The sequence below is a fragment of the Muntiacus reevesi genome, chromosome 10 (assembly GCF_963930625.1).
Source record: "Muntiacus reevesi chromosome 10, mMunRee1.1, whole genome shotgun sequence".
Classification (NCBI taxonomy): Eukaryota; Metazoa; Chordata; class Mammalia; order Artiodactyla; family Cervidae; genus Muntiacus; species Muntiacus reevesi.
This window is the reverse complement of record NC_089258.1, coordinates 62,368,850-62,513,028: the sequence shown is the minus strand read 5'-3', so window position 1 is coordinate 62,513,028 and position 144,179 is coordinate 62,368,850. Positions and strand designations below refer to the sequence as shown.

At 38.1% G+C, this 144,179-nt stretch overlaps 1 protein-coding gene across 3 annotated transcripts; it reads right to left on the bottom strand.

Moving 5' to 3' along the window:
• Nucleotides 1-39,357: 39,357 nt before the first annotated feature.
• MSR1 (macrophage scavenger receptor 1) lies at nucleotides 39,358-115,612 on the bottom strand. 3 transcript variants are annotated; one of them, XM_065946805.1, is made up of 10 exons: nucleotides 115,526-115,612; nucleotides 106,356-106,462; nucleotides 105,035-105,148; nucleotides 98,773-99,182; nucleotides 92,285-92,471; nucleotides 88,590-88,670; nucleotides 85,571-85,660; nucleotides 79,377-79,430; nucleotides 52,713-52,901; nucleotides 39,358-40,134 (listed from the first exon to the last, which is right to left on the bottom strand). In XM_065946805.1, the coding sequence occupies exons 2-10, from the start codon at nucleotides 106,456-106,458 to the stop codon at nucleotides 40,001-40,003; spliced, it is 1,362 nt and encodes a 453-aa protein (XP_065802877.1). In that variant the 5' UTR covers nucleotides 106,459-106,462; nucleotides 115,526-115,612; the 3' UTR covers nucleotides 39,358-40,000. The 3 variants fall into 3 exon arrangements, with proteins under 3 accessions (XP_065802877.1, XP_065802878.1, XP_065802879.1); XM_065946806.1 differs by having other exon boundaries at nucleotides 106,356-106,459; nucleotides 115,526-115,558; XM_065946807.1 differs by lacking the exons at nucleotides 39,358-40,134; nucleotides 52,713-52,901 and adding an exon at nucleotides 74,154-75,359.
• Nucleotides 115,613-144,179: the final 28,567 nt, after the last annotated feature.

The window sequence follows — 144,179 nt, the reverse complement described above, 5'->3', positions numbered from 1 at the left end:
GTTGAGAAGATCCCTTGGAGAAGGGAATGGCAACACACTCCAGTATTGCCTGGAGAATCCCCATGGACAGAGGGACCTGGTTGGCTACAGTCCATGGGGTTGCAAAGAGTCGGACACAACTGAACGACTCAGCCCGCACAGATGCTGTGTATAAAACAGGTAACTCATGAGAACACCTATGTACATCACAGGGCTCTCTACTGAATGCTCCTGGTGACCTCCATGGGAGGAAAAATCCAAAAAAGAGGGACTATATATATATTTGTATAGTTGATTCACTTTACTGTAGAGTGGAGACTAACTCAACATTGTAAAGCAACTATATGGTCATAAAAATTAATCAGAAAGCAAATGAGAAAGGTCGGAGAGAGGCTGGGCCAAGGCAGTGGACCAGTTTGCCAGTGTGCTCATTTCCTTCTCCTCACCTAAGGTTCAAGGAGAGAATTCAGGAAATAAATTTGAGAGAACCTCTCGCTATGTTGCTCATTGGAGAATGTAATAAGGGAGAAGACAGAGTTCTCAGCACTTGGAGGAGACGTCGGGATCAAGCTGCCTTTGTTTGGAAAATGCCTTGGTTAGAACACTTGGGTCGATGAGTCTGCGGGGATGGGCAGGGTCTGGTATCAGGACATCAGAGATGGAAGGATGTGGAAGAGGAACACCACAAGGAGAAGGATGACCTCTGCGTCCTGTGACAGCCCCATGAGCTTTATCTATCCGATCTATTGCCAAGTTAGTAAGTTTACAAGATGTTTGGTATGGGGGGAGGGAGCATAGTTATAAACGGGACTCAGCTTTATATAAGGGTCAGGATGAGAAAACACGGAAAGCAAGTATATGGAAAATGGGACAGAAATGGAGGGGAATCATTGAAACATATAGCTTATATAAATTAGCACTATTTTTGGAAGGAAGACCTTAGAGATTTACCATACTGTGAAACTGGGGGTTTAAGACAGCCCTACAGCACTTAATGAATTGAGAAGAACCTGTATCATATACTAGCAAGTATATACTCTATAGCAGAAAATGTTCTAGGAAAAATAATTTTTAAAATTTGGATGGCACGTGCACAACAGTTTTCTGAAAACAAGACTATTGGGTCATTTACTCATTGATTCTACAAGTATTTATTCAGCAGTATTGTGTATTTATATGTGTATTTATTTATATAAATACAAGTATTTATTTGGCAGTATTATGCTATGAATATAGCTGAGGATGAAGACAATGGAATTGAAATCAATTTTAAATTTATATAGGCAGACCTAATTTTTTTTTTTTGCACTTTATTGTGCTTTACAGATATTGTATTTTTTGTTGTTATAAATGAAGCTTTTTCACAACCTTCTGTCCAGCAAGCCTGGACACAATTCTTCCAACAGTATTTGTTCCCTTCGTGTCTGTGTCATACTTTGGTACTCTCCCAATATTTCAAACATTTTCATTATTATCATATTTGTTGCAGTCATCTGTCATCAGTAACCTCTAATGTTACAAGATGGAACTTAGAGATAGTGCAGGTTCAGTGTCACACCATGACAAAAAAGCAAATTTTGCAATAAAGCAAGTAATGTAAATGTTTTGGTTTCTCTGTGAAAAAGTAGCAGAAAGAGTATGATTTGCTAAAGACTTAGATAACAGCATTTTTTAGCAGTATTTTTAATTATAATAATTATTATTTAGACATAATGTTGCACACTTAATACACTAGAGGTGTAAACACAACCTTTATATGCACCGAGGACAAAAAATTCATGTGACTCACTTTATAGAGATTTTTAATTTACTAAAGTGGTCTGCAACTAAAAGCACAGTATTTCTGAGGTCTGTTTGTAGATATTTGTATTTTAAGCAGATGAGATGTTCAGAGAACCTATGTCATTTGTTGTCGTGTTTCGTACCTAAGAAATAGAGAAAAGACATTAAACATTTTGTGTCTTTGATACTCTATTCTAACACTAATTCTCTGACATCAACTGAATGTCCAACAGCTCAATTAAATTCTGACACCATCTGGAAAGAACAAAGACCTCGCAGGTCAACCGAATAATCCTTCACGGGACTGTTCCGACTTCAGACAGCAAAGGCAACCGGGGTCCCCAGGCGTCCTAGTCAGCTAGGACTGCTGTAACAAAAAACACAGACTAAATAACTGCAATGATTTATTTTTGAAATTTATTTCCTCCCAGTCCTAGAGGCTGGAAAGTCAGAGACAAATGTGACAGCTGATTTGGTTGCTATTAAGAGTTCTCTTTCTGGACGCCTTCTCACTATGTGCCCACGTGGTGACAGGAGAAAGAAGCACAGAGAAAGAGAGCAGACGCGCCTCTGGTGTCCTTATAAAGGTGCTAACCCTAGCACAAGGACATCATCCTCATAACCTCACCTAAACCTGATCATCTCCCAGAGGCCCCACCGCCAAATACCATCACCCTGGGCTTAGGGCCTCAACATATGAATTGAGGTGGGGGCACAAGGCCAGGTTACCTGCACTTCTGTCCAAACTGACTACAAATTCAGGGGTTCCCAGGACCCTCATTCAAGTTCAATAATCCACTGGAAAAAACTCAGAGTTACTGAAAGAGCTATCCTTACAATTATAGCTTTGTTATCAAGATAGCAACTTGGGAGAAACCAAGTGGAAGGAACACTGAGGGCAGGCACCATGAAGAGGGGTTTGCGCGCTGCCTCCTTGTGGAATCCGCATGCCACCCTCTAGAACATCAGCGTGTTTACCAACCAGGAAGCTCCACCCAGCCTTGATGTGGACAGTTGTATATGGGGCTTAATGATGTAGGTGTACTTGCTTAAATTAGTGTCCATCACAGAGTAAACTCAAAACTACACAGCTCCCCTCCCCTACCAGGACATCTGGAGGTGAGGCTGAAACTTCCAATTCTGTAATGATGTGGCTTGTTTTTGTAGTATCTACCCCCATCCTGGAGCTATCCTGGGGCCCACCAGGGCTTCCCAGGTGGCTGAGTGGTAAAGAATCTGCCAGCAACACAGGAGACGAGAGCTCAGTTCCTGGGTTGGGGAGATCTCCTGGAGAAGGAAATGGCAACCCACTCCAGTATTCTTGCCTGGGAAATCCCATGGACACAGGAGCCTGGCAGGCTACAGTCCATAGGGTCACAAAGAGTCAGACACCAATGACTCATTGACTAAACAACATGAGTCACCTTGTCAGCATAATTTGAGGTGTAGTTGCTGTTGTCTTTCAACTGCTCAGTCATGTCCAACTCTTTGCAACCTTATGGACTGAAGCATGTCAGGCTTCCCCGTCTTTCACCATCTACTGGAGCTTGTTCAAACCCATGTCCATTGAGCTGGTGATGCCATCCAACCATCTCATCCTCTTATGTCCCCTTCTCCTCCTGCCTTCTGTAATGTGGTTAAAAGGGGCTTATAATGAGTAACAAAATACATACTTATATCACTTAAGAGATTTCAAGGGCTTTTGTAGCTCGGTGCCAGGAACCAGGGACAAAAATCAAATACATTTTTTAAAAATTATATCCCAGACATAATACTAAAATTAATCACCTCCCTGGCCACAGAGCCCTGCCAGCAAGAGGTGAGTTCATCTAAACTGAGCCCATTGGCATCTCTGCCTCTGGAGAGACAGGTAGGTAGGAAGGATCCAGTGACACCTTCATGCCTTTTCTATAAAGTTCGCTGCTCTAGATTCACAGTAGGAGGGAGACTTTTTCCTCTATCTCTCTGCCCTGTTTGTGTGCATGTGTGCTCAGTCGTATCTGACTTTTTGCAACTCCATGAACTGTAATCCACCAGGATCCTCTGTCCCGGGGATTTCCAGGCAAGAATACTAGAGTGGGTTGCCATTTCTTCCTCCAGGGGATCTTCTTGACCCAGGGATCAAACCTGCGTCTCCTGCATTGGCAGGCATATTCTTTTACCATTGAGCCACCAGGGAAACCCCTGGTCCTTCCTATTGGTGTTTTATTAGGTTCGTGGAGAAGAGCCTATAAACGCATGCCATTTCCTTCCGTTTCTGAGGCTGGTCCTCACCTGACCTCCTTGAAAGTGTCTGCCTTTCGTTAGATTGCAGACCATTAGGCTGTTCTGCAATCTCAGCTCTCTAATGGCTTCAAGGGAAGTTGGATTTTTATATTCTATTCATCTATGGCTGATTTTCCCATCTGCAGTATAAACAACATTTATTCACTTTTTTTTTTTTCATTTGATTCTGATAATAACCCTATAGACTGGCAGAGTAGAGGTTACTAGTGCTAAGCTTTTCTCATTAATCTAAGGTCTGTTTTCTTTCCTGCACATGATATACCTCTCAGAGGTCCTACATAGGCTATGTATACCGTTATCACTCATATTAGGTTCCTTATGACCCAGTGTTCATCAATAAAAGATCAAAGGAATCACCTAAGGGATTTCAAAAAAGAAAGCACATTTCTTTACCTTCCAAATAAGGCACCCTCCTTTCCTCCATGCCTAATATTAGTAACCACCTCCATTTTTAAGTGGATATGCTTTCCCCAATCCAAGTACTAAGCCAGAGATCAAACTTCAGAATACATAAGAAATATCTGAGGAACTACTACTTTTAAAACATGTACACAATATTCACCATAAATTTTTTAAAAATGGTACACTGGACTATATAGAATTTAGAAGAGATTGAAAAGGCACTGCTCAGCGTGGGAGCAGATATTTGCAATACATATATCTGACAAAGAAGGCATACCCACAACATATAAAGAATATCTCCTAATCAATAAGGAAAGCCAGTCAGCCCTCTAGAAAAATGAAAGTTCACAAAATAAGATATTCAGATGCCCAATAAACAGGAATATGTGCTCAACTTCTTTAGCTTTTAGGGAAATGCAAACTGAAATCACAATGGGATGCAACTATATATTCTCAAAAATTTTTTCAAAAAGGTTTAAAAAAAAGATTGACAATATCAAGTGATGATAAATACTTAAAGCAACTGTAGCTTTCATTTATATGCTGTTGTTAGCATTGTTGTTGTTGTGTCCAACTCTTTTGCGACCCTGTGGACTGTAGTCCACCAGGCTGTTTATGGGATTTGCCAGGCAAGAATACTGGAGTGGATTGCCATTTCCTTCTCCAGGAGATCTTCCTGACCCAGGGAGCGAAACCTAGTCTCCTATACTGCAGACAGATTCTCTACTGCTGAGCCACCAGGGAAGCTCATTGTTAATGTAAATTGGTACAAAACATCGGTAAATTATTTGGAAATATACAGTAAAATTGAATAAATGCATTATCTAGTTCACTTTTAGCTATTGCGCAATCGCAAGGCATACACATGTTCATCAAATATTGTGTGCATGCTCGGTCATGTCCAAATTTTGTGACCCCATGGACTATAGCCCACCAGGCTCCTCTGCCCATGGAGTTTTCCAGGCAAGAATACTGGAGTGGGTTGCCATTTCCTACTCCAGGATATCTTCCTGATTCCGAGATCGAACTGGCATTTCTTGTCTTCTACATTGGCAGGCAGATTCTTCACCACCAGTGCCACCTGGGAATCCCAAACAGAAATGTAGATGGCAACACAATTGTGTGATAGACTTAAGTTGAAAACTAACCAAATGCCCACTACATTAATGAGGATTTATGGGTTGATACGTATGTAAGAGTATATTCACACAATAATAAACACAAAGGCATGGGTTAATTTTACAGCCATAATTCTCAGTGAAAAAAGGAAAAATTCCTAGTGAACAAAGAATACTTCTCTATTAATCCATTATTATAAAGCAGAAACAGATAAAAGTAAATATGCTGGTGGATGTCACAAAAGTATTTGCTTACGGGGCTGGCTGCTGACTGGAAGAGAGAAGAGGGCAAGACTCTTTAGGCCAGAATATTCTTTCTTGACTTGATCATGACCATGTGGGTGTTTTTGGTTCATGAAAATTTATGGAGTTGCACATAATATGTGAACTTTTGTGCATGCATGTATGGTATAGTTTAATAAAAAGTTAAAAAAATAAAAGATCACTGTAGCTATACACGAAGAATTTATTTGAGAGAAGCAAGAGTAAATTGGGAAAATCGTTAGGATGTTATAGTTTTGGCAAGAGCTGATGGTAGCCCAGTAGGAAAAAGAAATTATAGAAACTCTTCTAATTGTCATAGCAGGAAGCATAAAACTGATTTAACTAAAGAAATAGAGTAAGCAGTTTTCTGAGTCAATAATTGTACATTAATGAGGGTAACATTTATCTTGTATAATTGTCTCTAGCTGTATTTAGCTACTTAGATACTAGCAACAAAATACATACAGTTGATTTTATATAATATATAAAATCTGGAGGTTTTCTAACAAGCACATGGTGATCATTAATTTCTTTTTCAATTTAATTTTATTCAATACAAATGGTCCCACATCTTTGAATTATCCTAGACTCTGCTTTTTTCTCTCATATCCTATTTTCCCCTTTATTATCTTGCATTGACATCTTGAAACTCCCTTGCTGGTTTTTCTTAAAGGAAAATACAATTGCTAAACAACTGAGTCTTAAAACCCTGCACACTAGATAATACTACCTTTTCTCCAAAAATTGAGCTTATAGCTGCATTTTCTGGGCTCAATACGGGGTGAGGTTGTCTGAGATTATAAAGGAGTCAGAGGATAGCTCTCCAACACCGCAGTGAAGGATGTTCACAACAGATTTCTGCAGAGGGTTTTTAAAACTAATGAAATGAAGATAATTCAAGCTATAATATCCATGGAAACATTGCATTCAGAAACTGCATGATAGAGAATACTTTTCTCAAAGCCAAAAGAACTTCTAGATGGCATATCTGAGATGGTATGAATTTCCATACATTTTATCCTTAAGGGAAAGCTATCCTTCTGAATTTCAGTTATGTTGAAGATGTCCATTAAATTAGATAACTTTTATGGTACACTTATTATGCTCAAAGTACTTTGGCAGATAATTGGAAAAATACAATAATCAATCATATGTCTCAATTTTCAAGATGCTAAAGTATTTGAATTATTTATAAAACAGATGTATTAAAAGCTTAGAGAATTTAAAAAAATGCTCTACATCTATTTCAGGATAGATACTCTGAAATTACTTCTAAATTGTGCAATACACGCTTACTGGGCAGGGTGGGAGGAAGGTTGCAAGGTCTACTTCATGGTAAGATAGTGAAGTAATAGCTGTTGATTCTCACCTCCTAAAATGATCCTGCAGATACATAAAAGCAAGAGAACATCTGATCTATCCCAGAACCTGATATTTAAATATTCTACCAGCCGGGTGGTGACTGGGTCCTAATATGAGTTCAGGAAATAATAGTCCAGGTAGAAAGGAAGGGATATCAAATAGATCCCCTTGGCAGCTCTTCTGACTGTGCCCTGCTTGGGGCATTGATTGTCCCAGCTTCATTTGGTGGTAGAAAAGCATCAAGAACAGTTCAGTGCTGACTAGCATAGCATTGAGGACCTGCTGACTAATGAGGGGATTATAAAAGCTCTACATTGTCTGAATAAGTTGGCTCTGATGGATTCTTCCTCATCCACCACGTGAGGGTGAATCTACCCAGGGTTGTTCTGGAAAACAGCAGGATCTATAGCTGAAATACTAAAAGATTCCACAAAAGATCAGATTGGTTGATGGGAGGGAAAGTGTAATGGGGAAGCGTTAGATCCTTACTGAATATCATAAACTCTGCCCTAAAGCAAATTCCACCACATCTCCAAATAGACAGAATGGGCAAATGCAAGGGCCAGGATTTTAACCTCAGTTATCCCTCCCAACAAAGGTCCGTCTGGTCAAGGCTATCGTTTTTCCAGTGGTCATGTATGGATGTGAGAGTTGGACTGTGAAGAAAGTTGACCGCCGAAAAATTGATGCTTTTGAACTGTGGTGCAGGAGGAGACTCTTGAGAGTCCCTTGGACTGCAAGGAGATCCAACCAGTCCATCCTAAAGGAGATCAGTCCTGAGTGTTCATTGGAAGGACTGATGCTGAAGCTGAAACTCCAATACTTTGGCCACCTCATGCGAAGAGTTGACTTCATTGGAAAAGACCCTGATGCTGGGAGGGATTGGGGGCAGGAGGAGAAGGGGAGGACAGAGGGTGAGATGGCTGAATCACCAACTTGATGGGCATGAGTTTGAGTAAACTCCGGGAGTTTGTGATGGACAGGGAGGCCTGGCGTGCTGCGACTCATGGGGTCGCAAAGAGTCGGACACGACTGAGCAACTGAACTGACTGACTGATCCCTCCCCCAACAATATATTAGCTGATTCTTCCAAGGGAATGTGCGTTTAAGGGACTAAATATTTAAGTACCCAAGAAACATTAAGTATCATAGAAGAACGAATTCAAACCAGATGATGAATACATTATCTAAAAGCAAATTTTAAAAAGAGAAATCACACATCCCCGTCACTCTGGCCATTCTGTTCTCCCCCTCGGGAGCTCCTGGACATCCTAACAGAGAGGACACTCAGGACCGTGTCCTAGGACTAGGACTGGTGTTTGTCCTAATTCCTTCAGGCTTACGTAAGTATGGGCTTCCTTGGTGGCTCAGCTGGTAAAGAATACACTTGCAATGTGGGAGACCTGGGTTCGATCTCTGGGTCGGGAAGATCCCCTGGAGAAGGGAAAGGCTCCAGTATCCTGGCCTGGGGAATTCCACGGACTGTATAGTCCATGCGGTTGCAAAGAGTCGGACGTGACTGAGTGACTTTCACTTTCCCTATGTAAGTGTAAGGGGACATTTACCTGAAAGACACACATGGAAACAGGCAGCAGCTATGGCGGCTGATTAAACAGACAATAAAACAGAATTAAGTGGAAAAATCGGGGGAAAGGCATAAGAAAGAGGAAGTTATATAGGATAAAAGTAATATTCCATCAAGAAAAGAACTGATCAAAAACAACTGGGCCAGAAAAAAATATAGTCATAAAAGGCAACACCTGCACTGTTGATATTGTGTACAAAATAGATAACTAATGAGAACTTACTGCATAGCACAGACTGGTTCAAAGTTGAGATAGGCATACGTCAAGGCTGTATATTGTCACCCTACTTGTTTAACTTATATGCAGAGTACATCCTGCTAAATGCCTGACTGGATGAAACACACACGGGAATCAAGATTGCCAGGAGAAATATCAGTAACATTACCCTAATGGCAGAAAATTAAGAGGAACTAAAGAGCCTCTTGATGAAGGTGAAAGAGGAGAGTGAAAAAACTGGCTTAAAATTCAATATTCAAAAAACTAAGATCCTGGCATCCAGTCCCAATACTACATGACAAATAGATGGGGAAAAAATGTAAACTGTGACAGCCCTTATTTTCTTGGACTCCAAAATCACTGTGAATGGTGAGTGCAACCATGAAATTAAAAGACACTTGCTCCTTGGAAGAAAAACAATGATAAACCTAAACAGTGTATTAAATAGCAGAGATGTTACTTTGCCAACAAAAATCTATATAGTCAAAGCTATGGTTTTTATAGTAGTCATGTATGAATATGAGAGTTGGAACATATAGAAGTCTGAGCACCAAATAATTGATGTTTTTGAACTGTGGTGTTGGATAAGACTCTTGAGAATCCCTTAGATAGCAAGAAGATCAAACCAATCTATCCTAAAGAAAATCAATCCTGAATATTCATTGAAAGGAATGATGCTGAAGCTGACACTCCAATACTTTGGCCATCTGATGCTAAGAACTAACTCATTGGAAAAGACCCCGATGCTGGGAAAGATTGAGGGCAGGAGAAAGGGATGACAGAGGATGAGATGGTTGGATGGCATCACTGACTCAATGAACATGAGTTTGAGCAAGCTCCAGGAGATGGTGAAGGACAGGGAAGCCTGGCGTGCTGCAGTCCACGGGGTCGCAAAGAGTCAGACATGAGTGAGTGACTTAACAACAATAACAGCTGCGTAGCACAGAAACTCAACTCAATGTTCTGTGGTTACCTAAAAGGGAAGGAAATCCAAAAAAGGGGGATATATGTGTACATGCCGCTGATTTGCTTTGCTATACAGTAGAAACTAACACAACATTGTAAAGTAACTATTCTCTAATAAATTTTAAAAATTTAAAAATTAAAGAAAGACAACATCTGACAGATATCAGGGGGATATAAACGCATCAAAACATTCTTTGAAAGTTTAACTTGTATTTTTCAGAAATTGCAGAGTCAAGCAGTTGAAAATATTTTGGAGGCTATCTATATACTGATGGTTATAAACTAGTAGGTATATCTTGCTGAGTAATAACTTATGGGGAAGATAAGTATGGAGTATGTGACTCTCATGTGAAAATGTGGACAAATAATATGTGTCTAGCTTTTTATTTCTGTCTATTTGAAGAGAAATACTGGAAGGGTACAGAGATAAACAAAAATATTAGGGGAAGTAAGGTATACAATTAGCTATTTTGTGTACATTTTTGTTCATATTTTAAAGTTTGTAGATACATATTTTAAAAATATTTTTAAAAAAGTCTAAAGCTTTCCAATTCAGCCAACCCAGATCAAAGTGGGGCTGGATCTGTGATTTGATATTCTCTTCTGCAATAGGATTGGCACAGAGAGACTGGACATCCCAGGGCCCTATTTGTGGGCATTAATGCAGCAGGTAGTGGCTGGTGCAAGATTATATTATGAAAAGAAGTCTGAGACTTGAATCAGAGTTGACGGCAAGGATACAGGGAAGATCTGCAGTTAGCAGGACCAAAAGCTATTTGTCAAAGATTTGCAAAGAGTTTAGAGTCAATATAATGTGCAGACTTTAAAGAACAGAGCAGGGGGAGATGAGACAGGTACATCAACATTCTGAGAAATCGGTGCATCAAGCAAAGTCTAACAGACCTATATGCAAATTAGGAGCAGGCTTTACTAGAGCTTTAATATGGGTCCATTAAGGACCAAACCAATCCAGCTTGGCTGGAGGACTCAAGATAAATGAAAGGATCATGAAGGAAAGACTACATATAAATCATGTAAACAGGTCTTTAGGAAAATGGTGCATCATTTTTTAAGTTCTGGTAGTAATAGGTTAAATTAAAAAGTGCTTTCACATTCATTCTGTCATGTGAAGCTCAGAATAAAGGTTAAACAGCCATAACTCCTCTGTTGCTACTTCATCAATGAGTACACTGACTTTCAAGAGTGAAATGGCATGTTCACATTCACAGCTAGTAAGAGGCTGTGCAAAGAAGGAATACAATTCTTTTTCCTGCTCAATCCCTCGGTCATTAATGTATTCATCTACCCCTCATTTCAAGTCCTTAATAAGTCAGTCACTATTAACAAGAAGCAAGGCTTTCCCCTGAGCACCCACCACTCAACTAGATCCTCTTACTGTTAATGTTGTATCAAGAGGAATTATTTTTCGTCCTGCCTTTATCTGTGCTATAGGCAAGAAGAAATGTGCAACGAACCCATTCAATTCAACTCTGGGAGGTTTTAAGACCTCCATGGGAGGCCAGAAAGCCCATTAATTCTGGGTCTAATGTTTTGTGGTTTGGTAACACTGCCCTCTGTACCACCTCTGTGCTCCTTCAGACCATTCTAGCATCCTGAAGGAGAGGATATGGAAATGAACAAGATGGAATTCAAGTCCATCAATTTCCATTTGTTTGAGGAGGCAGTTGGCACTGACAAAATGAGAAACTTGGATTATTTGATGATATAAACTAGTCAGCCTAACTTTACCTCTCCCCTCCCCACCGTGAATAATAAATTTGGAGCTTTCTCACTGCCACACACTGATTTGCCTTGGCTTCTCTGTTTTTCTTTTATATTAAAAATTGTAAAACCTCCTCCAACATACAGAATTGTCTTCATATTGTTATTTGTTTGTTTGCTTTAAGTTAACGGGGAAGAGAGTGGGTACTGACAAAGCAGAAATTCTGGAAATGCTAGACTTGCAGTCAATCTGAGGACTAAGTTCAGCTCAGTCATATTTTTGTTTAAGTCGGGAAAAGAACAGAGTAACTATAATCAGGATTGAATGAGTATATATATATTTTACTCATAAAGGAAGGAAGGAATAAATTAAAATAATTTTAAGCACACACTGCATATAACTGAATTCTAATGAAAGAGCCTGCAAGTTCATTCCAGATCATAACTTTCAAAATGAGTTTGTTGTTAAAATAATGAATTCCCACACAAACCTTGCCAGTGTGGAGCAAGTTTTTCACAGTATAATTTGGCAGAAATAGTTGGCACCTCTGTCACAAAGAAGAGACAACTGAATTTAGAGACATCCATAGAAGCTTAATAAAAAAATACTGGAGCTAGTGCTTTTGTTTGATCTCTGGGAATTGTCTGCAACCTTCTGCCAATGCTGAACTAACAGTGATTCCAATGACAGTCATAAGTGATTACAGTTTACAGAACCAGTCGTTAACTATTGGCGTCTTTAAAGAAGACAGCTATTTGAAAATGTTAGAAAGAAAATGTGGTTCCCTAAACATATTTCTAAACAGAAGTTTGCATTGGTCAAGCAGAAAATTGCAGCAAGGTGTTTGAGAAGTAACTCCTTGCCTTCCTATAATTTCAGATTGCTTGTCAAGCTTTTCTTCTTTTATCCACTGGCTCTGTCTTTCCTGTTCTCAACCCAATTGACTGAAAGACTGAAAAAAGAGATGAACAATGGAAAGAAAATAAGCACATAACTCTGCTTTCATTTTTTTCCCCCTCTTAAGTCTCCTCTCAGTTGAACAAAATGTATTACACTTCGATGTTGTGGGCAAAGAGGACTAGACCCATTACAGAAGGCAGGACTAAGCTACTCCATTAATCACAGATAGAAGGTTAAATAAAAAAGTGCACAGTCTGGAAAAATCAAGATTTATGAAATATGTCTCCTTTATATAGTAGGTAAATACTGAGAAGGGGGCTCCAGGTTAGAAAGAGATAAAAATTAAAGCCAGTTTAACAAAATTTATCTGTAAGTAGCCATCTGTACTGATAGAAATATATTTCCTCAATGTGACACAAAAATGTCCCCACCAAGGCAACTAAAATAAAATAAATAATAAAAAATACTGAAATACAAGAGAAATTTGGGATCTATGACACCACCCCAAATGGTTTGCATCTCTCCAAATGGGTGTTGCAACCGACCTATTTTTCATTCCTGATGGGCCAATGTATGTTTGTTATGAAAGGTATTTTAAATAGACTTAACATGTAGAGGGCTGCCCTGGTAGTTCAAACAGTAAAGGACCCGATTGCAATTCGAGAAACCTGGGTTCAAGCCCTGCATTGGGAAGATCCCCTTGAGAAGAGAATGGCTACTCACTCCAGTAGTCTTGCCTAGAGAATTCCATGGACAAAGGAGACTGGCAGGCTACAGCCCATGGCTTTGCAAAGAGTCAGACATGACTAAGGGACTTTCAATTTAATATGTAGAAGTGGATACATTAGGGTAAAATACCTTTGCTTTTTTTTTTTTCTCTTCTCCCTCTTTTCCATGCCCTATTATTTCCACCATCATCATTCTATGCTTGTCAGTAAAATAGCTAGCTTAGAATAAATGTCTTAGTCCTTCCATGATGGCCACAGATACATGTTCTTAGGATGTTTCTCAAGAAATTTCTTCCAGGATCAGATAAATTGACCTTTACTCTTTACCTCTAGGTGATAACAGTTGACGGATTTTGATTTCCTATTCCAATAAAAATAGGTCAGTGTTGACCAAAGCTTAACTAATTAGTCCCTTCAGTTCAGTTCAGTTGCTCAGTTGTGTCTGACTCTTTGTGACCCCATGGACTGCAGCACGCCAGGCTTCCCTGTCCATCACCAACTTCTGGAGCTTACTCAAACTCATGTCCATCAAGTCGGTGATGCCATCCAACTATCTCATCTTCTGTCGTCCCCTTCTCCTCCTGCCTTCAATCTTTTCCAGCATCAGGGTCTTTTCCAATCCAGAGTCAATTCTTCACAGCAGATGGTCAAAGTATTGGGGTTTCAGCTTCTGCATCAGTCCTTCCAATGAATACTCAGGACTGATCTCCTTCAGGATGGACTGGTTTGATCTCCTTGCAGTCCAAGGGACTCTTAAGAGTCTTCTCTAACACCACAGTTCAAAAGGATCAATTCTTTTGTGCTCAGCCTTCTTTATGGTCCAACTCTCACATCCATACATGACCACTGGAAAAACCATAGCCTTGACTAGACGGACCTTTGTTGGCAAAGTGATGTCTCTGCTTTTTAATATGCTGTCTAGGTTGTCTATGCTGTCTATGTCTCTGTCTGTTTAATATGCTGTCTTGTCCCTTCAAGTACCGAACAATTCAAACTAACAACACCGCAGCAGTAGACCATGTACCAGGTACTGAGGGAAAACCCAGAGAAACACAGGGGCAGTTCCGTGAAGGGGCAAAGGGCAGGATGAAAGAATGGAAGGGGTTTTCAATTTCTAACAATTTAAGAGTCTATCAAAGAAATGAGGAGGCCGTTCTAAGCAGAGGGGAAAATAAAGACATGTAGAGACATATAAAGATGCATGAGATGTTGGTAGAGCCATGAGAAGCGAGGACAAATTCATGCCAGAAAGGAAGTGGCAGTGTATGTCGTAGGGGAAGCATTAGCTGTGAAGCTAGATGTTATTTTTCCTGCTTTTAATTTTTTTCATTGAAATATCATTTATAATGTGATAGTTTCAAGTATACAGCAAAGTGATTCAGCTGTATGTAAATCTTTTTCAGATTCTTTTCCACTATAGGTTATTACAAGACATTTAACTGTAGTTCCCAGTGCTATCCAGTAGGTCCTGCTTGGTTATCTCTTATATGTACTGTGTATATTTTAATCCTAAAGTAATTCATCCCTACACACCTTCTCCCTTTGGTAATCATGTTTGTTCTCTGTGTCTGTGAGTCTCTTTCTGTTTTGTAAACAAGTTCATTTATATCATTTTTTAAGCTTCACATGTAAGCAATATCATATGATATTTCTCTTTCTCTTACTTCACTTAGTATGATAATCTCTAAGTCTATCCATGTTGCTGCAAATGGCATTATTTCATTTTATTTTATTCATTTAGAAAAAATAAATGTATTTATTTCATTTTACTCCTTTGTGTGTATATACCACATCTTTTTAAATTCCATGGTAGGCTCTAAGAATTTTATCTTGTAGGCAATTCACTCCTTTAAGGATTTTCAAAGTAGTAAATAGAGTGGCTTATTCTACTTTTTAAAAAGTAATCACTTTTTCATATGACTGGATTATAGACTCTTCAAAGAAATTTATAAACAAGCAAAAAATTTATCATTTTCCAAGTAATTTCATAAGCAAATAGCCTGAAACTGTGAACCCAGGAGCATCTTTTGCTGACTGGCAGACTGCTAATGGTTTCCCTGGACCCTCCCCAGGAGGGCTGTGGAACCCCGCTCTGCTTAAGCAGGAGATGCCTGGTCTGTGCCGATTCGCTCACAGCTTTTCTGGAGTCTCTATTTAGGAGTTTCTCAAAACCCAAGTCCAGTCCCTTCAGCACATATTTTGAATGCATCCCATTTATCAAAATCTAAAATGTCAGGGTTAGACAGGATTCAATGTAATATCAGAATAAAGGTATTCGTTCAGTGCATTCTTCCTAACACCCAAAATGGCTTTGCTTCTTGAGTTCGGTTATTTTGTTGTGATTGTGATCCATTTTCCAGCGCACATGTGGGCAGCTCAAAATATTTGCCATGGAGTGCTAATGAACGCCACAAGAAAATTGTGGAACATCTCATACAAAATTGTGGTCATCTTCTTTGACAGCTTTAGCACAAAAAAAGGAAAATTGCAGAAAATTGTAAAAACAAAAAATGCAGTTAAAATGGTTTATACTTACTGACAACCTCTATCTCAAACCCTGCTATTTTATCATTTATTTAATAATCTGTGATGTTAGCTACTAGTTTAAATTTCACTTTCCATTTTCTTCCTTGTGTTGACACTTCCTCGCCTCCTGCATCTGACATCCCAGCATTGAGCAGTTACTCACTCCTGATCACCAAGCACCTGGGCAGTTACATACTCAGGGTTAGCTCTAAATGGGGGTGAGCACTTATGTGTATACACTATATACACGTGTGTATATAGTGTGTATGAACTGTTGGCTTCAATATCTGTATTAAAAAAAACAAACCCTTTTTGACCTATAGGAAAGTTTGCACTATCATTTGAGAGATTTTAAAAGTAATAATGCAATAGGATCAAGGCTCATAATAAACTCCCTTCTATTCTCTGGACTTAGAATTGTAATGGATCTCCCCACTTGTCTCTTAATCAAGTATGACCTTACATTACCTTTATTTCCTTGTCTAGCTGTCCAAATTATTGTGTCATAAGTTTTCTGACCCCAAGTAAACTATTAGCTCCCAGAAAGCATGAAATGTATACCATTCATTTCTAGCTTCCCAACTCCCAGAAAATCTCATATGCTTCTCAGCATATTCTACTAATACTTTTTAAATGTTCCACCAGGATTAAACATTTTGACGAGAAATTTGCCTCTACTCTTTTAGTACCTTTAATATACAACTCAGGAAAGTAGATTTGCTTACTACCTTTCTTTCGGAGTTCATATTCTCATTTGCTTTGAGAATTTTCAGCTTTACATGAAACAGGAGGAGCCCAATTACTCCCCCAAATAATGGGAAAGTAGACTGATATATAAATTATATTTTTCAATTCATAAATGGGAGTCATCTGCATTAAAGTTACCTATTCATATGTGCTCAATCGCTCAGTCGTGTCTGACTCTGTGCGACCCTATGGACTGTGGCCCACCAGGCTCTTCAGACCATTGGATTCTCCAGGAAAGAATAATGGAGTCATTGCCATGCCCTCCTCTAGGGGATATAATGCAACGAAGAAAAATAGAATTTGCAACAACATGGATGGACTTAGAGATTCTGACACTGAATGAAGTAAGTTGGACAGAGAAAGACAAATATCATATGATATCACTTATATGTGGAATCTTAAAAAAGGGTACCAAGAACTTATTTACTGGAGAAGGAAATAGCAACCCACTCCAGTGTTCTTGCCTGCAGAATCCCAAGGACTGAGGATGTAAAAAGCAAACTTATAGTTATCAGAGGTAAGGGAGGGGAACAAACTGGGATATCAGGATTGACGTATACACACTACTATATAAAAAATAGATAACTAATAAGGACCTACTGTATAGCACAGGAAACTCTGATCAATACTCTGTAAAGGCCAATATAGGAAAAGAATCTTTTAAAAAAAAGTAGACATATACATAACTGATACACTTTGCTAATGCAACATTGTAAATCAACTACACTCTAATAAATATTTTTTAATAAATAAAACATAAAAAAGAAAAATAGAAACACAGGTAAGTGAGCGAGGCTATTATTTAAAACAGAACAGAAGAGCCTCCAAAGAATAAAAGAGACAAAAGAAAACAATTCATTCTGGCAAAAAACCTCAAAGAGTTTGAGACTGACTTTTTTAGGAAAGGAGTTAAGTTTAAAAACAGACTTGAGGAAATAGAAACATGATCTTTGATCATTTATAGAGTAGATGCCAAGAAAATGTTCTTTCTGAAGGAACTAGTCATAGTAAGGAAAAAATCATCACCTTAACCCTAGAGCTACAAAACTAGAACTCATAAATTATAAATAATGCCTTAGAAATCAGTCAGGGACATCAGAGAAATAATAAAACTACACAGGTGAAACAAAATGTATACTGCAAATGAGCTGATTTATCCTGAGAGAAAAGTCAAAACAACAACAAAAAAGATATTTTTAAATAATGACAATATTTCTAATCTATAGGAATAAAGAAAACATGCTTTTCAATATATACAAGGAGGAAAAATAATTCAGTCCTATTCAAACCAGTCAGGTAAATGTCAGCTCCTTCAATAGCTCCTTTGAAGAAAGAGATTGGATTCTCAAACTGTGCAACATTTCCAGGACAGGGTCCATTACTCTGGACCTTATTCCCAGCTTAAATATTTGCAAATCTAAAGTGAGGAAAAATTAAAAATTTTCAGGAACAAAACAGCATTTAAAAGAGCAATAGGTTTCCAGAATTTAAGAAATTGTCAGCAAAGGAAAGATATTCAATTCTTATCCACAATTTTAAACCCATATGAATGGATATTGTGATAAAAATTGAATTCCAGAAGTAATTCACTCATGTCTTCCATTTAATTTCCAAAGATGTGTCAAGTCGTCCCATGTACAAACCAACATGCTAAGAAGACAAAGAGATTTTAAGTAGGCAAAACTACTTATAAACCAAATATTGAACACCACCATTTCTTACATCTGGGGCAGCAGCCAATATTGTCACTAATTGACTTAGATATAAAGAGTTTATGGCAAGGTGAAGCTTTAAGATTTCACTGAGCCTGTGGTGTTTAATATTCTTCTCGAGTGCTGAGGAAGCATTATTTATGTTGTGGGATTAAGGCAATGGCACCCCAGTCCAGTACTCTTGCCTGGAAAATCCCATGGACGGAGGAGCCTGGTAGGCTGCAGTCCATGGGGTCGCTAAGAGTTGGACACAACTGAGCGACTTCACTTTCATTTTTCACTTTCATGCATTGGAGAAGGAAATGGCAACCCACTCCAGTGTTCTTGCTTGGAGAATCCCAGGGACGAGGGAGCCTGGTGGGCTGCCATCTATGGGGTCGCACAGAGTCAGACACGACTGAAGTGACTTAGCAGTAGCAGGGATACTCACACTCACATGGAAACTGTTTATGTGGGGCTATCAGAAGTGAGGGAGAGAGGCCAGGCTGATATTGGCCCTGACTCTCCCTTTAGTACAGACTCAAACATGATAAAACCTTTGAGTCAAATTTTGCTCCCAAGGGACTCTGGTCAAAAGGAATCTCTGGTTGTCACAGTGGGTGGGATATAAGTGGAATGCCTATATCCTAACATTTTTTTTTCCCATCAAATTCTTATAAACTATTCATGGGCTCAATTCATGCAGAACACCCAATCATTTTTTTTTTTTTTTTTTTTTAGTTATCCCTACATATATCTTCTTATGTCTAATTTTTACATTATCGTGAAGCCAAGCTAACTTTCTCTTGAAAACATAATTTGCTAAAGTTCACAAGAATAGAAATTTTCGTATCCAGTATCAGTGGATACTAAGTCTTTTCTTCCCCCATTAAAAATGCATGCTCTGGGAATTCCCTGGTGGTCCAGTGGTGAGGACTCAGCGCTTTCACTGCCAGGACCCAGGTTGAGTCCTTGGTTAGGAAACTGAGATTCTGTAAGCCATGTGACCCAACCAAAAGTAAAAGTTCCCTTCTTTCCCTGTGAGTTCAATCCTGCAGTATTAGGCTAAATTTCCTGATAACCAGGACTGTTAGGAGAATTATCTAATCTCTACAGTTGGGGTTGGGAATCAGACAAGTAGGTGAGATGTGAAAGATGATTTGAGGTTGAAAGAGTAAGTTGGATAAAAATATTAACAAACGCTAAAATGTCTTGAAGACAATGGCTACAAATAGTAAATGTTAAATGTTATCTCAAAAAGAGAAAAGGTGGAACTGAACAAATTAATTAATGTAAACAGTGCAAAAGATATAATTTTGAAATTATATATATGCCTAGGAATATCTTAACATGTGGGAAGAATATTTTGAAAGCGTTTTTCTTTTTAAATAATTGGATACATGTATATTTAGTTCTGTACTGGTATGAAATGAGAAGTTCTATGATTTGACATCATCTAAAGAGCATAGACGGAGAAGGCAACCCACTCCAGTACTCTTGCCTGGAAAATCCCATGGACGGAGGAGCCTGGTGGGCTGCAGTTCATGGGGTCGTTAAGAATCGGACACGATTGAGCGACTTCACTTTCACTTTTCACTTTCATGCATTGGAGAAGGAAATGGCAACCCACTCCAGTGTTCTTGCCTGGAGAATCCCAGGGACAGGGGAGCCTGGTGGGCTGTCGTCTATGGGGTCGCACAGAATTGGACATGACTCAAGTGACTTAGCAGCAGTAGCAGCAAAGTACATAGAATATTTTTTAAACTATCAAATAGAAACTATTTTTACCTTACCAAAATGTTTAAAGTAGAAAGGTACTCTGAAAGAAGCAAAAAAAAGTACATGTGAAAATGTTTTAGCTAAAGCATTTATATATTTTAATTCAAAAAAATAGAATTCAATATGTTTTCAGTCCAGCAGAATTTGTCCCTATAGAGATAATTTCTCAATTAAAAATGTGATATATAGAGACAAGTCAATTAAATCTATCAACAGCAAGTGGAAATATAGTACACTAAAAAATTTCTGCATAGCAAAGGATTCACTTTATCATCAATAAAGTGAAAAGGCAACCTACTGAATGGGAGAAAATATTTGCAAATCCTATATCCAATAAGGGGTTAATATCTAAAATATTAAACAAACTCATGCAACTCAAGAGGAAAAAAACAGAAAGTCAATTTAAAAATGGACATTAGATCTGAATGGGCATTTTTCCAAAGATGACATACTGACAGCCAACAGACACACAAAAAGATGCTCAACTTCACCAATCATCAGGGAAATGCAAATCAAAACCACAACAAGATATCACCTCACACCTGCTGGAATGACTATTATCAAAAAGAGAAGGGTTAACAAGTATTGGAGAAGATATGGAGAATAGGGAACCCTAATGCACTGCTGGCAGGAAAGTACCAATTTACTTCCCATTTCCACTATGGAAAACAATATAGAATTTCCACAAAAAATTAAAAATAGTTCTACCATACAGTCCAGAAATTCCACTTCTGGATACATATTCGAAGAAAACAAAAATACTAAATTGAAAAGATAGCTATCTGCACCCTAATGTCCAGTGTAGCATTATTTACATAGCCAGGGTATGTAAGCAACCTATATGTCCATCAATGGATGAATAAATAAAGAAGATGTGGTTTAAATATATACAATGGAATATCATTCAGCCATGAAAAAGAAACCTTGTCATTTATGACAACACAGTTTCACATTTGGGGCATTATGCTAAGTAAAATATGTCAGACAGAGAAAGAAAAATACCCTATGATCTCACTTATATGTGGAATCTGAAGGAAAAAAAAAAGAAATAAGTCACATATTCAGATAATAGACTGGTGGTTGCCAGAGGTGTGGGGTGAAGGTTGAGCAAAATGGGTGAAGGAAGTCAAAATGTACAAATTCACAGTTATAGAATTAAAGTCATAGGAATATAATATAGAGTATGTGATTACAATTAATAATGCTCTAGCTTATATTTGAAAGTTGCCGAGAGTAGATCTGAAAAGCTTCCATCACAGCAGAAAAATCTATGACTATGAATGGTAACCAGACTTCTGGTGACCTATTTAAATACACACGCAAATACCAAATCACTATGCTGTATATCTGAAAACAATATAATGTTTTATGTCAATTACATCTCAGTAAAAATGTATAAATAAGTAAAAAGAAAGTATTGATGGCTTCAAAGTTTTAAACCATAAATTGCCTCCTGGAAGAAAATAACTGATAATGTGATGAAGAAACACTAATCCCATCTCCTGGGGCGGGATGTTCTCCTGAGAAAGCACTTGGCACAGGGCAGCTCTTTGAAGTTGCCATGTCAGGCTACTCCTTGTTCTTCTGTACCTTTGGCACAACAGGAATGGTTTTCTCTTTCCCCGTGGGTCTCACTTTGCCCCGTGGAGCAGCGATGTCCAAGCCACTTGACTAGTACCCTCGTTGTCATTCCACCAAGCAGAGTCAGCGGAGTTTACAGTCCACACACAATCACTCCTGCAGCACCCACTCAAGGCAGCTTTTACCCCCCCCGAGGCTGTGGCCCCTTGGAGGCAATGTGAAGGGGCACCGCCTGCTAAGATGAAGTCTGCAGAGAAGGGCCCTTTTCACTGTGCCTCACGCTTCCACATGTTTTGAAAGCATGTAGCCTAGGCTTTGACCTTTTTTTTTTTTTTTAATCTAATTCTGAAGTTCAAAAAATGGCCTTTTTGGGTTGCCATTTATCAAGCTTGGTGTTTGAACCTTCTATTAGATTGCCTGTAACAAAAGATAATGTCATGCAGGCATTTTCCTAAGAATCATCCTAAACTCAAAGCAAAGGATTTCTACAAAAATATCATTTTCTCCTCCTATCTTCTCACCAAATTTTACCTGGAGAACAAAAAGGTAATGGAAAGGAAGGGTGGGGGTGGGGGGTGGTGGCGGTGGGGGGAATAGGCTTTTTGATTGCTCGTGGGTGACAAGAGACGTGCTCTTATATGGATTGCACTTAGGTCCAAGCGTGTTCCTGATGGCCAGGCAGATGAAAGATAGTGTGTGGTCTCCTCAGGAAATTCTGAGGGGCAGGTGGTCTGAGAGACCCATTTATCCTGGGTGGCCTGATAAAAGTTCTCCTGGTTCACCTGAGTGTGGCTGTGACAAAAGAAATGAATGTGAGAAGCCCGGCCCATCAGTCCCAGCTGTCAGACCATCCTTGCTTCCCCATCTCTTGCAGGGATATTCCTACCCATCTTCTCAGGATGCTCAGCCCCCGAGGTGACAAATGGCTCTTCCATAGTATCCAATGTCATTTTTTCTCTTGTCACTGTTTCAGTCCTTACCTTATTTGTAACTAGTTAAATGCATTCCTTTCTTTACCATCAGCTTAGACTTTCTACAGAGAATAATTTATGGCCATATATTAAATACATGTGTGAGTGCATGTGTTTAACTTCTTACTTTAAAATTTTGATTTACAAAGGTATATACTTAAGTCTCATGTTTGTCTTATGCAAAGCTTTGTACTTCTGGTAATACTGGGAAGACTGAAGCCATCATACTTAAACATAAGCAATAATATGGATATCCAGCTTATTTGGAAAAGAATAGAATGCTATTTATCAGAAGAAAGCTATTTGTCCTAAGAAAAAGTTTATTAATGGTTGTACTTAGTAAAAATCAAACTATACATAGTTTATTTTCTAAGGACATGTTTAAGGAAACAGAAATTTTCAAGCACAATAATAAAATAGGGAAAGTTTTTTTAAAAAAAATCCAATGTATTAAAATATCTTCTATTCTTGAAGGGCAAAGTCCTTTGCCTTGTTGCTTGTTTACAAATGTCTTGCTCCTTCATTAAGATGCTCTGTAAGTCTAGATTCTAACCACTCCTCTGAGATACAGATCACTGGGTATTCTTCATACTGGAGTATGATGTTTTGTTTAACCTTCATTTGCAATCATTTGTTTCTGACTTCACTTGGTATACAGAATTTTCTGGACGTTATTGCCACCGGATTAACATTTTTTGTAAGCATTTAGTTAAATACTCGAGCTTGGCTGCTTCAAGAAGTGAGCGCATAGTTTTACAATGTGTTATGCACAGATAATGCGTTTTTAATTGTGAGCGTTTTTATTGGAGGCAAAGGAAGTATTAACTGTGTTCTCATGGGTCAGTAATTGCAAATTGAGGAAGGCTTTCCCTAATCCTCACTCCTCACGCTAGTTTATTGCTCCAGTTTTTCTCTTGTCTCTTTCCTGACTCCTGGATCTATGCCTCCAGCTCTCCTCGGCCTCCTCTCCCCCTGCAGCTGAGCCAACAATTGGAAACTCTTAGGTAAATTTACTCCATTGAACCCACCCTGTTGACCTTTTCTGGCTCTTTTTCACTTGGAAAGTGGCCCATACTCCGTCATCTCTAAAAATGCAAAATGCATGACTAGAAATACTTGGTATGCTTTTGCTGCTTCTTAGCAGAGGCCTAATGACAACGTCTGTTGGTTTCAAGTGTGACATGGATGAACACAGGGAAAAGCTGTGTTCATAACTCCTTCATAATAGGTTTGCTTTTTAACTGTGTCCAGACCTTCTTAAGCTGGCTCAAAACTCAAATTCAAAAATCTAAGATCATGGCATCTGGTCCCATCACTTCATGGTGAATATAAGGGAGAAAAGTGGAAAACAGCTTTCCGTGACAGTTTTTATTTTCTGGGGTTCCAAAATCACTGCAGATGGTGACTGTAGCCATGAAATTAAAAGTAATTTGGTCTTTGGAAGAAAAGTTATGACAAACCTAGACAGTTTATTAAAAGGCAGAGATGTAACTTTGCTGACAAATGTCCATATAGTCAAAGCTATGGTTTTTCCAGTAGTCATGTACGAATGTGAAAGTTGAACCATAAAGGAGATTGAGCACTGAACAACTGATGCTTTCCAACTGTGGTACTGGAAAAGACTCTTGAGAGTCCTTTGAACTTCAGGGAGATCAAAATAGTCAATCCTAAAGGAAATCAATCCTGAATATTCATTGGAAGGACTGATGCTGAAGCTGAAGTTCCAAAACTTTGGCTGCCCGATGTGAAGAGCCAAATCATTGGAAAAGACTCTGATGCTGGGAAAGATTGAAAGCAAAAGCTGATGGAAGTAGCACAGGATGAAATTTTGGATAGCATCACTGACATGAATTTGAGCAAACTTTGGGGGGTAGTCAAGGATGGGGAAGCCTGGTGTGCTTCAGTCTGTGGGGTCGCAAGGAGTCAGACATGACTATGTAAAACAAAACAAAACAAAAAACCAGACCATCTGACACCAGTTCAGCTGGAGTCAGGATCTCCTTCATAAATGTTGTCCATTTTCCCCATCTCCACCTCCACAATTTCCTACCTCTTCTCAATCTCCATTGCTACCACCCACTCTCCTGACCCCAAGTCAATGAGAATTTGCCAGGTCCTTGAATCCAGAGGACAATTGTTAATTTTCATTTCTGAATACTCTGCAGCATTTGATGCTATCATTCCCTCTTTCTGAAAACAATTACCATGAAGTATTGTGCCCTACAATTCTTTTTCCTTTAAAATAGTGAAATAATGAAAATTGCAAAAAAGTTCAAATGACACTATGATGAATACTTATGAGGCCACCACTTTAATTCAAGTAAGCTAAAACATAATAAACACAGTTCAAACATTTTCAGACTGCAAGCCTCTCTCTCTCTCTCCATTCTCTACACTCTGAATTTGGTCCATATCATCTATAATTCTCAACTTTGAACACATTTGTATGTATCCTTAAATAATTTAACTTGATTTGCATTTATTTAAATCTTGTTTAGAAAGATCTAAACTATATCTATAGGTTTTTATTTTGTTGTTACTGTTTTTAAGTTCAGTGTTTGTGAGATTTATTCATATTGGTATGTATAGTTATAGAGCTCTCTCTTCTTTTTATAGTATATTCATTGTTTAAATCTACTACTGTTGACTGCCTAAAAGACTGCCAGAAAAACTTGCTAATCAAGTAAAGTTTATAACACTTACTGCAGTAAAGCAGAAACAATATTGACAATTTGAGAAATGTTTCAGAAGTGAGAAAGCCAGGGAGAATATTTACAGAGTTTTAGGAACTGGGCTGGGTGATTTTAAGGTGGGTCTTGCAAGAAAGGAAACAGTTTGAGATTGAGCAGGATATATAGCATTATCTTCGGAGCAAGGGTTTTGAAGAGAATCTTGGTGAATCTGATAGTCTTGAGATGACAGAATTATTAGTTTGTAAGGAAGGCTATTTCAGATGGCTCATAGGCTTATCTCCAGGAGCAAGTATTTCTTGCAGCAAGCTAACTTATTTTGCTTTTTTCTCAGTATTGCTCAACATAGGACCATGGTTACATGGCTCAGTTTTATTTAACTCTGGGGCAGGAAAGGATTGTTTAACACAGTATCATGGAATTGTGTTTAAATTCTGCCCACAATTTAAAAAAATTTTTTTTATATCAGTTGTTTTCAATGTTACTATGAACGATGCTGTAATACCTTTTTTAATATTTAAAAACCTAAAGTGTAATAGATGATTATAAGGAATGCATATTCTAAAATTTACTAGACAATGAAAATTTGCTCTACAAATAGACTGTTATAACTTCAATTCCCATTAGAACCTTATAAGAATTCTTTGTCTGCACTCTGACCAGCACTTACAACTGTTCAGCTTCTAAATTTTTCCCAAAAGTTAAATGATATCTTATCATGCTTCAGTTTGCTTTGTTAGTTGCTGTTTCTATTTTTGGTCCACTTTTCTACTGAGTCTATATTTTTCAAATTTGATTTTAGATGCTCTAAAATTTCATGGAAACCATTTTTATGACTGTGCATTGCAAATATTTTATCTCATTTTTTGGCTTTTCTTTCATGTTTTATATATTTATATACCTATAAAATTTTTCTTAATATAGTAAGATCTATCAATCTTTTCATTATAGCCTATATTTTTTGCCCATTTAAGAGCTATTTCCCTTTTAGAAAGTCATCAATGACTAAACATTTAGATCCTTAATTAAGAATTAATTTTTGCAGTTGGTGTAAGTCAGGAATGAATTTCATTTTGTTTATTGTACATGGATGACTCATTTTCATAGTGTAATAGAGAATATCTTTTCCAACTTTCCATCACATATCACACTTCCACATATATGTTAGTGTGCTCTGGGCTTTAAATCCTACCTCATTGTGCTATTTTTGTCTATTCCAAAACCAACACCATCATTTCTTAGTGTATTATGAGGATATCTGAGACTTGGAGAAGCAAAATTTCCTACCCAGTTCTTTTTTCTCCAAGGGTGTCCTTTTCCCCCAATTTGTTTCCTCCACATAATTTTCCTGTCAAGTTCTACTGAAAAACAACCAAATCTTAAAATCCCTTGCCATTTTAATTGGAGTTGTGTTGACTCTCAGTCAATTGGGGAAGAATTGGGATATTTTAATAAAATTCAAACTTCATATTCATGAAGACAGTATCTTTTACTCCTTATCTGCAGCTTTCTTCATGTAGTGACCAAGGAAATGCCCTTCTCCCATCTCTTGCTGTAGACAGCAGAGTGCATGAAGCTCCTGTTTGCCATCTCTCTGGATCTGCCACCAAGTTCAGGCAGGTTGAACTTGTTCAAGGTTGCTCCCAGCTGATGATGGAGCACATAGGGTACTAATGCAGGCCCAGTCCTGCTTAATTCACATCTCCTCTGACTCAGGGCTTCCCCATTGGCTTGACAGAACTGCTTTGTGGTCTTAGACTGTCCTACCCAGCTCTCCTTCCTTCTCTCATTTCTCACCCAAATATCAAACCTTCATCACAATCTAAGGCTCTCCTACTCTCTTTCCCTTTTATCCTCCAGATGTTTTCCCTCATAAATTTATTTTTATTGACAATTACACGTTAGTACCTGCCCCTTAGAGCACCCAAAGTCACCACACTCAGTGGCTTTCAAAGAATTTTATAAGTTTCTTCCAAAGTTATTTCCAGACATTTATGAGACTTTAAATGAGCAGTTAAGATTTTAAAATCATACTTTTTGATTGCAATTGTGGCAGAGACACTGCACACAGGGACAGGCATACATCTTTGAAGACTTGCCTAATTCATGCTATTTCCTATCTAAAAGATATAGGAGAAGCAGCAGCAGGAGTGCCTTTTATAACCATGTTCAACTTCCTATGGAACCACATTGACCATCTTCTACCACCCTCTTAGAGCTAAGACTGAGGCTGCAGGGATAATAAAGGGAAGAATAGGAGGCTTCCTGACCCCTGACTGCAGGAAGAGACTAAGGAGCAAGCTGAGAGGAATTGCAAAGCAGCTGAGCTCAGGGGTGACACAGGAACCTGGTTCTTCACACCTGAGAAAGCAGAGTTCTCGATCCAGCCTGGACTTCTCAGCCTCTCAGTCTCTGGGGATTCTGTTACAGTGAGGCGGGTCCCATGGCTTCATCTCAGACTTGGGAGGGAGATGGTACTTCAACAATACACAGCTACCTAGACAAGAAACCACTGCCGGAAACACAGCCCAGGAGACATTCCTAACAACTGGCCCTTCGGTAACAAAAACCATTTGCTAAGGGCTTGGTGGAGAAAGAGTGGACGAGTGTATTTATAAAGCCAGGAGGGAAGGCAAGAATGAGTCCTCTCCTCTTTCTGCTGACAAAACAGCTGTTAGCTTGACAACCAATCTAACCTTGAGGCAGGATGTTGTGAAACAACCTCCAGGCAGAAAAGAAAAGTTTCTCAGAATTCAGTTGCTCCTCTATGAGTTGCGGCTGGGACACAGCAGCTGTGCCAACTCTTGGCTGCTGTGAGCAACATGATTCCAGGGCCCCTGGCTGCAGAGCTCCGCGGCTCTTCGTGTCCTGGGGCTGAATTCTAAGACCGCAAATTGTGTGCCCTCCTTGGGGCATTTAAGCTCATCCCACTTGGATTCTGCCCCAACTTTGCAGGCTCCTGGGTGGCCCAGACTCATCTGTTTTCATTCCATTGTTAATATCAGGTTGAGTTTCAACAGACCTTATCCTTTTCTCGTCTCCTCCCTGCTTCCCTTTTGGGCCGGAAGCCTCAATCCTATTATTTATGAGCAAATTGTTGGTCTGCTCTTCCAAAGACTAGGTCAGACTATAGTGCACAACATTCATGCAGTTTCCATTGAGCTAGAAGATGACCATGGTTCTTTATAATAATTCTCATGACAGAGATAAGACAGTGAGTCTAAGGAAGATTGAGTGCTTTGCCTAGAGTTACACACTCATCAACTCATAAAATGTAGTTAGCATTTGAACCCAGGTTTCTGGGACTTCAGACTCTGTGCCCTTTCCATGGTGCATTTCCACCTACCTGCTATGCAGTTCAGTCCCCTATCTCTGCTCCACCTCCAGGCCAGGTCATCTCATTGCATCTTTGTAGATGCTTCTGTGCAAACTGTGTAACTAAACCTTGGCAACTCTGAGTCAGGCTCCCCTGCTGCTGCTGCTAAGTCGCTTCAGTCGTGTCCGACTCTTCGCGATCCCATGGACTGCCCTAGGTCTCACTATATCCTGGGGAAGAGTGGGATGCTACCTCTCTTCATCTTCTACTACTGTGCTCTATTGATAAATCCTCAGAAATTACAAAGGCTGAGAAATCATGTGGGTTTTTTTCCCTATGATAACATTTCTTTTTATTTCTAATCCCTTCTATTTCCATTCTACAGAATCTACTGACACTGAGATGCCAGATTTATTATTAAATAATGTGTGCTTAGTCAGTCAGTCGTGTTTGGGTCTTTATGACCTCTTGGACTGTAATCCGCCAGGCTCCTCTGTCCAAGGAATTCCCCAGGCGAGAATACTGGGGTGAGTTGCCATTTCCTCCTCCAGGGGATCTTCCCGACCCAAGGATCCAACCCATGCCTCCTGTGTCTCCTGCACTGACAGGTAGATTCTTTACCACTGAGATGCCAGATTTATTATTAAATAATAAATATAGCTGGCTTTCCTGGTGACTCAGACAGTGAAGAATCTAGCTGAGAAAATACTCAGTTACAGAAAATGTTTAATCTAATTTATTACATTTTCTGTCTGCTATTTAGGTTGTAAATTGCTTTCTGTTAGCTTTAATTTATGAAAATAAGCTGTGAGAAGTCAGAAAATGTTGAATATGTGCTGGCATCAACACTCTGGGAAGGTTATGCCTCAGCTAAGGAGATGCTTAAGTCATTTAAAGGCTTATTTCAAAGTTCAAAAATGAAATTATTACTGCACAGAGACATCAACACAGCACTTACATAACGAATATGATGGGAAAGCAATGAGTGATACTTTACATGAATAAATATCTTTTTATGGTCTATTAAGAATTCTGTGCTTGAACTAGTAGTTACTCCCATTAGCTTCTAAATGGAGCATTGTTGAGAAGCACTGGACTGTGGTATTATGAATGATGTGGCCAGCAGAATAGAGTGATACAAGAGTTGGGCTGTTTTCAAATGATAGCTGGAGAGATACTACAGGATCAATGAGCTTGGTGTATAAGAGACGGGAATGGGTGGAGAGCTCAGTCTTTTCCGAATGCCGACTAGGATACGTAGAGGGCTGATGTTTTGGTTGGGTCCAAAGAGTAAGTCACAGAACCAGAAATGAGGATGGATGGGGTTGTCATTTTCTGGGACTCTCTTATATTAATTATATTGATATAAGTAGGGATCCAATAGAATTTAATGAACTAGAAGACCAGGCTGGACTGAAAGGGAATGTCAGCTGACATGGACCAAATGTGATGGTAAGACCACACGGGTCTGAGCAGGGCAGGGTCCCCTTAGTCCTCCAGGCTAGCAGGGAACCCCTGTGATAACCGGACACTGAAGAAAACATCCGGTCATTTGGCTGGCTTATGTATTGATAACAGAAGCAACAAAAAAAGCCTCTTATTAGAGGCACAAGGACACCCAGCATTCTCAGGAAAAAAGTGGATACCAGGATTATGGCTATGCTTGTTATCTGAGATCACACCAGCTGGTAGGAACTGGGTTTTTAATGTGTTGGTCTTATTTTAATAGCCAGTCAGGCTGAGTCATTATGTAACAGGTACTGCTTGTTTGTTATAGCCTTCCACACATTATAAATAATAAGCTCAATCCATCTATAACTGTGGTGATTCTTCCTGTCCACTTCGTATTTATTGACTGTATTTTATTCACTTTGTTTGCCCCATAGTACCTAGATAAATGTTTGCCTAGTTTGAGTTCTTAGAAAATGTGTAGTGCTATTCTTGCTTTGAAACTGACCTAAAAGATGAGGGAAAATAATTGTTCTAGCAGCATGTAAGATGTCCTCTTAGAGGGAAGGATAGCTCTGCTAGGTCAATATTTGTAGGTAGATCTATGGGAGGAAAAGTAAGATACTTTAGTCAGGGACATACATATTTTTAAAAAAGTAAAATGAAGATCTGTGATGCACAAGCAAGTAATGGGCATTGGATGCTGGGTTAGAGGCTAAGAAGAATGAGAAGAGTTGAGAAAAGAGGTGCGTTTCTGAGGAGCAAACAGGAAGTAACACTGTCCAATGAGATGCTCTTAAAGGTGGGGTTTCACAACACAGGCACTTGACTTGTTTGGTTCTGAATTGTTAATAGTATTGGAAATTGTATCTGCTTTGTTGAATCTTCAGGCCTTTTCCATTATTTTGGGCATAAAGAAATTAGAATGGTGTCCATAATGAGGCAATGCAGAAAAAGAAACATACTCTTGGGACTTCCCTGGTGGTCCAGGGGCTAAGGCTCTGCACTCCCAATACAGGGGCCCCGGGTTTGATCCCTGGCCAGGGGACTAGATCCCATACGCCACAACTAAGAGTTCTGCAGCAACGAAGATAGAAGACTTCACGTACACAGCCAAATAAAAATAAACAAATATTTAAAAAGAAATGTACCCCTGAAACACTAAGATGAACCCTAAATTTAACTCAGAAAAAGCGAAAACGGGAATTCCAGGTTGACCAGGTGAGATATCAGTTCTGATTGGTTCCGTCTAATAAACCTGGGGGAGACCCATCTCTTCCCTCTGCTGGTGGGGAGGGAAATCAATTTGTTTAACGTTTGGATTTAATTTTACTGGAGTTTTCAGTTTCAGACAACAAAAGCAAGAGAAAATTCTCTACTCATCTTATCTTCCTAGTTTGTAATTCAGTATGCATTTGGCATTTAGAAATACATATATTCAGAAAATACATATTTTAATCTAAAATAACTTGATACTATTAACAGATACTAATTATAATCCTTCAAAATAATGAATTTTTCAAATTAGCATCTTACTGTTTACTTTCATATCCTAAAAGTCTGAGACTCTAGGGGTGGGAAGCTAGAATTTCAACAGCTAAGAATAATAGAAGATATACAGAACCCTGTCCTTTATCCCTGTTATTCAAGCTTTTAATAAAGTCCCCCTCAGTATTGTCTTTTGACGTCAAGGAATCCTTCTTTTATAATGACCTATATAATATCCATCTTTTAAAACTACTCTCACAGTTGGTTCTCATATTATTTTAATGATTTTAACACAAGCATGTAAATACTTTTATTATCTCCATATACACATGAGAAAATCAACAATTATGGATTGATGTTTGCAGAATTTAAACTTGCATGTGGGAACCAGCTCCAAACTCACATTTGATCATCAAACCTAAAGAGCTGGAGGGATTTATAAGTGAGGTAGGAACCCGGCCATCAAGGTCTGTGCCAAAAATTCTTTCCCTAAAACTTGCCACACAGCACTGTGCCTCTTACATGCCAAAGGTGGGTCTTGCTTAAGGCATTTATGAAACAAATATGGAAATTAAAGCAGAATCTCTATTACTAATGATGATGGCACCTGGCAATGTCAAAACGTGGGTTATACAATAAGCAAAGCAATTATGCCAAAATGCCTGAACTTATATCATAAATTAAATATTCACCCTACACACATGTATAATTCTATACTCAGTTATACCAAGGCAAAATCAATCCCTAGGAATAAAATAGAAACAACTTTTCTCTACCTCTCTTACCTTCTCTCCCTAGACAGCGATAATAATCATGCTGATTTAAATGTTATTAAAACATTTACACAGCATATCTAGATTTTCATATCAGTCTAATATTATTACAACAGTGGCTCTATAAAGTAGGAATTGAGGTGTACATAGCTTAAAGATGAATGAATGTTAAGCATAAAAAGTGTCATTACTCAGTTTAATTTCACACTACTTGCTAGAGGTTTCCTGCAACTCCAGTCCAGATTTTGGGAGTCACTCTCTGGCTTGGAGTAGCAGACAGCAGCGATGCTTTCAGTTCGAAGGAGCCCATTATTGAGCTAAACAGATGCTTGGTATTTTGCATCATCAGCTCATCAAGCCTACAGACAACCAGCTTCTCTCTAGCCACCATCATCATTCGATAGGACAGCTTGCCTTTCTACAGTTTTACAGTGGGTCCCACGTGCCTCTTAAATCCAATTAGACTCCTGAGTTGGAGTTCCTCTAGGAACTCATTTGTTTTCGGTTCTTCATGTTCTACTCAGGCTGTTAAAGTTCTAACCCGTTTATGGCCCTGCTTATAAGAACTTCTGTGCCAAACCACATTTTCCTTCTTTAGAATATAGGCACTTTCCAAGAAGGGCCCGAGTTTCTTCCTCCTTTCTTTCCTGTTTTCTTGTCTCTGTAACTTTCCACAACCTGACTCAGATGGTTCTGTGCTGTGTCAGATGCTGGCTGACTCATTTAATGAGTAAGTGGTTTGGATTAAGACCTTGGCAGGCCTTCTCTAGGACAGGCCAGTGTTCATCTAACAGCTTTTCAATGAAACCCCAGGCCTTTTCAAGGGTGAGAGAAGAAAGGAAAGAAACAGTGGAGATAAGTGCAAACTGATGTCAAGAAAGCAAACCACTCAGTGAAGGGACTGGCATTTTGGAAGGCAGAGGGAAGCAGATTCACCTGGGGAGTGTTCTGGTTTCTCCAGCTGAGATTTCTGCTGTGGCTCCACACCAGTGTCTGAAAATTTCTTTTGTCTCTCTCATCTTTCTCTGGATTCTTATGCAGGCCTAGAGCAGCTTCTACATGGGGCAAGCCTTACAAATGTACCCCTTGTTATTTATGTTTTTCAGTTTTCCAGATAATTCTTTTTCCAAGTTAGACTAAACTCATTCCCATAGCATTTCTCCTGAAAGATCTGAGTAAACTCAAAGTTCTAGATACACAGTAAACTTTCTATTTGAATTTACCGAGCACCGTCACATTATTAACCCCAATGACGCTGTGATGTGTGAGGGTCTCAAGGTCATGTCCAAATGAAAGGACAAAAGTCTAAAAACACAAGGGCAACTTCAAAATCATCCCAGTTCTTTACTAGTATTAACACCATCAAACAAGCAAGGGTTGGTAACTATTCACCCTACCTAGATCACTTCTATCCATAATAATTCATGTTCACGTCAACTCATGAGCACACCCTGAGTCTTGGAAAAATCACGTGCAATCACTCCCATTTTCCATGCTGGGGTTTGAGGATTCAGAGGCTAAACAAATGGGGGCAGAGTGAGAGGAGAAACTGAAGTTTTCCCTTCCAGCCCCGTGACCACATCACAAGGCTTCCCCGGTCCACATTAGCCTTTTGGTGAAACCGAGAAAATGAAAGGTCTTGTTGGTGGAGAAAGCCCTTGATAAATAATAAATAATGATGATAAATAATAATGAAGTTTTTCATCCCTATGAGAAGTGCATAATCCACAGAGAATGTTACTCATTTCTCCTTCATCTTCATGTGATATGGTTTCTCAGTGTTAAGGAGTAAAAGATGATAGACTGTAATTCTACTTTAAAAATAAAAAATACAACAAATGGTGTTCAACATAGGAAGTGCTTGTTTTGGTGTCACGCCATGAACCTAAGTTGACAGCTGATTCTCCTGCTCCCCGCCCCCACCGTGATAACCAGAGGACACAGCCACTGGTGGGGAGTATGCGAAATGCTCCCTTGAATTTCTTGATTTCCTTACTACTTGCAATGTGGAGTGAAGCTCTGTTTTTAGGTAGCAAGTTGACTTTAGAATCTGAATATGGAGATAAAAATAATTATTGCTACCTCATTTCTTCAGCACACAATCTGTAAAAATATCATAAAGCAACTTACCTTCTAACTCAGAAGTTTTGGTGTATAATGAAGTGATGATGAGCAGACTTGCTTCCTGGGGTCTCTCTTCTTCTTTCCTTCTTCTCTTCCTTCTACCCACCCATCCACCCACCCAGCCAGGGAACCCGCCCTTCCGGGCTCCCTTTCTTTTTACACTCAGCTCTCACCTTATCCCTTCGACCCCGTAGTCACCCTGGCAGCTGACTTGGATATGTCTTATTAGTTCTTGAAGTCAGCAAGCCTCGACTTCTTTAATAGGCCCTAATTCTGAACAGCTGTGTTTTCACTTTCTTCTGCTGCTCAACTTTTAGGGGAGGACAATTTTATGCAATTAAGTAAAAGAAAATACATGAGCAATTTATATCATTAATTTTATCAGTCTTTTCAGGGAAGTGATGTAAGCATGAAACAGCAAAGACATTTTTTGAAAAAAAAATTGAAATGTTTTCCAGTAGGTTTGATTGAACTTACTTGGCCCTAGGGAGATGCTTAATGGATGATTAACGAATGTATTTCAATCTCTTTTTTTTTTCTTTTCTCCATAAAATTACCCTAGGCATGTAACTCTAAATTTTTTCATTCAGGGAACCCCAAAGAGCTTTTGGGTTACATTCAACTCTAGAGTTGGTAAAAATAATATAGTAATTTCCCTTTTAACAATTCTCTGTGTACTTGACATTTCTGTAGAAAAACCTATGGCACAATAGTTTCATAAATTATGTAACACTTTTAAAACCTGAACCTATGAGTTTCAGGCTCAAAACGGTATTGCCTTCAGAAAACATGTTCCACAGCCAAAGCAGTTCAAAATAATTCCTTGTTTTACCTGTAAGCTTTACAAACTAGAAGAGAATCTAAATACGGAGCCCACAGCTGCAATTATTCAATGTCCTCTATTTTCCTGTTCCCTTTTCTGCCTAAGGCCACCATCTCTAAATCCAGAGTAACCGTTCCTTTGTACCCTTGAGGAGATTCAATCTCATGTAACTGTGGATTGTGGCTGCTGACTAAGTTTTCCAGGCAAGTCTGCTGTGTTCCTGTTTGGTCCTGGGTCTGAAGTCAGGAGGGGGCTCTTTAGGAGTAAGAGGATGGACATGGACTGGGAGAGGGAGTGAGCGAGGACAAAATGGAACTCACAGAGATGAGCTGGAACCGGCATTCATTTCTCACTCCTCCAGCTCTGATAAGCCAGGTGGTGTGCAGGACAAAGTGGTTAATTCAACGCAGAGCTCAATGTGTACCTGGCTCAAGCTGAAGAGAAACTGAACAAGGCTCCAGGGGAAAGTGCAGGAGCTACAAGCTCCACCCTGCAAACCTGCCCGGGCCAGCAGCAACGTAGACCACCCGTGGAGCTTTGTCAGGGCCCTGCGGCCCCCTCTGCAACTTCCCAAACATAAAGAGGACCACGCTGCTGCTGAACTCTCAGCTTCTCAACCCCACGCAAAAATGCCCTTGGTACACAGCAAAGGAAACCATAAACACGACAGAAAGACAACCCTTAGAATGGGAGAAAATATTTGCAAATGAAGCAACTGACAAGGGATTAATCTCTGAAATACACAAACAGCTTGTGTAGCTCAGAAAACAAAAAATGGGTGAAAGAGCTAAATAAGCAGGCATTTCCCCCAAAACACACAGATGGCCAACAAACACATGAAAGATTCTCAACATGACCAATTTTTAGAGAAATGCAAATCAAAACTACAATGAGGCATCACCTCATACCAGTCAGAATGGACATCATCAAAAAATCTACAAATAATACATGTTGGAGAGAGTGTGGGGAAAAGGGAACCCTCTTATACTGTTGGTGGGACTGTAACCTGGTAAAATCATTATGGAGAACAGTATGAAGGTTCCTTATAAACTAAAAATAAAACTACCATATGACCCAGCAATCCATTCCTGGGCATATACCTGGAGAAAATCATAATTCAAAAAGATACATGCACCACAATGTTCATTACAGCACTATTTATAATAGTCAGGACATGGAAGCAACCTCAATGCCCATCAACAGAGGAATGGATAAAGATGTGGTGTGTGTATATATATATATACACACACACACTTATAAACAGTGAAATATTACTCAGTCATGAAAAGGAACAAAATCGTGCCATTTGCAGAGACATGGATGGATCCAGAGACTGTCATATAGAGCAAAGTAAGTCAGAAAGAGAAAAACAAATATCATATATTAACTCATATATGTGAAATCTAGAACAATGATATAGATGAACTTATTTGCAAAGCAGGAAGAGAGACTCAGAAACAGAGAACAAATATATGGACACCAAGGAGGGAGTGAGGGGGTGGGATGAATTGGGAGATTGGCATTGACATACATACACTGGAATGTACAAAATAGATGACTAATGAGAACCTACTGTATACTAGCAAAGGGAACTCTAAACTCAATGCTCTATGGTGACCTAAAGGGGAAGGAAACCCAAAAAAGAGAGGACGCATGTATACGTCTAGCTGACTCACTTGGTGTGACTTCTCTCTAAACAGCCCAGTCATCTCCGACAAAGTTACTCTCTATTACTGTGCTGCAACTGTATTATCAGGGGAAAAAAAGTAAAGAAACTAGATAATTTCTAAAATTATTGTTTTTCAATTTAAAAAAATCTGGCTATATAAATAATGCATGTTTATTGTAAGAAATTCAAAGTTTGTAGTATAGCTGTTAGTGATTAGTAGAATTTCTTTTTTTTTTTTTTTTTAAAAAGAAGAAACTACTTTCCTGCCCCCGCCATTTTATTTCCTCTTATGGCTTTGAGTTAATTTCTAGTTTTCTTTCATTTCAACCTGAAGCACTCCTCTTCAGTATTTCTTACAGGGCAGGTTCAATAGTAAGAAACTACCTTTGTTTTTGTTTATCTGGGAATGTCTTCCTTTCTCCCCCATTTTTTGAAGAGACAGTTTTGCTAGATGAGAATTCTTGGTTAACAGCTGTTTATTTTTTCTTCTTTTCTGCACTTTAAACCTTGTCTTCTGACCTCATGGTTTCTTATGAGAAATTGGCTGTTAATCTTACTGAGGATCATTTGTATAAGACAAGTTGCTACCCCCTTGCTGCTTTCAGGATTCTCTTTTATCTTCTGACAGTTTATTATGATGTGTCTTTGCGTGGGTCTCTTTGAACACATCCTACTTGGATATTGTTGAGTTCCTTGGGTGCATATACATATATATACATGTCCATCTCATCCATCAAATCTGAGAGCTTTTGCACACTATTTCTTCAGACATGCTTCTTTTCTTTCTCCCTTCCTCCCTTCCTCTCTCTCTCTCTCCCTCATTCTCTGCTATTTCTGAGACTCCCATAATGCATGTTTTGGGCACCCTACAAGTACTTACATGTAGTACTTACATGCACCCTACACCATACTTTTACTTTTCTTTACCTAATTCTTTATTTTGTTTAAATGTACTATTAAATCCCTTGAGTGAATTTTTCACTTTAATAGTTGTACGTCTCAAATCCAAAATTTCTGTCCTTTTTTTTAACTCTTTTTATTCTGATTTTGTTACTACACTATTTTCAGTTTTCTTTAATTCTTAGTCTTTTTTTTAGTATGTTTAAACAGTTGTTTTAAAGTTTTTGTCAAATATCACAACATTGAAACTTCCTCAGTGACCTTTTCTGTCAAAGGTCATACTGTTCCTTTCACTAAATCATACTTTTCTGTTTCTTTATACACCTTGTGATTTTTTTTGCTGTTGTTGTTGAACACTGGACATTTGAATATTATAATGTGGTACCTCTGAAAAGTAAATTCTCCCCCTTCCCAGTGATTTGCTGGGTTTTTTGTTTGTTTGTTTAAGGCTGTAGAAGTCTATTTTTCTTATTACTTCCCTGAACAGTTTTGCAAAGCCTATTTCTTGTGGGTAGTCACTAAAGCCTCTGTTCCTTAGCTTTCGTTCAGCTAGTGTTTTTGAATGCTAGGAGCTAAAACAACAAACAAACCTCTACAAAAGAAACCCAAACATACCCAAAGAAAAGCAACAATAACAGCAAAACCCACCGCTTTCAGTATCTGCAGATCGGTTCTATGCTGAGGGGCTCCTTCAACACTTAATTACAAAACTACACTTCGGGAGTAAATCACCTATGTACATCAATTAGAAGAATGTACTGTGATAAAGTACATTTTCAGCAGATCATTTCCAGTAGTTCCAATTCCAACATAACATTTTTGCCTTTGCAAGTGAGAGGGCACGAAGTCTATTATCTGGATACTGTTTGTGAAGACTTTAGGATATGAAAAAATGCTTAAGACCATGCTTTTGTTTATCATCATTAAAGAAAGAATAGTAGGGCCATCCTGTACTAGTGGTTTTCTAATCACATGTTTCTCTGAGTTGGGCTTGGAAAACTTGAAAATTATGTTTCTCGGGGCTGAGATTAAGCTGAATTTCAACAGAAATTGCTAGTCTTTCTACCTGTACTTCTAGAAAGCAGGTCACAGTCACTGAGCTATTGGATGAACTTGGCACTATTCTGGCTTCTCAGGGTCATCAACCCTTTAGTGGTGAAGATTACCTCTCTCTCTCTCTGGGTTGTAAATATTGACTCTTAATGAAAGACTGCAGAGATGGGTCACTGAAACTTCCTTCTGCCAGCAGGACATTTGCATGCTGTTAATTAAAACTGAGTAAGTAGATATACTTACCTTTTAAACACAGTCCTAGAATCGTAACAAATTACTCAGTTTAAAATGTATAGCAAGCTGAGCTCTATGTTATAAAATGACATTTTTGATCTGCTAATTATACGGACACATTTAGTGATGGTGGGCCTTTGCTTTTTCTCATATGTCTTGCTTTCAACTAACTTAATGGTTCAGTATAAAAGAAAAAATAAAAACAACAAAACTGTCAACACTTGACCATGTCAAATAATCATGTTATTATTAATGACCATGTGATTAGTCATGTTAGTAATGACTTTGTCAATATTTGAGCAGGTAAAACCTGATGAGTTTCTCATCATGGCCAAAACATATCATGAACATTGCTATCTAATTGCTAAATTACTGCACAGAAATCTTGAGCTAAGATTCTTCCTTTAGAAATGTGTATGGGTTGGAGATTTTGCCAACTTGGCACAAAAGAAAACTTTCCAACCCTCTCATTATTCAAAAAGTAATTACATTAAAATCAACTAAATAGATTACAAAGAAGGCAAAAAATGTAATCTTGTAGTGAAGATACAAATTGTAACCAGTGATTGGGATGTGTTTCCATTATCACTGGCATTTGTAATCCAGAAGCCTTAAACTTCAATATATGCAATTCAATATATGTCATTATATTAGAAGATGCCATTTAAAAACCTAGAGAACTTGAAATGGTCTTGATATAGGTATTTGAAGCATATACGAAGCTATCTTCTATGTTTATCCAGTGATTTTTAAATATTCCTTTTCTGTGGACAAAATTCTTAATTTCTTAAACATTAATTAAGCTGATTTTAGTGAAGCAAAGAAAAAAATCACTTTGTAACAGTTTAAAAAATGTGAATGAAAATATGATGTGTTATGTTGTGCAAGTGACCCCAGCATCTTCGTCGTGCGAACAGACTCTCACACCCCACTGTCTAATTCTGCACTCTTCAATGGATGACTCTTTCCCAAAACAAAATACTTCATTCAGCCATATTGGACCTGTACCTGCAAAAATCAGATACAACTGTATTAATAAGTATAGTTTAGTGTTTATGTTTGTGTGGAACAGTCATTAATTTATTCAATAATTAAACAAAAAAATGTGTTGTTCATTATCCACATACAAGCTCTGTGCTCTGTATTAAGATTCAAAAATTAACTCCCTGCCCCAGAAAATTTTATTTTCTGTCAGTGTGTAAATGACAAAAATACTAAGTAATAAGAGCTCTCATGAAGTTTAGCTTTTCATAGATATTTTAACGAAATCATAGACTAAAGAACTATTGATTTTCTCCAAGGATTTAATAAATTTTATTTTTAAAAATAAGGAGGGAAATAAGCTTTATTAACAATGGATATATGCTATAACTTAATGATCTAAACATATCTGGTAGGACGTGTATCTAGAACATATGTGATTCTGCAGTTCTTTTCTTAGCTTCCTATGTGTTGCAGTTTGCATGTGTCTGATTTACCAGGTATGTTATCTATTTTTAATTAAACTAAGACTAACACAATCAGCAAAGGGCTTACAAACTATCCTGCAAGAAGACTACAGATTATTAATTGCAAACACAAGCAAACAAGAAAATGGCAGAGGTAACATATACTCTTTGTCTGAAATCTTCCTCAGACACATTAAGGAAAAACAGGTTGTCAGCATATGCTACCTAGAAGATAATTAACTAAACAAACTTAACTGGTACTTTCAAGATAACATTATTTTATCAGTGAATAAGAAAACAACAATTTTTTAAGGAATTCATGGCAAGAAAAGATAACTTTAAAATGAATGTTTGGCAATGTTTTTCTGATATTCTCTAAAGATTTTTTAAGTGTATCAGATATAACAGTTTTTTCTTTCATACTTAAGGCACTTGGGAACAAACTCTTTGAAAAAACTTCTACATGAATGATTTCATTTGGTTTTGTTAAACATATAATATTGCAAACCTCCTGATGAATTTTCAAGAACATTTCATGTCATCAAGAAACTGATGATTTAGCAGCGAAATTCCAATAAACACCTTTGCAAAACTGTGGATGGTAAATAAATATCTTAATACTGTAAGCATAATCAATAATGCACTTTTTCCATTTGGATCAATATGATGTTAAAGAGTTCTCTTTCAGTCACAAGAACTATATAAAGCATGTTTAGAAGCAAATTCAAAACCTAGAAACATACCTCTGTGTAACTCTAAAAGCTAAATGAAGATTTGTTTTTTACAGAGGAATATAAAATGGCACATATAATTCCACTACTCTTAACTGATTTTTCAAATAATCTGTGAGTTAAATAAAAGTTAATAATATGTGCATGACTAATGTGCATAATTGTATAGTAGCATGTGCCTATAATATACAACTAAATTAACAGATATTGGAAATTTTGTAATTGCGATGTGGATAATATTTGACAAAAGCTTAAAAAATGAATGAAGGTTTTCCATGTGTTGAAAAGATGTCATTCCATATAGTGGGGGCATCATGAAAATGTACGATGTGTTAAAACAGTGAATGGTCTTCTGGTGTCTGTAACAGAGTGTATTAATGAGGGGAGGAGGACTCTTTGGGAAGGTTGGATAGGAAGATAGGACCATGCTATAAACATTATTGGATTGTATAAGTCACCAAAAAAAAAAAATATATCATTAGAACTATATTTCAGAATTTTAAGTCTGGCAGAAATGTTGAAGATGGACTGAAGAAGAAAAAAAAATCTATAAGCTAAAGGAGCACTTAATAGGATGTTTACATAGATATTTCCTGTAAAGACTCATGTTTTTATTTACTTTTAGAATTAGGAAATTGTAAGTTCCATATATAAAATAAATAGGTGCACTTATTTAATTTTTGAATATTTGTGCCTTCACTAGAAATATCCAAATAAAGACAAGTATTAATAATATTTAGGTTTACATTATCAAAGTAATTGGGAATAGTATATTTGTCATTTCACATAATAGTAATTAAATCATTAGTATCCAAATAATGTCTCTATTAGACAAGCAAAAGTTTTCCTGGGCTGATCAACTAGAAGAATAGTAACTTGGAGAGCTCAATTATTTTATGAAATGTTTATAAGAGTAATAAGCCTTTTCAATTTGAAATTTTAAGGCAGATAAAAAGGAAAAGATTAGAGGAATATGATCTTAAAATCAGAAGCCTAGCCAGTAATAATCTTTGGTTTCTAAATTGTTCTTACTAGGTATATTGTGGTCCCTTTGGTGTTTGTGAGTAATTGTGTGTATGAGTATGTTTGTATGTGTGTGCATTTATTTTAAATATATAAAGACTATCTAAACTTTTGGGAAACTTCCCCAAAGAGCTACTCAACAAGATAGGCAAATAACAACTGGACATATAATGAAACGATTTTCCTGCTAACGTGGAAGGGAGTCAAAACAGTGGGGCATTTATAAATTGTATTTATTACATTTATTTATTACGGTTCAGTTCAGTCACTCAGTCCTGTCCGACTTTTTGCAACCCAATGGACTGCAGCATGCCAGGCCTCCCTGTCCATCACCAACTCCCAGAGTTTACTCAAACTCACATCCATTGAGTCGGTGATGACTTCCAACCATCTCATCCTCAGTCGTCCACCTCTCTTCCCACCTTCAATCTTTCCCAGCATCAGGGTCTTTTCCAATGAGTCAGTTCTTCACATCAGGTGGCCAAAGTATTGGAGTTTCAACTTCAACATCAGCCCTTCCAATGAATATTCAGGACTGATTTCTTTTAGGATAGACTGGTTGGATCTCCTTGCAGTCCAAGGGACTTTCAAGAGTCTTCTCCAACACCACAGTTCAAAAGCATCAATTCTTCGGCACTCAGCTTTTTATATAGTCCATCTCTCACTTTCATACATGACTACTGGAAAAACCATAGCTTTGACAACAAAGTAATGTATGTACTTTTTAATATGCTGTCTAGGTTGGTCATAACTTTTCTTCCAAGGAGCAAGCATCTTTTAATTTCATGGCTGCAGTCACCATCGACAGTGATTTTGGAGCCCAAAAAATTAAAGTCTGTCACTGTTTCCATTGTTTCTCCACCTATTTGCCAAGAAGCGATGGGACCAGATGCCATGATCTTAGTATTCTGAACTTTGCGCTTTAAGCCAACTTTTTCACTCTCCTCTTTCACTTTCATCAAGAGGCTCTTTAGTTCTTCATTTTCTGCCATAAGAGTAGTGTCATCTGCATATCTGAGGTTACTTATATTTTTCCCGGTAATCTTGATTCCAGCTTGTGCTTCCTCCAGCCCAGCATTTCTCATGATGTCCTCTGCATAGAAGTTAAGTAAGCAGGGTGACAATATACAGCCTTGACGCATTCCTTTCCCAATTTGGGACCAGTCTCTTGTCCCATGTCCACTTCTAACTGTTGCTTCCTGACCTGCATACAGAGTTCTCAAAAGGCAGGTCAGTGGTCCGGTATTCCCATCTCTTTAAGAATTTTCCAGACTTTGTCGTAATCCACACAGCCAAAGGCTTTGGCATAGTCAATAAAGGAGAAATAGATGTTTTTCTGGAACTCTGTTGCTTTTTCAATGATCCAATAATGTTGGAAGTTTGATCGCTGGTTCCTCTGCCTTTTCTAAATCCAGCTTGAATATCTGGAAGTTCATGGTTCATGTACTTTTGAAGCTTGGCTTGGAGAATTTTGAGCATTACTTTACTAGTGTATGAGAGGAGCGCAATTATGCAGTAGTTTGAGCATTCTTTGGCATTGCTTTTCTTTGGGATTGGAATGAAAACTGTCCTTTTCCAGTCCTGTGGCCACTGCTAAGCTTTCCAAATTTGCTGGTGTATTGAGTGCAGCACTTTCACAGCATCATCTTTTAGGATCTGAAATAGCTCAGTTAGAAATCCATCACCTCCACTAACTTTGTTCGTAGTGATGCTTTCTAAGGCCCACTTGACTTCACATTCCAGGATGTCTGGCTCTAGGTGAGTGATCATACCATCGAGATTATCTGGATTGTGAAGATCTTTTTTGAAAGAGTTGTTATTTATTATAACTTATATAAATAAGCATAAGTGAAACTTTTGGTTTTGTAGTGACCGAGAGCATGAGAACAGCATGGTTTCATGGCCTCTGCACCTTGGGAACTGTGATGCTTTCATTCTACAATTTCTAGATCTTGTCACCAGATTTATATCTCAGCAGTGCAGAATTTTTACAATCCAGGAAAAGAGAATTAAGCATGAGGATCCTCTCAATAGCTGAAGCGACCAGAAGGGCCATCCCCACAGGGGCAGCTCAAGACAGATACTATTCAGTCCATGTGCTGCCATGTGAGCCTAAGTTTCTAGATACCATAGTAGGGAAATTCATGAATATTAGAATGACAAAGGTGCAGTAAAAAACAAGAATGAACATGTAAGCCCACTGTTTTAAGGATTTATTGTGTGGCAGAAAGTATTCAAAGTACTTTTGAGCTGTTACCTTACTAAATTCTCAAACAGTCTTAAAAAGTTAATAAATGCTATTTCGGGGTCATGATACTGTTATGGAAAGTGAAAGACAGAGAGAAGTCGCTTTGCCCTAGGTCACACAGCTAGTGCCTGATGGAACAAGTATTCCCGCCCTGGGTGTGCCCACTGCCAGGGCCTTTCATCAGAGGTTTACTGCAAGCCCTTGCATCGCTGTCTGCATTTGTGTGCTCAGCCATACACAACTCTTTGCAGCCCATGGACTGTGGCCCTCCAGCCTCCTCTGACCATGGGATTCCCCAGGCAAGAATACTGGAGTGGGTGGCCATGCCCTCCTCCAGGGGATCTTCCTGACCCAGGGATCAAACCCATGTCTCTTAAGCCTCCTGCATTGGCAGGAGGGTTCTCTACCACTAGCGCCACCTGGGAAGCTCCCGCTTACCTCATACTACAATGCTTTTCCCGCCGAGAACACATAGGTGTGATAAATATGTTATGTAATTTAGTAACTCTTGTGTTACGCTAAACCAAAAAGACTCAGGTACAGTGAACATACTGGGTCTTTTCATATATAATTTTACAAATTTACTTCTAATAACTTTGTAAAATATTGGCAATTATTTCCATTTCACTGATAAATAAATTGAGACTCAGGGAGGATGTATGATTTTCTCAAAATAACAGAGAAAAGAGAGGCAAGGAACAGAACATGGTGACATTTAAAACTTGGTGCTATTCATTGACTATAGAGAAGCCCAAATAGAGTTATAAAAATTATTTTCAAGTATTTGCTATTTTATTTTTATATTAATATATTCAGGACTATCAACACAAAGGATACATTTGTTTAATACTTATTTCCCATCTCCTTCCAAGCTGCTTTCTGCATTAAAAATTAATGTCAAGGTAGAATAAAATTCATAAAATTTTATCTTCATATGCACTTCAAAGATTAAAAAACAGATCTGTTTTTATTTCTGTAGGTAACGACAGTTACTGAAGGACTTTTGTCGTTGCTGCTGTCCTTGTTATTTTTTGCCTCTGAGCAATCCTTTCTACTAGTGGAAACCATGAAAAATTGATGTATGTATTTTAGGGATGGTTTTATTCTCTAATCCTACCTGTTTATCGTCTATTTCTCTATCTACCTAAACATCTATATATCTACAATTTCCTTTACAATGTGAAAGCTGCATAGGAAGGAAAAACTGATTTTGTGTTTCCAAAAGCAGACAACAAAACCTGTCGTCCATGGCTTCTAGGGTTTTGTGAGCCTGGTTTGCGATGCTTAGCAGTGTGCTTGACAGGTGATACAATTTCCTCTTAATTCCTCTTTAAAACAAGACAAATATTGATATTTCTTTGAGGGACTTGAATTTCTTTAATCTTTCGTAACCACTGCTTTTATTTTAAAAAAGTAATCATATTTCAAACAGTAGCCAGATACACAGTGACATGGTAAGTTTTGAGATTATCTGCTGAATAAGATAAGTGAAGAAGCAAAAAATCGCTAATGGTTAAAGCCTCTGAATGAATTTTAATTACATCCAGTCAAGACTGGGTGACATGTATTTACATCACTTTTTAGATTTCTGGTTGGGAAGTGCTTTGTCAACAGCTTCTTCTTTGAGAAAAGCATTATGCTTTTTCTTTTTTTGGGGGTGGGAGGCCAATGTTAGAAATGAAGTGGGAATCAGACTAGAGAATGGGTAAACTTAGATTATAGTTCTAGATTTTAGTTTTTTGGTTCTGGAGAAGCTACTTATTTTCCCTGTTTTATTATATATGCAGAAGAGAGGGGTGGGGCTGAAATAGCTCTAAGATTTCATTTACCTTTACAATTCTAAGATTCTGAAGAAGCAAGCTCTTTAGAAATGAAGTTTTTAAGGTTAAAGAACTTAAAAGGACATTCTGTCCAGTGGAAGGACAAGGTAAGGGATGAAGGTTGAACCCTGCCTCAGAATCACCATAACAGCTATATAAATTTGGGTGTTCTGTGACAGTTCTGTCAGATTTACTTAGTTTTCTAGGAAGAATGGGGCTATAATATCTTTCTCAAAAGCACTGTGAGCACTAAATGAGATCGCATAGCAAACACTTGATAAACAATATTATTTCATACTTAGTATTTCTTTGTTAGATGAGCAACAGAACAGACATGTTACAAACTCTATTAGGCTCTATGAAAGTGAAAGTGATAGTGTTAGTAGCTCAGTTGAATCTGCCAGGCTCCTCGGTCCATAGAATTCTTCAGGCAAGAATACTGGAGTGGGTAGCCATTCCCTTTCTCCAGAGGCTCTTCCTGACCTAGGGCTCGAACCCAGGTCTGCATTGCAGGCAGATTCTTTACCATCTGAGCCACCAGGGAAGCCCGGTTCTATATCAGGCTCCATAATATCTCACACATAAACATTTATATTTGAAAACTTTCAATGCACAGGGATCAGTATGTAAGAATTGGCAGTTCTGACCTATTGATGTATTTTATTTATCTTTGAGATTGTTTTTACTCCCAATCAGTAAGGGATGGTTCAGAGATGCAGAGTTTTATTTTTGATCTCCTTCAGTTTAGTTTTATAATTCTTAACATTCCACTCAGAAAATTGAATATGGAACATGAAAGGGGTAGTGCACAAAAGAGAGCATTTATGTTTAGACTTTTCTTCTGTTTCTGCTTTTACATTTGGAGCTTCAGCACCAACTCCCTTAAATTTAGGAGAAGGATGAGATGGCTGCTCCAGAGCAGGTTCTTATTCCTGCATCAGCCTACAGGCTCAGACATGCCTGGAACAAACTCCCGGACTACCGCCGTCCCCTGATAAAGCTCATCCAGGTTTGCTACAGGGAGCCCACTGGGAGAGAAGAGGCTCCCTCTCTCCTCCTTGCTCCATGCAACAGCAAGCACCAGAAGCTTCTCAGTGCTTCTTTAATGTAACCTTTTTGTCTCCTCAGGAAAAAGAAAGAACATTCCACTTGATGCAAAAGGCGCATCCAGATGAAAGAACCCATTTAAAGGAGTGAGCTTTAAGCTTTGTTCCTATGAATCCTTTTACTTGCAACACTAGTTGTTCTTAAAGCTAATAAGGATTATCTCTAACAAGCCAGGTTTGCTATTTTAAAATGAGAAGGAACAAAATAAAAAAGGAGAGGGGGAGACTGTGGGAGACTGTGTCCAGAAAATGGTATTCTTTCTTTAACAGAAGAATTATACAAAGGAGATAAATTTAAACTTTTGTCTTCTTGTTTCAATTTTGATAATAATGTACCATATAGCATTAATCTGATTCTTCTTATTTTGCTATGAGAATGACATATAATTAAAACTTTAATGCACCTTCCTCCTCTTCTCTGCTCTACACCTCCCCACTCATACCTCTAAGTTTCCTTGCCTGCTTCTCTTTTGCAGTCAAAGTGGCTTTCTCCTTTACCTCCTGAGTAAAACTGTAAATTTAAAATGGAAAAATGAAGAGTTTAAACAGCTTCACCTGAAATGGTGGTCTGTCATGACTAATCCAGAATCAGTTTATGTTATAAACCTGTTTCTTAAAATACAATGTACACTGAAGCAGATCATGAAGTTCATTTTTCAGATTCTGTTTCTTCAGAACAAATCATCTCAGTTCTATTTTTCTCCCAGACCACCTTGCTTTACTATTTAAAAATTCTTATCATCATTCTTCCATTGTTTGGGACTGAAATCTACACAGAGAGCTGAAACAGTGCTGGGGGTGTGTGTGCAGCAGAGCAGGGACCTTACAAGAGAATGTTACACAGAACATTCTTAAGTCACACCTCTGTATTGCAGGAAACCACATTCAACTTTTCCACTCTTGGAACATCATGAATGTCACTCTACGATGTAATACCAATCTGACATCTCTACCTTTCAACTTTCAGCTTCCCTGTTGGCTCAGACAGTAAAGAATCTGCCTGCAATGCAGGAGACCTGGGTTTGATCCCTGGGTTGGGAAGATCTCCTGGAGAAGGGAACAGCTCCCCACTCCAGTATTCTTGCCTGGAGAATTCCATGGACAGAGGAGCCTGGCAGGCTACAGTCCATGGGGTCGCAAAGAGTCGGTCATGACTTAGTGACCTTCACCTTTCAAAGAGGATAGTAAATATGTAACTATACAGTTAGTGGCCCTGCTCCCTGTGATCTTGTCACTCCGGAGCAATGCTGTGAGTGCAGCTTCATACTGGACACTTTCTAGATGCCACTTCTTTTCAGATTCAAAACAAATATTTGCTGTTCAGTTGCTCCACCATGTCCAACTCTTTGCAACCCCATGGACGGCAGCACTCTGGGCTCCTCTGTCCTTTACCATCTCCTGGAGTTTGCTCAAACTTATGTCCATTGAGTAGGTGATGCTGCCCAACCATCTCATCCCATGTCATCGCCTTCCCCTCTTGCCTTCAATCTTTTCCAGCATCAGGGTCTCTTCCAGTGAGCTGGTTCTTCACATCAGGTGAAGAACACTTCTTCAGCATCAGTCCTTCCAATGAATATTCAGAACTGATTTCCTTTACGATTGACTGGTTTGATCTTCCTGCAGTCCAAGGGACTCTCAAGAGTCTTCTCCAACACCACAGTCCGAAAGCATCAATTCTTTGCCACTCAGTCTTCTTTATGATCCAACTCTCACATCCACTCATGACTACTAGAAAAACCATAACTTTGGCTATACAGATACAAAACAAATCTGCCAGGTTGTTATTGATAGTCTAATTTTGTTGGAAAGGAAACAAAGTCTGAGATATTAAGTATTAAAGCTAAGGTTTCCCCTTAGTTTATAAAACTTTTTGGTCTTTCCAGTTCAATTCAGAAGCACTTAAAAATAAGAGTGGAAAAACAAAAATCTAACATTCCTCGCTGTTTTATTATAATAAAACTCTAATGTATAGAATCTCCAGCTATCATAAATATATCAGTTCAGTTCAGTCACTCAGTCCTGTCTGACTCTTTGCAACCCCATGGACTGCAGCACACTAGGCTTCCCTGTCTACCACCAACTCCCAGAGCTTACTCAAACTCATGTCCATCAAGTCAGTGATGTCATCCAACCATCTCATCCTCTGTCATCCCCTTCTCCTCCTGCATCAGGGTCTTTTCTAATGAGTTAGTTCTTCGCATCAAGTGGTCAAAGTATTGGAGTTTCAGCTTCAGATTCAGTCCTTCCAATGAACATTCAGGACTGATTTCCTTTAGGATGAACTGGTTGGATCTCCTTACAGTCCAAGGGACTCTCAAGAGTCTTCTCCAACACCACAGTTCAAAAGCAGCAATTCTTTGGTGCTCAGCTTTCTTTATAGTCCAACTCTCACATCCATATATGACTACTGGAAAAAATATAGCTTTGACTAGATGGACCTTTTTTGGGAAAGTAATGTCTCTGCTTTGGAATATGCTGTCTAGGTTTTTATAGCTTTTCGTCCGAGGAGCAAGCATCTTTTAATTTTAATTTTACTGTAAATACATAGCCTCACTGAAAATGGATGCTCATTTTAGAGAAGTAGCCAGTTATCTGGAAAAAACTTGATATGATTGTTTCCATATAGCCAAAGCAATCATTTCACATGAGACTAAATTCTATTGTTTCCTATTTTAATAATAACCTTTTTTGGTTAGTATTTCAGAATATTTATTTTATTCATTTCTTACCAGTGTTCTAGACTAGAAATCCCTAGTGCTTTAGATTAGAAATCCCTAAAGAAATAAGTAAGAATGAATGAAATCTGAGGGGAAGGCGGGGAGAGTATTTTACTTGTGAAACTAGGTCTTCAAGTTAATGGAAATTAAAATTATAGTCTTCAGTTGTGTGTTGACTGTCGGCTTTAACCTCAATGGGAAAACAGCTTTGAAATTTATGGCAAGGCTCCATATTCAGAAAAGGAATAGAGCTGGGGTATAATGTCTTATTCTGTTTCCTCCTACAGTTTATATTTGAAATGTTTTTTATATAATTATGTATTTTATATAAATGGCCTTTCATGTTACAGATCTTAGTTACCATAGAAATGGAATCTCTCTGAAAAGAACATTATAGAAACTCAGATTGGAAGATTAGTCTTCCTAAACAATTAGCTGATTCATTTGAGTTTCTAGTGATGAATAGTTGGGGATTTTTTTCTTTTTCCCTTCTCTGAGGGAAAAAAAAATCTAGCTTATTGATATTTAAAACATTTCACTTGCAGGTAAATTTACAGGTTCATGAATGATTTTGGTCTGACAGTTTTCAAGCTGAGGAGGTTCTGAAAGTGTAGTGTAAATGGAAAAATTCGGAAATTCCAATAATCTATTTGGTGGTGGCAACTTATGGGTATTTTCTATTTCCTTTGTTTCTTCTATTCTGAGCTTTAACACACAAATTAAAAACTGGTGGCCAGGGGCTTGAACAAAACAGAATAGAAATTTTCACTATCACCACTTTCTTTCAGTCTTGTGTTTAGCCTCTCTATGAATTTAATTATCCTTCTGGTCTCTAAAGACTTTAGAACATGGATTCCTGCTAAAATTCATCTCTTAAATCTGATATAATAAATTCATTTAGGTAAAGGAATAAAGGATATAATTGTGATCTATTAACACTATTTATGTGTTTAGCACAATGCATGACAGAATTATTACTCAGTAAGTTGTAGCATAATAGTACTAAACACAGGCTTCCCAGGTGACGCTAGCAGTAAAGGATCTGCCTGCCAATGCGGGAGACATAAGAGACGTGGGTTCGATCCCTGGCTTGGGAAGATCTCCTGGAGGAGGAAATGGCAACCCACTCCAGTATTCTTGCCTGGAGACTCCCATGGACAGAGGATTAACAATATGTTTCATGAATATATAGATCATTAATTTAAGAAGTCTATCCTGTTTAGTCTTTTGATATAATAATTTGACATACTCCACTATTTTATTATTATACATAAGATTATCTGGTAACTGTTCAGTTGCCCAGGTGTGTCCAACTCTTTGTGACCATGGCCTGCATCACGCCAGGCAGCCCTGTATCGCATACCTGGTAATGCCGCTATGTTATGTCCATAATTCTGCATACAATCTCTATTGCCATTACCTCTCTAGAAGAATAACTAATGCAATATCAAGGCAGTCAGATCTTTCTCTCTTTTTTTAGTCACTATCAGCTTCAGAGATACTAGTTACTTATCACATATGGACAGAAGAATTACAAACAAGAAATACTGACTTTAAAATTCTAGTTTATCTATACATGGCTACTTAATCTGTCCTTCAAAACTGAAGCACTTATATATGTTTAATCATACATGAAACCTAATATTAAGATGACTATGTAGGGGGAAAAAATGAGTAAAAATATCATGGGTAAACTTTCAAATATTTTGTCCCCTGCAAATTTTCTCCCACACTCTTTTAATACATTCGTAAAACATGTTACCGAGCCATCCAGATGAAAATACACAAATTTACATGCAGTAAAAGAATTATTCATTTCAACCTCACATGGAGGGGAAAGTAAGGTTTTCAGTCCCTATTTCCCATCACATTCCTTAGAGGAGAAGTCATAACCGGCAGGCATAGAGAGCCCGCAGAGTTGCCCCCTTTTCTTTCAGGGTTTCCACTGCCCTTTCTGAACGAGGAAATGGCAACCCACACCAGTATTGTAGCCTGGAGAATTCCATGGACAGAGGAGCCTGGCGGGCTACAGTCCAAGGGTTTGCAGAGAGGCGGACAAGACTGAGCGACTAGAAGGAAGGGGTGACTGGGAGGTAAACGCAGAAGCGGGTACCCTGCCCCCAGCCTCAGTTCCAAAGAAGAGAGAATGGGGGAGCATAAGGCATTGCCCAGATGCCCACAAGACCCAGAGAGGTCAGTGAGTGTCCCAGGAGTCAGGGCTGGTCTACAACTCACTGCTTCCTGTTGTTCTGCTTTGCCGATCATTTCCCGCATTTCCTCTGTGTTACATTCTCCAACTAATCAATTGAATCCAAAGGAAATGTAGACCTTAAAAGGTGTCTGAGAGCATGTGTCTTTCCCTTAAATCTCTTTTCATTCCTACTTTCTAGGAAAGGCCTGTAAAAAAAATTCTACTTCCTATTCTATATGTTCCTGACTCTACTTGATTATACCTATTGGAGAATGCTTACATTTCATTAAAAAAAAATTTACCTTTTCCAAAATGAGCTCCCTTATGCACACTTTGAACACCTTTGTATCCCAAACTCCTACACACGACCAGTCCTCCACGCAGTTCCCAGCGGTCGTCACACACGGTGCCCCACTGGCCTTCGTGGAAAATCTCCACTCTGCCTTCGTGAGGGCCGCTGCCACCCACCAATCGGACTGTATTAGAGAGTCCTGTAACAGAAATAAGCAGGGCTTAATTATATAGACTACATATATATATATACACACATACTGCTTTATAATGCTTTTTCTTAAAAAAACCCATCTTTTTCCAGTAAGTTCAATTATTGTAATAAATATTAAACTCTCTAGCCCCACCTATTGGGAAAGACTTTAATTGCAAACACTGTACATCGTGGTCAAATCTGAAGAAATCTCCTCTTTCTTGTGAATCTCTTCCAGTAACTTTAAAATTTAACAGCTACCAGTCTCTTAATGTTATAGAGATTTTATGATGTTTTATAGTATCATAAACATAAAAATAGACCAAATATCCCATTCTTCACCAAGATAAACAAAATAACAACACCGGTCTAGAAACAGCAAGGCTCTTCCTTGTTACAAGGTCCCTGGATTTTATCCCAAAGTGTTTTTCTTGTTTTGTAAAAGGATTAATGAGATAGGAATTAGACAATTTTTGTTTATTTTGAGAAACTGCTAAAGAAATAAACTTTGGGAAGAAATATACCATGTCTATAATAGTAAAAGTAATTTTGCTCTGCAATGCCTAAGTAATCAGAATTGCCATACGTGCTGTAAACTTTTATAAAATCTTGATCATGTGCAGCAATAAAAGTGTCTCTTTGCCTTCTTTAAAAGCAACATATACATTTCAAACCTAAGAACAGGTAAATAAAGTGGATAATTAGTATTACAAAAAGTTTCACTTAAAGTTAGAAAATATCTTTAAATAACCTGTACTATTCTAGTAAGTATTTGTTTAAGAATATTTGGCTAAAAATGAGAAAACAGAAAAGGCAGAAAATAACTTTTAAAATGTATTTAGTGCTAAATAAAAATAACAATATTCTCTAATAATTAAAAAAGCCAATGAATTAAACACAATGCTACTTAAATATATCTTTTCAAATACAAGTTTGAAGAACATCATATTATAAAAAAGTACAATGTGACTGTTACAACGAAAGTATCTCTGTAATGTGAAAATGGAGTTTTAGATTATGGGTTTTCAGAACTCAGTTACCTAAAGAAAAAGTAACTTTTTTTTTCTAATTTCAGTAAATTTTGTTTGAACAGTAATCTAACAATGTGTAAAGGAAAATAAATCATTTCCTACAAGCCTGACTGAACCACTCAGAAACAGGAAAAGCAAACAAATTAAATGCAGTATTATAATTACAATTATTTTCTTGATTCTTCCAAAATGTTATTCAGTGCTAAATAATGAATTCATGCAATAATGCCCAGGTGCATAAGCCCTTTTTCACTTAATAAACATGAGCTATAAGCATTAAAAACATTTTTAAAAAGGAAAATAGCTTGCTACTGCAGTAATCAAACGTCCAATTACTGGGTAACCCAATTGTTCACTGTAAATGTCTAAGAAAATAGGAAATGATCCAGGAGCAGATTGTGTAAAGTTATAAAATACTAGAGTCGTGTAATAGTAATTAGTGTCACTCCCAAGTGTTTAAATTTTACACAAGTCAGAAATACCTAAGCACAACATGTTTACCATGATTCTATGAAAAAATAGATGTCACATTCAAACACATGATTCTATGAGCTTGCCTTACTGCCCAAGTAAGTGTACAGAAGTTTTCTCATTGTGGGTTCTTTCCCCCCTTACAGCTCCGAAAATGCCATTAAGGCCTGGCTTGTCCTGGATCAGTGGTTCTCAAACTTTAGTTTGTCTTAGCTCAGACTGCTACAACAAATATACCATGGACTGAATGGATTAAACAATATTAATTTCTCACAGTTCTGGAAGCTGGAAAGTCCAAAAAACAAGGTGCTGGCAGATGCAGGATGGGTTTAGCCAGCTTCTTGTAGCCGGCTGCCTTGTGTCTGCTGTGCGCAGGTGGCCTTTCCTCAGTGTATGTTCATGCAAAAAAAGTGGTAGAGAACAGCTCTCTGGTCTCTTCTTGCAAGGCCACTAATAGAGGAAAACAGTAGAATGGGAAAGACTAGAGATCTCTTCAGGAAAATTAGAGATACCAAGGGAACATTTCATGCAAAGATGGACACAATAAAGGACAGAAATGGTATGGACCTAACAGCAGCAGAAGATATTAAGAAAAGGTGGCAAGAATACAGAAAAAACTACACTAAAAAGATGTCAATGACCCAGATGACGACAATGGTGTGATCACTCGCCTAGAGCCAGACATCCTGGTGTATAGTCAAGTGAGTCTTAGGAAGCAACACTATGAACAAAGCTAGTGGAGGTGATGGAATTCCAGTTGAGCTATTTCAAACCCTAAAAGATGATGTTGTGAAAGTGCTGTACTCAGTATGCTAGCAAATTTGGAAAACTCAGCAGTGGCCACAGGACTGGAAAAGGTCAGTTTTCATTTCAGTCACAGTGAAGGGCAATGCCAAAGAAGGTTCAAACTATCACACAACTGCACTCATCTCACACTCTAGCAAAGTAATGCTTAAAATTCTCCAAGCCAGGCTTCAACTGTACATGAACTGAGAATTTCCAGATGTTCAACCTGGATTTAGAAAAGGCAGAGGAACCAGACATCAAATTGCAAACATTTGTTAGATCATCGAAAAACCAAGAGAGTTCCAGAAAAACATCTACTTCTGCTTCGCTACGCCAAAGCCTTTGACTGTGTGGATCACAACAAACTGTGGAAAATTCTTCAAGAGACGGGAATGCCAGACCACCTAACCTGCCTCCCGAGAAACCTGTATGCAGGTCAAGAAGCAACAGTTAGAACCAGACATGGAACAAGGGACTGGTTCCAAACTGGGAAAGGAGTATGTCAAGGCTGTATTGTCACCCTGCTTATTTAGCTTCTATGCAGAGAACATGATGCGAAATGCTGGGCTGGATGAAGCACAAGCTGAAATCAAGTTGAAATATCAATAACCTCAAATAGGCAGATGATACCACCCATATGGCAGAAAGCAAAGAGGAACTAAAGAGCCTCTTGACGAAGGTGAAACAGGAGAATTAAAAAGCTGGTTTAAAACTCAACATTCAGAAAACTAGGATCATGGCATCTGATCCCATCACTTCACGGCAAAAAGATGGGAAAGCAATGGAAACAATGAGAGACTTTATTTTGGGGGACTCCAAAATCACTGTGGATGGTGACTGTGGCCATGAAATTAAAAGCAGCTTGCTTCTTGGAAGAAAAGCTATGACCAACCTAGACAGCATACTAAAAAGCAGGGACATTACTTTGCCAACAAAGGTCCATCTAGTCAAAGTTATGGTTTTTCCAGCAGTCATGTATGAATGTGAGAGTTGGACCATAAAGAAAGCTGAGTGCCAAATAATTGATGCTTTTCAACTATGATTTGGAGAAGACTCTTGAGAATCCCTTGGACTGCAAGGAGATCTAACCAGTCAATCCTAAAGGAGCTCAGTCCTGAATATTCATTGGAAGGACTGATTCTGAAGCTGAAGATCCAATACTTTGGCCATCTGGTGTGAAGAACTGACTCATTTGAAAAGACCTTGATGCTGGGAAAGAGTGAAGTTGGGAGGAGAAGGGAACAACAGAGGATGAGATGGTTGGATGGCATCACCGACTCAATGGACATGAGTTTGAGCAAACTCTGGGAGTTGGTGATAGACAGGGAAGCCTGGCGTGCTGCAGTCCATGGAATTGCAAAGTGTCGGACACAACTGAGCAACTGAACTGAATCCCATGACAGGGACCCTACTCTTCTGATCTCACTTAAACCTAATTAGCTCCTTAAAAGTCTACCTCCAATTACCATCACATTAGGATTTCAGTATATAAATATGAAGAGGTGGGCTCAAAGACTGTTGGTCTCACACCCAGAGTTTCTGATGCAGTAGGTTTTGAGCAGAACTCAAGAATCTGTGCTTTTCACAAGTTCCCAGGGATTTCCCTGGTGGTCCAGTGGTTAAGACTTCCTTTTCCCGTGCAGGGGGTGTGGGTTCGATTTGTGGTTGGGCAGCTAAAGTCCCACATGCCTTGTGGTCCAAAGAAACAAAACAAACAAAACAAAACCATAATACAGAAGTAACATTGTAACAATGCAATGAAGTCTTTAAAAAGTGGTCCACATTAAAAAAATAAAAAAATTCAAGTTCCCAAGTGATGCTGATACTATTAGGTTCCATACTTCAAGAACCACTAACCTAAAGATCACATTATACATTTTAAAGAGAAAGCATGTTATATAAGAAGCAACTATTGATACTTGTATTCAATCCTTTGACCTCATTTATTTCAAAAGAATGGCTTGTAGATTTCTTCCAAATTCCTTGTGCGTGTAGGATTTTAAGGGAGATTTAATTCCTTAGTGCCAAATATGTCTAGACATGCCTATGCTTATCTCTGACTTAAATATTTTGAGTTATAAATCAATTGCTGGTAGCTGATCACACTTTGATGATCCCTGATCATCTCTGAACTAATAGAATGAAAAGAAGCAGGTCAATAGATTCATTCAAGTGTCAGTATCATACATGCAACTACTCTGTTTTGGAGAAAAGTTCATTTTATCATTTTGAAGAGCCTCAATCACAGCATGTTTCTCTATAAGATAGTAGATCAGAATTTTCCATGAATGTGGATGTAAATAATGCCTTAGCATCACACTAATATAATTAGCCAGACAGATTTTTTTTCCCCCCATTGGGAAACTTTTGCCTTGTACTTAAGATTTCAGAAGAGTAACTTTTATGATTTTTTTTTTCTGGGTCACTATCTTAATTCCCTTCTTAACTTTATTAAATGTAGATTTTTTTTTCTAGAGTCAAATCACAGAAATATAGATAAACACTATGTGCCCACTACATGACCCTCTGTATTAGTTATTACTTTGTAATTGGCTAAAAATAGAAACACAAATCAAAATGGGAAAAACTCCCCATGTCAAAGACCACAGGATTCTCTCAGAACTCAGTGATGAGAGAGTAGTCAGGCACCTGGACCAGCTAAATCAAGACTTGAACCTGCTCAGGACTCTCGCCAACTGTTATCCAAGAGTCTCTGTTATGTTGCTTCATTCTTTTCTTTAATTGCCAGCTGGATATCTTTGTTCTTCAGTAAACAGGTCTGTTATCAACTCTTAAATTTATATTTTACATTCTCTTTCTTACAGACAGTTCTAAAATAGCCAGGGAAGTCCTCTGATGGCCTAGTTTGGGTGAGATTCCCATCTACGGACTCAACAGCTTAGGCCTAAGACATGGTCAGTTGTGTTCACATGGCATTCTTGGAATGGGGGAAGGAGAGAGGCATTTCCTGTGAAAGGTGAGTTTTGAGCAAAGACAGTAAGTCCAGTTCATAAAACACTTTAATAACCTTGGTGTAATTATGATTAATAATTGCAGTCTATGTTTAGCCTTGTGTTCTTTTTCATATCCCTGACTGTAGAGTATAACTGAAATTAAAAATGCAAGAGTTAGATAATCTGGATTCTACCTCTTCCTCTGACTCTGTTCATGTGAGCTATTAGACAGTTTAACCTCTAGGACCAAATTCTCCAACTGTTAAGAAACAGTACATCTTTTACTTAAACACATCTAAACACAACTTCTCTGTGCCAGGCATTTTCCTTGGTTCTATGAATTATTTGAACAAAGCATGTATCCTGCCCTCAAGACTCAAGTATTTTTGAGGTTATTATGAAGCTTAGTTTTGTAACAGGAGGGAAAAGGGCACGGCACAGCTTTTGAAAGAATGACATAGCCCAGTAAAACTCATTCAGTTGTGTCTGACTCTTTGTGACCCCACGGACAATAGAGTCCATGGACTTCTCCAGCCCAGAATACTACAGTGGGTGGCCTTTTCCTTCTCAAGGGGATCTTCCTAAACCAGGGATTCAACTCAGGTCTCCCACCATGTAGGCTGATTCTTTACCAGCTGGGCCACAAGGGAAGCCCAAGTATATTGGAGTGGGCAGCCTATCCCTTCGCCAGCAGATCCTCCTGACCCAGGAATCAAACTGGGGTTTCCTGCACTGCAAGCAGATTCTTTACCAACTTATCTATCAGACATAGATCAAGGACACAACATAAACAGATTAGAATCAAATGGCTTCGAGATGGCAGACAAAGTCAACTTTGATTAGACCTTGATCATCAATCAGCAAGTGAAATGTCACACCCAGAGGCACCATGACAGTTGCAAGTCACTGTCAAAAGACTAAGGAGTGGGTGGTGGCTGATTTCCTGAAAAATTCCACCCCTTCCAAAAAATAGTTGGAAACTTCATTACCAAGCCTATAAAACTAACCATGCCACATTTGTGCAGAAAATCCTGCAGGCTTCGAAAGGAGATTAGTGGAGACTTTTCAGTTCAGTTCAGTCACTCAGTCATGTCCGACTCTTTGACTCTTTACAATTCCATGGACTGCAGCATGGCAGGCTTCCCTGTCCATCACCAACTCCTGGAGCTTACACAAACTCATGTCCTGGATGTCAGGGATGCCATCCAACCATCTCATGTTCTGTGGTTCCCTTCTCCTCCCACCTTCAATCTTTCCCAGCATTAGGGTCTTTTCAAATGAGTCAGCTCTTCGCATCAGGTGGCCAAAGTATTGCAATTTCAGCTTCAGAATCAGTCCTTCCAATGAATATTTAGGACTGAATTCCTTTAGGATGGACTGGTTGAATCTCCTTACAGTCCAAGGGGCTCTTCAAGAGTCTTCTGCAACACCACAGTTCAAAATCATCAATTCTTCAGTGCTCAGCTTTCTTTACAGTCCAACTCTCACATCCACACATGACTACTGGAAAACCATAGCTTTGACTAGATGGATCTTTGCTGGCAAAGTAATGTCTCTGTTTTTTAATATGCTATCTAGGTTTCTCATAGCTTTTCTTCCAAGGAGCAGTTCAATTCAGTTCAGTCACTCAGTCGTGTCTGAATATTTGCAACACCATGAACCACAGGATGCCAGGCCTCCCTGTCCATCACCAACTCCCAGAGTTTACGCAAACTCATGTCCATCGAGTCGGTGATACCATCCAACCATCTTATCCTCTGTCGTCCCCTTCTCCTCCCACCCTCAATCTTTTCGAGCATCAGGGTCTTTTCCAATGAGTCAGCTCTTCGAATCAGGTGGCCAAAGTATTGCAGTTTCAACTTCAACATCAGTCTTTCCAATGAACACCCAGGACTGACCTCCTCCAGGATGGACTGATTGGAACTTCTTGCAGTCCAAGGGACTCTCAAGAATTTTCTCCAACACCACAGTTCAAAAGCAGCAATTCTCCTGCGCACAGCTGTCTTTATAGTCCAACTCTCACATCCATACATGACTACTGGAAAAACCATAGCCTTGACGAGACGGACCTTTGTGGACAAAGTAATGTCTCTGCTTTTTAATATGCTGTCTAGGTTGGTCATAACTTTCCTTCCAAGGAGTAAGAGTCTTTTAATTTCATGGCTGCAATTACCATCTGCAGTGATTTTGGAGCCCAAAAATATAAAGTCTCTCATTGTTTCCACTGTTTCCTCATCTATTTGCCATGAAGTGATGGGATCAGATGCCATGATCCTAGTTTTCTGAAAATTCAGCTTTAAGCCAACTTTTTCACTCTCCTCTTTCACTTTCATCAAGAGGCTCTTTAGTTCTTCTTCACTTTCTGCCATAAGGGTGGTGTCATCTGCATATCTGAGGTTATTGATATTTCTCCTGGCAATCTTGATTCCAGCTTGTGCTTCCTCCAGCCCAGCACTTCTCATGAAGTACTCTGCATATAAGTTAAATAAGCAGGGTGACAATATACAGCCTTGACGTACTCCTTTTCCTATTCGGAACCAGTCTGTTGTTCCATGTCCAGTTCTAACTGTTGCTTCCTGACCAGCATACAGGTTTCTCAAGAGGCAGGTCAGGTGGTCTGGTATTCCCATCTCTTTCAGAGTATTCCACAGATTGTTGTGATTAACACAGTCAAAGGCTTTGACATAGTGAATAAAGCAGAAGTAGATGTTTTTCTGGAAATCTCTTGCTTTTTTGTTGATCCAAAAGAGGTTTGCAATTTGATTTCTGATTCCTCTGCCTTTTCTAAATCCAGCTTGAATATCTGGAAGTTCACGGTTCATGTACTGTTGAAGCCTGACTTGGAGAATTTTAAGCATTACTCTGCTAGTGTGTGAAATGAGTGTAATTGTGCGGTAGTTTGAACATTCTTTGGCATTGCCTTCTTTGGGATTGGAATGAAAACTGACCTTTTCCAGTCCTGCGGCCACTGATGAGTTTTTGAATTTGCTGGCGTATTGAGTGCAGCACTTTCATAGCATCATCTTTTAGGATTTGAAATAGCTCAACTGGAATTCCATCACCTCCACTCACTTTGATCATAGTGATGCTTCCTCAGGCCCACTTGACTTCACATTCCAGGATGTCTGGCTCTAGGTGAGTGATCACACCATTGTGGTTATCTGAGTCACGAAGATCTTTTTTGTACAGTTCTGTGTATTCTTGCCACCTCTTCTTAATATCTTCTGCTTCTGTTAGGTCCACACTGTTTCTTTCCTTTATTGTGCCCATCTTTGCATGAAACGTTCTTGGTATCTCTAATTTTCCTGACGAGATCTCTAGTTTTCCCCATTCTATTGTTTTCTTCTATTTCTTTGCATTGATATCTGAGGAAGGCTTTCTTATCTCTCCGTGCTATTCTTTGGAACTCTGCATTCAAATGGGTATATCTTTCCTTTTCTCCTTTGCTTTTCGCTTCTCTTCTTTTCTCAGCTATTTGTAAGGTGTCCTCAGGCAACAATTGTGCCTTTTTGCATTTCTCTTTCTGGGGATGGTCTTGATCAGTGCCCCTGCACCGTATCATGAACCTCTGTCCATAGTTCTTCAGGCACTCTATCAGATCTAATCCCTTGAATCTATTTGTCACTTCCAGTGAATAATCATAAGGAATTGGATTTAGATCATACCTTAATGGTCTAGTAGTCGTTTAACCTACTTTCTTCAATTTAAGTCTGAATTTGGCAATAAGGATTTCATGATCTGAGCCACAGTCAGCTCCCAGTCTTGTTTTTGCTGACTTTAAGGAGCTTCTCCATCTTCGACTGCAAATAATATAGTCAATCTGATTTTAGTATTGACAATTGGGTGATGTCTATGTGTAGAGGCTTCTCTTGTGTTGTTGTAAGAGTGTATTCGCTATGACCAGTGAGTTCTCTTGGCAAAACTCTATTAGCTTTTGCCCAGCTTCATTCCGTATTCCAAGGCCAAATTTGCCTGTTATTCCAGATAGCTCTTGACTTCCTACTTTTGCATTCCAGTCCCCTATAACGAAAAGGACATCTTTTTGGGGTGTTAGTTCTAGAAGGTCTTGTAGGTCTTCATAGAACTTCAGCTTCTTCAGCATTATTGTTCAGGGCATAGACTTGGGTTACTGCGATATTGAATGGTTTGCTTTGAAAATGAACAGAGATCATCCCGTCGTTTTTGAGATTGCAACCAAGTACTGCATTTTGGATTTTTTTGTTGACTATGAGGGCTACTCCATTTCTTCTAAGGGATTCTTGCCCACAGTAGTAGATATAATGGTCATCTGAGTTAAATTCACCCATTCCCATTTAGTTCACTGATTCCATTATAGCTCACTGATTCCTAAAATGTCGATAATCACTCTTGCCATCTCCTGTTTGCTCACTTCCAATTTACCTTGATTCATGGACCTAACATTCCAGGTTCCTATGCAGTATTGCTCTTTACCTCATGGGACTTACTTCCATCACCAGTCACATCTACTGCTGGGTCTTGTTTTTTCTTTGGCTCCCTGTCTTCACTCTTTCTGGAGTTATTTTTCTGCTGTTCTCCAGTAGCACATTGGGCACCTACCAACCTGGGGAGTTCAGTGTCCTATTTTTTTTTTTTTTCCTTATCATACTGTTTGTGGGGTTCTCAAGGCAAAAGTACCGAAGTGGTTTACCATTCCCTTCTTCAGTGGACCATGTTTTGTCAGAACTCTACACTTTTAGAAGACTTTTAGTTCAGTTCAGGTCAGTTCAGTCGCTCAGTTGTGTCCAATTAGCACACCAGGCTTCCCTGTTCATCACCAGCTCCTGAAGCTTCCTCAAACTCAAATCCATTGAGTTGGTGATGCTATCCAACCATCTCATCCCCTTCTCCTCCTGCCTTCAATCCTTCTAAGCATCAGGGTCTTTTCCAATGAGTCAGTTCTTCACATCAGGTGGCCAAAGTGTTGGAGACTTTTAGGAAGTGTACAAATATGGATCCCTCCTCCCCTGAGGGACAGGTCCCCTTGGCTATGTATTTCATAGCCCAGTCTGCCCCAGACATCAGGCACAAAATTCAGAAAGCAACTGCTGGGCCTCAGACTCCAGTGAATCATTTGCTCCAATTCGCTTATTAGTTTTTAAAAACAGGAATATGGCCAAGAAGGCTGAACACACCCAGAAAAATATGCAAAAGACCCAAATGATTGCAATGGTTGTTTCTGCTCAGAGACCACCAACAAATCTTCTCACTCAGTAGCATATGAAGTTGCCAGCCTATAAAAACTAAACAGGCCACATTTCATATAGGAACTTGCCGTCTGTGATGGCCCACACTGTCTGTGGTATGTGCTTATCTCTGAATCTGAGTAAATCCACTTCTTACCTATCACTTTGTCACTCACTAAATTCTTTCTGCAGTGATACATCAAGAACCTGAGCTTCCTTAGGTCCTGAAACCAGGTATGGTGGGTTTTGGCAGGGTTCAAATCCCAGCACATAGTTCAAGTTCCAATCTGAGGCACCCAGTTTGGGTTTATTCTTCAAAATGAAATATAAATCTGAAGTTTTTACTTTTACAAGTTTTGAAAATTTTGAGATTTACATTTTAAGGTGAGAGTACTTGAATATATTATCATACTATTAAACACCTTACTTATTAATTTTTTAACTACTTTCCTATTTAACACTAACCTTCTCAAAGAGGAGTTTTCAGCCCAATAGGTTGAACTTTTGCAGACAGACAAAACCTACCGTATGGTTTCAGAAGGAATATATGTGACTTTTATTATTTCCAAACATGATGGATCTTGAAGAGGCTCATGAGACCAGTAGTGAGTAAAATATGGCCCTTAAGCCAATCCTAGCTTTCTGTTTATTTTGTAAATAAAGCTTTAGTTTATTTACTAAATAAACCTTAAAATTTTCCAAGCACAGCTTCAACAATACGAGAACCAAGAACTTCCAGGTGTTCAAGCTGGATTTAGAAAAGGCAGAGGGACCAGAGATCAAATTGCCCACATCTCTTGGATCATAGAAAAAGGAAGAGAGTTCCAGTATAACAGCTACTTCTGTTTTATTGACTACGCCAAAGCCTTTGACTGTGTGGATCACAACAAATGGTGGAAAATTCCAGAGATGGAATACCAGACCACCTTACCTGTCTTCTGAGAAATCTGTATGCAGGTCAAGAGCCAACAGTTAGAACCAGACATGGAACAACAGACTGGTTCCAAATTGGGAAAGGAGTATGTCAAGGCTGCATATTGTCACCTGGCTTATTTAACTTACATGCAGAGTACATCATGAGAAATGCCAGGCTGGAGGAAGCACAAACTGGAATCAAGATTGCCAGGAGAAATATCAACAACCTCAGATATGCAGATGACACCACCCTTATGGCAGAAAGCAAAGAAGAACTAAAGAGCCTCTTGATGAAAGTGAAAGAGGAGAATAAAAAGCTGGCTTAAAACTCAACATTCAGAAAACTAAGATCATGGCATCTGGTCCCATCACTTCATGGCAAATAGATGGGGAAACAATGGAAACAGTGAGAGACTTTATTTTCTTGGGCTCCAAAATCACTGCAGATGGTGATGACAGCCCTATAATTAAAAGACACTTGCACCTTGGAAGAAAAGCTATGACCAACCTAGAAAACATATTAAAAAGCAGAGATATTACTTTACCAACAAAGGTCCATCTAGTCAAAGCTATGGTTTTTCCAGTAGTCGTGTATGGATGTGAGAGTTGGACTATAAAGAAAGCTGAGTGCTGAAGAACTGACGCTTTTGAACTGTGTTGTTGGACAAGACTCTTGAGAGTCCTTTGGACTCCAAGGAGATCCAACCAGTCCATCCAAAAGGAAATCAGTCCTGATTATTCATTGGAAGGACTGATGCTGAAGCTGAAACTGCAATACTTTGGCCACCTGATTGCGAAGAGTTGACTCACTGGGAAAGACCCTGATGCTGTGAAAGATTGAAGGTAGGAGAAGGGGATGACAGAGGATGAGTTGGTTGGATGGCATCACTGAGTTGATGAACAGGGGTTTGTGCAAGTTCAGTAGTTGGTGATGCGCAGGGAAGCCTGGCATGCTGCAGTCCATGGGGTTGCAAAGAATCGAACATGACTGTGCGACCTAACTGAACTCAACTGAGAGCTTTAGTGGAGCGCATCCATGCCTGTTAGTTTACGAATGATGTAGGTTTGCTTTCAGGCTACACAGCAGGGTTAAATAGTCTGACAGAGACCTTCTGGCAAGCAAATCAAAAATATTTACTAGCTGATAGTTTTCTGAAAAAGCTTGGCAACCCCTGATATAATTGAAAACACAAGACTAGTATGATAGCAGATTTCAGTAGGGAAAAACCTGTCACATGACCCCTGATTCATGGACCTAACATTCCAGGTTCCTATGCAATATTGCTCTTTACAGCATCGGACCTTGCTTCTGTCACCAGTCCCCATCCACAACTGGGTGTTGTTTTTGCTTTGGCTCCATCCCTTCATTCTTTCTGGAGTCATTTCTCCACTGATCTCCAGCAGCATATTGGGCACCTACCAACCTGGGGAGTTCATCTTTCAGTGTCCTATCTTTTTGCCCTTTCATACTGTTCATGGGGTTCTCAAGGTAAGAATACTGAAGTGGTTTGCCATTCCCTTCTCCAGGGGACCACATTCTGTCAGACCTCTCCACCATGACCCGACTGTCTTGGGTGGCCCCACACGGCATGGCTCATAGTTTCATCGAGTTAGACAAGGCTGTGGTCCATGTGATCAGATTGGCTAGTTTTCTGTGATTGTGGTTTCAGTCCGTCTGCCCTCTGATGCCCTCTCTCAGTGCCTGCTGTCTGACTTGGTTTTCTCTTACCTTGGATGTAAGGCTATAACTAACCTCTACTTACGTTTCCAGTTTAACGCTTTGAAAACCTCTTTGCCCCTCCCTTCTTGCTCCCTTTTCTTCAGTTACATAATTACTGACATTTCCAAATAAGCCTTCCCTCCTTTATTCCTGGGACTTTGGTCCCTCAATCCCCCACACCCTCTCCTCCTCGCAGCCCCCACCAACACCTCCCATTTCTTCACCCTCAGTGCCCAGTTTTGATAGACACTCTTCTCAAACTTGGACAGCACTGAAAGTGTTAGTCGCTCATCTTGTCTGACTCTGCCACCCATGGACTGTAGCCTGCCAAGCTCCTCTGTCCAAGGGATTCTCCAGGCAAGAACACTGGAGTGGGTTGCCATTTCCCTCCCCATGGGATCTTCCCAACCCAGGGATCGAACCCAGGTCTCTCACATTGCAGGCAGAGTCTTTACTCTTTGAGCTACCTGGGAGCCCAGCACTGCTGACCTACAAAGCACCGGAAACTGGTTTATTGTCGCCCCCATACTGAAACCCTTCCAGTTATCTTTTCCATACCTGACCAAATAGCACTTGATGAAGCATGATGGTATAAATGAATGAATGAATTTTGAGCTATTCTTGATATGTGATCTCTATGACCTGAGTGGATTAAATTGGCAAATGTTTAAAATATCAAACACTGAAAGGAATAGAATTTAGTATGTCACCCGTCTCTAGAGAGAATGTTGTTTCTATGTGCAGAAGCAGTAAAGAAAATTGCACAGGGAAGGTTGATTAAAAAAAAAAAGAGTCCTATTACAGGAAAAAAATCTCCATGGTTGTCCACTAAGAGCCCACTAATGTGGAATGGTCTGGTGGGAGGGTTTGATCAGAAGCCTCACAAATTCCAAAGCCTGATTTTTAGGTTTAGCAGATTTATCTCTTAGTGACAATCTAATGTTAAACAGAATCTTGGGACTAAATGTCAGTGCAATTTACAACTAGAAATGTAATTGCCTCAAAAAACAGGAATATTTTTAACTACTTGACAAGGCCATTTTCTCTCTGTGGGCAATCTGTGCAAGAAGTCAAATCATAATCAGTGAATTATTCGTTTAATTAATTTATTAATTTACAATGAGGCAGAGCAGTGAGATTTTGCCTCTGGGATTGGCCCGTGCTCTTTTTCTTAACACATTTTTCTTTCTATATGTTAATATATTTCATCAGGTTAGGGGATTTTACATATCTCTGCTCTGATTCACTGTGGTTTAATTTTCTAAAGGCAGTCTTACCATACTTATTTCCTAGGGTTAGAAGGAAGAGTAGAGTACTGATAATTTCTATATATTTTTAAAAGTCTATAAGAAAGATAAAAACAATATGTGAAATACTTATTATACAAATAGCTCATTCGTATGTCTATAATCATAAGGTATCAAACAAAAAATAACAAGCAGGTAATTTACAGAAGAAGGTTTTTTAATCTGAGAAAATAACTTCAAATTAGTGCAAGTTACCAAGTTCAGTGGCCATTGTTGGTTTTTTTGTTTACTTGTTTGTTTATTGAAGGCTTATTTTTAAAGGAAGAAGTAAAACAACTACATTAAATATCTGGAATAGAGGAATAGCTAAATTAATTATAGTATATACATTAGAAGGATAGTTTTAGAGGCATTAAACATAATTGTCAAAGGAATCATGTAAAAATGAAAAAAATGGTAATATAAAATTAAGTGACTATATTAATATTTTATTTTACTATGCCAAAAAGTTGATATAAAAAGACTAGAAGGAAGTATCCAAGATATTGATAGTAATATTCTATAGGAGGCAGGAATTGAATATAAAATATTTTTCTTATTTTCTGAAATTATATTATTTTTAAAATTAGGATTAATTAAAATAAGTGGCGGCCAGATATTCACTAGTGTCCTTACTGTTTTAAAGGGTCTATTACTCAAATAAAGCCGAAATTTGTAAAACTGAGGAAAATAACAAACTTAGAATGAGAGATCTTGTATAATGTTATTTATATAAAACAGAAAATAATACCATCTACTATTTATGCAAACATACACATGTAGTAAATATATAGAAGCATGAATGGAACCAAGCATGTAAACTCCATGATGGAAGTTTAACCTAGAAAAACAAGACAGGCAAGCATAAATGGGACTTCAACTGTGCAAGTTAACATATTTCTTAAAAAAAAAGTAAATACATGCAGTCAGTATGGTAGAAGGACAACACCTCTAAAATGCATGCGTGTAAACATGATTATGTATCAGCTATTTGTTGTAGCTTTTTTTTCTTCTTGTCTTTATATTTGAAATCTATTTTATTTAAAAAAATCTATTTTAAGACTCATGTCCATAGGGCTGCTGATGGAGCCATCCATGAGCCCAAAATAAATTATAGAAGTGCTTCATATGTTTTTCTGGAAAGTTAGGAAAAAATATGAATCTACCAAGCATAGGACAGGAAGAGGGCAGGGCGCAAACTTTTAAAAGAATGACAGAGATGCTGTGGACACAGCATAGACTGGTTAGCACCAACTAGGTCCAAAACGGTGGACAAGTGAACTTCCACTAGACTTTCAGCCTCATTATACACTTACTATAATACATAGGAAAGCTAAATGACTCACCTACAGGCACCAAGACAGTTCTAAGCCCAGCCATAAACAGACAAAAGGGCAGTGACCCAATTCCTGGAAATCTTCACTTTCATCCCCAAAATAGTTGGAATAATCCTCCCACTTATTAGCCTCTAAAAACTAACCACCTTGTATTTTGGGGCCTCTTACCTTCTGAGATGGCCCAGACTTTATCTATGGAGTGTGTATCTTCCTGAATAAGCCGTCTTTTACTTTACTATGACTCTTGAATTCTTCCCTGAGGGAAGCCAAGAACCCATACTAGACACCGTCCCAGGGACTCGCCTGAGACCTGAGATGTGACCATCTTCTTGCTCCCCACTTTCTTTCCTGCAACAAGCTCCAGCTTTCAAAATTTTAATTTTGAAAAGAAAAGTCAAGAAGAATGTGAACTCTGAGGCATCTCTGCATGTGTCCAGCACTGCTACTTGAGTGGAAGAAAAGAATGGAGGTTAAAATGACTTGAGGAGTGCAGTTATTTCATTTCAATTATTATCATATTGCTTGCCTTACTGTCATACTTTATTTACTTCAAATCATTCAGTGGAATTATGATTTAGGGTTAAATTTATTACCCAGTGGTAATTATTGTATTTGAGTTCCAAATGTAGAAAAAAAATGTTTGTAAAAGTCTAGTTGCAAGTTAACCCAGAAGTCCTTGTAATATAACAAAATTCTTCTGGAAAAGGACCTGATTTTCTTTTTTTAAGATAATTAGTCTAGAGATGTATTTAGCTATGAAAGGCACAATCTGGTGTGAAATAGAATTTATATTTTATGGCAAGATCAAAAAATTTAAACATAATTTTTTTCTGCCCTTTGACCTCTTCTGCCCCCCCACTGTTCACTGTTGATGCATTATGCATCAACCAGACCTCAGCCATCAGCAGAAATACCTGCTCAGCTGTAAAGAGCAACAGTGTCCTAGGATCAAGACAACTCCTTAAAGATAACATTCCCTCTAGAGCTTGTAAGGGGTCAGATGACCTAGCACAATGACCTGAAGATCTGGATTAGGTAAACTGTCAACAATAACATCATTTGATGCACAGTCCTCTGCCTCAAAAACTTTTGCAACTGGGCCTTGACTTCCAGTGGAGCTCTCTGAGATGCTCTTCCCAAGCTATCATCCTCAAATTTAGCTCTAATGAAATTTTCCATTTCTTCCTTTGATTGATGGATTTTTTTCTTTTACAATGGATATCATATGTCTGGAGAAATACATTGAACTTCTTGGAAAAATAATTTAACATATTTTGAATCTTACTCTGGAAGTTGAAAGAAACAAGTATTCTGGAAATCCCAAAACAAAGTAAAAGGGAGAAACCGGAGGGAGAAGATCCCAGCTGAGCAGGGGTGTGTAAAGTTTTTTGGTTGCAGGGGAGAGTCTGAGGATAGCGGCCAGTGAGGAAAATTTGGTGTCTAATCTAGCTGGTTTTCAACACAGGCAAGTTCAAGGTTCAGCTTGAAGTTGTAGACTCTTCTGCCCACATTTCCTGTTAGGTGTGATTCTTCAGTAAAATTCTCTTACATCCCCAGGGAGAACTAGGGAACATTCTCAAATGAAGGGAGACTTGTGGTGCTCAAGGTTGGAATGAGCGATGTGGGGGGGAAGCAACAACAAAGATGTGTGGGTGTGAGTTTCCTCAGGCTACTATAGTAAATGGTACCAAATTGTGCAGCTTAAAACCACAGAACTTTATTCTCGAAGTACTGGACATCAGAAGTCTGAAGTCAAGACGGTGGCAGGGCCTTGTTTTCTGTGAAGCCTCTGGGGAGAAATCCTTCTTTTTTTAGCTTCTTATGGCTCCAGCAAGTCTTACATTCTCTGGCTTGTGACCAGATCACTCTAATCCTTGCCTCTGTCTCCACGTGGTCTTCACTGTGTCTCTGTGGCATTTTCTTCTTATCAAGATGCCCATCACTGGCTTCAGGGCCCACCAGAATCCAGAATCCTCATCTTAGCCTAACTACATCTGCAAAGACCCTACTTCCAAATAAAGGCACATTCTGAGCTTTCAGGAGAAAAGGAATTGCTAGAAACCCTATTAAACCCAATATCACAGTTGTCGCAGGGGTTTGAAAGAGGAGATGAAGGGAATATATTTTTTTCATATTTTCATCAAACTGCTTTAGACAGGAGGCACTGGAATTGCCTTAGGATATGAGGATGGTGCTCAAACAATTTATTACAATTTTATCTCAGGATTAAAGGACTGATCCCCCAACCCCGCCCCGGATTTGAGGACTGTGGAATAGCTGGGTAGTGGACACTTGGTTGCACTGGAAATTAGTGACTTAACTAAATTAACCATGATGGCAGTGAACACCCATAGTTCAATAACTGAAAGATTGAGAATGTGTTGCATCAAAATAAATGGTAGTGAACTCAGATGATACTGAGTAAATCTGTTACAACTTAAAAGTTCTTACTTTGCAGTGGATTAAGCAGGATATGAGTGAGAACACAGCAGAAACAGGGGTGAGGGTAACCAGAGTACCCAGGAAGCGTCCTGCAGGGTAAGCCACAGTGGGAGATATTTCTGGGACACTTCATGTGCAAGCAAGTAACTCCTCTGGCTGTTCTAAGGAATCTAATCTTGAGGTTTGCTTTGTAGGGAGCACAGTGGCCAGAGAACCAGGTTAAGGGGACGAATGATTCGTTGTGACCTGGGAATTCCCTGGTGGTCCAGTGGTTAGGACTCTGTGCGCTCACAAAAGAAACAATCTTGGATTACTGTAAGATGATGTTTACTGCAGAACAGGAAGCCAGGACCAGTTCTCTGAAGAAGGAAGGAAAGCCATTGGTGCCTCCAAGCTTGTGGAGACATGGGAAGTGGCGTGTTGGGTCTCTCTGCTCCATTTGAACTCTGGCACATACCTGGGTGAATTACAAACTTTGCTGATGCAAAAGACCCGGCTGGAACTGTATTGATTTTTTTGTTGTTGTTGTTTCCTTCTCATTATCACTGCTGAGAGTCAAGCTGTGAAACAGCTGGGATAGGTCCTAAACAGGACCAGTGCTAAGCCCTAGACTCATTACTGATTTAAATCTCTATTTCAATTTACAAGACATATTAGTTATACACACTATTAAGGAACACATCTATTGCTTCTTAATGGAACACTATGTGTTTTTAGCAACCATCTGTGGAATCATATAAAGCTGAAAACACCACATAACTGTTGAGAATGATCAGTGTTTATGTAAGTTACATGGAGCCATCACTGTTCGGGGACACTGCTCTGCTGAAGCCCAGCTGGGCCACTGAGGAAAGGACAGTGAGCAGTTAAACAAGAGACATGATGAAAGAAATGGGACATCCAAGCAGCAACATAATTGGGAAAAAAAAGTGCTCAAATGGAGCCAGTTACTGAAATAAAGATTGAATATTAACAGGTAGCTTCTTCCCCTGGCACACATGAGTAGCTCTCAGCAAGGTAATGGAAGCTTGGTGAGCATTCCAGAAAGACTATATTTCTGAGTTAATATTCTTTAGGGAGAGACTGGAGGCAGTGGCTGAAACAGGATATGAAGGAAGAAACATAAACAGAGATTAAACGAGAATGCTTTCTTGGAATCTGACCTAGTGGAATTCATGCTCTAAGAACTTTTTCTTCCATAAGGTCTTCAAATGACTAGGCCCATCCTAGATAATCAAATTGCTCATTACAAATCTCTTTCTCTCCCTTCTTTCTCCCTCTCTCCACACCCTCCATATGATATATTCTTGGTATTTATGTATAAATATATAGAAAACTAGTGTGGGAATGTTGGATGGAAACAAATAGGGACTTTGGAGATCAACACACCAGGTTTTGCATTTCTGTTGTACCACTTATTAGAGGCGAGCTTCAGTTTCTAATCTATAAAATGGGACTGATGATAAGACTTACCTCAAAGGCTCTTCTGAAGATCAGAGGAGATAATGTATTAAAGCCCCTGGTGTTGAGAAAATATTCTCCAAATGCTCATTATTACAATTATTTTGTGGTTGGAGAAGAAACCTTGACTTTGATCAGCTGATTGCTTTGAGAAAGACCAAGATTCATTCAAGGGTGTGCTGAGTCCTCAGTAGTAATCAAATGAAAGACATATTGATATTTCATATCATGGTATGAGTTTCACTGTATGTAGTCTTATTGTGCAAAATGCACAGCAGAAAACACGGACATTAGTACTTGGTATGTTTAGGACAGAGCATCACGCAGAGTATTTAATTGTATAGCAGGAATTCCATTTGCCTGAAACACATACACATTGAGGTTAGGGTGAGAACATAGCAAACTATTAGGACAAGCATTAGAACTTGATGCAGACTTATTTTCTCTTTAGTATATGTTATTAAATCAGGTGTCATGTGTCCATTTGAACTAGACGTTCAGCATTTACTTTTGTCTAGAGAAAAAGCCCTGAAGCCCTAAAGTGGAAAGTTCGGGTTAGTATTTCACACACTTAAGAAGTTCTTTGCAGCCTGGAGAGCCAGATAGCTTGTGAACTGAATCCCCTAGCATGGTGTCCCAGGGAGTCTGGGTTCAGGGTCATCCTGCGGCCACCGTGGACCGAGTGCTGCTGGAAGGGAAGATGGCTCCCAGTCGTCGCCTGGCCCCCAGCACGGAACAAGGTAGGACGCCCCATCCAAAGAAACCACAGGCACAGAGATCCGACTCATCTTCAGACGTCTGCAATAATTGGCTCCTCAGCGTTGCTAGTTTGCTAGCATTGAGGATGGGTGGTCTGATTGCTCCCTGCCCTCTTCTCCTGGAGACCTTAGTGTCCAGCCGGCATAAACCCAGAGTACCACTGACAGCTCTAATTTGTTTCAACCTTTCCTGGAGCTTTCTCATCAGCAGTGTCATGGGCTCATCCTCCGTTCCTCAGAGCCTGGAACTCCTGTTTTATTAGCCTGACATTTTGTTCTGACCTGTGTTGACAGCTTCCGGCCTCTGGTGGGCACTCTGTTTAGCCGCTCCTTTTATTTATAACGTAAGCTCTCTTCCTCGGCTCAGACAAACTCACTGATTTGTGATCTGGTCACACTTGCGTTGCTCTATCTAATGTAAAATCTCATCCAAGTCTCCAGCATCTCTCTTTTTGTCCATGGCATTTATTTGGCTTCTTGCATTTTCATTTGGCACACATTTGTGTTCTGATTATGGATTTAAATGTCTGCATTAGACCAGTGAGAAAGAATAGCTCCAGGTTAGAGAGACCCACTGTGTATACTATGCCTTACGAGTGTTAAGCGCTTCATGATTTTACAGACCATCTACATACACGGAGTATCTTATGTGACTCTCACGACAAAACTGTGAGGTGAGTGATACAATGCCCATTTCACAGGCGAGGGAATGAAAGTGGGGAGACACACAGGGATGCAACTGAGAATTCTCCTAGAACCTTAATATCCTGAATCCTGGGACTATATGTGTTAAAACTTGAAGGGAAGGAGAGGTGAGAAAATTCCATCTGCTGATTAACAGAGAGAGATAGACATTCAAAATGAACTAGAAATCCCATAGCTTTCTTTTTTTGTAGTTTGTCTTTTCCTACTTTTTCTCCTTTCTCATTTTCAGCTTTTTTACCTATAAAAAATATCTCCAGTTCTACTGAAATATTTCTTTTTCTCCAGGATCTATACACGATATTTAAAGTACAAAGAATTCCTTTAAAAAAAATGTTTTTCTTTATAGTTTTTATTGAGTAACATAACTAACACACTTAGAAACTTTGTTTTTACATGTGCTTTTACCAAGGATATTAAATGCAACAGGCTGGTGAAAAAAGCTTTATAGAATAAAACAGTTTCAGCATTTTTTTCAGCATTATTTTTTTATGATCAAAATATTCTTGCTTGAAAGAGCCAGATAATTTAAGGCAACAAATTTTGATTTTTTGGCTCAAAAATGTTGAAGGAACTGCCCCAGTTCCACTTGATTTCATGATAAAACTTGAAAAACATATGCCATAAACTGGAGAATAAGAAGACAAGAAGGTAAACTAAGCAAATCAAAGTCAATTTACCTTTTTAAAATTCTAAGGAATTGAAGACTCTTGATCCCCTCTGAACACCCACAGAGCCCAGTTCCTTCCCCCTTCTAGCCTTGCTCTAATGTATAACTGCTTGTGTCCATGTTTATGTTTTTCAGGGACAATTAGTTCTGGAAGGCCAGAGATAATAGCTATCTTATTAGCTGTTAAGTCTAGCTCCAGGAGGCATATGGTAAACATATGCTGGACAAACAAATGGATTCCTTTATGGCATCGCTATCTCTGGCTGAGACTGATATGCTTGAAGGTAAAGAACTCACATATAATCTGTTACCATGAGATTTCTCCTGGGAGCCAACGGATTCAGGAGACACTAGATGAGAGGTGGCAGAGTGATCTTGGCCTGGCTCTGAGGAGGGTAGGAGAGAGCAGTCTGCAAGTCAATACATGGAGGCATCCCAGCTCAGGGACAGTGGTCATGGAGAGGTGCTGGAGAGCGGACAGGTATGAGCAGGGGAGCAGAGGCCCCAAAAGCACCAAAGGACCAGGAGAGGAAGGCATGCGGAAGCTGACACCACGTGGGAACCAAGGTCGTTTGGAGGAGCCACAGGGGGATCCTGGAGTCAGTTGTGCTGATGACTTGTCCAGAGATGAAGGGCCTTTTAATGAGATGGTAGCACGGGGTGTCCCGCCCAACCCACCTGATCTTCAAAGGGGCCTGCCCTAATACGATCAGGGAGTTATGCTGGTCCTGACACATATATGAAAGAGGAAATAAGAATGAAATTAGAACATGCTCCAGCACCATGCACAAAAATAAATGCAACATGGATTAAAGGCCTAAATGTAAAACCAGATACTATAAAAATCTTAGAGGAAAACATAGAACACTCTCTGACAAATATCACAGCAAGATCTTTTTTGACCTACCTCCTAGAGTAATGAGAATAAAAACAAAAATAAGCAAATAGGACCTAATTAAACTTATAAGCTTTGGCATAGCAAAGAAAATCATAAACAAAATGAAAAGACAACCCACATAATGGGAGAAAATATTTGCAAAGTGACCGACAAGGGATTCATTTCCAAAATATACAAACAACCCATGGGGCTCAACATCAAGGAAACAAACAGTCCAATCAATAAATGGGTGGAAGATCTAAATAAACATTTCTTCAAAGAAGATACACACATGGCCAAGAGGCACATGAAAAGATGCTCAACATCTCTAATTACCAGAGTAATGCAAATCAAATCAACTATAATGAGGTATCACCTCACACAGGTCAGAATGGTCATCATCAAAAAATCTACAAATGATAAATGCTTGCAAGGCTGTGGAGAAAAGAGAACCCTCCTACACTGTTTGTGAGAATATGAATTGGTATAGCCACTACTACGAACAGTATGGAGGTTCCTTGAAAAACTAAAAATAGAACTACCACGTGATTTGGCATTCCCACTCCTGGGCATACATCCTGAGAAAGCCATAATTGGAAAAGACATGTACCACAGTGCTCACTGCAGTACAATTTACAGTAGCCAGGACATGGAAGCAACCTAAATGTCCATCAACAGAGGAATGGATAAAGAAGATGTGGTGTGGAAAACTACTTGGCCATAAAAAAGAATGAAGTAATGCTGTTTGCAGCAACATAGCTGGATCTAGAAATTGTCGAAGTGAGTCAGACACAAAAAGACAAACACCATAAGATACTGATTATATGTGGAATCTAAAAGAATGGTACAAATGAACCTACATGCAAAATGGAAACAGAGTCACGGATACAGAAAAAAAATAAAAAACAGTTACCAAGGAGGAAGGGGGGTGGGATAACTTGGGAGATAGGGATTTTCATTTACACTCCACTAAATGTAAAATAGATAACAAGGACCTACTGTATAGCACAAGGAATTCTACTTAATACTCTGTAATGATCTATGAAGGAATAGAATCTAAAAAAGAGTGGATTCACTCTGCTGCATAGCAAAAACTAACACAACACTATAAATTGACGATGTGTGTGTGTGCTAAGTCGCTTCAGTTGTGTCCAACTCTGCGACCCCATAGACTGTAGCCCGCCAGGCTCCTCTGTCCATGGGATTCTCCAGGCAAGAATACTGGAGTGGGTTACCATGCCCTCCTCCGGGGGATCTTTCCAACCCAGGGATTGAACCCGAGTCTCTTATGCGTCCTACAAAGGCAGGTGGGTTCTTTACCACTAGTGCCACATGGGAAGCCAAATCAACTATATTCAAATAAAATAATTTTTAAAAAGCTGAACCCCCCCCCCCACAAACAAAACAGGAAGTCAATTATTATTTTCTTTATATTTAAATCACACTTAAAAATATTTTTTAAAATTATAGCAAAATAATTCAACATCAATTTTCATATATTAGAATTAATTGAAGATGTGGGGAATAAGGCACTTTCATACAGAATAAATTGGTGCAACCTTTTAGGAGCCATTTGCAAGAATCCACCAAATTGTAAAATGCATGTCATCTTTGAATTATTGATTATACTTATAGCAAATTCTCTATTAAAAAACATTCCCAAAAGATCAGGTAAGAGAGTGCTGAAAGTAGCATTGTTTCTTAAAGCCAAGCTAAAGCAAACAAAAATCATCAAGTGTTCATCATTAGGGAACTGAATGATATATTATGCTAATTAGGGCAGCACTATATTAATGGAATAGTGTGTAGCCAGTGAGAGAGAAAAAAGTACCATAAGTATTGCCATGGCAGATGATTGGTACACTAACTTAAATAAGAAGACAGAATACACTGTGTAGATATTTCTGGATATGATTCTTTGTGTGTTTTTGAAACATTATGGAATTATATACTCTCCATGGAAGAATACATGGAGAGGAATCTGGAGGCTATGTACACACATTTATACATGGAAATTCCTCTTAACACTTCTTCAAATAAAGCAAGCACATAAACTTCAAACCAGCCATGAAAATACCTGTAACTGAAAACATTTCTGAACACATCTGAAAACAAAAAATGTTCAAAGCATTTGAAAGCCTCAGGTAACAAAAGAAAATGTGGGTACTTGGTTAAACAGGCTGCAAAATAAAGGTTTCCCTTATTGCCAAGCTTGGCCAGAGTCAAGGTTAAGAAACTCAGAGAATGTCTTAAGAAAAGACAAGAAGGAGATAAAGAACCAAAGATGGAGATTCCCATGAACAGAGGAGCCTGGCAGGCTACAGTCCCTGGGGTCACAAGAGTCAGACACGACTTAGCGACTAAACCACCACCAGAGGAAGAGATAAATTTTGAGATAAACATGCAGATAGAGAAGAATTACACAGCAGTTCAGTGAAAATAAGTGGGTGACAGGGGAAAGGGGAAGAAATGGAATAATCACATCAAATAATAAATGGACACAAAGGAGGCTTCTTCCTAATCATGGACTGTAGCCTGTCAGGCTCCTCTGTCCATGGGATTATCTCGGCAAGAATACTGGAGTGGATTGCCATTTCCTGCTCCAGGGAATCTTCCGACTCAGGGATCAAACCCGTGTCTCCTGAATCTCCTGCATTGGCAGGTGGATTCTTTACTACTGAGCCACCTGAGAAGCCCTCAATACAATAACAACAACACTAATAATCACTGACTCACATTAAAGCACTTTGAGGATAAACAAAACTCAGTATTGTTCAATTTAAGGGCACACACAGTTCAACAATGAAGCAATTATGGAAATGACTGTAGAAAGCATCATGTGGTTATACCACACTTAAATGGCTGGCATTCACAATGCTGACCCTAAGTTACCTAAATGTGGCATCCACACAAATTAGTAGATTAAAATAATTATTTTTAATAAGACAGAAAAATTAGTACTGCATTTTTAAAACAATAATTACAATGGAGAACTGCTAGATTTCTATGGTTCCATGAAAGGATTTGCCAAAATCTGTCTCAATCAGGCTCCTGATGGGTAAAGATTAAGATCATCTCTGTGGGTATCACCTATTCTCACAGGCACACACACATATACACATTACATGCAGCGCCTAGTGCGAACACAGAGAAGGAACACATTGGTTTCTGAGAAGTCAAATGCGAATTCCTCATTCACTTTCAAAATTTTTTCATTATATCTGGTAGGTTCAGAGTAGACATACAAGTGTTGACTTATAAAGATAAGTCATCTAATATTTAGTTTTCAAGGTCCAATTTACAGATTCTCTACACTGGAATATAAGATCACCATTCCATTCACAGAGAGTCCTGTTGTGAAATCTATGCTATTGCAGTTTCGAATGTCTAGGATATTGAATATCACTTGTCAAGTTTTTATCAAAACAAAACACAAAAAAACCCCAGCTGTCACAGAATTAGTCTGTCAGCGTTCTTAGATTGTGCAAATTCCTATATGTAACATTTCAGTTATTTCGGTTAGTAGGTAAGGAGGCTGTAATTGTTTCTATTCATAAGCTTGATTTTCCTTCAGCAGATTGAAATTGGCTTGAAAATTGAGCAATTTTCAGTGTGAAATTTTTAGAAAATTATGCTCATCACAAAAACTAAATACAAATGGGTAATGAGATTTAGAGCTGTGTAATTTAATCTATTTGCTTTATTCCAATTAGCACAGTTTACTTGCAGAAAACTGTGGCTGACTTTCAGAGCATCTATGGATCAACACTGAAGTTCTCAACCTTTACCTCAAGAGCAGCCCACCACTGTCACAAGCTTGTTTATTGCCAAGGCGCACAGGAAAAAAACCAAGAAATTATAAACTTACTTTGCATGCTCCCACTTCCTTTTTCTCCCTTCTGGCCTTTTTGTCCATTAATTCCTTTAAAAAAAAAAAAAAAAAGGAAAAAAAATTAGGCAATTCAAAATGCTTGCCCTAAAAGGAGACAGAGCGTGACAAGGTCATCTAGATCATCAATGTATAACAACCTACAGATGCTCAGACATAATAATGTTGATGATGATGATAATGATGATGATGACAGCTATCATTTTAGAAGGCTATTATGAACTTGGCATTTTATGGGTAGGTCCTTTACATACATTATCTCAGATTCCTTACCAGGGCATTAAATGTTCCATTTTCCTAAAGTAAGCAAAACTGAGGAGTAAGCAGTTTGTTTGGGGCTTATGCATGCTCCTGTCTATCCTTTTTCTCTGTGCCTTCCTCCCTTCCCCAGAAAGTCTAGTGTCCTCCATCTCCTCTCAAACCTTGATTTTCCATTTCCATTACAATTTTTCTATCTTACTTTCTAGTTCTTTTTTCTTTTGTGTGGAGCCTCGCAAAGACTGGGCTGTGAATGAACTTCTGGGAGTGCTGAGATCCTGATTACTTCAGTCCTGGGGAAAGCTGGGAAGGTTTGAGGGGGTTTCTAAACCTCTAGGCTTCAAGAAATTTTGAGAAATTTTGGCTTCGAGAAATTTCTTTCACATAGTTAGAGGTGTAATACAAAAGGTATTCTAATAAGGTTTAGGGCTTCAGATACTTATGGAAGCATTGCTAAGACCCTGCTCTTTGCTAACGGGTTGCTATTTCACCCATGGTTCCATTCGGAAAGGTAGATCCAGAGGATCAGTTCTTAGCACCAACAAGAGACTTCACGAGGGACAATCCCGTCTCATGAGAGGGGTGCTGCTCTTGCTTATTGAATCTCCTTCCAAGGGTCCTCAGTTGACTGTCTTGCAAATAATGACCTTCCTGGTATAAAATGCATGACTGATCATGGTGCCTTCTATCTCTTAAGTCAAAATCTTTATTAACATTCTTGATTTCCTCCAATAGCACCAAGGACTGCTCTCTTTTCATCCAAGAACTCAGAAAGCAGAGTTCAAAAACTCATGAGCTTTGGGATAAAAACAATCATTTTAAAATCCTTTGTGTTGAATTATTTCGCTTGGCCACTTATTAGGTATGCGGCTCTGAACAGGTCTTTAAACCTTTCTGAGCTAAAGTTTATTCTTCTTTAAAATTAAAAAATAAAAACAATACTTTCTATTGCAGAGTTGCCTTGAAAATTAGCAACCATGTTTATAAAAGGTCTTGCCCATAAGAGATGCATATAAGAGATGGTAGCTCTCATTATTTGTTGTACAACATCACTTAGCTAGAATGGTCTCCATTATCTTATTCTTGGTGAATCAGAGTGGATATTTTCATTTCAGTTCACTTTTTTATGGTACAGTTATTTTAAACTTTATTTTTCAGTTTTACTCTTTATTTTGGATTTTATTTTTTTGTCTGTTTTCTCCTCTAGTTTACTTTGCTTCATCTAGGCTTTGTTTTTGAACACTTGTCCTTATTTGACTTTTAGAAAAGATTTTTTTTTGATCCCCAACTTACTACATTTTAAAAAATACAAAATAATGTGTGATTTTATTAAAAATTAAAATTTCAAATTAAAATTTTATTGTGAAGATTTCATGAAATACCAACCATTCTTTATCAGAGTATGATAAAGAGAAAGTCTCTAATTGTTTTACATCTATGATTACAATGTACATCATTAAATTCACTTTTTACTTATGATTCAGTCATTTCAGGTAATATTAAATCGACAAGAATCATTAATCTTGCACAAAGTACCCAAAACCGTTTCTACTTTTTTTTTAATGGTAGGTTTTTATGAGATATAATAACAAAGTTTTAGATTTCCTCAAGAGGAAAAATCTAAGATATTAAACAAAAATTGGGGATAGGGGTTTAAAATGGTTCTAATTCTTTTCAGAGAAGGTAATAAACAATTTTATCATTCTAGCACTATTTTCACAATTAGAAAATAGTTGTAAAATTATTCTTGGAAGTCTTTTCATACTGCAATTTGTCTTCAGTATTTAAACAACAGAACAGATTAAACCTAAGATCTGAGCCAATGACCCACTTTTCTTCTTATAAATAAAAACAAATTTTAGCATGATCCAGAGATTTCCTCACAAACAGCATTTGGAAATCTTTTTTCACTCCTGAACACATGAAAAACATCCTTTCTAGAGAACAGGGGTTCCTCCCTCCTTTATGAAGAAATGCCTTAGACTAAAAATGAGCCCAACAACTTTGTCAAAATCTGGAGTTAACCACCTCCTGTCAGATATGTCACTCTTCCATCAAAAATAAAGAACGAATATTTCTGACAGTCACTGAAAAATAAGACGTAGATGGTATGTAACATACTGCCACTCTAAATTATAAGATCAGAGGAGCTATTTTCACCGACACCATTGTGACGTCAGGCATTTTCAGAGCCCTGCCGTGAGCCGGGTGCTGGGTTCCCGTGTTCACACGCAGGCACGCTCAGCTCAGCCAGAGTCTCCACATCGATTCAGATGTGACACCCTCCCTCCTCAGCCTAGTGCTTCTTCCTGTCTCCTGGATTCTTCACCTTCAACCTTCTTCCTAACGTTTCACAGTCTTTTTCACCTTTGCTTCCTCTGTATCTTCAGCAACTCCTGTATTTCATCTGGCCATCAGCCTTTAAATAGTATTCAAATTAACTTCCAAAGAAAACACAAAATCAGATGAAAGAACTGAGCTGCTCCTCCCCCCAGGCAGAGCCAGACCTCCCTACCCCCGTCTACGGTCCCCACCACCAGCTACCCCTGGGCCTTCCCTTGTCTGGCTTCCACCCAACCCCACCAGAACTGCTCTAATAAAGGCAACCTCCTCATAGCAACAAGTGCAAAGAGCTTTCTGTGGGCCGCATCTCATTGACCGACTTGTGCCACTGTCTGCCTTTTCCACATCACCTTGTCTGGGCTCTCCTCCTCACTCGGGCTCCTTTGTTCTTTCTGCTCTGTCTGTACTTCTGGAACCACTTCAGCCTTTATCCTAGGCCCCTTCTCTTCTCACTGCCTACCCATGAAATACTATTAAAATCAACAATTATTAAAATTCATTGACCTCAGTGAACATTTATATGAGCTTGACTACAACTTTGTCTTTTTACCTCTGGCTTCTCCTCTGAGTTCCAAACCCATATATTTGACTATCTATAAATATCTCCATGAATGGCACAGAGAAAGTGTTTCATAATTGTTTGTCAAATAAATAAATGAATTTGCTATGGTCTATAGCTTTAGACACTCCTAAGAAAGACCATAACTCATCCTTAGAATCAGACTTTGAATGGATTCCAAGAGAAGTAAATTATTTACATTGCTGGAAAGTCTAGTTCATTTAAACAGGTTATATTCAGAGTCCTTTAGGGATTTTAAATATATGTAAGGTTACACATCAATTAAATCTTCCAAGCGCTCTTCAGTAAACCTGTTGGGATGATAAATGCTCTATAAATCTGGGATGGATCAAGAAGAAAGTCTTCCCTTTTTCTGCTTATATGTGTATATTTTATCAGTTAAGGACTGTATCTTAATTACTTCTCATTCCCTTGTACCAAGCATTGTCCCTTGTGTGTGAATATGTTTATATATATGGGGGGAGGGGACTTAATACACGTGGAAGAAAGAGGGCAGGGTGGGGAAGAAAAGGAGAGCAGGAGAGAAAACAGGAGAAAATAAATAGGGTTGCTTTTTTTAAAAACTGTTTGCTTGGAAATCTGATAATGCTTTGACATCACTCAGATAGTCCAGGCTGTCATTATTTAGAAGACAACAATTAGCAGATTTTATTTCTAATTTTATTACTCTTTGGACTCTTGTATGGAAGGACTCATTTACTGTTTTAATCTGAAGTATAACTAAACTAGTACCAGGCACTGCTGCTCACATTTCTAGCAAATTTGAATCTTTTAATAAGCAAGGGATATCCTGAGAATATCTTTGGTCAAGGGATTTATTACCTCTGTACAGAGTTACTGTTTCTCCACATTTCTTTACTGGAAATGTGGTTCTCAAACTGTGATGCCTGGATCAGTGCCATCACTATTACCTGGAAATTTGTGTAGAGTAAACATTCTTGGGGGAACCCAATTCTTAACCTACTGTATTAGAAACTCTGGAGTTGGAGCCCAGGAGCCCAGTAAGTTCTTTTAACAGGGTCCTACAGGTGATTCTAATGCCTGCTGAAGCCTGAAAACCACAGACAAAAATGGAATTCTATGCATCTTTAGGCCAGCTCCCATAGAACTTTCATTAACACCTTGTCCTGCTGTATGGAATTAATCATTCTACTTCCTACTTCCACAGTTTCCAGCTCCCATTACTTCTGTCCGACTGTACAAATGTTTATTACTTACCACTTGGCAATATAGCTAATTGCTTCTGCATTTTTCTGCCCCTGCTCCCTTCTAAAATTTCTGTGCAAAGTTCACAATTCAAACTTAGGCTACTGGCATAAGGAGTAGAAATAATATCATTGTGTATGCAAATTATAACGGGCCTGAGCATGTTGATTATTAAGTACTAATAAAATAACATCCACTAGATCATCGAAAAAGCAAGAGAGTTCCAGAAAAGCATTTATCTCTGCTTTACTGATTATGCCAAAGCCTTTGACTGTGTGAATCACAACAAACGGAAAATTCTTAAAGAAAAATTCTTAAAGAGATGGGACCACCTGACCTGCCTCTTGAGAAACCTATATACAGGTCAGAAAGCAACAGTTAGAACTGGACATGGAACAACAGACTGTTCCAAATAGGAAAAGGAGTACGTCAGGCTGTATATTCTCACCCTGCTTATATAACTTATATGCAGAGTACTTCATGAGAAATGCTGGGCTGGAGGAAGCACAAACTGTAATCAAGATTGCCAGGAGAAATATCAATAACCTCAGATATGTAGATGACACCACCCTTATGGCAGAAAGTGAAGAAGAACTAAAGAGCCTCTTGATGAAAGTGAAAGAGGAGAATGAAAAAGTTGGCTTAAAGCTCAACATTCAGAAAACTAAGATCATGGCATCTGGTCCCATCACTTCATGGCAAATAGATGGGGAAACAGTGGAAACAGTGGCTGACTTTTATTTTTCTGGGCTCCAAAATCACTGCAGATGGTGACTGCAGCCATGAAATTAAAAGACGCTTACTCCTTGGAAGGAAAGTTATGACCAACCTAGACAGCATATTAAAAAGCAGAAACATTACTTTGTCAACAAAGTTCTGTCTCGTCAAGGCTATGGTTTTTCCAGTGGTCATGTATGGATGTGGGAGTTGGACTATAAGGGAAGTTGAGCACAGAAGAATTGATGCCCTTGAACTGTGTTGTTGGAGAAAACTCTTGAGAATCCCTTGGACTGCAAGGAGATCCAACCAGTCCATCCTAAAGGAGATCAGTCCTGGGTGTTCATTGGAAGGACTGATGTTGAAGCTGAAACTCCAGTACTTTGGCCATGTGATGAGAAGAGCTGACTCATGTGAAAAGACCCTGATGCTGGGAAAGATTGAGGGCAGGAGGAAAACAGGACGAGAGAGGATGAGATGGTTGGATGGCATCACCAACTCAACGGACATGGGTTTGGGTGTACTCTGGGAGTTGGTGATGGACAGGTAGGCCTGGCGTGCTGTGGTTCATGGGGTCTCAAGAGTCGGACACAACTGAGCGACTGAACTGAACTGATATAGTAGGAGGCAAATTATCTTACAAAGGATAGGATTTCAGGTCTACCTGTGTTTTGCTAATTATAACTTAAGAGGATTTGAAGGTTTTGGTTAAAGGGGGGTTAATATTGTTTATTAATATTGGTTATTTGGCTAGTATTTTGCTCTTTTGTTTTCTTTGCCAGTCTTCCACTCTTTATTCTATGATAGATGGCGATTTACAGTGGTGTGAAGTTGATAGATCCTCTGTTGTGGTTTTATATTAAACTGTTTTCCTTTAGTAAAAGAAGCCTTGCTCACATGGTCAGAAATCAGTTTCAAAATGTTTCAGATCACAAAATAAACTTCATGTAACTGCTATTGTTCATACCATGATGACCATTGTTTTTGTGATCTAAGAAGTTGAAAGGAATATCAATGATCTGGTGTTTATTTTCATGTTCTATAGAGAGAATATGCTTTATCAGAATACCTGGCTTCCCGGTCTTCCCCGCTGGTCCTGGGAATCCTCGACTTCCAGGAAAACCAAAGAGCCCCCGATCACCTTTAAGACCTGGAGGACCTACATGGTAAATGAAGGGGAAAAAAAAACCCACACTAGTAATAATTCATTTTTCATAACAATTTGAGAAAATAATGAAGCAATCTAATTTCACTAATGGATATGAAAGAGGTGAATCTCCAAATGGAGGAATAATGTCTTTCCTAAAATATCATGTGTAGAAATTGATAGATAACATTAACAGTAAGTGGAAAAACATTAGTGCATACACAGCAGATATTCAATAGGTAACATATTGTTAACAGAAATAAAAACACATGAGGAAACAAATCTTAAAGTTTTAATTAGAAGGTTTATATAGTCTAATCAGGAATCTTCAAATGGCAGGATTTTGCTGTGGCTGAAGTGATAACTTTGAAATGTAAGCTAAAAACTGGATTTTTAACATTTGTCCCAGAAAAATCACAACTCAAGCAATGGGAAATATAAAAGAATATTTATTTTAAAAAAAACTAGGTACTAGTGAAGGAATATATTACTCTATCTTGCATACTCTTGTTTATACCTACTCCATTTTAATCCCAAACAATAATGTAACTGTGTGTGTACATGTGTCTCCCAAGCACAGGGAAAGTATTCAGTAAAAAAATTTTTTTAATAAATTTTAAAGTAAAAAGTCATAGGTCATTCTCCCTGACATACTGCCAAGGAAATAGCACACTGAAATTATTTTTATTATATTATTTAAGATAAAGCACAGTTTATCCATATAATATCTGCCCCAGTATAAGTAACAGTTATAATATATTTATTATATAATTTACATTATATATTATATATATTTTAAATTATATTATATATATTATATATAATTTATATTATATAAAATAAAATAATATAAATAATATTGATTATTTAAAACAACTAAGATAAATAATAGACTCCAATATCCTTGCCTGGGAAGTGCCACAGACAGAGGCGCCTGGAGGGCTGCAGTCCATGGGGTTGCAAAGAGTTGGACACACCTTAGCAACTGAACATTAGGATAAACACTTATTTTTCTCAGACTTTCATTTCGTGGTTGAGTGTCAAGCTGAGTTTACTGGGCTTAACTGCATGTATATGTGGGGTTTTAATAAACCTGCTTAAATCAGAAAGTAGAATTATCAAGACAGTCCATTATATACTTTTAAGCTCCTGATTCCAGTTCTACACATGAGATAAATAGGCAATGTGGCAAAGAACAAAACAGAATGCAGCAATTAGGTAGGAGAGATGCCTTATAACTTGAACATTTTCACTGCAGTGCACCAAATCAAATGGCAACCTAATAATCTAAGAGAGTCAGTTTATCACTCCCACAGTGAAATCTGCTTCTCTTTAGAGGGGCCAGATAATGCTTGTTTGTACTGTACATGAGCAGTATCAATAGCCACAGACTAAAGCCTCACTTAAAGAATTGAAGCAGCTTTGCAACGCTATCTGTTTATGGTATTAACAAAAGCTGAAACTTTAAAATCCCTCTTTCTATTTCATACATCCATAGTTCCGAAACAGCTGCAAAAGATGTTCCCAAGATGAAGCTTTGGACAGCAAGTTGTAGCCCAGACTGAACTTTTATGGTTGAGTTACAAAGCTTTGACAATTGCAGTTTGTAACAGAGGAGCTGACAGACCTTTGACAATAGCCACTCTGGCAGATAATATAACACTGGTTACTTCCCTGCTCATGACATTAACACACCATTGCTAAGATCTTCCAGGTGCTAGTCAAGTGGAAAGACTTTTCTGAATAAAGGCTCTTACCTGGTATTACTTTCAAAGGAACAGCAACAATTCACCTTGTATATATATATATATATTTTTTTTTTTCTTTAAAGGAATTTAAAATTTTTTTTAAAAAAATGTAAACGTTATATACTGGCTTTTTAAGGTCTATGATATAAAGCGCAGGCGTGTGTCAAATTCATGCTTTTCATTTTTAGAAACTGTTTTTCTGATGTAAGCTGGGCTGGTCGATACATTGATCAGAAAGAAGGACATTTTATATAATCAAAAGACAGAAAAATAAGATGAAATCCTTAGTATTTAGGTATTTTGGGAGAGGGCAGAACAAACCATTCTAGTTGTAATTAGACTGTGCAATGTACTCCCCACCTTCAAAAGTCATACAGGTATTTGATTTTGAGCCAAGAATAACAGGGTGATCATGTTCTTGTTATTATCTTCTTTATTTTTTTGAGAGCAAAGAAAGTTCATGATCTTTTTCTTTTCCTGTCTTCTACCATCTTCTTTCAAAATATTGCTTTCTAGATTACAAAATAGACTGAAGAAAGTAATTTGAAACATTTTGCTCCAAGTAAGATACAGAGAGTAACTGACAGCAAAGGTAAAACTCATCTGTATTCTAGTCAATATTTATATTGAAACTGCAGAGGTTTAAGCAGGTATGTTCAGTTAAGGACTATATAAGGAATATGATCCAATTCGCCTTTGACTCATGTTTCTTTTCTTTTTTTTTTTTTTTGACTCATGTTTCTTTTTTTTGTATCTTGAAAACCAGATGACTTGTAAATATACTCAACGTGAAGATAGTTTTCATATTTTCCTTCACCTGTGACTTCAAACTAGTTCTGCCAAATACTGTGTGCCGTCAGTGATATAGACAGCCCTCCCTAGAATTAAGAAACAACCTCATGTTGTTAACATTCTTCAAAAATGAAGAATCAGTGCTTACCATTCTGAACTTAGAGGTGATGAGGCTAACGAACACTTAATATGCCCTCAGTAAACACACACACACACACACACGCACACACGCGCGCACGCACACACACACACATGCACGCACACACACATGCACACACACACACGCACACCCTCCCCCCCCCCACAGAGAACCAATCAAATATCTTGACCCTCCTTCCTCATACATGGCTGCATCCTACTCAGCTCTGTGGGACATAATGAAGTAGTTACTATTACCATACCTATTGGACCTGGGATGCCTGGTAGACCAATGTCTCCAGCAGGGCCTCTATCTCCCTTTTCTCCTGGAGGTCCAGGAGGACCTTTAAAAAAATAAATGACAATTACTGATCATAGTTTTAAAGCAAAGGTAAAATAAATTTGTCACCTGTCAAGACAGTTACATAGGTAAATCCAAAGCCTTTTGTTTGTTGCACAGTTACACAGAATGAACGAGACTGACCATCCTGGATGGAAGCGGTGTAGCCAGCCATTGAGTAGTACAAAGAGACAGCCCTAAACCAGACAGCCTGATTACGGATTAAACACTTATGTGTGCTGAGCACTGCTCTGTGTTCTCAGATCCTGGCGGCAGAGAGAGACACTGAGTCAATGACAGGACAAGTCCACATTAGTGTTGTGTACCTACTGGGAATGAAACCCAGCGCCCCTAAAACTGAGTTCCCTTGCCGAATTTAGATTAACCTCTCTACCCAATATTTTATACCCCTTCTTGTCTTACCCATGCTCCCCTCAGGATTGAGGAGCATCAAAGAAAAGGGGGATTTAAATCAAGCAGGATCTTTGGGACCTGCTTTCCAGCCCAATGCTTTCCAGGTCCCCTGTTTCTTGTTTGTAGAGAAAAGTCTTTAGTTTCCTAGGCCTTCCTTGAGCCCCAGTGAGCAGGCACAAGCAGTTAACAATGAGACAAGTGAGGGGGTGCAGACAGAAAGCAGTAGTCCAGCAAGGTAGCTTCAAGTTCAGAGTCCTAGTTCCCCCCCAACAATATATCTAACGATCTGACACATGTCTGAGTTGATCTGCAGACACCAAGCCGCTCATGGAGGTGGAGGGTGGTGACTATATGCAGACCACTAGCACAGACACGCAGGATTCACTGGAACCAGAAGGTTGATGATCAAGGTTCTGGGAACATCTCCCTGTTACCTCACCACCAGGCAGATTTCACTATATTAAGTTAGATGTTTTGTGGGAAATGTACAAGTAGAGTCATGTGTAGTACCGTCAAAGGAAACAGAAATCCACATGAAGTAGATAACCAAAAACCATATTGTTGAAATGATACCCTTGGGTATTTGTTAGAGAGATGCATGTCAGCACAAGGAGCAGTGGTCGAAAAGGCTTGATTGAGGAGGTAGGATTGGAGTGGACTTTGAAGAATAGGTAGAATGAGAAGAAAGAGAACTCTGGATAAGTGGGAGAGATGTGGGGAAAGACAAGTAAAGTGAAAATGAGTAAAGGAATAACTTTTCAAGTACAATATTAAGTAGAATCCCAAGAGGGATATAGATGTTATAAAATAAGATGGAGGTTGCAGGGGAAATTTTGACTATTTGGCAAGGCAATTATTAATACCATAGTGTCCCCCAGTACTGAGCCTGATCAACACTGATTAAGCCACTTGAATTTTCTGTGTCCAAGAAACAGATGGCATTATTTCCCTCTTCTTTATAGAGTGCCATAGGACAGGTATTAATCTCTTCCTTTAAAGCAGAACACTTAGCAAATGCTTTTTTTTTTTTTTAATTCCAAGAGGAAGAAATGAACCTGGATATATCACAGAATAATTACAAGGCAATGTTTTAAAAGAAGCATTTTTCAACTTCCATGGTTCAGCCACGTAACCCAAGGACAATACACAGTCATAGTTAGCGTCACTGGTTAAACAGCACTCATTTACAAATTGTAATCAGGTGGGAAGATATAAGACCTGAAAAATTCTAAGAAGGGGCTACATAAATAAAGATAATCTCATGAGTAAGTATATTCTGTCCATTTTCTTTGCTTCTTTTCAAATACTTTCCCCTGCTTTTCTCCATTTTCCTGAACTGTTTCTGATTTTGCAAGGTCCGAATTGGGTTTTAGGACCTTCCTTCCCTGATAACTTAATTTTTCAAATAGCCATGGCACATTTTCCATTTCAGTGTCACACTGTCCATTTCCCTTCATATACACCACTAGGCTCTAATGTTTTATTGCATTTTCATTACAATAATAACTCTACATATTATAGGAAGGGTAAAAGTCTAGATAAAATGAGGAAAATCTAATTCATAATTCTATCATCTTAAGAGAATAACCACTAACATTTATATTTTCTATTTGTGTTGTGTATTTTTTGCCTCTTTGCTGTTTTTAAAATATAATCATCACATAAATTACATACCACTGGGCATTAAATAGCTGTAGTAACAACAAGCAAGTTCTTGTAAACTATAGCTTCATGTAGGAAACATATTTTTAGGTGTCCACAAGCGATGTCCTGGTTCTATGTCAATGGGAACCCACACACCCTCCTACTCCTGCGGCAAGTACTTCTTCCCAACGAAGGGGCTTTAACCCCTCAAGTGTGAACATGGCTACAGTTCATTCATCTCTGCACAGTGACGAGAGAGCAGGAAAGTAGGCCAGCAAGACTCAATTCGCAGCTTGAATTTTGCTGAGCAAACTGAAGGGAAGCAAATCTACAGCACTCCAGGATGAATTTTGAAAAAAAAGAGTGCATACGCAAAGGCTGTGATTCAGTGACAGGGCCCTAAACCAAGACAGACATCTCAGGAAAAACTATACAGTGTGAGACAAGAAACAAGGGACACAGACTAACTGTGAACTCTTAGCCTCTGAGATTAAGAGTTTTCACCATTTCTTTAATAACTCAATATTCAAAAAACTAAGATCATGGTACCCAGTCCCATCACTTCATGGCAAACAGACGGGAAACAATGGAAATAGTGACAGATTTTATTTTCTTGGGCTCCCAAAATCACTGCAGATAGTGACTGCAGCCATGAAATTAAAAGATGTCTGTTCCTTGAAAGAAAGGCTATGACCAACCTAGACAGCATTTTAAAAAGCAGAGACATTAGTATGCTGACAAAGGCCCATCTAGTCAAAGCTATGGTTTTTCCAATAGTCATGTATGGATGTGAGAGTTGGACTATAAAAAGAGCTGAGAACTGAAGAATTGATACTTTTGAACTGTGGTGTTGGAGAAGACTCTTAAGAGTCCCTTGGACTGCAAGGAGATCAAATCTGTCAATCCTGAAGGAAATCAGTCCTGAATATTCATTGGAAGGACTGATGCTGAAGCTGAAACTCCCAACACTTTGGCCACCTGATGTAAAGAACTGACTCACTGGAAAAGACTCTGATGCTGGGAAAGATTGAAGGCAGGAGGAGAAGGGGATGACAGAGGATGAGATGGTTGGATGACATCACCGACTCGATGGACATGAGTTTGAGTAAGCTCTGGGAGTTGGTGATAGACAGGGAAGCTGGTGTGCTGCAGTCCATGGGGTCGCAAAGAGTCAGACACGACTGAGCGACTGAACTGAACTGAACTGATAGCTGATTAACAGTCTTGTGATGGTTTCAGGTGAACAGTGAGGGGACTCAGCCACACACACATGTGTGTACATCCTCTCCCCAACTCCCCTCCATGCAAACTGCCACATAACACTGAGCGGAGTTCCCTGTGCTATAAAGTAGGTCCCTATTGGTTATCAGTTTTAGATATAGCAGAAGACAGTTACCTTAACACATCTTAAAAAGATCTCAAGACTCCCTCCTCTGGATATTTGTAATAAATATATGCTCCAAAACTGTTCAAAAACTATAGAATTTCCAATACCAAATTTCTACATGTATCACTATATCCTAGTATATAATTTTCTGGAGGAATGAGAAGATACTTTACCTTGGAATAAAGTGATATTTTTCAATGTCTGAGAATGTTCCCAATCCTTCAGCCTCAGATCATTAGTGATATTATTCAACAGTTTCACTTCCCCTTTTATTTCCTGTTCCAAATGCACTTGTTTTTCATCTAGAGACTTTATTTCTGCTGATGCATTGTACACACGCTCCTCTAATTTACGCATCTCCTGTGAAACACAAGCCAACATCTGCAATTTCTGTTACACACACAATTATCAAATATATAAGTTTAAGAAGCCCTACAAGTCAGATTTTTTTAAATGGATAATATTACAATAATATTACGGAATAAGAATATAGAAATTAGAGAACAACTTTAAAACAGTAATTCTTTGGTTTTGAAGCATTTCCTCTTTTAACTGAATAGCTTATTTCTACACTCTGCCAGAAAACAAAAGGTTAAAAAAAATATATATATATATCTCTTAGACATACTTCTATTCCTAAATATCTACATGTCAAAATGCTAAAACTAAAATCAAATTTAAAACTTGGCATATGGTTTTAAATTCATCTGAAGTTAAACTCTTTATACTGTACTTGAGTAATTCCAATTCTATAAACTCAATAGATTTGTATATTAAATTGTTTTACAGCAATAGCACAGCTTAATGTCATAATTCTCAGTGGTAATGAACATTAAGGATAGCTTTTCAGATTTGATAAAATCTCAGCTAACATATTAAAAATATCTTATGTTCACATGTTTTGCCTCTGTATTTGAGATTTCATTATTTTATGTTTTCAAATGTACATATAGATTGTGGGCATTTACACATATGCACGCATATCTGAAGAATATGAATGAGAGAGATGGCATGATGTTCTGGATGATGACTTTATTTTTTACTCAATAATATATTAAGAATATTTACCTATTAAAATATTTAGAAACTGCTTTATTTGCTATAATTTAGTAGAATTATATTGCATGTTTCATACTTTGATTCCTATTGATAGTTTTGAGCTGCACATAAATAATGCTGCAATGAACACAATTTTATATGCATCTACATATTTATACAAGTACTTTTATAGTACAGTTTCCTGGAAGTGGATCTGATCAAAGAGATTAAATATAAAAATTTTTGTTCACCACTGCCATACCACCCTATAAAAACACAGGACCTTTTTTTTTTCAAAAATCTTACTTAATGTATCTGAATGCCTACTTTTTGCACTCAAATCCTAGGTATCATCAATGCATTTAATTTTTCAGAGTAAGAGTAGACACAATAAAATCTTGTTCAATTTGCTTTTCAAATTGTGATGAGGTTAAGCATCCAGTTGTACAGTTTTCGACAATATTTTTTTTATTACTTTTCCTTTCAAGTCATTTCCTGGGTTTTCCTTTGGGAGCTAGGCTTTCTCTTTCCAGGGTACCTAACTTTCTCATCTATATTGGTAGCATTTTCTGTTTCTCTGTTCTACTTACCTTGTGTCCTCTGTCTTCATGGTATGATTTATACCTTTCTAATGACTTCTATGTTTAATTGCTAATAGATTCTCATTTTCTAATTGCACAAAGAAATAAATCAGTGGTGTACTGTTCCTTAATCCAGATATGAAAAGAAAATTTCACCTCCCTTGACTGGACTGGACAAGTTGAAATGAGAGGGTCAAAAGTGTCACCTAAAACCTTCGGAAAGAAATGCAAGTATACCCATATCTGCCTGTACAAGAGAACTGCACTCAAATAGAGAGACGTCGGTTTTTATCACTCTGACTGTGCCTTCCCTCATCCAAAATCTTGTTCTAGATTAGGATGTCTCTACGCTCTGCTGCCTCCCTCCCCATTTAGCCTTTTCTGTACAGTATGGTACATATATACATGAAATAATGAACATGGATGTTTTATAGAGCATAAGGACATGATAAATATGCTCGACATCATTGATGTGGCTGCAGATTGCTCCAGCTGTCAGGGAGTTCCTGATATCCACAGAGAAAAGGTCAAGGGACTAGTTGGTGACCTTGCTTCCTAAACCTTAGGAGTCACCCATGTTTTTCATACCTAAAGCTGAGGCTGCCTTTTCCCCCTTCTTTGAAAACTCTACACAGTGCTCATATTAACCATGCTTTACTTGAAATAGGTTTTATTGGGAGGAGAGAAAGTTCATTTGATATATCTTTAAAAGTCCTGTATAGCAAGAGTCCCCAGCTGACAGCATCTAATGCCTGACGGTCTGAGGTGGAACTGATGTAATAATAATAGAAATAAGGTGCACAATAAAAGAATCATCCTGAAACCAATTCCCATCACCCCCATCGAGGGAAAATTGTTTCCCACGAAACCGCCCCTGGAACTAAAACGGCTGGGAACTGCTGCTATACAGTAATCCCACACACTGTCCATCTACCACCAGTGGATCTGCTAGAAACAAGCATTTAACTTTGCATTCTTACAGTCCTTTCTATGTAAAACAGAGATAATAAATCCCATCTCTCTCTTTTATTTAGTCAGTATTCTTCTTTCTTTCAAATTAATGCTTGGTCTATCCTTGATAAACATTATGCTGGTATTACTTATAAGCCTTTTATTCAAACAATTACTGATTGAGGCATTTATTTAATTTACTTATTCCTGCATTGGGCTAAAGATTCAAAGGCGAATCCAGTTGTTTTAAGAGATGGGAAAAAGATTGCAAATACTATTTTCAGTGAGCAAGCATGCATGCACACACACACACTAGCACTGACCTAGATTTCAAATCTCTGCAAATGACTACTGTCTTACAAAACACAGCTTTAAAAAAATTAACCTTGCAAGTTCCTCCTTTCCCTTGTAACTCCATCTCTAATGCTGGGACCGCTTCCAAAATGAAGAGTACAATCTATTCTAACTCAATGATCGATTATCACCAGATTCCAACTGCTTCTATTATATATCATTTCCAGGATCCCTGGTGGCTCAGACGGTAAAGAATCTGCCTGCAATGAGGGACACCTCGGTTCAGTCCTTGGGTTGGGAAGATCCCCTGGAGAAGGGCAAGGCGACCTACTCCTGGAGAATCCTGGAGGATCCTGGAGAATCCCTACAGACAGAGGAACCTGGAGGGCTATAGTCCATGGGGTCGCAAAGAGCCAGACACAACTCTAAGCACACACACATGTATCACTCAAACATGTTCAGCACTTCTACTATCTTCCAAATGGTTTCCAATTGGTTTCCAATTCCACTTCATTTATGTGGGTTCATGAAAGTGATGAAAATGGAAGTTGCTCAGTCGTGTCCGACTCTTTGTGATCCCATGGACTGAATTCTCCAGACCAGAATACTGGAGTGGGTAATCGTTCCCTTCTCCAGGAGATATTCCCAACCCAGGGATCAAACCCACATCTCCTGCTTTGCAGGTGGATTCTTTACCAGCTGAGTCAGTTCATAGATAATCTATAATCTCTGAGGACTTGGGGACATTACCAATATCAAGTAAATTCTTATTCTTTCATTGTGTCTGTCTTCTTTTTCTTCTCACCCTGTCTCACTGCCCCTCTTATCTTCAATTTAGTTCAGCTGCTCAGTCGTATCTGACTACTTTGTGACCCCATAAACTGTAGCACGCTAGGCTTCCTGTTTATTATGAACTCCTGAGTGAGTGATGCCATTCAACCATCTCATCCACTGTTGTCCCCTTCTCTTCCTGTCTTCAATATGTCCCAGCATCAGGGTCTTTTCCAATGAGTCAGCTCGTCACATCAGGTGGCCAAAGTATTGAAGTTTCAGCTTCAGCATCAGTCCTTTCAATGAATATTCAGGACTGATTTCCTTTAAGATGGACTGGTTGGATCTCCTTGCAGTCCAAGGGATTTTCAAGAGTCTTCTCTAACACATAGTTCAAAAGCAACAATTACTCAGTTCTCAGCTTTCTTTATGGTTGAACTCTCACATTCATACATGACTACTGGAAAAACCATAGCTTTGACTAGATGGACCTTTGTCAGCAAAGTAATGTCTCTGCTTTTTAATATGCTGTCTAGGTTGGCCATTGGAGAAGGCAATGGCAACCCACTCCAGTGCTCTTGCCTGGAAAATTCCAAGGACGGAGGAGCCTGGTAGGTTGCAGTCTATGGCGTCGCTAAGAGTCAGACACAACTGAGCGACTTCACTTTCACTTTTCACTTTCATGCATTGGAGAAGGAAATGGCAACCACTCCAGTGTTCTTGCCTGGAGAATCCCAGGGATGGGGGAGTCTGATGGGCTGCCGTCTATGGGGTTGCACAGAGTCGGACACGACTGAAGCGACTTAGCAGCAGCAGCAGCAGCAGCAGCAGCTGCAGCTAGGTTGGCCATAGCTTTTCTTCCAAGGAGCAAGTGTCTTTTAATTTCATGGCTGCAGTCACCATCTGCAGTGATTTTAGAGCCCAAGGAAATAGTCTGTCACTGTTTCCATTGTTTCCCCATCTATTTGCCATGAAGTGATGGGACCAGATGTCATGATCTTATTTTTCTGAATGTTGAGTTTTAAGCCAACTTTTTAACTCTCCTCTTTCATTTTCATCAAGAGGTTCTTTAGTTTCTCTTAGCTTTCTGCCATAAGGCTGGTGTCATCTGCATATTTTGCGGTTATTGGTATTTCTCCTGGCAATCTTGATTCCAGCTTGGGCTTCATCCAGCCCGGCATTTCATATGATGTACTCTGCATATAAGTTAAATAAGCAGGGTGACAATATACAGCATTGATGTATTCTGTCTTCAATTTGGAACCAGGCTGTTGTTCCATGTCCAGTTCTAACTGTTGCTTCTTGACCTGCATACAGATTTCTCAGGAGACAGGTGAGGTGGTCTGGTGTTCCCATCTCTTTAAGAATTTTCTACTGTTGTGATCCACACAGTGAGGTTTTAGAGTAGTGAATCTTGTTTGCACACAAAGTAATATTTCTTCTCCTGTCCTCTTTCCCTCATATTTAATCAGTTTCTAGTCCCAAAGCTGATATTTTATTTTTCTCTGTCTCTCAAGGTTCTCATCCCTGTGGACACTTTCTTATTTGTGCACTCTTTCTAAACCCTCCATAGCCTGAGTGCTTGATATTCCAATAATATTTGCATATGCTTAGATACTTATTAACCATGGGGGAGAGAGTAACAGTCAGTATTTGGAAGATGTGACAGGGATACAACATGGACTATCAAAGCTGGCATTGGGATGAGGTTCACCGATGGAATTTCTATATTTAAACAGCAATGTCATTGTCCTCTCAGTGATTGTATCTTACAACAAATAAATATAAAAATGTGCTTTCTTAACCTGTTTAATCTATTCTCTAGTCAATAATTTAGTTGTTTTTCACATGATGTTAAAACTTCAGAGGCTTTTCTTTGCTCTCTAAAAGGGACATCCATTTAAAAAATTCACCACCACTGCATAACACTGTGTCTATATAGAAAACAACCTCATTAATTAACATGTGGTCCATTCAAGTAAAATATACTACAAAGATGGCAGCCTTACTGAGCTAATGGTGGAAATTTTACACATTTCACATTATGATCTTAGGGCATGTAATACGAAGATTAATTTTTTCACACAAGTAATAAAGTTTTATCCATGAGCTTATTTTTTTTCACAAATTGAACAATTATAATTACCTAACAACAACAAAATTCAGTTCTGAACTCAACAACTTGCTTCTTAATTTCTTTCTTCTCAATACAAAGTAACCCAGAGGGCTGGCCACAGAATAGTTTAGAGCAAAGCTGAGAAAAATTATGATCCATGAGTCAAAGTCTATTTTTGTAAAGAAAGACTTATTGGATCACATTTTCACTCATTTGTCTACCTACTGTCTATGACTGCTCTAGTGGTAGAGTTGAGAAATTGCAAAAGAGACCACGTGGTTCCCAAAGCCTAAGAGTCACATCTGGGCCTTTGCAAAAATACTTTAGCTGGCAAGTGGTCTAGAAGATGTCTTGCTCTCTTGTGTTTGATCCTGTGATGGAAACAAGATGTTGATGCATTATTCAAACTCTAATTCTTTGCTTATAGTTATCTATACACATAAAAATTTAGCAATACTTCCTGGGAGTGACAAACTATTTTAAAATTTAGATTTTACAATTTACCCATGTGAATAAGGTTTTCATTCTTTTCATGATGGAGAAATTCTGGGTTTCTTTCAAAATTTGCAAAAACTGTGTCTATCTGTCCAAATATGCTAAGATAATCTACCAACTGTAATGGGTTTAGAGAATCTCAAGAGGCATTCTGAAAGTATTTATAAAATTAAAACATGCTAAGAGAGTCTATATTTGATGAAAAACAAATAAACTCCCTCTTCGGCTGGGAATTTGGAGCAGGCAGTAGGTAAATCCATTTGGAACTTTCTGGTGAGACTACAAGAGAAATCAGGGTAAGTAGAATGATGTGGAAACAGTTTTGCAACTTTGTCTCTGCCCTGGACTATCTGAGGAGATAGGTTACAGATGGATTCACTCCCAGCATATGGCTTTCCAGTACAAAAACTCTTACCTCTTGTTGTTTAAATGCATTCTCCTGGACTCTGCCAGTCAGTGTTTCAATACTGAGCTGCAAATCAAGTAATGTGGAGTTCAGACCCACTAATGACTTGGAGATATCACCTATGATATTCTCATGTCCCTGGATGGAGGAAAGTAAGGAATTTAGCTGGAAAAGAACATCGTTAAATCTCTGATCAGTTGTTATGCTGAAATTCTGGAAATTCTTAGAATCTAGGAGATTGGCTTTATTGTCTGAAAGATACTGGATTCTCTTTTCCATGTTGCTCATGCGTTCCATCACGACTTCTCGAAATCTCATTTCATCTTCACTGCCATTTCCTCTGCCTTCCAGACTTGGAGATATATCTGCATTAACTGAACCAACTGTGCAATTCTTCATTTCCCATCTCAGGAGCTGAGCTGCATATTTAAGTAAAAATAAACAGAGTCATGCCCTGTATCCTTAAATGCATCCACTGTTCCATTCCACATCACTTCATCCCAATCTAACATTCTGAATGCTATCCTAAATCAGGTGTTTGTTTTAAACATACAAAGTATGAACCAAAGTACGCAGAGTGCTGGGAGGGAACCAGTCTCCTTTTCCTATTTTACATTAGAATTTATTCCACGGTTAAGTCATTCTTTCTGACTTGCTGCTTAGATGAATCTTCTGGGTCACTGCATCGGGCTATGAGAGCAAGAGTAAATGCTACAGATTATGAAGTGCACTGCATCCTGGTTCTCAGGTGTGCTGTTAGGATAAGATGAGATAATGCTTAACACAGTGTCTGCAGTAAACATGCTGAATATGTTGGCTATTATGAAGATAAATGATGATGTGACAAAAACAATATGTAGCAAAGGTAGAAATATTAGTGTTATCCATTGTATGAATAAATTATTGGCTCATCTTCCTTATGCTATCACTGCTATCACTAAGCTACCAGAGAGTTATCACTTTCAGTTTCTGCAGATCTAATTTATTGTTGGTAGAGCAGGAAATTGGATAAAAAAGTTTTTTACTGAAAAAAATACTGTTCTTTCAAGACCCCTCTAAAATATATATTTGTAGAGGAAAATTTAGAAAATATGAGTAATGAAAATAATTTACCATTAATCTCATGGTGCAGAATTAAGTGCTAACATTTTAGTATATGCATATTAGATTTCTGAGTCCACTATCATATTATTATTATACAATCAAGAGCTTATATATAATTTGGAAACTAACTTTCAATTAGCATCTATCATAAAGACCCTTGCATATTATTTAATATTGTTTTACAAAATAATTTGAATAACTACATTGTATTCTATGTGTGGTTTTGCCAGATTTAACAAAACCCCTATATATTGCTTCTATTTCTACTAATATATTCAACACTTCTATGAACCATCTTATGATCAATTATTTCCTGAATATAAAAATTCTATTAAATGGTGTTTGGGGCATAGAGAGCTGCTGATACATATTTACAAATGGGTATGTTCTCTAAATAAGCTAATTATCCTTCTGAAAGGATCTAGAGCAATATGTTTATAGTTTCAAAAATGAAAAGTATAAATATTACTTTTGCCGATAAAAATAATACATAATTGTACACCATGAAGAAAATGTTAAGCACCATTTTATTCCTAGTTAATGATGGTTAAGATTTTATTGTTTCATCTCTCTATACATATACCTATATGATTTATACCTTTTATCTACATATATATCAGTCTCTTATCCATATTAATTTGAATACATAAGACTTTACATATTTGGCCATTATTGAGCAGTAAAGAGTAACTTTGTATGGTTTAAAAGTATACCTATATAAACAGCAATAACTGACCTGTCAATTTTCTTTAAAGTGATATGGCAATAGTTATTTATTAGCTTTACAGGTTTTTGAGACTTAACTGAGGTAACACATGAAAAGCCCTGAATTAATAAAAAAAAAAAAAAAGAAAAGCTCTCAATTCCACCCTAAACTCAGGGTGCCTGTTATACAAATGAGAGCTTGGTGTTTATGTAGGAACAAGCTGCCCAATTCTGGAATCTAGTCCCACTCCTTAGTTACTAACTAGGTTACCCTGAGCAAGTTATTTTTCTTCTTCTTACTTAGGCTTCCCCAAAGACCTAAAAGTAATAACTGTCTTATAGTGGTGCTGAGAATGAATGAGATAAGGCATGTAAATCCCGTAGCACACAGATGGCACATATGAAAACTACTCAAATAGAAGTGCCTTATCTTTGAAAGTTATTATCTTAGTTACAGAGTCTTCACCACTGTCACTTAAAGAAGGTGTTTGATGACACCTGTCATTGTAGCTCTTATTAAGCATTAAACTACATATTCAATTAAATCACAATTTAAAAAAATCATATTATATGTTCCTAGTTATATTCTCTTTAAAATTAGCTTATTTGAATTAATAAAATATGTGACTATATTTTGATACAATCCACAACAGACAGAGGTCATATTGAGTGTACATTATTTTATCAATAATTTGGACAAAATAGTATATTTCTTAGTTAGATCTCATAACATTTATTAAATTAAGTGTAGAGAGCAAGTTTGGGATTGACAGCTTCATTTATGCATTTGCCAGTTCCATGATTTATTTATTGAGTGCCTACTATATATAAAGTACTGCTCAAGCAACTCTGGGAATAGCAAACTGACTGGGAATGGAATTTGACTTTAACAATCAGAAACCCTAACTAACAATATTTGCAAAATTATCTCCAAGTTAGCCCTTAAATTTTTCTCGTATAATGATTACTGTTTTTTCAGATAGCGGTTAATAATTCAGGCTCTAGACGGGAACTGCCTGGATTAGCCATTCTTGTTCTCTCCTTCATAAACTGTGCCCTTGAGCAAATTAATCAGGCTATCATTTCACTACCTTATAAATGGGATACTACTAGTTAGTGTTTAAATAATTAAATGAACTGATATATGTAAAGTGCTCAGATCTTTCCCTGGCACATAATGCACATTTGATACTTTTCATTTTTTAATTATTTTTAATATTTTGGATTCAATATCTGCATGCCCAATACTGATACAAGGGGGAGTTAATATTATGTAATATAAAAAATTGGGATGAAGTTGGGTGCTCCATGAGAAAGATAGTATCTGTACTTATTTTAATAGACATATTGATTTAATTACTCAACCATATAATTTTTACTTTCACTAGAAATTCTTTTTATTTCATAGGGATAAAGCAAAATCTCTTCATAGTGTAGAAAGGGAAGACTTGATTTGATAAAATGTCATGTGACTAAAGATTTCTCTTCAATTTCAAGTTCAACATGAGCTGATACTAAAGGCTACTTTTTGCTTATAGATTTAAAAATGCAATATTGTTTGTTTTCCCAAATCCTGAGTGAAACCTAATTTTATCCTTACTTTCTTTAAAAATGTTTAACTATGATACAGATGATACAAATATGAGTATCACAAATCTAGGTATGGAATGCTAGAGTTCATATTTTCAAATGTTCATTTCTTTCATTATCATCAGAGAGATGGTACTTTGTGACTTTTCTATCTTACATTTGAAAGGAGATAAATTTTATGACTTGTACAATAAGGAGAGAGTTATATTTGACCTTACAGATCACATATACTCTTTCATGTTGGCAATACCTTCTTCTACCAAAAATTTGTATTATTTTGAGCTCAAGGATCTTCCGTTTGTCAGCAATTTGTATACATTAACCTTAGGCTTAACCTTATCTTATTCTTCAGAGACATTACTATATGTTGTTATACTGTAACAGAAATGTAGTAGCTTCTTGGAAAAAAGGTAGCTTGTGGAGAAGACGATAATTAAGAAATATTTTTCAATACATAAGACACTTTAGCTTTCATGCACAACATTTTATTTCATCTACTGATTTATATTTGCCAAAACAGAATAATTTCTATCATTTCAGGGATATATTTTCTCTACATTTGAAATTTTTTATATTATGTAGAGTTAATATATTGCATTTCAGCTTTCTTTTGGAAAAATTCTGACCTACAACTTACAGCTGTAAATGGATAGTCAATTGTTTATTATTCAAGTATGATAAACACAGGAGATCTAAATTCTGGTGAATTGGGGTGCTAATGTGAACTTGCAAGATTTGAACACGTTTAGCTTTTTGTCGGTGTTAATAGTACATGCTACAGTCTAAGGAAACAAACTACTTCATGTCAATCATTGTCAACCCTAGAACAATTGTGTTGACTTGGTAGCATTTTCTAACAGCCCACAGATTCTGAACCTGGTTAGAACCCTGATATTTTCAAACTTCAGTTCAAATTGTGCCTGGGCTGAGTAGAAAGAAGTTGCATTCCCGGAGGTTGGTTCTGCAGGCCAAGGTTTACATAAAAGCGATGAAGGTGAGGCACTCAGTCGTGTCCAACTCTTTGCAACCCCATGGACTATATACAATCCATGGAATTCTCCAGGCCAGAATACTGGAGTGGGTAGTCATCCCCTTCTCCAGAGGATCTTCCCAACCCCAGGATCAAACCCAGGCCTTCCACATTGCAGGCAGATTCTTTACCTGCTGAGCCACCAGGGAAGCCCAAGAATACTGGAGTGGGTACCCTATTCCTTCCCCAAAGGATCTTCCCAACCCAGCAAACAAACCGGGGTCTTCTTCATTGTAGGTGGATACTTTACCAACTGAACCACCAGGGAAGCCCCATAAAAGTGATGAAATTATGCAAATTCTAACTGACAGCTAATGATCCCAAACAATGATGCATCTTTCAGTTAAGCACTTGAAACTGATAAGCATAAACATAAACAACACATAGATAACCTGGTTTATCAGGAAGTTGTTGTTTAATGACAGACACATCAGATTCTTTTACTTAAATGGTTGTGGTTCATTTGATTGGTTGATTGGTTGTGGTTTATTATTGTTCTTGACATCCAAAATAATATTTGACTTTTACATATGGAAAATATTTTCCTGGCTAATGTTACAACAAGCTAATCTTTTAGTGGTCAATCATATTTTGTTCTAAACACCTGATTGAACTGGGAGATAGTAGACCACAAAGGATAGGAGTCAGGAGTCATGGTAGGAACTTCAGTTCCATCACTGAACAGTTTTATTTTGTGGATGATGAGGGTAAGCATATGTCTGTCCAAGGGTAACTGTGTGGTGTCTTAAGATAATCTGCGGAAAATGTATAGCCCTGGGCCTGAACAGAGTAAATGCTCAAAAATGTTATAAAAATATTACAGTCATTGTTGCTTTCATTATCATTTCTTCCTTAGTACAATTTTGGTTCTATCTTGGAATATCCTTTTGACAGAGGAGGTATGGCCTTATATTAGGAGCATTTCCTTGTTAAGCTGATTAGTATGCACATAAAAACACATCTTCCTCCCAGCCTATCTCTTGTTCAAGCATATGTCTAGACATTTTGTCACTCCCAGAGAAAAAGGGAGCTACAAGGCAAATAAATTCAAATGTCAATCAAATCCCTCAAAAATGGTCCTGAGGGAAATAATGTTTATAAATTTGCTTGAGTTACATGCAAGCTATCCACCCCTGTATAAACTCTTTAAATGTATCCCTAATTCCAGCCAAACTCTTCAAAACAAATACATACCTAAAAAACATCATGTAGGACCCAAGCAAAGTGTTCTATTTTCTGTTTGTTTGTTGTCTGAAAGGATGCTATCAGTTTATTTTTAGAGAGGTTTTAAATAAAACCCTCATGAAATATGTGACCATATAAAGGACAAATATTGCTGATGGACAGGTCATTAGTTTCTGAGGTGTCCTCTGAAGACTTGTAGGGATACTTCTTTCTGCTCTCAATACTAGGAATAAAAGTATTTTTCCAGAACAACTGGCTTGTTTTTATATTTTAGGCATTGCTAATATAAACAATCAGGTTTATATCTTCACATTTGCAACTAGAATGCTTACCATGTAATGTATGATGCATCATTAGAACTTCCTAGGACTTCAGATGATAACATTGCTGAAATGGTCAATTCTTTCCATCTTCCCTTTACATATTCATATTTTTATCTTAAAGTTCCATTTTCTATGCTATTTACTTATAGGTTTTTTTATGCAATAACTTTGCAGAATCTGTTTTTTTCATGAAATAAATTTGAGGAACATTTTTTGATCTGAAGTTCAAATTCTTACGAATTTGCCATATACCAAAGACTAAATACTTCTTTCTGCTTCTGCAGTAAACAATTTACTAGACGAGTTGCTGAATTTCAGAACTAGAGTACTGTACCTGCCACTATGCCAATGATGGGCACGAGAACTACAAACACAATGAGATAAAGGGTGATCAGTGCAGCTTTATAAGACTTCATCCTCTCTTGAAGAGTTGGGCCATTTTTAGGATCTAAAAAACAAAAGTCCAACCTCCTGTTAGAGAACTTACTCATCTTACTTAATTAAAACTTTTCAAAATCTCCAATTATATGGTTAGTATCAAACCTACTGGAATAAAAAAGGAACCAAGAAATAGGTTCTCATTTATTCAGCAGAAAGTAAAAGGGACAGCCAAAAGGAGAAGTCAATACAGAAATCGCTGTAGACATTTGATTTATCCACTAACTAAACATCCAGGACAAAGTTACTATCTTCTCCAAGCTATACTTGTCTCATTGGATGCATTCATTGGTAAATTTTAATACTGATACCATACCAACACACATGCAAACATAAATTTTATTCTTCCGTTTCACATGGGAATGTGAACATTCTGGATGAAAATAAAGTTCCTCAAGCAACTATATATTAATAATTATATACATTTTTTCAGATTTTAAGTGAGATAAGAAAAACATTACTTTTGATGGTAATTATGCAAATTTTCTTTTCTCATTCTACCTCAACAGTTCAGATTTTAAGTGAGATAAGAAAAACATTACTTTTGATGGTAATTATCCAAATTTTCTTTTCTCATTCTACCTCAATAGTTTTGTATTTGGATGCCTCTTATGATTTGAATACAAGTTGAAAAAAAAGAAATAACAAAATTCACACTTTGATTAAACTTTGGAATGGATCAGTAAATTCCGTCCTCTGGATATTTCAGAATATATCAATATTTTAGTATTATTTCTTTATATGAACCAGCAATTCATATGTTGAGATGCTAATTGTAGAAAAGCTATCTCGATATAGAGGGAATCTTACTAGCAGAAGAAGATGTGTCTCTAGTTAAGTGAATAAAACATCCATTAAAACATTCTTTCCTATGGCCATTGCTTTTGTTGTTTAGCAAAAAAGAAGGAAATTTTGTTTTCAGGTTGCAAATTAGAATGAAATTTTAGATATTGTTCAATAATGTTCTATGAGGAATTGAACAGAAAAAGGAGGGAAAAATTCGGTAAAGAAAATTTTAAAAATAAGGAAAAGGGGGAAAGTGAAGGAGAAAAGAGAAGAAGCAACCACAATACAAACAAGACGGGATAGTCCATCCATCAGGTGACTAAGACTGAGATCCAGCCAAGCAGATAGAGTAAGTCTCATGACCATAATTTTACACAGTCTCACTAACTCCAAGGACAATGTCCGTGAGCACCCTCCCTTATTCTACTTACTGGGAGGAAGCAAAGCTGTCATTGAGCGAGCATCGAACTTCACAGACTCTGTACAGCTGTCAGTGTCCTCCTGCTGATCAGGAAAGTCATCCCACTGTGCCATACTTCTATCAAACACAGAAAAACATGATAATTACACACGGAATTGCTAGGGCCCTTTGGCATCATGTTTCACATTGAAGTTTACAGTTAAAATCCAATTTTAGCCAGGGAACAAGTATAATTAATAAAATTTACATCTCTGTCATATATATGCCAACATATTATAACTACCCATGAATTTTCATTTTAACATTAAAAGACAGACTTATATGGAACCCACTCATGAATTTTTCCATGTACAAATGTACACTTGTGATTGTAGATATGTGGGTTTTTTTAGAGTGAGAGGTAACTTTGCTCTCTTTAGCTAAAAAAGGAAAAATTCCCAACTGGCAGAAAACAACTGTTTAGCTAAAAAGTTAAAAAGAATTTCTCTTAGAACAAGTAGTAGCTGAAAATTTGAAACAAATTCTTCCCGTGATCATTTATCTGAGCTTTATGAGTCAAATTTTCTTCTGTCAAGGCATGTGTTTATCCCTTTAGAAACAAAACAAAGTCCAGTCACAAGATAAAGAGCCACAGGAAAAACTTAGTTTTTATTTCCCTTTCCTTTCTATTCTTTCTCTTTAAGAAAAAAACACAAAAAACTCTTATATATTTTCCTATCAAGGCTTCCCTCACTATATACATTGGCAGCACCTCAAATATGAGCTTGTACCTTTTAAAACACAATTGCAAAGAGTTGGACACGACTGAGCACACACACATGTTTTATGACCCAATCTATAGCTATGTCTCTTCAAGATGCATCAGAATCATTTACAAGGCTTACTTTAAAACAGACCGATGGTCCCTGCCTGTGAAATTTCTGATATTTAGGGTAGGGATCAACAACTTGCAGGCTTCCCTGGTGGGTCAGTGGTAAAGAATCTGCCTACCAAGGCAAGAGATGTGGGGTTCAATCCCCAATCAGGGAAGATCCTCTGGAGGAGGAAATGACAGTCCACTCTAGCATTTCTGCCTGACAGTCCACGGGGTCACAGAAGGGTTGGACACGACTTAGAGGCTAAACAACAACAATCTGCAATTCAGAGAAGTTTTCTAGTGATGCTGCTCCTGCCAGTCTGAGGACCACAACTTTAAGAACATTCGTCAAAAGAAACTATGACTTTTTCTTGGAAGCAGTTCAGTTCATTTGATTGATAAGTTTAGCATAAAGCCAACATCTTCTTATCATTGTTTATTTTCTCTAATGCTGAGTTATGGATTTAGCACAGCTGAAGTTGCAACTGTGTACCCTGGCAGCTTCAGGACACTGAACTCTTTATCTCCTCCAGAAAATGGACAATCATTCATATGCAAATGTTCATCGTGCTTTGGGAAGAGGTACTGAAAATAAGGATGTGGCAACTCCTGCCAATATATTTTTTTTTTTTTAATATTTCCAAGGAGTTTTTTTATTTGGCAACTTGTACATATATCATTCTGTAAATCAGTTTTAGTTTTTTGTAAGTCCGGTCGATCTAACCAAGGAGTGTATTCTTTAAACACTTCAGTCACTGTGGAGGAAGCTGGCTGAGGGGGAAGTTAGAACGACATCCCCTTTTCTTAGGCAGAGGTGAAACTAAATAAACAATTATCGGGGAACAGTGACTATTACAGGAAACCAAACTGATTAATTCAGACCCAGACTCTCCTGCCATTCCCCCTCTTTTTAATTCACTCTATTATTTGATTTGGATGACAGTTTTTTACTCGCCATGGGAAACAAATCAAAAATATAACTTTCAAAAATGAGATGACAATGAAACAGCTAAATTCTTTTTAAAAATACAGTTCAAAGCATTGGGACTCTGGCAAAGCTTTTAACATTTGAACTCAGTTTATAAAGGACAGGCTCACAAAGTCTATTTTTTTTTTTTTTTGCTGCATCCCATGGCATGCAGGATCTTAGCTCTCTGATTAGGGAACAAACCTATGTTCCCTACATTAGAAGCCCAGAGTCTTAACAACTCGACAGCCAAGTGTATATTTAGGTGCCCCTGCTATGCACCTAGAAATATTTTCCTTTCAGTCTGCTCACAGGTCCCCTTTCAATATGTTTGACTCTGGTTCTAGTCCCAAAAGCTGAGATATTATGACTCCATTTTCACTTACATACAAAGGAAACATCCTTATATTACTCAGTCTTCTAGATGGGAATATCTTTGTAAAATATATTTTTGCAAAATTTTGAAAATTTTAAATCTGATAAATCTCGCTGGACTGTGAGCTGCAGAAGTGGGGCCATGTCTAGTTTTGCTCAATATTATATTGCCAGAGCCTAAAGCAATCTGGAGTATAGACTACACTTAATATATACTTGTTGAATATTTGGGCACTACTACAGAGACTAAGTTCACTTTTGTTTCTCTTTAGGCCTCTTCACTTCAATCTATCTTTTATGGGCTCTAGATGATAATATACATCTTTTAGATTACTGGATTTCAAACTGTGATTTCCTTGGGTAAATTTAAAATCTTTGAAAACGAAAACCCTCTAATAAATGTCTACAAGTGGATTAGATTAAATAACCATATGTGGACAACAGAGGTACAGAGAGCTGAAAATGAGATGAACACTAAAGTCTGTTGAGTGGAGTGATGAATGAAGAATAATCCCCTCCGGGCTGGTGAACTGTGGGTTCTGTTTGTTCTCTGGAGTGGTTTATAACAAGGGTTGGTTAATGATGAAGTATACTTTTTTGCATTGAAAAAAAAAAAAGATGAAATTAATCATAGATGATGCTGCCATAAGATTGCTGGCATTTTCTATTACTACTTTCTTTTGTTCTCAGTCTCCAAAATTGTCCTGAGAAGCTCATTTATTTCCATGGCTTGAATGGCATGAACTACTACCTACATGCTGACTAAGCCAATATACCCAGCTCAGATCTCAAGTCTCAGAATCAGATTTTTATATCTATATATAAAATACAGCTAGCTACAATGGGGTACTTTCCACATCAACCTAACTTTTCTTCTTCAAGGGTTTCTGATGTTGGCATGCCACCCATTTATATCATCTATTTATTATTACAATCCTGGGCTAATTTAATAGCTCCCAATAGGTCTCTCTGGCTTCCCTGATAGCTCAGCTGGTAAAGAATCCACCTGCAATGCAGGAGACTCCAGTTTAACTCCTGGGTTGAGAAGATCCAGTATTCTTGGGCTTCCCTGGTGACTCAACGGTTAAAGAATCTACCTACAATGTGGGAGACCTGGGTTTGATGCCTCAGTTGGGAAGATCCCGTGGAGAAGGGAAAGGCTACCCACTCCAGTATCCTGACTTGGAGAATTCCATGGACTGTATAGTCCATGGAGTCGCAAAGAGTCAGACACGACTGAGTGACTTCCACTTTCACTTTTCCATAGATCACTCAGCTTCATGTTAATCCTTCCATTTTATTTTCCACACAGCTTCTAGAATGGTCCTTTTCAAAAGTAAGTCAGATTGCCATCATGACCAAGTGGGCTTTATCCCAGGGATGCAAGGATTCTTCAGTATTTACAAATCAATCAATGTGATACACCACATTAACAAATTGAAAGATAAAAATCATATAATTATCTCAATAGAAGCAGAGAAAGCCTTTGACAAAATTCAACATCCATTTATGATAAAAACCCTCCAGAAAGCAGGCACGGAAGGAACATACCTCAACATAATAAAAGCTATATATGATAAACTCACAGCAAACATCCTCAATGGTGAAAAATTGAAAGCATTCCCCCTAAAGTCAGGAAAAAGACAAGGGTGCCCATTCTCACCACTACAATTCAACATAGTTTTGGAAGTATTAGCCACAGCAATCAGAGGAGAAAAAGAAATAAAAGGAATCCATATTGGAAAAGAAGAAGTAAAACTCTCACTGTTTGCAGATGACATGGTCCTCTTCATAGAAAACCCTAAAGACACCACCAGAAAATTACTAGAGCTAATCAACAAATATAGTAAAGTTGCAGGATATAAAATTAACACACAGAAATCCCTTGCAATCCTATACACTAACAATTGTGAGGCGAGCAGAAGTAACACCATGGCAGGCAGCTTAGATTAGGAGTAGGCCTTCCTACTTCTGGGTGGTAAGATTATCAGGCCACCTGGATACAACCAATCAGCTTAACACTGACCGCTGTTTGCCAATTAGGAACGGGGCGGAAACCCCTGGGAAAGTCCCATGGGCATGAAAGTTTTGAGTGTGTTTGACCAATGAAATTGCTTTGCAAACTTGTAACCAATCCACTTAAACCAACTACCAACGGGGTGTGCTCACCCTATAAATTTGTGTAACAGTTTGGGCTCGGGGCTGTCTGACCCCGCACCACTGCGTTGGATGCGACAGGAGCCCTGACTCGAGTCAGCAATAAACTTCCCTTTTTGCGAGTTGCATTGTCTTGGAGGCCTTCTCTCTTCCCGCTCAGGGATTCAGACATCGGGCATAACACAATGAGAAAACAGAAAGAGAAATTAAGGAAACAATTCCATCCACCTTTGCAATGAAAAGAATAAAATACTTAGGAATAAATCTACCTAAAGAAACAAAAGGCCTATATATAGAAAACTATAAAACACTGATGAAAGAAATCAAAGAGGACACAAATAGATGGAGAAATATACCATGTTCATGGATCAGAAGAATCAATACAGTGAAAATGATTTTACTACCCAAAGCAGTCTATAGATGCAATGCAATCTCTATCAAACTATCAACTGTATTTTTTTTCAGAGAACTAGAACAAATAATTTCACAATTTGTGTGGAAATACAAAAAAAAAAAAAAAAAAACAAAAAACTCTAAAACCCAAAGCAATCTTGGAATGAAAAATGGAACTGGAGGAATCAACCTGACTTCAGACTATACTACAAAGCTACAGTCATCAAGACAGTATGGTACTGGCACAAAGACAGAAATATAGATCAAAGGAACAAAATAGAAAGCCCAGAGATAAATCCATGTACCTATGGACACCTTATCTCTGACAAAGGAGGCAAGAATATACAATGGAGAAAAGACAAACTGTTTAACAAGTGTTACTGGGAAAACTGGTCAACCACTTGTAAAAGAATGAAACGAGAACATTTTCTAACACCGTACACAAAAATAAACTCAAAATGGATTAAAGATCTAAATATTAGACCAGAAACTATAAAACTCCTAGAGGAAAACATAGGCAAAACACTCTCTGACATAAATCACAGCAGGATTCTCTATGACCACCTCCCAGAGTAGTGGAAATAAAAGCGAAAATAAAAAAATGGGACCTAATTAAACTTAAAAGTTTTTGCACAATGAAGGAAACTATAAGCAAGGTGCAAAGACAGCCTTCAGAATGGGAGAAAATAATAGCAAACAAAGCAACTGACAAAGAATTAATCTCAAAAATTTACAAGCAGCTCATGTAGCTCAATTCCAGAAAAATAAATGACCCAATCAAAAAATGGGCCAAAGAACTAAACAGACATTTTTCCAAAGAAGACATACAGATGGCTAACAAACACATGAAAAGATACTCAACAACACTCATTATCAGAAAAATGCACATCAAAACCACAGTGAGGTACCATCTCATGCCAGTCAGAATGGCTGGTATCAAAAAGTCTACAAACAATGAATGCTGGAGAGAGTATGGCGAAAAGGGAACCCTCTTACACTGCTGGTGGGAATGCAAACTAGTACAGTCACTATGGAGAACAGTGTGGAGATTCTTTAAAAAACTGGAAATAGATCTGCCATATGACCCAGCAATCCCACTGCTGGGCATACACACTGAGGAAACCAGAACTGAAGGAGACATATGTACCCCAATGTTCATTGCAGCACTGCTTACAATAGCTAGGACATGGAAGCAACTTAGATGTCCATCGGCAGATGAATGGATAAGGAAGCTGTGGTACATACACACAATGGAATATTACTCAGCCACTAAAAAGAATGCATTTGAATCTGTTCTAATGAGGTGGATGAAACTGGAGCCCATTATACAGAGTGAAGTAAGTGAGAAAGAAAAACATCAATACAGTATATTAATGCATATATATGGAATTTTGAAAGATGGTAACAATGACCCTATACGCAAGACAGCAAAAGAGAACCAGATGTAAAGAATAGACTTTTGGACTCTATGGGAGAAAGCGAGGGTAGGATGATTTGAGAGAATAGCATTGAAACATGTATATTACCACATGTGAAATGGATCGCCAGTCCAGGTTCTATGCATGATACAAGGTGCTCGGGGCTGGTGCACTGGGATGACCCAGAGGGATGGGATGGGGAGGGACGTGAGAGGGGGTTCAGGATGGGGGACACATGTACACCCATGGCTGACTCATGTCAATGTATGGCTAAAACCACTACAATATTGTAAAGTAATAAGCCTCCAATTAAAATAAATAAATAAATTTTTTTAAAGTAAGTCAGATTGTATCACTCTGCTCAAATCCTATAAATACCTTCCCATCTCATTCACTCAGACAGACTTTTCTCTAGCATCACATCTGAAATGGCAACCTACCTCTTTCACTTCCTCTTCTCCTTCTTGCCTTGATCCACCCCCCACCCAACTTATCACCATCCAACATGAAATACATTTCCCTTATTTATCTTGTCTATTGTTTGTCTCTTCTCACACAAGCTAGAGTCATGATTCAGGGGTTTTTATCTCTTTGGTTCAATGAATAGAGAGTGCCTGTCACTTAGTAGGTGTTCATCATGTACATAAGAACATCAGGAGAAATTCCACAAATAAATGAAAGACAAAATAGTTTGCAAGATGACTGGATTTTATACCTGGAGTCATGCTTCAAGGAAAGTTTGCATTAGTGAAATGCAGAAATGCAAAAAACTGTTCTGCTATCTATTGGGAAATGAAAGGTTTTTCTCTGAATCCCGTGTCAACAGGAAACTGAAACAAAAAAATCTCACCCCCAATGTTCCCACTTTTGCCTCAGAGGGATTCGTTAGACTTACCAGATTCCTCCAGTTCCTTACTCTATCAGTGCTGTTTGTTTAGGAATGCTAGAAAACTTACACATGTGAGGGTTTGTTAGAAGCCAGCAGACAATTCACACAATCCAAATGAGGCTTTAACTGTTTTCTCCAGAGTTAAAAGAAAAAGTAACCTCACATAATGCTATGGTTTCCTGTCAAATGTCAATGCACTGACAAAGAACTGCAAAATCTTCTGAGTGTATGTAATCTATTAAAAGCGCATTCTCATGAGAAGTGAAACGCCTCTCTGCAGTATCAGCTCTTCATGAAGAGGGTTTATAGTTTAAAGGTTAAAGTTTATAGAAGCTACAACAGGAAAACCTTAATGAAAGAGATTCAGTATTATTGTGTTTGGAAACATACTTTTCTTTATTCCTGTTCTTATTATAAAAATATTGTAACACTATTGAAGACAAGTTGGGACAAAATTTCTACCATTCCATCACCCCAATATAAGAAAAAAATTGAGTGTATTCACATTACAAATTGATACTATAATGTATATTATCATCTAGTTTCATGTATTCCCCTTAAATTCATATCAGTATCTCTATACTTGAAATTATTTTTTCAAGTTTAAAATGATGGGCCACATAATAATTCACTGAATATATGTACTTTATTTATGCAGCCATTTTCCTACAATTCTTCAAAAAAAGATATGTTCCCTGTTCTTTGATGGGCAATGTTTTACTGATACAGATGCTACTACTGCAAATATTTGCATAACTTAGGTTTCTTCTTTTTAGCCTAAATGTTTCTTTAGGCTAATTCATTATATGTTGAACTATCAGACAACAGGAATACTATCTCAAACTTCTTAGTATCCACTGTCTGACTTCTCTTTAAAAAGATTGTACACATTTACAGAGATTCTAGTCACTTATGTTTTAAACCAAATTCACCACTGCTCAGTAACAATGTTTATTTTAGAATCATTTAGATTTTAGTGAGAGTTAAATGATATCTCAGATATATATTTATATTCACACAGATATATATGGTTATAATATGAATTTTAAAATTATTATGAGAATTAAAAATAATTTTTATAAATTGTTTGGTAGACAACCACAAAGAAATGAATCACCATTATTTTAAACCATGACTTTTTTTTTTTTTAATATGAAGTTTTCTTATTTTATCCTCACAACAGCCCCATGAGGTATGTTCTCAATTTTGCAAGTTGGGAAACCAAGACCTAAAACTTTTAAGTATCCAGTTACTGTTACACAACTAGGGAGCGGGGAAGTTGGGACCTGAAGGTAGGCAGTGTATGACCAGAAAAAAAGCTCCTAATCCCTGTGTAAAATGTTTATAATCTCAGTTTTATGACTTTTCTATCACTATTTTCACACGGCGAATGAGAATGCTAGCCACATTTTATGCCATGTAAATCTTAACGATTCTTTGAGGTGAATGTAAATTCTAACAGCTCCACGAAGATTCTTCTTTTCCTCTTTAAGTAATTTTGGCCTCTCCTGTATTCTAACAGTAGTTACATATAGCACTTGCACACCACTTATGGTACCCAAATTATATTATGCCAATTTGCCTTAGATTTTGATTTTCCTGAAGACAGAGACTTTTATTTTTTATATCCCTTCTTTACATCTAGTTCAGGAAAGTGCACACAGTAGATGCCCAACCAATATTTGTTATATGAACAATAGAGATAATAAAAGTATTAGATTAAAGTCAAAAGTATGTAAAAATTAAGGTTAGACTAAGATATATTTAATCACACTGAGTAAAGCCAATAATTTGCAACAAAATATGCACATTTATATGCCCAAAATTTCTCACTAATTCAACTTACAAAATATATATTATATATGTATTTCACATACATTTGTGCACACATATATATTTTTCACCCTCAGAAAACCTAGCAGAAATCTCTATTTATCATTGAAACAATCAAACCTAGTTATTAGTGATAGGATAAAAAATTGTACCAAAAATTACTGATCACATATGTAAACAGCTCTCTCATATCACATACACACACACGTTTAGACACACAAAAATACACAGAGTAGACCCATATATTCAATAGAAGCAATTTGGGAAAAAACACAAGTAAAACTTCTTTTACCATATGTCCTAAAGACGGCAGCACTGATTTATCCACTTCCCTCTTGTAACAATTGAAACCTGAAACCTTTATCACATAATATTTCAGCACGGCACAAAAAGAAAGGAAATGACACATTTGCATGTTGAAAATCTTTCTTAACAGTGTATTTCAATAATACTCTCCTCAGTGCACAAGTTTGCAGAATCTAAATTTGTCAGATAACTCATTCCTCTTTCCATCTAGGACATTACAAAAGAAAAAGAGAAGTCAAATGAAAAACAAATGGGGTTACTGTAACAGCATACATAACATATGGAAGATTAATCTTTTCTGTTTTGTAAGATAGGTCTGCTTTCTATAATATTCTCATTATTATTAATCTTCTATTAATCTCAATATCTTCCACTAATACTCATGATCTCTTTCATACTGTATAACCTTGAGGGAAGACTCTATGTTTAAGTGGTTTGTTTTTCTTAATCCTTTCCCCTAGATCCCTTATCTCTAGCTTCAAACACAAAGCAGAGAAGGAAAGGATACCCACCAAGTAAAACCAGCAATCCCTTACTGCTCACTTCAACTCTGTCTATAGTGATGTTAGCAATTTCTGTAGATCCCTTTGAGCATCTAAAAAGTTATTTCCTGAGAAGTATAATAGAGGGCATGGGATCAGAACAAAGGAATGACTTTCATCTTCCACACCTGTCAAGAGTTTTACATTTTCTTTAATCTCATTTATTTAATCACATTCCAGTTCCAATAGGACATGTAAAAAAAAAATACACTAATGAGCTAATTTTTAGATCTGATTCTTTTGGGGACAAGTGTTTAGTTTATATTTCATGGGCACTTCGTGGTGCTCAAAGAGAGAGGGATCCTACTTTCTATCAAGAGATGGTCAAAATGTCCTTGCCAGGCCCACTGGCACCACAGAACACTAAAACTTGGGAGAGAGAACCCAGGAATAGTGCACAGTGCTTGAAAAAAGAAAGCAGAAAAGAAAGTAGCAGTGTAATAGCAATAGTAACAGGCAATGAAGCTGGCAGCACAAATGCGGACCAGGCAGCTTGAGCCAAGAGTAGGATCACAGACATCAACCCAGGCTAGACCAACATGAAGGCTACTCTGTGACCACACTAGGTCACCAGATTCTAGGAGAAGAAGAACTGGAGACTAACACCAGAACTCACAGTATTTTCTTTTTATCTGCTTCTATATGTTTTTGTTGTCCAGTCGTTAAGTCATGTCCAACTCTTTGTAATCCCATGGACTGAAGCACACCAGGCTGTTCTTTGCTCCACTATCTCCTGGAGTTTGTTCAAAGTCATGCCCATTAAGCCAGTGATGCTATCTAACCATCTCATCCTCTGCCACCCCCTTCTCCTCTTGTCTTCAATCTTTCCCAGCATCAGGGTATTTTCCAAACTCATTGGAAAATATTGGAGTTTCAGTCAAAATGTTGGAGTTTCAGCTTCAGCATTAGTTCTCCCAATGAATATTCAGGGTTGATTTCCTTTAGGATTGACTGGCTTGATCTCCTTGCTGTCCAAGGACTCTCAAGAGTCTGCTCCAGCACCACAGTTTGAAAGCATCAGTTCTTTGACGCTCAGCTTTCTTTATGGTCCAACTCTCACATTTGTACAGGACTACTGGAAAAACCACAGCTTTCACTATATGGACCTTTGTTGGCAAAGTGATGTCTCTGCTTTTTAGTTTGTTGTTTCACTTTGCCATAGCTTTCCTTCCAAGGAGCAAGCGTCTTTTAATTTCATGGTTTCAGTCACTGTCCAAAGTGATTTTGGAGCCCAAGAAAATAAAAGCTGTCATATTTCCACCTTTTCCCTTTCTATCTTCCATGAAGTGGTAGGACTGGATGTCATGATCTTCGTTTTTTGAATGCTGAGTTTCAAGTCAGCCTTTTCGCTCTCTTCTTTCATCCTCATCATAAGGCTCTTTAGTTCCTCTTCACTTTCTGCCATAAGAGTGGTATTATCTGCATATCTGAAGTTGCTGATATTTCTCCCAGCAATCTTGATTCCAGCATGTGATTCATCTAGCCTGGCATTTCACATGATGTAAACAGAATATGTTAAATAAGCATGGTGACAACATACAGCTTTGACGTACTCCTTTCCCAAGTTTGAACAAGTCTGTTGTCCCATATCCAATTCTGTTGCATTCTTGACCTGCATACAGGTTTCTCAGGAGACAGGTAAGGTGGTCTGGTATTCCCATCTCTAAGAATTTTAAGATCACAGTTTGTTGTGATCCACACAGCCAAAGGTTTAGTGCAGCAAATGAAGCAGAAGTAGATGTTTTTCTAGAATTCTCTTGCTTTCTCTATAATCTCTCTATAAAATTCAGATGCTGGTAATTTGATCTCTGGTTCTTCCTTTACTAAATCCAGCTGTACATCTGGAAGTTCTCAGTTCATGTACTACTGAAGCCTAGCTTGAAGGATTCTGACCATAACTTTGCTAGCCTGTGAAATGAGCACAATTGCAGTGTAGTTTGTGCATTCTTTGACATTGCCCTTCTTTGGGATTAGAATGAGAACTGATCTTTTCCAGTCCTATGGCCACTGCTGCGTTTCCAAAGTTGCTGGCATATTGAGAGCAGTACTTTAACAGCATCATCTTTGAGGATTTGAAATAGCTCAGCTGGAATTCTATCACTCTCACTAGCTTTGTTCATAGTAATGCTTCCTAAGGTCCACTTGACTTTATACTCCAGGATGTCTGACTCTAGGTTAGTGACAACACCACTGTGGTTATCCAGGTCATTAAGACTTTTTTGCTTGGTTCTTCTGTGTATTCTTGCCATCTATTCTTAATCTCTTCTTTTTTGTTAGGTCCTTACTGTTTCTCTCCTTCATCATGTCCATCTTTGCATGAAATATGACCTTGGTATCTCCAATTTTTTTCTAAAGAGCTCTCTAGTCTTTCTCATTCTATTGTTTTCCTCTATTTCTTTGCATTGTTGATTTAAGAAGGCCTTCTTATCTCTCCTTACTATTTTCTGGAACTCTGCATTCAGTTGGATTTATTTTTCTCTTTCTCTCTTGCTTTTCGCTTCTCTTCTTTCCTCAGCTATTTATAAAGCTTTCTCAGATGACAGCTTTGTCTTCTTGCATTTCTTTTCCTTGGGATGGTTTTGGTCACTGCCTCCTGTACAATGTTACAAACTTCTGTTCAGGCACTCTGCCTACCAGGTCTAATTCCTTAAAGCTATTCATCACCTCCACTGTATAAGGAGCTAATGATCTGAGCCACAGTCAGCTCCAAGTCTTGTTTCTGCTTGTGGTATACAGCTTATCCATAACTGGCTGCAAAGAACATAAGAAATCTGATTTTGGTAGTGACCACTTGGTGATGCCCATATGTAGAGTTATTTCTTGTGTTGTTGGAAAAGGCTGCTTCGTATGACCAGTGTGTTCTCTTGACAAAACTCTGTTAGCCTTTGCCCTGTTTCATTTGGCTCGAAGGCCAAATTTGCCTGTTATTCTAGGTATCTCTTGACTTTCTGCTTTTGCATTCTAATCTCTATAATGAAAAAGGACATCTTTTTTGGTATTCGTTCTAGAAGGTCTTGTAGGTCTTCAAAGAACCAGTCAACTTCAGTTTCTTTGTTATTAGTGGTTGGGGCATTACTGTGATGTCGAATGGTTTGCCTTGGAAATGAACCAAGATCATTTTGTCATTTTTGAGATTGCACCCAAGTACTGCATTTTGGACTCTCTTGTAGACTATGAGGACTACTCCATTTCTTCTAAGGAATTCTTGTCCACAATAGTAGATATAATGGTCATCTGAGTTAAATTCATCCATTCCATCCATTTTAGTTCACTGATTCCTACGATGTCAATGCTCAATCTTGCCATCTCCTGCTTGACCACATCAAATTTACTTTGGTTCAAGGATCTAAGACTCCAGGTTCTTATACAATACTGTTCTTGACAGCACCAGATTTTCACCACTAGACACATTCACAATTGAGTGTAATTTTTGTTTTGGCCCAGCTGCTACATTCTATCTGAAGCTATCAGTAATTGCCCTCCACTCTTACCCAGTAGCATATTGGATACCTTCCAACCTGGGAAGACTTCATCTTCTATAGTCACATCATTGTGTCTTTTCACACTGTTCATCCATGGGGTTCTCTATGGCATACTGGAGTGGGTTGCCATGTCCTCCTTCTGTGGACCATGTTTTGTTAGGACTCTTCACTAGGACCCATCATCTTAGGTAGCCGTGTGTCAGTTCTGTTGCTTAGTCGTGTCCGACTCTTAGAAACCCTATTGACTGCAGCACGCCAGGCTTCCTTGTCCATCACCAACTTCAGAAGCTTACTCAAATTCATGTCCATCGAGGTGGTGATGCCATCCAACCATCTCATCCTCTGTTATCCCCTTCTCCTCCTGCCTTCAACCTTTCCCAGCATCAGGGTCTTATCCAATGAGTCAGTTCTTCACATCAGGTGGCCAAAGTATTGGAGCTTTAGTTTCAGCATCAGTCCTTCCAATGAATATTCAGGACTGATTTCCTATAGGATCAACTGCTTTGATCTTCTTGCAATCCAAGGGGCTCTCAAGAGTCTTCTCTAACACAACAGTTCAAAAGCATCAATTCTTTGATGCTCAGGTTTCTTTATGGTCCGACTCTCACTCCATATATGACTACTGGAAAAACCATAGCTTTGACTAGATGGACCTTTTTTGGCAAAGTAATGTCTCTGCTTTTTAATATGCTGTCTAGGTTGGTCATAGCTTTTCTTCAAGGAGCAAGCGTCTTTTAATTTCACGGCCGCAGTCGCCATCTGGAGTGATTCTGGAGCCCAAGAAAATAAATTTTGTCACTGTTTCCTTTGTTTCTCCATTTATGTGCCATGAAGTGATGGGACCAGATGCCATGAACTTTGTTTTTTGAATGTTGAGTTTTAAGCCAACTTTTTCACTCTCTTCTTTCACTTTCATCAAGAGGCTCTTTAGTTCCTCTTCACTTTCTCCATAAGGGTGGTGTCATTTGCATATCTGAGGTTATTGATAATCTTTCTTGATTCCAGCTTGTGCTTCATCCAATCCAGCATTTCACATGATATACTCTACATTTAAGTTAAATAAGCAAGGTAACAATATGCAGCCTTGATGTACTCCTTTTCCAATTTTGAACTAGTCCATTGTTCCATGTCTGGTTCTGACTTTTGCTTCTTGACCTGCATACAGATTTCTCAGGAGGTAGGTAAGGTGGTCTGGTATTCCCATCTCTTCAAGAATATTCCACAGAGAATTCTTCAAGAATTTTCCACTCTGTTGTGAGCCACACAGTCAAAGGTTTTAGCACAGACAATAATGCTGATATTCTTCTGGAATTCTCTGGCTTTTTCTATGATCCAATGGATGCTGGCAATTTGATATCTGGTTCCTCTGTCTTTCCTAAATCCAGCTTGAACATCTGGAAGTTCTTGGTTCACCTACTGCTGAAGCCTAACTTGGAGAATTTTGAGCATTATTTTGCTAACTTGTGAGATGAGTGCTAGAGTGTGAGATGAGACTCCGACGCAAGGGGTCGGGACAGAGTGTCTCTGAGGGGTGAAGGGCGATCTTGTCGGCCTATCCCTACTTGAACAAACAAAACCCTGCCCACACCAGGACCAAGAAGAAAGGAGAAGTGGCCCCACAAGAGACGAAGCCAGATTTGCCTGTGAGTGTCAGCCCTGTGTGGCATGGCTCATGGATTCATTGAGTAATCCCTTAGCCACAAGGCTGTGACCCATGAAGGGACTACTTCTATATACATCTTATTATAGACTATGGTCCTTTTGAGATCTTTTAAAAAGTCTAGAGTTTAAAAATTCCTTAGTCTATTGCTAAATTTGGATACCCCTGTCAGTACTATGTGATCAGAGAAGTCAGACTCAGTAAAAAACAATCTAAGACACCAACTTTCTAAAATTCTTCCTAATAAAATTCATTTCTTTTAAAGTGGGCTATATTTCTAGGATGTCTCTATTAATATTGCTTGGGATACATCTTTACTTTAGCAATAGTAACCACTTCTCTATTTGATATTACCACATTCTTCAATCTAGTCATTTGTTTAAAAAAAACCTCTGCAAGTGTGTACAGGGTATCATATAATGTATTATATTCCATAATATTATCTACTAGGGCTTAATACATGTAAGATACCTTACCAGGGAACATGGAGAAAATGTTTAAGTCAAACTAATGGTTCACTGAAAGAAAAGTGGGGATCTTTTCATCCACTGAGTCATTTGAATTCACAGCAACTTTGTCAGGTCATTTTCCTGATTAAGAAATTGAGGCTTAGATATTGAGTAAATCTGTCAAGATCATAAGAGATATGAGTTATCAGAGCTGGCAGTCATACCCAATTAACCTGATTTCAAAACTTGGCAAAAATATACATTTTTCTCAGTCTGAGATCAGTGTATGTATTATCAGTCACCTTTATGACAAATGTTATTTTGAAAACAAACTACAAACACGGACAAATTCCAGATCATCAGAATAGCTGCCTTCTCATCAGTTACTGCCATGGGATTCTTTGACTTCATTTTTGTTGTTTATGGAATATGTGTCTAGCACAAAGACTATTATAACATTATGCCTAATATTCAAATACAGTTTCAAAAGTAAATAAATGGGTTGAAAGAACTTATTTGAGTCTCATAGAGTTCATTGTGTTAGAGGAATGCAAGCTGAATTCAAAGGAAGACATTTTATATTCATAAAGTGACACATTTGAATGTCTAAAACTGCAACAGGTCATTAGTTATAAGGTTCATGATACCAAAATCACTGCAGATGGTGATTGCAGCCATGAAATTAAAAGACGCTTACTCCTTGGAAGGAAAGTTATGAACAACCTAGATAGCATATTAAAAAGCAGAGACTTACTTTGCCAACAAAGGTCCGTCTAGTCAAGGCTATGGTTTTTCCAGTGGTCATGTATGGATGTGAGAGTTGGGCTGTGAAGAAAGCTGAACGCTGAAGAATTGATGCTTTTGAACTGTGGTGTTGGAGAAGACTCTTGAGAGTCCCTTGGACTGCAAGGAGATCCAACCAGTCCATCCTAAAGGAGATCAGTCCTGGGTGTTCATTGGAAGAACTGATGTTGAAGCTGAAACTCCAATACTTTGGTTACCTCATGAGAAGAGTTGACTCATTGGAAAAGACCGTGATTCTGGGAGGGATCGGGGGCAGGAAGAGAAGGGGATGACAGAGGATGAGATGGCTGGATGGCATCACCAACTCGATGGACATGAGCTTGAGTAGACTCTGGGAGTTTGTGAAGGACAGGGAGGCCTGGTGTGCTGCGATTCATGGGGTCACAAAGAGTCGGAGAGGACTGAGCGACTGTACTGAACTGAACTGAACCATATATTTATGTGATAAATTTGCACAAAGATAACATTTTTCCTATTCTTGACTCAAAATAATAATTAGATAGTAATGTTCACTATCTACTTATTCTTTTAATAATTAAAAGTTTTAATAACATTGCATTGGACACATCTCTCCATGTGAATATAATGCCTTAAAGAATTATCAAAAGAACCTCATCAAAATCAATATTGAAAAATTACATCCTAGCAGAGCTTTTGTTTGATGATCATAAAGAGGGAAAAGGAAGAATTTTTATGTAACTGTATCATTTTATATAACCCTATATTGAACATAACTTTTCTGCAGAAGTATTACTGAAGTTAAAATACATAAACAGATAAGTGAAGCATCAAAATCAATTATATCTTCCTTCTGTGAAGTCTATCAAAACTGTTCTGGTTCGATCACATGATCCTAAAGTGATACAGCTGATTAAAGTTTTAGTATTTTTGTAGGGTTTAATGTAATTTACAAATGCATTATATATATAAAATATATTTGTAATCAAAAAATGGTTAAGAATGAAAGACCTACGGAATTTAGGTCTAAATTTATGTTTCTATGTTTTAACATATAATAAGATATCAACACTCAGTGAGATAAAGGGACTAAAATACTTATTTCTCTTGGAGAAACAATGCACTTTTACCATATTGTTTTAAAAGCCATACAGTTTTTAAAAGAAAGGGCAGATATCTAAAGAGCTCACACATCCCTACGGTAATAAAAGAATAACCTGAACAAACAGAAAATCAATGACGTTTCCTGGAGACAGCAGAGCCTTGAGGCCTCAGGATAAACTTTAGAGAGGGAACCCAAAGAACTCACAGCTGGGTTTAGCTTACCTGGAGCAGAAGCCTCTAGAATCAGAAACTGGCAAGAACCTGTAAGTGGTAATTTGAACGAATGGCTGGAGAGCTGAGGGAGGGCCAGCGTGATAGTGAAACTTCTGGGGCTGCAGTCTTAGGCGGCTTTATCCTCAGAAACCCCACCAGGTTCTCACAGGGAAGAGCCAAAAAAAATACCTGGTGCCTGTGGCAGAGGGAGAGGAAAGAAACCATTTAAAATGCCCCTGGTGCACTGGGAAGACCCAGAGGGAGCGGGTAGAGAGGGAGGGGGGAGAGGGGATCGGGATGGGGAATACATGTAAATCCATGGCTGATTCATGTCAATGTATGACAAAAACCACTACAATACTGTAAAGTAATTAGCCTCCAACTAATAAAAATAAATGGAAAAAAAATAAAAAATAAAATGCCCCTAGAGCATTCTCCATAATAAAGGCTTCCTCTCCAGGACAGAGGGCTTCCCTGGTGGCGTCCAGGGGTCGGAAGATCCCCTGGAGAAGGGAATGACAACACACTCCAGTATCCTTTCCTGGGAATCCCTCAGACAGAGGAGCCTGGTGGGCTACCGTACATGGAGTCTCACAGAGTTGGACACAACTGAGTGACTAACACTTTCACTTTTTTACTTTCACAGCTGATCGACCCTGAAAAGTTCTTTTTTTCAGGGAAGTTTGTAGGGAAATCCCAAAACTAGAGGAGACAAAAGCAAGGACACTAGAAGACATTTTAGCCTCTGACAGCTCAGCTCCAGCAAGTGTTAAACACAGCCCAACTCCTAGCCAGGTAATCATAAAATTTCATACCAATATGCCTATTTACCTCAGTTCCTAAACCTTTCTTGACCAACTCCAGTTTTCAACAAAAGACATGTTAAAAATCAACGAAGTGTGTGCCAGGCCCTAAAAGTCATGGATTCCTAGGAGAGTTAGGGAGGTGGTGAGTGGGGCGGGGGATAGAGTATGTACAAAATCCTAGTGACCAATTACCCTCAAGCAATATTAACAAATCACCCCTTCCTCATGACTCATGTCTTATTGAGGAAACACAAAATGCCAGTTAAGAAAAAATGAATGTGAGCTCATTTTTAAGTGATATTTTTAAAACATGAAAGCCCTGAGTTTAGGGAAGTTTGGTTTCAAAATTAGAGTGACAGACTCATCTAGTTTAAATAAGTTTTAAAGTGGTAAAAATGTCCATTTATTTAAGCCTGAATAAACTTCATTAAGCAGGAATTCAGTTCCTGACCAGTATCAAACCTCGACCCTAAGCAGTGACACCATAGAGTCATAACTACTGGATCACTAGGGAATTATCTCATTAAACAAATTCTTATCCAGAAACCTCCTGGAATCATTATGAGATGTTAGCCTAGGGGCTCAAAAGCAGAACAGACCTTTCTACCACAGCTAAGAGGACTGAGGCAAACTGAGTATCACTCACATTATAGCAACTTCACATGTGCCATAGTTTTTCCTACTCATGGCTAAAAAAAAAAAAAAAAACACCAGCAAAAACCTCTTTGAAAATGAGAGAATAAAAACTCATCAAAAAATTTATCTAGGGTCACTTAGTCAGTGACAGAATATGCTCTAGAACTTGTATTCTATGATGTTCTTTCCACTTGGACACTTAGCTTCCATGAACACACATAATTACTCATCTACACATCTCTATTTTCTCCCATAATGTCTTCAGAAGCTACTGACAGTTTCCAAGAGGGATCAAAGCCGGGTTCTGTCTTTGCTGTTTGATCTCCCTGCATTCGCTTTCAGAGAATAAAGAGTTCTCTTTTTTAACTTCCAACTCTCTTGGAAGCACTACTCCTTAGCCAACTCTCACCAAGAATCACACAGTAAAGGTGATTCTGAGCAATTTAGTTCCTGGCACCTCCCGTGGGACACAGAAAAGACTACTGTGTAAAAAAGAGTGTAGGGAGGCAAAAAGCAATAGTGGACGCCCACACAGTCTGACAGCTCAGAAAGGAACACTCACCATCCAAAGAGGGAATGGAACCTGAATTGCTGAAAACGGAGGAAGAACAGCTGGGGTGGAAAAAACAATGCATCCAAATGCCTGAAAAAAGACAGGAACACAAGAACATCAATGACCAGAGTGACGCCAACGTGGCTGAGGTAAAAATTCCAGATGTGGTAAGCAAGGTTTCAGCTAAAGCTGAGCGTTAGGCAGGAAGCCACGGATTGAGGAATTCATCTTCAGAGCAGCAGAAAGGCATTGATGATTTGCAAGTGGGATGAATGAGACACATCTTGATTTTAAAAGTTGTCTGCCATGTGGAGGAGAGAAGTGTGGTTGAGCACAAGATGACTGGTTAGGAAATTATTACAGTGGTGTCAGGGAAAACTGATGAGCCCATCTGGCTTGGAGGATGTCAGTGGTAAAGGGGAGGAGTGGAGAGAGATACTAAAAGGCAAATTTAGTGGGAGTTGATGATGGATTTGATGGTGAGAGTTGGTGAGCTTAATTTTTTCTCGTTTACTACTCCAGATCCACTCTCCACTTTCTCTACCCTTCTACTTTGCCCAGCACTGACTTTTTGGACTGAGAGTTATGAAACACATACCTCTCTTGATCTTTGGCTTCTGATGAGGTGTAACAAAAGGGTAGCCCAGCAGGAGATTTGTGAAGAGAAAGAGAGTTAATTCTTCATGCTAAATGTCTAGAAATGAAATAAATACTTATGACCTGGGAATGTTGAGTAGCCTCTTAAAGGGCTACTTGACCTATATAAGCAGAAAATGTCTGGGTCTGCTAGGCAGAAACTTAACCCTCAGTATTGTGGAGATTTCAATATCATACCCATCTCCTGAACAGTGAGAGTAAAAAAAAAAACAAAAAAACAAACCCACTACTTTTTAAGAATAAACAATGCCTGGTGATAGGACTATGGTCGGCAAAAAATCCTCTCCCCCAGAAAGCTATCCACCATCCTTATTCCCAGAAGAATGTTATGTTTCACGGCAAAGGGGAATTAAGCCTGCACATGGATTTAAGGTTGCTCATCCGCTGACAAAATAGGGAGATTATTCTGGATTTATCTGAGTGGGTCCAAGGTAATAACCAGGATCCATAAAAGTAGAGGAGGGGGGCAGAAGAAGGTCAGAGGGAGTGATGATGGAAGAAAGGACAAAGAGATAAGTTTCCAGTTTTGATGATGAAGGGAAAATGGGCATAGGCTAAAGCCTGTGAGTGCCCTCTAGAGGCTGTGAAAGGCAAGAACAGATTTTTTTTCCTTTAAAAGGTTGAGAAAGTAAGGCAGCTCAGTTGGCAATTTATTGTTAGAACAGTAAGATCCATGGAACCTAGAGAACTGTAAAAAAATACACTTGCATTCTTTTAAAGCCACTGAATTTGTGTTGATGCATCAGTCCAGCAGTAGAAAACTAACCCAGGACTATCTGTTTGTTAGAGCTGCCATATTAAAACCCCACACTGAGAGGAACGGGTGGCTTAAACAACAGAAATGTACTTTTTACAGTTCGGAGGCTGAAGCCCAAGATCAGGGCTCAGCAGGTCCGGTTTCTCCTGAGGCCTCTCTTCTTGACTTGCACTTGGCTGCCCTTTCGCTTCTTTACATGGTTGTCCCTTGCTGCTCACACTCCCCGAGGGTCTATGTATCATTCAAATTTGTAGTAGGGATATGTAACACAGTAGAAAATAGCCTTTGGGATCTGTAGTAATGACCTATTCAAAAATATGTACTCAGTCCTTGGTGACTTTAAGGTAAACTCTAATTTACCATGTGTGTTAGTCGCTCAGTCGTGTCTGACTCTTTGCGACCCTACGGACTGTAGCCCGCCAGACTCCTGTGCCCATGGAATTCTCCAGGCAAGAATACTGCAGTGGGTTGCCAATTACTCCTCCAGGGGATCTTCCCGAACCAGGGATTGAATTCGGGTCTCTCTCATTCCACCTGATCTAATTTACCACATCTATGATGAAGACAATTGTTAGAACATTGTTAATATGGCTCAGATACCTGAACAGATCTGATGGAGTTAGCAGCTCTCTACAGGACAGGACATCATCCAAAAAGCACCCAAGTCGGTAGAGAATCCACCTGTAATACGGGAGACCTGGGTTCAGTCCCCAGGTTGGGAATATCCCCTGGAGGAGGGCATGGCAACCCACTCTAGTATTCTTGCTTAGAGAATCCCCATGAACAGAGGAGCCTGGCAGGCTACAGTCCATGGAGTTGCAAAGAGTAAGACAGGACTGAGTGATTGAACACACACAAGAAAAACAATGAACGTGATAATGAGCATGAAAGGATTTGGTAACTTTTTATCATCAAAGTGAAGAAAGGACAAAAAGCAACACCATCTTCTGAATAATAGTTCAAAGGTAGAGGATGATTCAGAAAAATAAAGAAAAGGAGCTCCCGTAACCTGTAATATAAATGGCAAGCGCAATGCTTAGTCTTGAGGCACCTGCTATTTAGATATGAATACAAATTATCCTAAGAAAATTCCTTTGCAAGGCAAGAGTTTTTGAAATTTAAATGAGTTCTTTCCCATCTGTCATAATGCTTACAACAAATTTACACAGACTTCACACTGCATTGATTTAACCAAAGGGAACAGCCTTCCCTGGCTGTTTTCACATCATATCGAAGAGATTTTATTTGTTTACTCGTTCATTTCATTTTGTTTTTACTGTGGTACACATTGGCATAGCAAATATTCCAGCCTGTCTCCAAAACCTATACCAAAAGCATCGTATTTCTTACATTTTAAAATATTTATCAGCTGAGGCAGATTAAGGAGAATTGCTAGAAAATTGGTTACTGGAATTATTTTATTTATGTCTCAAAATAAGCTCTTTGCATCCAAATAACTTGCTATATTCATACAACATAGGAGAAAACAAAAAAAATGAGTAAAATGAGGCCTTCAAAGATAGAATATAAATCAGCTAATAAAATGCTATTCAATAAAGAAGCATGGCACTATTTATTTAAGAAAGACATGATAGAATTTTCACTGTTCCTGGAAACAGGAACTCAATATTTTTATTTTTTATGATTTATTTGTTATTATGTGCAAGATCCTTATTGAAAGAACATGGAAGATAAAGTACGGACACAAGAAAGCCTTCCAAGATTTTGAATCCTGCCTCTAATCTTGCTAACCATGACATGAGGCAAGTCATTTTATCTCAGTTTTTCATCAGTAAGCTGATTTTCAAAAAGATCCTTTAGAACTGAGTAAGTTCATATTTGTAAAGCATATATAACAGTGCTTCACATGTAGTATGTCCCCTGTAAGCATATTGTTTACAGTAAATTACAATGTTAAAATTGGAAAATGTGAAGCCAACATCAAATCTTCTTAATATTATAATATTTATTTTTAAAAGAGTAATCTCTAAGAAAATATTAACTGATTCACAAAATTTTATATCTCTAACTCATTTTTAACATTGGCATGCTTTTTCACCCAGTAAATTCAATTGAGATATACGCTTTGATGTAAACAATATGGAATGTTATATTTTCTATTCTCTTATTTCTTCTCTCCTGACAGAATTATTTTTATCCTTGATAATTCAGCAATTTAAATAAAATATTTAAATCTTAAAATGACTGGAAAGATTCTTATTATGTATTCCATAATGGTTGATTAGCTTATGAAATCTAGCATTTTAACATCATGGGGAAAAAAATCAAAGATTCTGGAGCAACACTATCTGGCTTCAAATTCTGGATCTCCTCTTACTAGCTACATGACTATGGCAAGGTATTTAACCAGAGTGTGCTGCAGTCTTCCTCACCTAGAAAAATGGATGAAAGGAAAAGTTATCTCTGACATTTGTTGTTAAAATTGATTACATTTATAGCTATGCTTTCACAAAGCAGATAATCTTAAGTATTCATTGGTATTGCTATAATATCAATGATGATCAATATTATTACAGTAATTCTTGCTATGATGTCATTATATTTAATTTTTGTGTCTATTTTGGGACCCATGAAACGTATATTTGTTATAATTTTTTGAAGATGCCAACTTCTCTGACACTGTCAATATTTCAAAAATGTGTTTATTGAGGATCTGTTAAAAGTTGTTGTTCAGTCACTCAGTCACCTCCGACTCTTTGCAACCCCATGGACTGCAGCATGCCAGGCTTTCTTGTCCTTCACCATCTCCTGGAACTTGCTCAAACCCATGTCCATTGAGTCAGTGATACCATTCAACCATCTCATCCTCTGTCATCCCCTTCTTCTCCTGCCCTCAATCTTTCCCAGCATCAGGGTCTTTTCAAATGAGTCTGCTCTTCGCATCAGGTGGCCAAAGTATTGGAGTTTCAGCATCAGTTGTTCCAACGAATATTCAGGACCGATTTCCTTTAGGATTGACTGGTTTGATCTCCTTGCAGTCCAAGGGACTTTCAAGAATCTTCTCCAACACCAAAGTTCAAAACCATCAATTCTTCGGCACTCAGCTTTCTTTATCGCCCAACTCTCACGTTCATACAAGACTACTGTCAAAAACATAACTTTGACTAGACAGACCTTTGTCAGAGAAGCATTGTCTCTGCTTTTTAATAGCAGAGACTGTCTAGGTTTGCATAGCTTTTCTTCCAAGGAGAAAGCATCTTTTAATTTCATGGCTGCAGTCACCATCTGCAGTGATTTTGGAGCTCAAGAAAATAAAGTCTCTCACTGTTTCCATTGTTTCCCATCTATTTGCCATGAAGAGATGTGACTGGATGCCATGATCTTTGTTTTTTGAATGTTAAGTTTTAAGCCATCTTTTTCTCTCTTCTCTTTCACTTTCATCAAGAGGCTCTTTAGTTCCTCTTTGCATTTTGCCATAAGGGTAGTGTCATCTGCATATCTGAGATTACTGACATTTCTTCCAGCAATCTTGATTCCAGCTTATGCTTCATCCAGCCCAGCAATTCACATGATGTACTGTGTATATAAGTTAAATAAGCAGGGTGACAGTATACAACTTGATGTACTCCTTCCCAATTTGTAACCAGTCTGTTGTTCCACATCGGTTCTAACTGTTGGCTCTTGACCTGCACACAGATTTCTCAGGAGGCAGGTAAGGTGGTCTGATATTCCCACCTCTTTAAAATTTCCACTGTCTGTTGTGATCCACACAGTCAAAGGTTTTAGTATAGTCTATGAACACAAGTAGATGTTTTTCTGGAATTCTTTTGCTCTTTCTATGATCCAACGGACGTTGACAATTTGATCTCTGGTTCCTCTGCCTTTTCTAAATCCAGCTTGAACATCTGAAGTTCTTGGTTCACACACTGTTAAGGCCTGGCTTATAAGTTAGCTAATGCCATTTTATAAGTTGTGATCTGAAAGAGGGTGATCAAGAAACTAAATACAAACACATCATTTTAAAAATCAAATAACATAATTAAATTGATATACATTTAATGACACATTTAATCAAAGGCATGGTGAATATTCAAATACAGTAGTTCTCAAAAATGATTTAACTGGAATTCTTTGACATAGGTAAGTTGGTTTGCTTAGCCTGTTTTCACATTGTAAGTTCCGTTTATCTATAAGCAATATCAATATTGACAGCTTCCCATGGTACCAGGATAGCATTTGCCCTGCATTTTGCGGATGTGTGCACAAAGATTAAAAGACAAGTCAAGATCTAATTCCCTAGACTCTGAGATTGCTTTGTCCCTAGTCTGCTTTTACGTCACAGAATTGTAAATGCTCTTTTTAGCATTTCTGTAATCTGAGTCTCTGGTTCGCTGCACATTCCTTATACCCTTATTAAAATTTGAAAATAAATTCTGATAGACTGGATATGAGGCTTTTTTGAAATTATAACTGGCTTAACATTTCTGTTTTGAAATTTATTATAATTTCTAAACATGTGCATGCAGCATTATGTCTACATTTCTAGAAAAACAAAGGCACGTGTCACTATCTTATTTATTCAACATTCTAAACCTCAGTTTGGATATTTAAATTAGTCTAGAAATCATTCTGGAAAATAACAAGGTACATTTTTGGAAAACCATGAGGTGGAAATAGGGCTTGTTCCCTTCCCATTGCTTCCTCCACCCTAATGTGCACATTGACAAAATCGTATTAGGTTCAAACAATATTCTAGCAGGCTTCTTTTCACTAGAGAGGTGCACGATTAAGGGTAATGCCTTATTGTGCAGCATCTATGGTTTCCATTAGACACCTCTTTTGCATCAGTGCACAGTCTGAGTTCCAATTTTTGCTCTGGCTGCTACTGAAGCATCCAGTTCACGGTGGGCTTCACCCACACACTGGACATGCCACATGTGTGCCCAGAGCTCTGACCACGTACCTCTTGTTTTCTATCCCAGAGTTTTTGCTGACAATGTCACTCTGATATCAAGGTTACCTAAAACCTTGAGGGTTGTCTTTTGAAGAAGTAGGGTTATCCTTAACCAAAGGGGCAGAAACTGGAGGATTATGCTCTTCTTCCTGTCTTCAGGTAGGCTACTCTGAGTCATATTTAATTAAGTCTCTTCAGGTATGGACTTGAGCACAAGTCACCCATAATGTTGGCCAACTTGATAAAAGATCCTTGTGCTGTCTTAACTCCTTCCATTTTTTTTTTTTTTTTCATCTTTCCAGGTCTCTTCCTAGGATCAGTCAAAAATTAAAACTAAAACAAATGCAAACAAAAAACTGCTTGCACATGAGTGTGCTTGCACATGAGTGTATCAGATGTTCCCTGGACATGGGAAGTGGGAGACGGCAACTAAAATGAAGTAAATGGCATTAAATTGTTCCCTGTATGTGCACATTTTAATCCTCTGCCTGAAGTAATAAAGACTGACTGAGGATGATCACAAGCCATCTATCAAGAGGAAACTGTCCCTCACCAGACAACAACTCCCATGCCATCCTCTCCGACTGCTTCAAATCCTCAGTCGACTTTTATCTGGCCTGTGGCAATAGGCTCCTCTCTTGCTGAGCTAGGGAAGTCCGTTGTCTCTAGGTGCATGGCAGACCATCAGCTATCCTCTCCATATCTTTCTAACTGTTCACCTTTCTTTATGCACAATCCAGAGTAAATGTTAATGATAAATGTTTGAAAGAATGGATCAAAAAATAATTGTACTCAATCTTAGGTGGTCACTCAGGGGGCAACAAGCTAAGTTAATTCTTCTTCCACTAAATGAGAACCCAGATGGGAGGAAATTTTCAAAGAACCGGAGGACAGAGTATCTTCTTCCCTCATTATCCCCCTTCTTTATGAAAGATTGCAAGATGAGCTTCAATAGGTTTTACTGTAACTGGCCATAACTGTGTGGGACTAAGTGTCAGTCTAGAAATGTGACAGCAATACATTGGGCCAATTAAGAAACTGTATCTTGAAATATTGGTAAGGACTAAACTATAATATTAAATTTAGAACTCTTACATGGCAACTGCAAGGTATAAATAAGAAAGTTTCCAACTTGATGAAGAATGAGAATTACATCATGAAAAAGAATTACTACATGAAAACTTTTAAAAAGTTTTTAACTTTATGAATAATTAGTCACCATATTTAAAGTGTTGATGCATACTCACACAGAGCCTTATATAAATATATATGTGTACATACCAGGATGGATCTTGAATCTCAAAATAAACAATGAGGCCAAGTCTACATGAAAGTTCGGGATGGAAGTAAAACACTTGACTTTTGGCTTATTTGTAGCTTTTCATGATTCAGTATTTTGAAAACACCACAACTGCATTTTAATGTGACAATTTAACCACTTCTGGGCATACACACTGAGGAATCCAGATCTGAAAGAGACACGTGCACCCCAATGTTCATCGCAGCACTGTTTATAATAGCCAGGACATGGAAGCAACCTAGATGCCCATCAGCAGATGAATGGATAAGGAAGCTGTGGTACATATACACCATGGAATATTACTCAGCCGTTAAAAAGAATTCATTTGAATCAGTTCTAATGAGATGGATGAAACTGGAGCCCATTATCCAGAGTGAAGTAAGCCAGAAAGATAAAGAACATTACAGCATACTAACACATATATATGGAATTTAGAAAGATGGTAACAATGGCCCTATATGCAAAACAGAAAAAGAGACACAGATGTACAGAACAGACTTTTGGACTCTGTGGGAGAAGGCGAGGGTGGGATGTTTCGAAAGAACAGCATGCATATTATCTGTGGTGAAACAGATCACCAGCCCAGGTGGGAGGCATGAGTCAAGTGCTCGGGCCGGTGGGCTGGGAAGACCCAGAGGAGTCGGGTGGAGAGGGAGGTGGGATGGGGGACCGGGATGGGGAATACATGTAACTCTATGGCTGATTCATATCAATGTATGACCAAACCCACTGAAAAAGAAAAATAAAAAGAAAAAATAAATAAATAAAATAAAAATTAAAAATAAAAATTTATTTTGCACTTAGAGATTATCATACTAGATGAAGTAAGTCAGGAAGACAAATACCATATGGTATTACTTATATGTGGAATCTGAACTATGACACAAATGAACTTATCTACAAAACAGAGAAACATTCATAAACATAGAGAATATGTTCTTCAGGATAAAAGGCTTCCCTGGAAGCTCAGATGGTAAAGAAGCTCCTGCAACATGCAATCCCTGGGTTGGGAAGACGTTCTGGAAAAGGGAAGCTACCCACCCCAGTATCCTAGCCTGGAGAATTCCATGGACAGAGGATCCTGGCGGGCTATAGTTCATGGGGTCGCAAAGGGTCGGACGTGACTGATCAACATTCACTTTCATTTTCACCATAGAGAACAGACATGTGGCTGCCAAGTTAGAGGGCTGGATTGAGAGCTTGGGACTAGCAGATGCAAGCTGTTACATGCAGAACGGATAAACAATAAGGCCCTACTGTATAGCACAGGGAACTATTTCAATATACTGTAATAAACCATAATAGAAAAGAAGAAATAAAAAACATAAAAATTTTATTCTAAATCACACAAAACCTGTATCTGTATCTACATCGACATTTTATTCCCAAGACAACTGTCTTTACTTACCTTACTATGAAGAAAGTATATATTAATACTCACAGCAAGTCTTTATGGCTTCATATATACAAGAAATGGATGAGAAAAAATAACCTTTGCATTCATGATCAATCTCTAATTCTTGGAAAGATTCCAAGAATTATGGAAAGATTCTGTTGGTTATTTGAACACCAAATTCAATAATATCAATAGCTTTCCATTCCCAACCTATGCACTTCTTCCTAAGAACATATACATATGTTCTAATATTTCACAGACTGCACCACAGTTGAATACATTGAACAAGTATTCAGTAAGTGCATGAAATGCTGTCCTTAAATACATTATTTTCATAACTCAGCAGGAAATAGAACAAAAAGTATGCATATGCTTGAAGTGTCTAAATGGTAGATACAAATATGTACTTTACTCATATTCTACATTTGTATAGATTCATCCTGAGGCCGTTAGAATTTAAATTGACCTTGGGGTTGAGTGTTACTCTGCCCTATCTAGAATGGCCCAATAATTTGCATAAGAAACAATTCTCTACTTCCTTTCCTACTTTTGAAATAGCTACGGTGTAAACAGTTACTGTTTTGTTCGTTATTATAGGTAAATTTTATTAATGTTTATTCAGCTCTTGACTTGAAGAAAGCAAGAAAATAAAACGCATCAAAGACTTTCAAAAGAATGCTAGAATTCAAAGTTAATAGCTTGATTTTATGAATTTCTTACTATAGATATTTTTATTGGCTTTCTTACTGAGGCTAACAGATTGTACATTTGTGGCGTAATATAACTTATCCTTAGTATTTCTATTAAGTTCTTTATGAATCATTTGAACTATTGTATATTTTTCTTTAAATTGACTTTTAGACTTTGATTTAGGGTCAATATAAACAATATTGCTATAAAGATCATTATATGTGTGTTTCAGTATGTTCCCACTATATAAAAATATCTTTTAACATTAATACTTTTTCATGAATACAAATGTGAAATTTATAGATAACAGAGTATGCAAATATTCAGATTTAATAGATAATGATGAGCAATTTTTTCAAAGTATTTATACCAATTTATACCCATGCTATCAAGAAATTAGTTTTCAGATGCTTTTCTTTCTTATTAAATTTGGTATTTTCTTATTAAATTTGCTATTTTCAGCCTTTTTCGTATTAGCCACTCTGTTATATATGTGACTTTAGTTTACCTTTCTCTGATGACTAATCAATTTGAGCACCATTTTATATGTTTATCAGCTTTTGGATATCCTCATTTATGAAAGGCTGTTTGAGGTTTTGGTCCATTTTTCTACTGGGTTGATTCTTTGTCTTTTTGACTTATAGGAAATTTTGTGTTTTATATAAGTCCTTTGTCAAACACGTATAGAAAGTATCTTCTTTGAGGATAGTAGTTAGCTTTTCTTTCTTTTAACTCTTCTTTGTAGCTTTCTGAAGAAATCTCTTTGCCTTTATCGAGGTCTTCAGGATATTCTCTTATGCTTTCTCCTAAAAGCTTTATTATTTATTTCAATATTACACCCATAATACAGCTGGCACTGATAGTTGTGTTTTGTGTAATAGGGATCTGATTTGACCACCTGATGCAAAGAACTGACTCACTGGAAAAGACCCTGATGCTGGGAAAGATTGAAGGCAGGAGGAGAAGGGGACGACAGAGGATGAGATAGTTGGATGGCATCACTGACTCAATAGACATGAGTTTGAGCAAGCTTCGGGAGCTGGTGATGGACAGGGAAGCCTGGCGTGCTGCGGTCCATGGGGTCGCAGAGAGTTGGACATGACTGAGTGACTGAACTGAACTGATCTGATTTGACCATTTCCATGCAGATATCTAATTAGCCTAGTAGTATTTATTTAAAAGATATTCTTTTCCCAACAGCACCACATTACAATCTCTGTCGCCAAATGACCCTCTATGTGTAATGGGTTTGCTACGGAGCTCTTGTTCTGTTTCAATGGCCTCTTTGTTGTACTCTTTTAAATATTTAGCTAATCAAGAAGTTTTCACTGCATTATTAGCTAATATCTCAAACATGGAATTCATTCACAATTCAATTTATTTTTTCACAATAATAAGTGCGATTTTACACTTCAGAACACTCATTAATTTAATTTCTTTTTTTTGATAACTTCTCACTTTAGATTAGGTCATCAAGGTTTCAGCCTCATAATGGAGCTGATGAAGAGTTCATATTTAGTGTAGATATGACAACAAAACAATTTTCTTATTATTCTTTTGCCCTTAAAAATCTTCAACATACAGTTTGTCTTGGTGAATAGTTTAGAATACTTGGCCATTCATTGTCATTAAAGCTAGATAACAGAAACTCCCCGTATGCTTAATTATATACATTAATTGCAATACTCTGCAAAGGAAATAAGGCCCCTACCAACCCCCTTGCAATAAGAAACAGTTTTATCTCAAGATAACCCCTGATGCAGCATGTGACAGAAGAATGAAATGAAACTGCCAGTTTCAATATGAATATTAAATACAGATGTAAAATTTAAATTTCTCTTGTTTCTTCTTTTACTAAGATGGAAAATAAACAGAACTTCTGCTTCCAGTCATGATGGAGTAACAGGGACTAAATTTCTCCTCTGTCCCCAAATAACTGTAAAACTAGATAAAAACGAAAACAATTTTCAGATAATAGACCTAAGACAGCACACAAGACCGTGAAGGATGAGAGGCAGGAAACTACAAGATGAGCCCTGCTGCCGCGGCTAGTTGTCTGTCTGAAGTGCAGAGTGAAGCACAGATGGCTTAACCCGAAGCAGAAGAATCTTTAAAAGTTGTGGACTTTGTAAAGAACGGGGACTGGTGCCTCCAAAACCTTACTACAAATCAGTAAATTCTGAATTGCTGTGGGGATTTTAGAGAAGCTTCCCTTGTATTCACATCTTAGATCCAAAATGCAAAGAAGAATGAGGCTCTCGGCTTGTACATGAGGCCAAAGACTGGTAAAGTCACAGAGAAACATATTTGAACAAGTAAATTCAGCTCTCAGCTGGTGTGAAACTCGGCCCTTTCCTAGGTAATGGCATTTTCTCTAGACCCACGCTTTGAAATACCCCTTGAGGGGCACTAAAGAGTGATGACCCGACCAGAGAAAAAGACTTCTTACAATTCCTCTATCCAGAACTGCATGAGTCCAAGGAGCACCCTGAGCCACTCCAGAAAATCATGTGGCTGCTGATGAGGCCAGAGGAGCACAGAAAGCGGAGGAATAACCGGAAGGAGCTTACAAGGAGGATTTCCTTACTCGCCCTGCTGCTGCTGCTGCTAAGTCGCTTCAGTCGTGTCCGACTCTGTGTGACCTCATAGACGGCAGCCCACCAGGCTCCTCTGCCCCTGGGATTCTCCAGGCAAGAACACTGGAGTGGGTTGTCATTTCCTTCCCCAATGCATGAAAGTGAAAAGTGAAAGTGAAGTCACTCAGCCTTGTCCGACACTTTGAGACCCCATGGACTCTAGCTTACCAGGCTCCTCCGTCCTTGGGATTTTCCAGGCAAGAGCACTGGAGTGGGGTGCCATTGCCTTCTCCTAGTTGTCCTGAGGCTCTGGATATGAGCGTAACTTCATTGTTTTGATAATGGTGCTAGGAGACAACTTGGGTGGTTGAGTTGCAAAGAGAGACCAAGAGTCAAAGACCTGGACCTCTGGCAGGGAGAAGTGCTCTTGAAAGAGTAATTCACTGAGAGATGGGACAAAATGAGTGTAAAGTGAAACCAGCAGAGTTCCAAACTTTAGAAATATTTCAAAAGAAGGGATTAATGACAAAAGCACATGGGATCACAGGAGGAAAGGCACCCAATTCTAACATGGAAGTTTTGCAGGTAATAGTTAAGCTGTGTCACAGGATTCTGTATTTATTGAGGGAAACAGTTCCATTGCTGCTAGAGACCATGAACAGGGATATTTAATGAGGTGACTGTCTCCATCCCAAAAGAGATAGCAGGCATCCCGATCCAGCTAGAAAAACTCAGATGTGTACCTCCAGAGAAGCCTCATCAATGTCAGGACAGACACTGAGTCTTAGGAAAAGAGAATAAAAGGGATTCTAAGAAGTGAGAAATGTTTTTCAAATGAAGTTACCAATGACTAAGAATGGTTCCTATAGGAGTTACATAATAAGAAAAACATCAAGATTAAAAAATAAATAAGTAGAGATAAAAAGCAGAGGGGTCTCCTGTGAGTACAAAGAATAAGAGATGGTACTGCTGTCCCACCAGGAGTAGGGCAGGAAACTCTTATAATCTAAGTATTTCCTCCTATTGACCCAGAAGAGAATGGCGATAAATGTGATACTAATGGGCTCCTCATGGATATGACTTGGCTGTGCTCTCTTGGCCAATCTGTGGCTTCCATTAGAAGTGGGGTAGGACTGGGTCATATCCAGACAAAAGGAATGGTAAGCTAAGCACTGCAGTCCTAGTACTACTCCATGTTTAATGGCCCATCTACTACAAGGATGTTATTTAAGATGCAGGGTCTAAAATCTCACTGCTTTATTGACTCTTAAACCAGATTAAAATTGCTTTGGCTTTCTGATGGATTAAAACCAGTCCAAAGTTGTCTTCAACTCATTAATTCAAGACCTAGCACTCTAACTCAAGCATACTTAATAAATGAACCTAATTATATTCACTGAAATTCTCATTTCACCTTTCTTAAAGAAGAGATAATTGACAATATTCTTTAGGAAATTCATAGTGCATATTCTTGGAATGAGCTAAAAAAGATACATTTGAGAGTTCAGAAAAGAACAGGAAACTCAGCATTCCCTCCGACGTAGACTCAAAAAGTTATAACTTTAATATATATTAAACATCAATTTATATTCTGCTATATTTTACCTCATGTTTTAGGATAATTTTTAAAGTCTTTATTGAATTTGTCACAACACTGCTTCTATTTCATGTTTTGGTTTTTTGGCCACAAGGCATCTGGGCTTTTAGCTCCCCAACCAGGGATCGCACCCAAGCAACCTGCATTGGAAGGTGAAATCTTAACCATTGGATTGCCTGGGAGGTTCCTAGGATAATTAGTTTTATATATTAATGCATAGTCCATTTGTTTCACAAAAAAGTAAAGTGAGTGTTTATGGTTCAGAGCTTGATATTCTCATAAAGAAAAACCAAAGTAAACCAGTGGTAGTTGATTTGAAGGCAGAGAAAGTAAACGACCAAATGATAAAGCCAGACAGCAAAAACTTGTCAAAAGGCTAGAATTATTTTAAACAAAAATATAAGCCTTGTTTATTTAGTTAACACATATTTCTTCAACAACTACTGTGTCTCAGAAATTTGTGTTGATCCCTGAAGATGCAAACATTAAGGCATAATTCTGATGTCAAAGCTGCCATTTTGAGGTTAAAATACACACCAGGAAAACAAGTGCACGTTAGGAAACAAAGACGAAAACCCTTGCATGAAGAGTCCTTATAGCATAAGAGTGCAGAGTCTGTCACTGGGACATTTCATGGCGACGCTGAACTCAGACAGCTGTGGGGAGGGCAGAGTCCTAACAAGCGGAATTAAATGAAAGGAGGTTGCGGAGCAGAAAAAGGTTTTCTGTATATACAGAGAGACTTAAACTAAGGTGATGGTAGAAAATATAAAATCTTTAAGAAACTACAAATAACTGAGTATGGAAGAAGTGAGGACAGGAAAAAATATATATATACCAATAGTTTTATAGTCTGGGATTGAGAAACAGCTTTCTAACCTGAAAGTATATTAGGCAGCAGAGAATGGATGGGCACTACATGGACCTTCAGACCTGACTGCAGTGGTTCATATCTTAATTTATAAAAATGACCTGGAACAAATCAATTCCTTGGATTTCATCACTTCAGCTTCTTCTTGTGAAAACTGGAAAGAATAAACCACTTTTTTTTTAAACCTGCATGCAAGGTTATTTTGAGGAGCAATGAATTAATATTTTTAGAAGTATCTAGAACAGTGTCTGACAAATAATAAGCATTCAGTAAGTGCTAGTTATTATTAATACTAGCCAAATCAGAAACCAGAAAAGCATTGATAGATTTGTCTGTAGTAAAAACACAAATTTCCTATGATAAAGCTGAAATGTGTCATTGACACCACTTGGGAACAAACATGGACTTCTCAGTGCAGACAGAGTCATGCAGCTCTTAATAAAGACACAGAACAGAGGAGAAGAGGAGAAAGTGAGCGCAGGCAGCGCTGGATCAGAGGGATTTTCAGGTGCAGCCCCGGAGGCCTGTCTTGGGAACCCAGGAGGTGGTTCCTCTTCCGAGACAAGCCTTGGGAATCTCAGCTGCAGTGAGGCAAAGTTGCCCAGGAGATCTTTTCTGACCCACTGGTCACATAGCCAAGCCAGGCTGTGAAACTGGTAAAATCAGGGCTAAGGCATCATTCCATATATCCTGAAATAATGCAAAAAGCTTGCCCCTGGTATCTGAAGGACAGGTTTGAACTTTACACAGCACATCATCAATCACTAATCAGAGCATCTCATCCTAATTTTGGCTAGGAAGCAGTGCCAGGAATTCTAAGTATCTCCAAAGATAAGCAGAGAACTGCCCCAATCCAGTGTAGCATAACCACCTTCTACATTCGTCACTTCTGACTCATGTTCACATTTTTATAATTATAAACTGTTTATTATCACATTTCTGTAACTTTTGTACCATTTATAAAACAGAAAATGCAAGACAAAAATGCTAATTACTTGTACCCTTCAATGAAATATATTATTTTAAAGAACCATTTCATTTCCAAATATTCTAACCCTAACTTGCTTGTAATCATGCAAAACTTGACAACATACAGACAAGAAAGAAGCCTGCATTAAGGTTATCAATAACAGCATTGTGTATTATAGCAGAAAATAACAAGCAAAAAAATCCAAATAAAGATCCAAATATCCAACTACAGCAGGATGAACAACTAAATTAGATCTATTGATTTAAAGGTTTACTATAAGAAGAGAAATTGAATAAACAAGAGCTAATCAGCATAAATGAATTTCAGGAACATGTTGAGAAAAAAATACTAATTCTAGATGAATACATATAATTAGGTTACATTAATGAAAATTTTAAAACTGGAAAAAAATACATATTTTATTTTGGAGGATACTGGCAAAAACATGAAGGAAAACAGATGAATTATTAACTCAAAATCCAGACTCATGAATGGGTAAATTTCAACCTGCAATCTAGGGGAACATCAGAGAGTTTCAGAAACACGGGTGATACACTTGACTTTTTTTCATTCATAGATTTATCATTTAGAACAGCGTCTAGGTTCATAAATACTGAGCAGAAAGTACTGAGATTTCCTATGAGTCCCTTCCCTTCACCTCTCCCCCAGTTTTTTCCAATTATTAACATCTTACATTAGCGTGGTATATTTGTTAGAACTGACTAGCCAATATCGATACACTATTATTAACTAAAATTCACAGTTTACATTAAGGTTCACTCTTTTGTGTCCCACATTCTGGAAGTTTTGACAATGGACACAGAAACATATCCATCATTACAGTGTCACACACTTCATAGTGAACACAACAGTTTTAATGCCCTAAAAATCCCCTCTGTTCCACCTATTCATCCCTCCTCCTGCCCACACCTTCTGGCACCCATTGCTCTTTTTAATGTCTCCATAGTTTTGCCTTTTCCAGAATGTCACACAGTTAGAATCACACAAAACAAGGCCTTTTCAGATTGGTGACATTTGCTTAGCACTACATCTTTAAAGTTCCTCTGCATTTTCTTGTGACCTAAGAACACATTTATTTTTACCATTGAATAATATTCCATTGCATGAATGTACCACAGTTGTTTTTTCATTTATGTATTGAAGGAAACTTGATTCCTTCCAAGTTTTCATGTCAATGTATGGCAAAAACCACTACAACAATGTAAAGTAATTAGCCTCCAACTAATAAAAATAAATGGGGGAAAAAAATCTATTTTTAAAGGTTGTGTGGAGCAAAGAAATCTTATTATTATTACTTATACTTTATCATATACATTATTGCATAGTTATTATACATTTCATGAGTGACATAATAAAAAACTAAATTATTCAATTGTTAATATTATGACATATGCCTCTAGTACATACATATGCCTACATATATGTACCTATATATATATGTAGCAATTACTAAAATAAAAATATATATCTAATACACACACACATATATATATGTATGTTTCTATATTTATTGACATCCAAACATTTTCTAGGCATTTTGTTAGGGACAAAAAGCCTGGTTGTAAATGTGTATTCTTAGTGATTATGATTTTCTAGATGTATAGCTAGAGAGAGATGATAGATAAGTAGATAATAATATCTGAAATTATGTTCATCAAAATATTTACAGTATTTGCCTCAGGGTTGTAGAAGAAATACTTGGAGTAACAGGAAAATTTGGCCTTGGAGTACAGAATGAAGCAGGGCAAAGGCTAATAGAGGTTTCCCAAGAGGACGCACTGGTCATAGCAAACACCCTCTTCCAACAACACAAGAGAAGCCTCTACACATGAACATCACGAGATGGTCAATATCAAAATCAGATTGATTATATTCTTTGCAGCTAAAGATGGAGAAGCTCTATACAGTCAGCAAAAACAAGACCAGGAGCTGACTGTGGCTCAGATCATGAACTCCTTATTGCCAAATTCAGACTTAAATTGAAAGTAAGGAAAACCACTAGACCATTCAGGTATGGCATAAATCAAATCGCTTATGATATTACAGTGGAAGTGACAAATAGATTCAAGGGATTAGATCTGTTAGACAGAGTGCCTGAAGACCTATGGATAGAGGTTTGTGACACTGTACAGGAGGCAGGGATCAAGACCATACCCCAAGGAAAAGAAATGCAAAAAGGAAAAATGGTTGTCTGAGGAGTTCTTACAGATAGTTGTGAATAGAAGAGAAGCAGAAGGCAAAGGAGAAAAGGAAAGATGTACCCATCTGAATACATAGTTCCAAAGAATAGCAGGAGAGATAGGAAAGCCTTCCTCAGTGATCAATGCAAAGAAATGGAGGAAAACAACAGAATGGGAAAGACTAGAGATCTCTTCAAGAAAATTAGAGATACCAAGGGAACATTTCATGAAAAGATGGGCACAATAAAGGACAGAAATGGTATGAACCTAACAGAAGCAGAAGATATTAAGAAGAGGTGGCAAGAATACACAGAAGAACTATACAGAAAAGACCTTCACAGCCCAGATAATCACAATGGTGTGATCACTGACCTAGAGCCAGACATCCTGGAATGTGAAGTCAAGTGGGCTTTAGGAAGCATCACTATGAACAAAGCTAGTGGAAGTGATGGAATTCAGGTTGAGCTATTTCAAATCCCAAAAGATGATGCCATGAAAGTACT

What these genes read in the sequence shown, in the direction of transcription:
- MSR1 (XM_065946805.1), bottom strand. Translation starts at nt 106,458, where the DNA reads ATGGCACAGTGGGATGACTTTCCTGATCAGCAGGAGGACACTGACAGC. An exon ending in CATCATTGGCATAGTGGCAG is followed by an intron (nt 99,183 to 105,034) that starts GTACAGTACTCT and finishes TTAAATATGCAG; the next exon opens with CTCAGCTCCTGAGATGGGAA. An exon ending in ATGCATTTAAACAACAAGAG is followed by an intron (nt 92,472 to 98,772) that starts GTAAGAGTTTTT and finishes TGTGTTTCACAG; the next exon opens with GAGATGCGTAAATTAGAGGA.